Genomic DNA, 144,179 nt, shown 5'->3' with positions numbered 1-144,179 from the left:
ACTGTTTCCTTTGGTGCAAGTGTGGAAAGCCTTACATCGTAACGTCTGTGTTGTTTATTTTCTTCTTATTTTTTAAGAAATCACACTATATTGCTGCCAATTATATGGCATGTTAATTAATTTATGTAGATGGATATGTCAAATAAAAACTACATATTTAATATGATGTTGTTCTCGTGTGTTTGTGAGAGCGCACAGACTTCACACACACACACTGTGTGCGTGTGGTTGTGTGTGTGTGCATGTGTGTCACCAGTGCTTGGTTCTGCTTATCACACCTGTGAATAGCTTTACATCACCCTGAAGTAATGTAACAGAACTTCTCATTTAGACGCTCTGCACACCTCGTCAATAACTGAAAACACAGGCGCCCATTCACACACGCACACACACACACCAATCATCCCTGGTCTTGCTTTAGAAGCAGAAATCTGGCCCGGATACCACAAGAACATTAGCCATGTTTCTTTTATTATTTGTCTTTTTCTTGTTTCATTGTGTAACAGAACAATAACATTAGTACCAAACTCGCCTGTCTGCTGAAAGCACTTTGAGGATGAGATTGTCAGATAAGGATTTCCTTTTGGAGAAATCTGTCAGCTATTAGCTGCTGAAAACCTCCAGGCTCCACACATCCTATTTTACAGATGCTATTACATGAACTCATTTCTGCTTTTACAATTTTAGCATTCACACACTTGATAAAATTCTCCAAAACGCCACCAGAGGTTGCTGTGTGCATAACGTTCCTCGGCTGTAGGCAGCGTCGTTCTCAGTATACTGCTTAAGTGGGCACTGCAGGAGAAAAAAAGATCCCCTTATTTGTGGAAATAAAGGCTAAAGCTGCCAGAAAACATAAATATAAGGTTCTTCGATTATGAATATGGGAAGAGCAGACAATTTGCAGTAGTGGCCGATGCCAATATATGGATGGACTCTTGCTTTCTTTTGGCTAGACAAACCATGACAACATGCAGTCTTTGTACCTTATAATGCCACGGAAGATGTATTAGGATGGGATTTCATACTGTTATTTACTATCTTAAGCATCTGCCCACTCCTGTCTGAGTAGTGCTCATTTAAAAGGATAAAGAGTGGAAAGTGGAAGCACCCTGACGGCAGTCGGCTTGCAATAAGCCCAGTGAGCCATTAGGCAGGCTCTCAACACATTACATGCACATATCTATGCACCCTGTAGGCCTGTGATGTGGATGTTGGATGGAAAGCGGGCAGGAAATAGTTCTTGTGCAGAAGCTCAATGTAAATGACTTGGCAGAATTAGAGCCGTGTACCTGGGGATGGACGGACAGCTGGGTTTGTGTACTTGTGAAAACCTGTATCACTCTGCCATATGCTCGCAGGAATTTGACTCGACGAACACACGGAGGCCAAAGTGTATGATGAATTTATTACAACCACCATACTCACAAATAGGTGTTAATACACACTAAAAGGACCTTATGCTAACAGGCAAATATGCCTTTTTGTGTGTGTGTGTGTGTGTGTGTGTGTGTGTGTGTGTGTGTGTCTCCCACCAGTTAAAGGTCTACACTATGTCTAGTGAGAGTTCTGTGTTGATACCCGTTAAACAAGTATGAAGACTACAAACTATGTTATGACTTCACTCCTCATAACCTGTCCATCTGTGATTTCCTTTCCCGTTGCTGCAGATGTTGTGACAGAAAAAAAGTTATTGTTAAGACTTAAGGAATTAAGGAATTGCTTCAAATATGCTATTTTTATATATTGTGCCCCCCTCCTTTCGTTTCTCTCGCTCACAGAAAGACATTTCCCATCACTTAAGTCTTGGACACAGTTTAGTTTGGTCCCTCCCATCTGCACATCCGTCGTTTCTATTTTATTTAGTTTATGTTATTATTAATATTGCCTACATATTTCAGAAAACTTTATTTAGACAGACCTGAAAAACAAGTAGCAAATGTTACGGGCCCGAGACAACGTGCGCCGATCTGCTTTAAGTCGGCTAAACGTTTCCATGTGGCCTTTATAGGAAACAAATGTTGAAAGGCACGCTGTGACAGTAAAGCCCAGCGCACAGCCTGATATTGACCTGCGCTTATTGAATAGCGCATCCCTTTCTTCTACCTCCACTTCATCCATTTCCATATACTGTTTCCGTTAGTTTTCCCACCTTATTTTCTTTCTCATTTCCCATTTTCTTATTATTGATGTTTTGCTGATGTGCTCAAGGAAACCCAGCAGTCTCTAAATCAAATAAAGGATGTGTGATAGTCTGAAGGGAAACATGCCGTCTCTCAGGTGAGGTAAGGGCCGACTGGACATGCACTCCCCCGGGGTTTTCCGTAGGTTTCCAGAGTGTGTTTTGTGTCAGGTCAGTGAAAAGAGCGGAGATGACAGCAGGATGGACAACACACTTTAAGAGGAGAATGCAGTGAGTCAGCAAACAAGTGTGTTCATGGTAAAAAACATCCCTGACAGACTAAATAATGCAGTGAAGCGGCGAGGAGAGGTTCATTTAATGAGCGTGTCTCTTCGGCGCACCTGAGTTCACATGAACACGAGAGTTGTTGTTACATAACTCGCAGGCTCTACACTTGTCCGCTAAAACACATCCTGGTGTGTTTTTTAGTGAAAGTGAGATTTTAGCAGTGTGAGGGGATGTTCTTTTTGGGGATTTATGTGCTTAAACACTTCAGTAAATAAACATGGAAGTGGTTTTGAGGGGGTAATTATGACTTGATATGCTATCCACTCACATCTTGTACCCGCTGAAATCTGCTACAGCATCTGTTAGCCATTTGGAATATGAATCATCAACCACTTGCAGACACACCGTGAGCACTTCCGATAAATCTAATAACTCATGCATTGCTCGAGCGTTTTGCATGGACAGCACAAGCAACGGGAAGTGAGCAGTGTTTAGGGCCTCCTGAAGTTGTGTTTGGATCAGGAGTGTTGGCAGGAAGGGTTGAGAAACAAAACTAGTGAAACACACCTCTCCAAGCTCGAAAACAAAAGCGTGGATCAGATCCAGTTAACCTGTTCAATAAAATCCTGGATCGCCAGTGTCACAAGGGATTGGTGTTAACAAGAGAAAACACACATCTTCTCAGCAGGAAGACATGTCAGGTTTGAATTGGTCCAGAGCTGGGTCTCTCTTCTGTCTCAGGAGTGACCAGGCTGCCGTCACAAGCGTTTCATCCGGAGCCCTGGACGCCGCCGAGCCATTTAATGCCTTGTTTTTAGTTTTTCCCTCCTTCTCTTTCTTCCAGGCTTTTTGGATGGGAGCTGCTAAGCTGCCTTCGCTCTGCTTCCAATTTCCTCCTGCTCTTTTGTTCTTCCTCTTTTCTCCGGGATCTGATGAAGAGGAGTTTTTAGACCTTCCTGATGATACAGGTTTTTACCCGTTCCAGATCCTCATTTTCTTTGAGCCTCATTTTCCCACAATACTCTCAGCTTTTGTCTTGTTTTTTTTTTTCCTCCCTCATTTCTTCCCTTTTCCCTGACCCCGCAGCCGCTCAAGCTGGAGTTTATGTAACAGCGGCAGAACTTTCCAGCTTGGAAAGGCCTCATTTAAAGATGGAGCAAGGAGAATGAGTAGGGGAGAGAAAGAAAGAAAAAAGTGTCATGTAATATTAAACTGGCTAGCCCTGAGGGAAAACGGCACCTCACCTTCGACTTCATTATTCCAGGGCCTTTTGCTCCAAATGCACATATGTAAGCATATATTTATATCCGTCTCCCAGGCACTAACAAATACGTTAATTCCAATTGAAAAGCAGGAATGTGAAAGTCCTGGTTTGCCCTGGACTAAAATCAAACCAGGCTTCCCTCCCAGAGCACAGGGCTGCCTAGAGGCTGCACACCAGCTGCACTGGACGGGATATCACCGCTCACCACTGCCAAGCATGAACCGACCGTGTGTGTGTGTGTGTGTGTGTGTGTATCGCATTAACATTTTGGAGTGACAAAATACACACCATACATTGATTAGAGCGAACTACTTCTGATGACACATGTCTTCCAAGCAGGTCATCTATTAACTTTTAAAGCATGTTATCCGAGCTATTATCACAAACATAAATCTAGACACCAGCCCGAAGCATTCATGTCTTCAGCAAGTCATTTGTTATCCGCCCACTTAAAGCACCTCTCACACCAGTCAATGTGATTGTAAGGGGTCTGGATGTCCCATTATGCAGGCTACTATGAGTATGACTTTCCATATAAAACACCTCCAGCTGTCACACTGGAAAAGGCATTATTAGCTATATTTCCATTCAACTGTTGTGTAATTGTTATACAATCTTTGTTTACAAATGAAATGCTAATGTTGTGTGTTTCCATTAAAGCTAATATTTCAACCCGTAGCAATGTCATTTAAACACATTCAGGCTTCAGGACGTTGTCGAGTTCATTACTGATGTTAAAGGTTGGTTACATTTCGTGCTTTTGTGTCTTTGTAACTCATCTGCTGAAGGCATACTTCATAATCATTTCCTCAATTCTTAATGACAAGGCCAGGCAAGTGTTCACATTGTCACTCTTGGTATTATTATCAGGTGTAGTGTTCCTCCATCGCAATTTTGCTGGAGTCTGTGCTGGCGTGTCTGCCCAACTGTAAAGCCTTCAAAGTCTTTCTATTGTTGCCAAGTTAAAAACCTCTTCTTAACCTGCTGGGCAGTGATACAAAGGCCTCCGGGTGATGAGAGATTTATGTATTGGGTCGTATTCTTCCGACAGCCCGATATGCACAGAGCATGCCTCTTCACTGCTTGTGAAAGATATAGTGCTCACACAGCTAGTACAGCAGGAGTGATTTTCTCTGTCGAATGTGCAGCCTGTCGTAAAAGTCCTGTGCTTTCAGGTGTATGATTTTACTAAGTGCACGGTTTCAACAAAGATTTAACTGCAGTATAATTAATGCAAAAACAATGTGGGTTTTTAATGAGTCCATTAGCTCAAGAGAGGATGTCGTCAATACAGGAAATGAGTTGTACTTCACTTTGTATTGTGTTTGAGTCTGAGAGAGTGCAAGAGGACACGTAACCCTGCGTGTATATATTGAACTTCATATACAACACATGCATACATATATTTGGGATGCATAATGAGAGTGTATTCTCAAATGGCAATGTTCGTGCCAAACATGTGTAGTTTGGCCTTTCCCATTTCCTCGCTCATGTCATTCAGTAATGCGAGCACTGCGCCAAAAGTTCTTCGTTGAATTTTGTGATGTTTGTGTGCGTGCGTACATATTGTAGAGGTTTTCTCTGGACACGTGTACATGTGTGCATCTGCTTCACCTATGTGCCTCCCTGTGTGATTTCGTTACTCATTCAATGCAGAGGTGCTGAAAGCGCTCTCTGTGGGCCTCATAACGCACAAACCTTTTTCCAATTAGACGGACCAGCTTGGGCTCAGTGGTGCTTAGATCTACTGTACATCTGACCCAGACTAAACCCCGGCTGGGTCCCGCTCCAAGGGGACAGATAGAGAGAGGAAGCGGGAGGAAGCTGTCAAAAGCATTGCAGCATTTTGTCAGGTGGTTTCCGGGCCTCTCATGCTGGAGGTCAGTGTCTGGCCCTCTGACTGTCAGCATCCGCACCAGTTAGCCAGTTAAAGGACACTCATATGGTTTCATGCAGGGAGAAATTCAAAAGCCAGACAGATTCTGATCTCTCTGGCCATGTTACAACCACACACATGGAGCCCCATGCGCAAATATAAAATATTTTCTTCTCTGTACTGACTGGACCAGAAGCATGCCTAATGTCAGCAGAAGGGTCTCTTGTTTACAGCGGGTAGCTAACTGTTGCCGAGTGAGATTCTCCTTGTGTTTGTTAGTCTTTTCAACAACTGTCATCTAAGCACACAGGGGTTTATGTTTCACAGTAAATATGAACAGATTTTGTTGTTAATATGCTGTTACACCATGTAATTATTTCCTATTTCCCCTTCTTTAATTCCCTCAAAGTGTTTCTTTGATTCAGAAATGTAACCATAATCAGTTAAAACTAAATGGTATTCCAAAGAAACAAAGGAAAGTGAAACATAATCACTGAAAACAATCCTTTTTTCAGAATACCACATTTGGTTTCTTTTGCACTCGGTATGCAGCAACGCACCGTGGAGACATTTTTAGTGGACATAAAAGCCAGTGGAGCTGAGTGAATGAGACCTGGATGTCCTTGGAGAGGTGCTTTGGAAGACAAAAGCATGACTCCAACTACAAGGAAGTGTCCAAAATTCACATTTTTTTCTCCTCACTTTTATCTCTCCTTTGTCCTTCTCTGTTTTATTTACTTCTTGGCAGGTGTGAATGAGTGCAAATCAATGATGCTGTGAGAAAAAATGAAGACATGCCACTTTCTTAGTTTCTCAGTACATTTATCTGGCACGAGTAACCAGTTCATGTCTTTGTCCACATCGCAGTGAATCCAAAAATACTTTCTGTTCCTCTTACCACCAATCAGAATAATCAACACATGATTAATCTCTTTAAGTCTGTCTATAAAGGCTTTCTATAATTTATTCCTGAGAAAAATGTGAGAATCAGTATTATGTATCAGTATTTATGTAAATGTAACAATAATAAATGTCGTCTTAAAAGTACCAATAGCAGCACTTACATAGTTTCTAGCCATGTCAATAACATTCGATCCAAATATCTCGATCTGTAACTATTGGCTGGATTAACACAACATTGCGTGGAGACATTTGTGGTCCATGGAGGATATATTCTGTTATCCACTGACTTTTCCTCTGATACCACCATCAGGTTCATTTTTGAATTCGATTTGTTTTGCCATGAAACTTGGTACAAACCATCATGTCCCACACAGGATGAATTATAATCACTTTGGTGATCATCCAGCACCATCATCATGTCTATATCTTTGTTTATGACCAAATACCTGCCAAACTAATGACATGCCCATCAGCTTTAGCTGTACTTTGTGTTTTAGTGCTTGTGTAAATGTTAGCATGCTATTACCCTAAACTAAGATGGCAAACATTACCTGCTAAACATAAGCATGTTAGCATACTGTCATTGGCGTTTAGCTCAAAACCTTGCTTGGTCTACAGCTTCACAGAGCCGCTAGCGTGATTGTAGATGATAAAGACTTAATGTTGTTTAACTATATCAAGATCATTAAATGTAAAATGTGATCTGGTATTTTCTTCACTAAACTAAGCAAATGGTTTAGTTTTGTGTTCAATTGTGTTGCTTTTTCAGCATTTCCCCAGTAGAACCTTTAAAATCAGCTAATTGGTATGAATTTTGTCATTTAAACAATGTAACTTACGCAACACGAAAACGTTCCCAACTCTAAAGTCCTGTTCACAGCAGGTACAAAACCCTAAAGTTTAAGGGGGAATCATAAACGATCTCACTGATGGTGCTGTAGTTTGTAGTAATGGGATGTGCTGCAACCAGAATGCAGTTGAAACACTAAATCTACTCTAACACCTGAGACCAGAGGCAGCAACCATCCTGATGGCGACACCTCTACCATGAATGCTCGATCCGCTAGGGTGGACCTGGTAATGGAAGCTCAAAGAGTGGACTGTTCAGAGACACAACCCTCCATTCACACCCAGTTCCGGTGCTGCATGGTCTGGTTCAACTTTACAACATGAAGGGGGGGTCTTAAAAACATGCCCTGTCACTACTCAACCTCCAAAAAATGTCACTGATTTGAACGTATACACACACACCTGCCCAATCTTTGACACGTGCCGGCAGAAAGGTGGGGCTGTAGTTTTCGGCGGGGTTTTTATGATATCATGACATCATCAGGCCTGGTGATGGAGTGCTATGTCATGCTTTGTTTGGTTTTCCACCACTAACCGTATTAGCAATAACACCAGCTCTGGGAAAACATGTCAGTGGGGGATATGAGATTGAGATTGCCGCACAACGTTGAGGACGGGAAAAGAACATAAAATAAGAACCCAATTCATGTTTGAACGTGAGTGCGTAATTATAACAAGGTGCCTTCAATCACAGTTTCACCTCTCTCAACCAGTGCCTTCCCACCTCAGTGACCTTTGACCCCTCTGCACATACCACAACGCTAGCATTGTGCTCTTTGTGACACATGAGGTACCTCTCAACACCTTCGTATTGAAACTTCATACTGTATGATCGTTACATAGTTATACCGTAGAGCTAAATACACACATGCACACCTGAAGGTTCATTTGCTTTAAAGGACTTTGCCAGTTGTTTGGGATGTTTTAGCCAATTCTTTAACTGCAGTGTAAACACTAATCACATATACTGCATTTTGCATGACAAGTTTGCTTATTGTTTGTCCTCTCCGATTTAAATTCTTGTCAACAAAGGCTTTTTAATGTTAGTGCTTTTTTGACAAATTAATCTTAACTCTTTGAGGGAGCTTCCATGAAACGCATCAAGTTTTTGCTCACAGTTGCATTAACTTGGGAAAATAATGTGACTTTAATATATATATATATACAGTATATATTTTTAAATACTGTGATTGATTTATTTTATAGTGTCCAGCAATGAGAACCATTGGCTTAAACATCCAAAATAAGGAGTATGGTCTATGAAAAGGAAAGAGTGGAACAGGAGAGAGTGATACACAAATTATGTATGGAGGGGTGGGTGTAGGGGTTGTCAAGTTAGAAACTGAGAATAAGCATGACCACCAATATTTATGGCTACCACAGAAATAACAGAATTACTGTGGTCAGTAGTGCAAGGTGTGGACGCTTGAATCAACAAGGAAAGAATGACCAGCGCAGTGGAGGTTTCCATGAAATATGAGTCATTCATTAGCATTAGTCTTTATAGAGTTGTGTACCTCATTTTAAAAAAGGTGCACTGTACCTAAAAATAGGAGCAAGAAACATGCTTGGAAAACTGCGTCTGATGTTTCCACCTCCAGTGTGTGGTGGGGTTAAAATGATGGTGGTGTGATCACACCACCTGTAGACCCGCACTTGCTACTGGTCTTCTAAAGGCCAAGAAGGCCTGGAACCAGCAGCCCAAGGAAATGCACAATTATTTCCATTTCTCGAAAGGACTCAAATGCTCAAATCCATATATGTTCATATATCTTTTGATGTATATTGTAGCAAGCAAGCATCGGTGAACCTTCTTTAAGCCAACAGAGACATCTACTTGTTATAGAGACACTGGGATGGTAACAATGTTTCCTGACTAATGTTTCTGTTTCAGGGCACCAAGAGACTGAGGTGGGAGGCGTGTGGATGCCTGTCACAGCTGACAGATGAGGACACTGTAGGAAAGGAAGTGGGATGCCCTTGTTTGACCTGTAAACTGGGCGTAGGGAATGTGAATCGTCATCTGGGTTCAGGTCAGTCCGTTTGTGTCTTTTGCACCTTATAATAACCCCTGATCACTATTACTCGTTGATTTTTTTATTCCATTGACAGAGGTTTGCATAAAAATTAGACTTCATTAAAACTAAGAAATATAAAGTCATTAATTGTGGCTCCTGACCAGGTACAACTTGTAGGCAATAAGCAGCAACGAGAAGGACAGTTCTGTGACAGCTAAACTAAAGACAGGGGTAACAATTGGACAATTGTAGTGAATGCTATGTCTTGAAGGCATTCATGGTGTTGCAGAAATTCAGAAAAATTTGCAGATTCAGTTGAAGCATACTAACCCCTCTTCTGCTTTGTCTTCAGGAGGGGTTGCAAACCTTGTTCAGCCAAAAATCTGCAATGGAGGATCCCACTTGATTGTTCAAAAGGGGATTTTAATGCAGTGTGTTGCCAGGTTTGTCAAGCTAATCTAATTGAGGGTCCCGATTGGTTTCTCTTGACAAACTTTGGTGGGAACTGATCTGTCGCATAGACCGCCCAAGGTAATTATGAAGTCAGTGGCTCAAGATAATTGGCTTCTATTATCCTTGTCTGGATGAGTGAGGCCAAACAAAGCTGTCCTGCAGATGAGGAGAACAACGGTCATCCCACTGCCCATCTTACCTAGGCCACTTTTCAGGTGAAACTGGAGACAACATCCCATGCTGTGGAAGGTTTTTGGCTCGCTGAGGGGATCAGATATGGAAGAGAGGAGAATCATTTGGCAACATTGGTTAATAGATAGAGGGTGTATTAAAGAGTTAATTTGGATGAGGTCTGGACTCTGTACATGTAAAGAAACCACAGCAAACCTTATATCCAATAAGTAGTTCTTGGGCCGTTTTTGGCATAATCTACTTATTTATTTTCCTCTTCCTAATATCCCGCTATATCCTCATCTCCTACTTACTCAGCTTATCCTGTGCATCATTTTCTCTCCATGGTATTACAGTTTCAAAGTCATGATTCCAGTTTAGTTTCACGGTGTCATGAACACAGCATAAATCTCTTTCACTGGTCTTCAACATAGGTTTAACACGGCATAGCAGGCCCAGCCCAATCGCGCTTACCTTCATAAACCTCTCGATTCCATTTCCCAGACTATTATGCTTCCATATTTCAATCGGCATGGAGCGCAAGTGAGGGGTGGAGGAGGAAGGGGAGAGAGGGTGTGGGGGGGAGAGGGGAGGAATGAAAAACACAAGGAGGTCAACGAGAGAGACATTTCTTTCTTTCACACCATGTGTTACTGTAAGATATTCATTTCCTCTGCGATTCCGCTCCCTCCCTCCAGCCCTTTGTTTTTCTTCTCCATCACTGTCAGTGTGCACTGGCTGAGGTAGTCCAGGTCGCATCAAGTCCACTGGATCGTGTCTCTATCTTGGATCCTTCCCTTTCAAATCGGTTTCCCAAATTATGAACCGTGCAGAGTGCAGCTTTGGTAACCCGAGAGCTTTCTGTTGTAGTTCTGAGCTGCCAAAGCCCATTAGAAATGAGCATGTTTGACTTCTGAGCCTGGTTTTGTGATTGAACTAAAGGGACAATCTTATTTCTGAAATTGAATCTAGATAGAGATCTGTTGTCTTCATGTGAGATTTCTTGTCTAGGCTTAGATTGAATGTCAGGTAACAAGGCAGCAACACGATGTGCTAACAGGTCTTTTATTCGCAAGCCAGTGACATGTTATGAATTAATAGATTATTCACCAATCAAGACAAATGTGGGGAAATAAATGAGATTCCCCTCCATCACTTCTGTCTCATTCTTCTTCTTCTCTTCCATTTCTAACCCTTACTGCCTCTCCAGTACACCTGAAGTTATTATTTAACAGTACAGTATGGCTCTGACTGTGGCTGTACTTCAAAATGCAAAGCATTCTGGCAGCTAGAGAGTGGATATAAGTCATTCCATGTGGAGGCGAGAGTTGCTGAGGCTCTAAGTGTCACATGCATCTGTTGCCGTTCTTTGGTTCCCATGCACAGTAGCCAAGGATCCTCATTAAATCGTGTGTTTTCCTTTAAATCTTAATGCGCTGTCGCTAACTGGTTATGTCATCCAAAACCCAACAAATAAAGGAACAGGATGTTTTTGAGGTCCAGCCTGATTCAAATGTGATCCTTTTTTGTACCAGATGTTCCGTAAAGCAGATCAGGTGATGTAGACACAGGTGTTCACAAACACTCTAACAGTGGTTTGTTATGATAACAGGAAGCTGAACTGTTACTGAGGGTAACCATGAGGTACCATGTCCTCCTGTCCCGCTTGTGAACTTTCTTTGTGGTCATTTGTGGATGCAGTCTTTTTGTGTGGTCGATGCGACTCATGTCAGCCTCGGGCTCCTAACTCAAACGGACCCAACATAGTCAAGAGTGAGGAGTCAATGACGGTATAAAAACAGTTAATAAAAGTTTTCAAAACTTATGAATCACCTCAACCACAAGAGGTCCTTGAGCATACAATCAAAAAATACCAGGCTAATGGGTTCACACAGATACTCACTCACTCACTCACTCACACACACACACACACACACACACACACACACACACACACACACACATACACACACACACACACACACACACACACACACACACACACACACACACACACACACACACACACATGTATGATCTACCATAGCCTTGAATCTCAGTTAGCACTCAGTTAGTCTGTCCAAAATAGGCACTTACTTTATAAACTCACTTTTGACAGTTAGTTAAACCCCTTCACCAAATACTGGTTGTCCGATCATACCTTAGCAGCCATATGTTTTTCATACCTTTGGATTTTCTCAGCAGGTTAAAACATTGTGCATGTGGGTCTGTAGTAAGAGAGATGTTCAGCATTTATTGACTATGGAGGATGCCTCTTTTTTTAGGCACAAGAGCAAAAGTGCGAGTAATGCCTTAAGCAGTGTGTTTATCTGCTGTATCGTAACTGTAAGCTGCAATCGTTAGCATGTCGGGCTAATTACCTTCTTCAGTAGTAACCAAGACTTACTTCACGTCATCAACTAACTACATTAGTTTGTGAGGTTACGTTGAAATAAATCCCTGTGACGCCTACCACATCCACTGTGAGGTTTTTCCCCACTGGGTTGAAGCCGATCCTATGCTATCACAGTTTGGGCTAATGTTAGCCTCTCTGTTCTGCTCTTTATTGAAATTAAGATGTATAGCTTTAGCTTCAGTTTTTTCGCATGATATCAAGTATGTATCCATCAAGTGCTTTCTTAAAATTCCTTATATAGGGTTCACAATTTAGAATAAGTCAGCTGAATACATTGAAAAAGTCAGCTGGAGACCAACTCATGGAGCAAATGTTAGCTTAATTAGCCCGATAGCTACAGCTGATAAGCTGATCAGACTTTCAGTAGTAAATCTGCCACTTCTATTATCGTAAACGGAATACAGTAGGCCCTATGTGCCGTTTGGAGAAGCACATCGTTAATCACAACAGAGAATTTGTCATCAGACGATATCGTTGTGTTTTCTGAGGACGTCACCAAAGCATCGCTGGGATAATATTTAGCCAGGTGCTGAATGTGGACTAGGAGACGTTTATAGAGCTGAGTGCTTTATGGAATCTATATCCCTCCCCTCAGCCCTCTTTGGGATCAGAGCAGTAATGCAGAGGTCTGCTTGCACAGCATCCCCCAGAGAGAGACAGAAAGAGAAAAAGGGGAAGATGGAGTGAAGAGGAAAGCGCAGGACACAATGATGGAAAGAGCGGAAGGAAAGTGAACAGCAGATATAGATACATACCAATACCCCTGAGTCTGACAGTGACCGTTCAATCTAATATCCTGCAATGCTTCAAATCAGACCCGGCACTCTTGCTATTTTCAACAATTTGTAAGGGAAATGATCACATTTTGAACGGAAAGAGCTCCATGCCACAGTAAAGTAGAGCTAAAGAGCTAAACTAAACTAAATTCCTGCCTTTGGAATTTGGATTCCTGTGTTTGGAGACATATGCTTTATATACGAGCCTGGACTGGGCCAACGCACTGCTTTATTTTCTTAACCAGACACCCACTGGCATGTAACGTAACTGTGGTCAAAAACAGGGAGAGGTTTCAGCAGTGTCCAGACCCCACCCCACCCGCCAGCGTACATGCACGGCGCCTCGCCCCACGTGTTCAGCTCGCTCGTATGTGTTTGTGAAAGTGGGAGAAGCTGAGAGATTCAGGAAAGAGAATAGTAGGATTTGGGCCCTACCAGAAGGCCACCTCGGTGGCTAGGGTTACCTCCGCTTATTCCTCCCTCCCTCTTCCCTTCTTTTTTCCACATGAACAGGAAAACCCTGGCTCTCCCTCCCTCTGAGTAGTGGTGTGTAACTCTATGTGTCTACGAGAGAGAGGTGGATCGAACTGGATCTACTTGGCCTTGGGAAAACCACATACTAGAGTATACTTTGCCTCCAACATGCTTCCCACAGAGAAACGCACATCAGGGACGTTCATGACCCCCCTCATAGAATCTGCACCTCGCTTTCATCTCTACTATATCTTTGTTTGTTTCTTTGTGTCTTTCTCCCATTCTTTCTTTCTTGTTTTTCTTATGTTTGAACAAGTTTAGCATTCCTTCTTTCTTTTTCAAATCTGCAAACATGTCAGTGGTAATTCATGTTGATAGCGGCCTTTTGTCCAAATATTTCCACTGTAACTTTAACCAAGAAATCAATGGTAAATCCTTTTAATCGAGCTGTTTGCTGAGGTGGCCACAAAGTCCTGCTTTTCTTGGCTAGTTGGCAACGACCTGTTTAAACATACGGCCCTTTCTCTGTTTAGAGTGGAGTTTTGGATTTAACCCCTCAGTCCGCCAGTCATCACACCTGATGGGAACAGATAGGCGGAATCTGCTTAAGCTGTCAGTTAGAGTTGGTCTTGGCTGCAAGTGCAGCGTGTGTGTGGGTGGTGTGTATGTGCAATGGATATACAGTGTGTCAGTGTGTGTTTGTATTGTGCATATGGTTTTGGGTGTGATGTATGTGCAGTGTGTAGATTTAAATCTGTCTATGTAGTGTCCGCCGTACAAACAGTGTGCTTCTATAGTGTGTCTTTGCACTGTGTGAATTGTGTGTACAGATGTTTTATCATCTTCCACCTCCATACATGAAGTTTGGTTAAGTTTAGGCAATTAAAGCTGTTTTGTTAAGGTTAGAAATTGTTGGTCACATTTAGGAAAGATTGTTGTTGCATGTTAAAATGATGGAGGTTGTAAATAAATGCTAAATGGACCTCATTTACATTTATAGCCTTCTAGTCTTAGTGACCACTCACCCATTCACACACTTCGACATATAGACTGGCCAGGGATCGAACCACTACTCTACCCCCTGAGCCACCTGGGCCACCATGTGCTGCTGTATAATAGCATGCTACTTTTCACTTTCCTACTTAGAATGGACAGTTGTTATTTGCATGACTACAAGAGGTCACTTGTCATGTAAATATTGGCTGCCTTCAGGTGCCTTAAATGTGCTATACAAATACACTTGCCTTACTGATTAACTGCCTTTAGTGATGATGCTCTGAAAACGTGAAAACAGTGAAGGCATCATGGACACACTGTTCTTGGTCTATTCACACATATGATCCCAATTATAGAATTATTTACCCGGCGAACAGCCTCATGATGTGGGATTGTAGAGAATCAGAACTGTACCACTTGATGGCACACACACTGACACACAGACACACATACTGACACACACACACTGACACACACTAATACCTAGTAATACTTGAAATTAGATGTCCACAGAATAATACATTTTAATACATGAACTTAAACGCTGTTGGATATAAATCGTAACCGACCCACCTATTCATTCAACCACACACAACCACAATCTCTCTTGCACACACATGCACACACAGTCTCACACACAGCGCAGTCTGTTCTCATCTGCGGGCCGTCCCAGCCCACAGATGTTCCCTCTCAGGGTGATCTCAAGGATTTGGGGAGTGTTTTGAAGCGTCGGGCCAATGACGCGCTGCAAAGCCCCCTAGATTTCAGTGGCGGGTCCTAAAAGAGTATTTTCCCTACCTGCTGAACTCCACAGAGAAGCCGAGCTGCTACTGACCACGGTATCTGAAGGGTAACAAAAATGTGCGTGTTTGTATTTGTGTGTGTGAGTGGAAACACACATGAAATCTTAACTTTATTCTCGGGAAATATGTGTAGCACAGCAGTCCAGTGAGATTTCATTCTTGAAGTCTGCAGACCTTTCGTATGTACAGATTACATGTTGGCAACCGGCCTCTGATACACATGTTTTCTGTTTCCTAATTGGAGAGACCCTACATTGACCCTGTTTACGTCTTTGTTCCCCTGATAGCTGATATATTTTCGTAGATTCGGCCTCTCAAAAAGAGCCAATGGGGAATGTTCCCAATAAAAATAGAAAAACCATTTGTATACAAATCTGCGTTTGTTTTGATCTGCTGCACACTTTGAACTTTCTTTCATATTTAAATGTTTTTTATGATAGTTTTCTGATCCGTAAACATGACATATGGCAGGCTTGTCTTTCGTTATACACTGGAATAGTAAGAGGCAGTTTCACTGTTATTCTTCTTGCGTTCCCTGAGGCCGCTGGATGAAAACATTTAACCAGGAAAATTTGCACCATGTTACCATTTAGTTTTTTTCTGACATCATGTCTACACATCCAAATGGTTTTGCTTTGAAAGATACACACATAAGAAGAATAAAATGATCAGAAAAACCATAAAACAATTCCAGACTCAACACACTGTCATACACATTTCACTTAAATTAGGTTCTGAAGAAAAATCTGTGAATGCTTTTTCAATTTGTTGCAGATTCTTATCAACTTGTGTTTGATATAAAGTATTTCATAGTCATTGCACGACACGCAGAGAGTCGTGCAATGACTATGAAATACATCTCTGCGACAACCATTCACTCTCCTCAACATCAGACTGTGCATGCAGATGGTAAAAAGAAATAACACATTTTTAGTGTCATTGTGATTCTGTTTTATGGTAAAATAATTTCTGCTGTGACTGTGTGGTTTGACTTTAATCAGAGAATATGCCTCTACGCAGTCCCATTTCAGGGTTTGCACAGTCTGCGGTCACTTTGGCTTTCTTCACTTTGAATTGAATTGTGAATAAAGAGGACATTAATGATTTGATCATTCCTACCATTACCATGGGAAGGCAACAAGAAGTGGTGGTTGTACAACTGTGGCTGTGACTCCACAGAGCCAAACTGGCGCTGCAGGGCCTATTCCAGGCCTTGATTATACACTGCGAACTCCCTAAGAGGAGCAGAATATTAAAGCAGATAATTGTACTTCAAGCTTTCTGAAATGGAGAGCTCCAGAACTGTGTTTTCTCACAGCTGAAAGGAATAGAATATCTGTGCATTGTCATTTGGACTCGAAGCGAGGCCGTCACACAACTGAGACGACCGGGGGCATTTTGTTGCTCAGAGCCTCTTGGTTTCGCAACTGTTGTTATGTAACTCTTTCTGATTCAGCAGTGCTCATTGCAGATGAAGAATGTACACAACTAAAAGAGAGCTGGATCTGAACCAAGGCTTCAATATGTTTCCATTTTGATCCTCAGAACCCACACTGGAAACACAAGGCTTCGGCCAAGATCATTTTTGAAACAAGCGCATACGAGTGAATGTTACAACTTACAAACACGTTTTCCTTTTCGTAACGTACAGAATGGAAAAAGGAAAGAGCAGAGTACTTTAGGACTTACTATTAATGACTTTCTTTAAATAGATCAACTCATATGAGGCTTTGCTGTTATGAAAACAATATTGGCCTTCAGACTAAGTTTGTTTTGTCATAAAAATCCCTTCTGGGGTTTGTTGTTAACATGTTAACATAAAATACATCAATGAAACCATTTTTACCTGCCGTGACTGTGTGTGACTGGTATTGTTTTTACCTTGTGAGTCTGAGTGCATTTGTGTGTGTGTCATCACGACGTTATAACTGAAACTTTACAGGTGTTTAGTTAAGTTCAAAATGAAGGTAAAGTTCGAAATTGAGTGTGGTCCGAGCTGGGCGGCGGAAGTAGGACGTTCACGACTGCTGCATTTTAGTAGTCATCAACTACTCCCAAAGAAGTAGTTGATTAGTCCATTAATCGGGGGTTATATATATATATATTTTCTCCCAATAACAATGATCAGTTCTCATCAAATTCAACCTGTAAAGGGTTAAGTAATGACCCGCCTGGGGGTAGATGAAATAGAAGAGTCCCCGATTGGCTCTGAGAGGCTGTTTACAAATGATTGGACTAAACCCCCAGCAGGCTTGTCTGAGCTGGAGATACTGTTTGACTGCAACAAGACTGCTTTCTTTCAGGGATTCTTCTTTAAATACCCCAAATTGTCTTTATTTAATATGGCATAACATAGAAAATGGAATGTTCATCAAACATGGATGTTCAAAAACATCCATGTTCAACAACAATCAAAGTTATGTCCACCTTTGGTCAGTTCCACACTGTTTATTGTAGTAGTGCATTGGGACTCACCGCCACATTTCGTTCTGTGTCTAGCTCTTGCTGCATGTCTGCTGCTTTAGTGCCCCACAATGCACAGTGTTAAAGTCATGCATGCCAAGTATGACTTGTCAACAACAACTACCCACAGCGCCCCCAGCTGCATATCTGCTGTAGATGCATTGCCACTGCTTTGTTATTAACTACAACAATGCACAGTTTTGAGTTGTGGCTTTGATAGTCAGCTATTATGTGAAACCCCTAGTAGGAAATGGGGAATAGGCCATTGAACACTGCCCCCCCACAGTTTTGGCCTGGTCCGATTTGGCACTGCGGCTGGTGGAATCCTATCTCAAGATGGTTGTGGTTTGCATCTCTGAGATTAATGCTTTAGAGGACCGTTTCTAACACTTCATATTCAAACCAAATACCAGTTAATCAGTCCAGAAGATATACGTTTTTCAAAGGTTTTGCTCAAAGTCTGAAGCTCATTGAGCTGACTGTCACTTCATGATCAGGACATTGCCACGCTATGCAAAGATTTAGTAAATAAAAACGATTTAATAAAATGTAAAGTACATACTTCCTATGTGAGTCATGAGATAGTTGGAGTTTATGAAACCTCTACAGCAATAATCATTGTTCAAGGACCAATCCCTTGATATATATGAGTTATATTGCCCGATTCTACCAAATGCCTTTGTTTCTGTGGTTCTGAAATTTTCCACTGAGTCGACACAGAGTGTAACCATCTCTCGAGGCCATGGTGTGTGTATGTGTGTGTGTGTGTGTGTGTGTGTGTGTGTTTTAAAGGATGAGGATGGGATTCATTGAGGTTTGAAATGGGAAACAGACTAGCAGAGCCTCTTCCAGGGGTGATTATATCTGTGGGATAGTGGGGTCCATCCAAATGTGTGTGGCGTCTTTGTCTCAGCCTGGCTTCCTAATGCCCCTCAGGAGTGCGGAGCAGCTTGAGGCTGAAGGGTCCTGCTTCATACCTGTCCCTTGGTATTCAGTGATTATCGTCCTTAATGACACTGGCCTTTTTCTTGAAGGATATGATATTCAGTAATGTCCGTGATCAGACCTGGTATTTACAAAAAAAGAAATCATTTGTATCTTAACATGCCAAAGAAAACTGATAAAACACCAAGGAGCACTCCCACAGAAACCATGAAAATATAACTTTAAGATCGAGATTATCTTAATAAAATATGAGTAAAGAGATAAGTATGTTGAATGGAAATATGATCCGAGTGTATCCTTGTCATGATTTTGTTACTAATAGTGTGGGTTTCTTGGCGTGTCCTTTATTCTGACACACATTAGTAATAACTTCCTGTCTGTTTGCCCACATGACGCTGGTGGTCCTTGTCTGGATGCTGCTGCCTCCTTTTTACTTGGAGTTCTGTGGAATTCTTTGTTTTGTTTTCTTGCAGATCAAAAACAGGCCCTGCATCCAAGCCCTGGCCCCTTTTAGGAACAAATTTAGAGACTACTTCGCTTTGATTACTTCAAGATGAGAATTTGTGCATAATCTGTTACCTGTTTATCAGTGGTGCATTAAGACCGCAGAAACAAAAACATAGCGCATTTGTTCAGGAAGAGGTGCGTCTATAATGTTATTCTCTTTCAAGTTACGAAAACCATGAAAGCAACCTTTCCATTGCCTTATTGACATGACTTGATTACACATGATTAGACGTTGAAAACAATGAATAATGTCATGTTGGTTTGTGTATACTGTTTGCAGATGACAGCTGGCTTTTCCAAACTGTTTATTTAAAGTCAGATGCATGCTGACCCAATGCAACACAATGGGGGAAGGAATGGCCGATGGGGGAAACAGGTTGTGTTTGAGCGTGTAAATGTTGTTTGTGCCCAATGCTTCCCCACAGGAAAATTAAAGTCCCTTCTCTCTAGAGCAGAGTTCTTCTACGTTTTTCAGGCGAAGGACTCCTTACCTGAAAGAGAGACTGAGCAGGAACACCTTACTAACTACATACATATAAAATTGAGTTGCATATTAAACTGGGCCTTCAATAACGTGTAATGACACATAGCCATAGCTATCTAGTTCGGCGTTATGGATAGGTGCCGCACAGTGATTTAGCTCAGATCAGCTAGCTCACGTGATTGCACGAGGATTAATGGATACTATCATCAATGTTTTGAAAAGTAAATGTTTTTCATGTTTTTTTTCATACAAATTAATCTTTGCTAATAATTTGTTGGATTTGTGTAACTGTAATGTGAATTTTCAGAACTTTCAGAACATTATGAAACAGTATTTTTTGGCCCGAGGGGTTACGGACCCTCTGTTGAAGACCCCTGACTCTAGACTCTAGAGCGCTTGATTGAGGCAGCGAGGTGACATTTTGTTTACTAAATGAACCTGTGTGCTGTTTGCCAACAGGTGTACCACGCTGCCACTGGAGCAGAATGCCTGTGCCCCTTTAAATATCTCCAGCTACCCATTGCCAGTTTTCTTGGATCAACACACGGCTTCTACCATTAGGATGTTCATGGCATCGAGTCATAATCTGAACCGCATGTCGAAGCCTTGGTTCCATTTGCTACTATCCTCATTCCTTTTCTCTTTCATTCCAACTTCCTCTTACTCTCTCTCTTCCTGACCCTGCAGCTGTTTTCGGGAATGTTTTGTTTGTTTCTTACATTCTCTATTTGATCAGAGTGTCTTAATATATTACCTGGTTGGAGAGGGTATAAGATGCTTATCTCTCACCCTCTGAACCTTTATCTTTTCTAAAACCTCTCTCCCATTGGCAAGCAAAGGTGTGTATGTGAATCTGTGCACATGTGTATGTTGTGTACTAAGTCCATCCACTCTATTCATCACATCTGCGCCACAGCTGAACAGTCCTTCGGGCAACATCTGCACTGTTTGGTTTTCAACATCTTGTATGTGTGTGTGAGTGTAGGGATGTGTGTGTGTGTGTGTGTTTATGTATGCTCTATAAGATAAGACAACCCTGAATAGGATAAGCGATTAAGAAGAAGGATGGGTGGATGTCTTTCATGTCTAGGCATATGTGCTTGTGCCTTTTTTCGATTTTATGTAATCATAATTACAGCGTGTTTGAATGTGTGTCTGTGCATCCTGCATATGTAGAACACAGGTGGAGGTCACTCCTTTATGAACCCAGTCACCCCTACTTTAATACAGTTTCCATACCGCTCCTGGGCCATGAAGAGATAATATTTTGTTAGGTAACCAAATTAACCAATATGGGGGAACTGTACATTGCAGACATTGTTGTGTCTTTTATTTTTAGCTCCAGGATCACACCAAGGTCCACAGATAGCGGGGATGGCTTTTCGAGAACGACTCATACAAGGCCTTAAGACTCTCATGCAAGCTTTGAGTTTTTTGGCATGCTTCAATGCCTGTGTGAGCCAAGCCAGGTGATCGTCTTTTTTGCCTGTGTATTTTCTCTGCATTCAGGTATAAATATTTATTTTATGGAGAAACGGAATAGAAGAGGCTATTTGTGTTCACTACCTCAGATCCCAGATGAATTCCTTTGTTCATGTGTTATGGATTTTAATCGATAATTAGGATCTGTTAACATAATTTTTAAATCATAGTAGCAGTACAGGACATGGGGTTTTGCTTTGTGTTTTTCCTTATGAAATTCGGAAAACTGTAATAACTCTTGAGTTGATTTGGGATTCAGTTTATGAAATTAGTCTGGCTCATACAAACACAGAAATGTCTTGTTTGTTGGTCGTTGTGGGACGTTCAAACTTCCTGTCTGAACTACTGAATTGTTTTGCACATCAACACAATGCGTGATTTTCTGTGATTTGTCTCAATTTTCACACTTTTGTGTTGCCTTGTAAGCAAATGTTTCAATTTCCTGTCTTCCTTTCACTGCTTACAGTACAAGTGGTCAATCAAAACAAAGCTGTAGCAAGGATACACATTTGTATGTGGGAACATTCTTAACTGTGGGTAAGTTTAGTATACCAACATTTTGTCTGGTTGGGCACTACACACATTTGATATATCACATTCATTTCAAAGGCCACACATGTAGTTAATCAGCAGTGAAAAAGACGTTGTTAGCTGTTACCTAGCCCCATCTGTGGACTGAGCGTCCCTGATTCGAATCACTTAGTATCATACGGAGTACTTGTTGCTAAAACTAGCTAGACCCACTCCTTTGTAGAAAGTGTAACGGACAGATCAACTGAGTGTGTGGGATCTGCCGAGGACTCAGCAGGTGTGGAAGAAACGTAAATGAAAAGTAACATTGGAATTAGTGCTACTGTTAGCAAGCTAAGCTAATCCTTTATTGAACCAATTTTAACCTTTTGTTTGATTTCCTCGTATGCTATGGATCAGTGGCGGGCCGTGCATTTCACACCTAGGCCTTCAGTGATGTCCTACACAGTCCTACCTGAATTATTCCACCTCTTAATACCATCATTATGACGCCATGGCTCTAGAAACTTTACATTTAGACAGAAATGCAGTATAACCGGGCGTTGCATCACCCTAACAACAGAGTTATATTAATATTTACGAAACATTTAGTGGTAAATAGCAGGCATTCCCAGCAGTACACTGTGCAGTGCCTTTCGGAGGCTGTGAGCCGGGGGTACCGCTCGTAGTTAATGATTTGAAAGTGGCGGACAAACCCTTTTCCCGGCTGTGATAGGCTCGCTAGCGTCAGGGTTGGCCTGTTCTCTTCTCACGATGTCTATCTTTTCTTGAAAAGTTTGTCTTGAAAATGGCGTTGTAATGATATCTGCGACCAAATCGATCTCTTCTCCTCCTTCAGCCGTTGTGGGTTGAAAACAAACAGCTTGTAGAAATCTACACAAATTAGCTCATTCAAAGTTTTCTAGCTCTGCATAGCTCTGCATAGCTCTGCCTCTCAATAGTGCGTATCCAATCAAAAGACGTGGACGTGCTGACGTTATCGTACGCCTGCTAGCTGGCCCCAGTGTTCCCAACTCGAAATCTGATTGGTTAACGCCACAGTTTTGTTTCCATTCACTTTAAGCGACAGGCGCCCGCACTGTTGATTCTGAAGGCCTCAGGGCAGATCTCTTGGACCCTGGCAACACATCATTGCTGAAATATGATTGGATAAAAGCTCTAACATAAAGGCCAGACCTCCAAATCTCCATCTGAGGCTGGAAGCAGCACAACCAAGAGGAAAGCTATGAAATGAAGAGAAGAGACTATGGGGAATAATTTAATACATATTGGTGGAAAAAATATATAAACATTTAATGTATATTCTGATGATGTTTAGGCCAGCAGAGAAGGCCTTGCTGACCCTGACAGCCCACCACTGATATGGATACCTTACAGTGTAAAACAAAAGTTATTTGTCCAACATTGGTACTGTGGGCAGAAAAACAACTGGCACGCAGCAGCTTTCTTTAGCAGATATCTGTAACAGACAGGTTTTGCAGAAGGCACGGTCGATCTTATCCAGCTCTGACCGCCCACTTTTAGAGGAATTCTTTTTTCTCTTCTTCTCCCTTTTAGGCAAATATATATTTCTTTGTTCTAAGTACAATAAATTAGCTTAATTTGCACTAAAGCTTGACTTCACAACTCTTACTTTATCATTTATCAAGAGCTTTATCATGGCTACCATTCGAATGGTTTCAAACTTTTAACGAACAGATACATCTTTCTTTTAAGTTGGTTAACTTGCTGTAACTGTTGTGATCAACAGCCCATGTCCTCTTGTATGCTGTATTTATGTGTTTTCCCTCTAATGTAAACCAAATTTCCTTTTCCAGGGACAATAAAGATCTGAACTGAACTGAAGCTAACTAGCTTCCAGTTTCAGAGTGGAGGCTAGTTAGCTTAGCTTGCTAACTTCCAAATTCCCAGTGGAATACAAATTTAACAGCATGATGGGTCCACCCACATTTTGAATGTTATAGAGGACAAGAGGTCATAAATTCCTATTGGTACATAACAAACTACCAACAGGTGGACTTTCCTCATATCAGTGTTAATCTCTCAGCACGTCTCTGCATTGCTGGTCCTCAGATGTCAGATATCCGCTGCCAACGCTGTTACGACAGATAGGCCTATGTCTAAAAAATGATTTGAAAATGTATAACAGACTGTCCAGGAGAGTGACAAACCACACTGAGTTACAAATAAGTTTAAAGCGACTTTGTATGTATATGGCAGGGCATTTACTACCATGTATACACTGGGAAAATGTTTTTCTATTTGCCGTGCTTTGTGTCTTTTTTTTTTCTCATATCATGAAGACTGTTATTCTGTAATCTAACAAGTCTTGTTCCTGGGGCAAAACAAACTGAGGAGCGACGACTGTGAGTGAAACGTAGATAGAGGGACAAGAGACAGAGGTGATTGGGGAAAAAGCTTTGTGAATTTCCTGAAATTATCCCTCGCGCTGTCTGCACATGATCCCTGTGATTAATGGGCAGGGGGCACATGTGATTCGGTGTAATGGAGGTGGCAGGGAATGTTGCTGTATACATCTAAATTGAGATTAATGTGGAGAACTTTATGTACATTGCTGAAAGTGAACCGCTTGCCAAGATTCTGTGTGAAATACGTATGTGTAAAAGTTTGATTTCTAGATATAGTGTGTAGGCTCTACGACAGACCTGGGCATTGTACGGCCCGCAGGCCGGCCCTGTCCGGCCTGCAGGCCCGCGTGAGGACAATCAGTAAATTAGTACATATATGAAAAAGTATATATATATTTTTTAACAGCACCCTTTTCAAAAAAAAAGAAACACCATTGTATTGCGTGCATGGTGTAAATAACTTTCTAATTGTGTTGCTATTATTTTGAAAGTGTGCTGTTTTTCTTTATTTACGTATGCGTGCCGCGTGAACAGCTACAAGTGATGCTGGCCCTCAAAATGTCCGCTCACGCCAAAATAAGAAAGATTGATACAGGATGCTGCGATTTCAAGAAGACATGGACTGCTAAGTATTTATTTACAGAAGTCAAAGGTAAAGCCTTGTGCTTAGTTTGTGGTGCGCAGGTCGCTGTGTTCAAGGATTACAATTTGAGTCGCCGTTCAAGAACTTGTCTGATGAAGAGCGGGAAAAGGAGTCGGTGCTTTGCTAGCTAAACTGCAAAACCAACAAGGACTTTTTACAAAACATTGCACATCCAGAGATGCAGCTGTCAACACAAGTGAGTATTGGTAAATGGATATTTTTGCATTGTATTATACATGAGGAAGTGTTGTGTAAGTCAGTTCTAAAAATCAGGGCAAGAGCATTGCATCACAGACAGTTTGTTGCACCTTTGGAGGAAAATGAGACTGAACATCGTGACATAGGCTACCACGCTGCTGTCAGGTGGCTCAGCCTGGGCAAAGAGTGTCTGAGAGAAGAGAGTCAAGACTTCTGTGTGAAGAAAGGAAAAGACGTCCCACAGCTTTCAGATGCAGACTGGATGGCAGACCTGGGTTTTGCTGTAGATGTGACTGCACTAATGAATGAACTAAATGTCAAACTGCAATGCAAGGGCCTCTTTGCAGCTTCTCTCAAGCCAAATGGAGGACAACATTCTCACCCACTTGCCAACACTGAAGGAAGCCACACCATCAGCTGATCACCTCCACAGGTACTCATCCATGTTAGAAGCACTGCATGGTGAGTTTGAGGCGATTTTGAGACTTTAAAGCAGTTGAAAATGAAATGCACATGGTTTTTCCCCATTTACATGCAATGTGAATGATGCACCCGGTGATGTTCAGCTTGAACTCATTGACCTGCAGTCTGACACACTTCTGTCAGAGCACTTTAGGTCAGTCTCACTGCCTGAGTTTTACTCTTCCCTGAAAGAGGAGAACTTTCCACACATGAGGAGACATGCTCAGAAGATTCTGGTCCTCTTTGGATCTACCTACATATGTGAACAGACATTCTCAGTGATGAAGTTCAACAAATCCAGATCCAGATCCTCTATCACTGATGATCACCTGTCAGCTGTCCTGCGCATATATCCACCTCAGACATTCAACCAGATTTCAGTGCACTTGTTCAAGCCCAAGACAGACTGGATGTTTCTCACTGAACAAGTAAAGTGAACTGAAAAACATCAAAAGCATTTTGTATAAAGTCGATTTATTGCTTATCTTTACATACTGTAAAACACCTTTTCAGTATTGGTTTGTGAAGAATACTGATGTAATGATTGTTTTTACTGTTTATTACTTCTCTAGGAGTATTTTCCTATTTGACCCACTCCACAATTTCATATATTTATTGAATTTAAGATCAATTTATTGTTGATTCGGCCCTCCAACACAGCTCGGGTTTCTCATGTGGCCCCTTGTAAAAATGAATGTAGTGTATAAGGGAGTGAGGCAGACACACACACACACACTGACATTTTTCCTTTACCACTGACTGCGTTTGTGATGTTATTATGCTGCTGAGGTCAAGCAATACATCACCATCAGACCTACATTTATGACACAGTTTCGTCCTATCAGTCAGGCCCAGGTGTCACGCCACAGAATCACACGCACAAAACCTTCAACGCAGCGAGTGTTCGGGAATGCAAAACCAAACAAAAGTACAAGAGTAATTCTGGGAACAAAAGGGAAAACAAACTAACAATGCAGTAAACAGTAAATCAAGTAGGTTCTGACCACTGGATGATGGATGCTGGCTGCAGTGTTTGTGTTTACTGGGGTATCACATGTTGTTTATGAGCCAGATGAGATCAGCGCTCAGGGGTTTCCATGGGAGCAGACAGACCATCCGGGGGTCTTGTGACGGAGGCCTGGGGCACTCTGTCATCACCGAGTGGAGCTCTCTGCTTTGATTTCCTTTATTAGCTCCCTTGTGTTTGCCTCTGTGTCTGCGTGCATGTGCGCACGTGTTGGTTGGGGTCGATTCACTTCACGGGTGCTCGCGTCCTCGATGATTAATTTAACAGTGGAATGTTATCCATAAAAGTTGAGTGACATGTTAGAGCGTTGTTAAGTTTTTTAGTCACAGTCCTCTGGTTTCTTGTGCAAGCTTTGGGCTTTAATAATCACACATATAGTGTGTGACGGAATACAGAACAGGCCACTCATGACAAACACAACTATGTGCAGCGGTTAGTGCAATACATCGGCCAAAGTCTTTAACAAGCTCAATATTGCTGTTGGTGTCTTTGTGTTGCCTGGCGCTAAAGGCCGGATATTAATTAATTTTAATGTAATTGCAGCCAAAAAGAGTTCAACTTTAGGGAACAAAAAGTCCAAAAACAGAGGAAGCTTTTAAATAGATTGTGTTGCACCATCCGATTTATATACAAACCTTTTATGCAAAATGAGATGCAAGCAACACCAACAGAGCTTTTGTATCATTTTCTATGAACAAAATAACCGACAGTAACTATATTGCATGAGTTAAACTAGTCACTACACCCCAAAGCTTTCAGCATCACCACCTCCTTCTGAGTGTGACTGCTCCTACATTTACCCTAAAGGGGTTAACAGTGAGAGGTTAACGGTCCCTCAAAGTGAGGGACTCTTTATCACAATTTATTAAAGCATAAAGGGACGCGTTCAGCTCAAAGCAATGTCGCAGTCACACTAAATGAAGTATGAAGAGATTTTGAACGGTGACAATAAGACTCAATTACCAAATGTTTTTACAGTCAACCATCTTCACCGTGCAATATGTCAATTACGTCATTCAGATATGCAGATTCTTCTGTCGTAGGATGTGGCCTTGTCTAACTGCCAACAGGGAGGATAAAAAATGAGATTTCTCATCAGACTAACACGGGGAAGACATCCAGGCCACAGAGTCATTTCAATTCAGACATTAACTGAATGTAACTATCTACTGTATGTGTCAATCACTCGGCGGTGCCAAAAGACTTTGGGAAAAATGAAGACGAACTCAAACGGGGTGTTAGCAAATATTAAGAATTCTAAAAATGTTTGCTGTAACAGTAACAATATAACCACGGTTATGTAGTTTACTTAATTAGTTTAGGAGAGGCTAGCCACACTAGTCAGACCTTTTCCAAGATTATGAATTATATGGTAATGATTGAAAGCAGAACATATTTTTCATTTATTTGCTTATTTCTATTTTATTCCAAATATTATTATTTGTTACTTTCATCTTTTCCTATACGATTAGCCAGTTAAAAAAAAGCTAAGGCACTTTGGCACCATCTGTTGAGTTGTATCTCAACTAATGAGATCACTTTTGTATGTTATTCTTTGTATAACGAAACGTCCAATCTGCTTTTTGCGCCTGAGTGCAGACAGGATATTATGATAGGCCCACTTTCACAAACAGGAAGCATTTTAACACAAGCGACAGTGTAGTTTATTTTGATTATAATTTGTTTAGACCGCCACAACATTTCCACCCACAGCATTGTATGCAAATGCATGATTCATTTTGATACGCTTGCTTGCTCCTCCAAGCGATGAAACATGGATGCATGGATCCATTTAATGTGTTGAAAGATCTTCTTTTCCAGTTTCTTTATCAGGCGTTGTTTGGGTTTTTCTGAATACTGTTTTGCCGTGTCAATCAGTCCAAGCAGGAGTGGAAATAACCCCTGTTGGCTGTGTTTTAATCTTGTAAAAACATGTATTTAAAACGTGACATTGTGATGACTTTATACTAAAACGTCGGCTGTGATCCCATTTGCTCCTATAATACAGAAATTCACATACAAAAAAAAGACTTTTGTGTGGGACTCCCTAATTACTTAAATTCCTGCTATTACACTAAAGCATTTTGTTCCTGTGCATGTTTGTGTTTCTGCTCCGCTCTGCACCGTTGCTACAAAATTGATTTCCTCAGATTGTCTCATCACACAGCGAGAGCAGGAAGCAGGAAGTGCTTGCTGCCATGGCTTAGCGTGAAGGTTATGTTCTGACAAACATCGCCTGGTGACACTTGGCAAAGAGCGTTATTACTGTCTGCACCGCCCTGCGAATGCGCAGACGCGTGTGCATGTGTCCGAGTCTGTGCGAGTTGTCCTGCCCCCTTAATGCGTCGCTTCCTTCGTCTATTTGTCTTCTCACAGACGGGCGGCTGAACTTGCACAGGGTGCTCATGGGAGATAAGCCTCAGAGGTTGCGGAATGCTCGTAAAGCACTCTCCTCGTTAACAAGTTCATCCAGCTCAGATGTTTTCAAAACCTCTCTATACCTCTACATCACCAAATATCATTGCTAGTAACAAAAAGTAAATGAATGCGGGATACATGACAGGAAACAGTCAAGTTTAACACATCCCTGGCTTGGAGAAGAGGCTAAAAGAGCAGCATTAATGCTACAGCATTACACATCTGACTAGAGCTGGCTGGAGGAAGCTGTTGTGGGGGGGTTATAGGTGCCCCAGGGAAGATGGATGAAGTGTGGGCCCTGACGTCCACCTCCCTCCCTCCCAGCAACCCTCTGCTCCTTACCTCTGGAAGTCACCCCTGACAGAGGCCCTATTTGTCCAATTCACATTTGCTCTTTGTCAAAAAGGAAAGGAATGATGGGATGAAGGACAGAGGCTGTGTGTGTGTGAGAACTTTATGCAACAGCAGCACTTTGATATCTGCACCCATGAGCCTAACACAAAGAGGTAGGCATGCTCAAGAACACGTTCAGCAGACTGTCAGAAAGTGCCTTTGATTGCAGTAAGGCTGGCTAGTGTCATGTACCCCAGTGTGAGGTCGACAGTCTAAACTACCCGCTGGGGAACAGAGACTTTATAACCCACGTGAAATCACCTGTCACCCCACAATCCTCTAGGTCACGTGAGCGTGTGTATGGTTTTTAGTCAGAGGCAAGAGTAAGACATGGGAAGAAAGAAATACTAATTGAGTATTGGCTTGTAATTTTTTGCTAGACAGCAGAGAGCAAAGTGAGCGAGAGTCTCTGAAAGCATTTGGAATGTATAACAAATGTTTCGGGCGCCGTTTTTCAGTGTTTTTACATTCCAGACATACAGTGATGAGGGTCATTTGTCTTATGTGGTCATTTGCGAATGTGTGTGCGTGTGCAAATGAGCATGGGCGGAGCACATAGGATGGGAAACAAAGACATTTTGACCAAGGGATTAGGTATTAGCGAGTGTACAGGAAAAACAAAGTGAAGATAGATAATGTGAGAGGGTGGAGTGAGGCGGAGAAAATTAAAGGAAAATAAATGGTAGGGTAGAGAGGCAAGTAGAAGTAGAGGAGCGGAATAGGTTGGAAAACAGTGGAAAAAATAAGGAGGAGGGAGGGCTGAGGGCCTGAGGGAGTGGCAGCGAGGGTCGTTTGAGTTGGAGCGAGAGGAGAAGGGGCTTTGGGAGGAGAAAGGGAGAGGGGGACACTGTGAAATGTTGAAAAACTTCACAATTGATGGTGTTTGATTTCCACAGTAATTACCATTCCTCTGGCTCTGTGCATTCCCATTCTGGGCCTATCTTATATCCATGCCACATTCCGCAAATGATTAGCTGGCCCACTGCTTCTCCCTGCTGCCCATGGACCGAGTCTGTGAGAAAGACAGTGAGAGCTGGAGTTTTAGATGTTCCCTCTTTGAAAGGAAAACAGAGAAAAAGTTTCAAAATAACATTAAACTCAGCACTCCAGCTCCTAATATACACAGCAACTCCTAACACACACATACAAGCATTTTATATTCCCACTGCTACCTTTAAATATTCATGAAATATGCTTATACTCGACACAAATTGAGCCAAAGCTATCCCTAAAAGCGTTGCCGCAGGATAAGTAAGATCCTTGCCCTTATGTTGAGAAAACGAAAGAATGAGAGAGAGGAAAAAGAAGGACGGAGAACACGAGAGCTGCTGTGCCAAGATCACTCGCACACACAGCTCCAACAGCAGCCATGCTTAGCTGTGTGAAAAGAACTGGCTCCAGTGGTTTAGAAAACGTCCACTTCACTTTTCTCTGTTGACAATTATTCACCAAAGGAGAGCTGGAGCACGACGCCAAAGTACAAGCAGAACTAGAAAAGCGCAGATCTCCGCCAGGTGTGTCTCCCTCGCCCCTCCCAAACAAAGAAGAGTTAAATCTCACTAAGTTGTCGCTTCCAGTTCCCTTACAGGCAAGATAACAACAAGAGAAACGTATTATCGAGTCATGCCTAACATATCGAGAGTGGAATTATTCTGTAGATGCTTCAAAATGAGACCAAACTTTACAGTTTTTGCGCTATGACACCTGCAACAGACTAGGTACGGCTTGTTTTTTTAGCGGGAATGCCTTTTCTTTTACTGAAAAAGTTGTTCATCACTTGGGTCATCGTATCAGTTGGTTAAGAGGAGCGAGGAGTCAGCAATCAATAACGGTATAAAAGAGTCAATACAATAGATTTGTTTTAAATTCTGAATCACCACAACAGGTCCTTGAGCAGTCGTTAATGAGCTCAAGAGATATTAGGCTGACGGGTCCAGTAATATGCGAGATTAGCTGCGGACACACACACACACACACTCATGCACTCATGACCTAACGCATGACCTCCAACAGATTTCTGACTGTGAATGTGGGAACATATGTTTGTATCTACAAGCCCTCGCAGAATACTGTATATCTTCCTCACGTCCGTGCGTGGTGTTTGTGTGCTTGTAACACAAAGCTAGGGTGTGAGAGATTTAATGCTGCCACATGCAGAGGAGCAGACTGTAGATCAGCGGGGCCCCCCAGACTCCCGGATCACCTGGAGGTCTCGGTGATCCAGCCGCTATCCCATCAGCCCCGTCATTAATCACTGTCACAGCTCCACAGCGGGAGGCTCCACTGTACGTCCCCGAAGCCTGCGGAGCAATAAAGTCGCCCTTCGTATTATTCCAATATTGCACAGGGCAACACGTGAACCCTTGTGTCGAAGCATAGTGAGTCTAACACACAGGCAGACACACATGTTGCATACGCAGACGCATCCCACATGGATATATCAAGCAGGCGCAAACAGGACGACCTTCTCGGATAGCGATGTTCTGCACACGGGGGGGGGCGGGGGGGATTCTGCATCACTGCAGTGTTAGAAGGTGTTTATTCATTTCCTGTGTTTCCCAACTGGTAGGTCTCCTAGTGTGTGGGCCACATTTTTAGTTTCTGTGGTCGTTTGAAGAAGCTAGCTCAGCATTATCTTATCTTATACTCAGTTTTACTGGAAACATAAAATAAACCGTGTGAAGTAAAGACTTAAGAAGCAAAGCAGTTCATTTAGCACCCTGATCATATTATCAGATCTTTCTGAATAACCCTTAACTCGCTATAATTAGTCTTTTCAATGATTTTAATGTTGTTCTTCAGCTGTTGTTGCAATGCTTCTTATTTCATTAACACACTTTTCTTTTTCATCTTGTGAAATACAATTGAAGAGTTGGCACAGTTGTTAGCACTCGCCCGTCACCGCAAGAGAACCTCTGAATTAAAGGCTAAAATGATGGATGGAAATACAACTAGATATGTGTTCTGTTAGCTTCTGAGGAACCGCTGGTCAAAGCACATCATCATTCAAACATATTTATCCGTTTTCTTTTCATTTCTTTGCTTCGTTTAATACTAACACATTTCAAGGGAGTTTGACAGTAGTTGCCGCAGTCTCCACAGTATTTTAAGGTTACAATTTCACAGTGTTATTCAGTATTTTCTTTTGTCAAAACCAAAGCAATCATTGTGGCAGGAAAATATTTTCCTTTGTTTGTTTTTGAAAGAAATGCCATGTGAATGTCTGCATTAAATAACAATGGAAGCATATTTCATGAATAAGTAATCACACGCCATTTAAAGCAAAGTGTTTCCTGATGAAGTTTGGCCCTTTTCATCCTTTCTATTTCCTTTGCCAGTCAAAGCACACCTAACTCGCATTACATTGTTTTGTTACATGTTTATGTAAGATTGCCTGCACAGCTGGATGGAAACACGATTATAGATTACTTCTACCCAGCGTCAAACATTTCCGCAGCGGCTTTTGTGTTGTTGATAATTCCTGACTGAAAGAAAAATGACCAAATATGTTTATTTTACTTGAGAGAATTGCACAATAGAACTTTCTTCAATGTGTTTGAACAGGCCCAGTTAAACCCATAGCTGTGGATTCCTGTATAAATGGGAAATGACGGATGAAAGAGACGAGGTTGCTGCTGTTGGAGAACTCTTGGGCACATTATCAACATTTCTTTTCCCTGAGACATTGAATATTTGGAGAAGTGACAGTTGTGTATTTGGGTAAGGATGAGGAAATTCGTTTAAGCCAAAATAGAGGAGGGAAAATGAAAGTGAGAAAACAAACAGTGAATTCGGTTGCACACTTCAGTTGTGCAATGATTGCAAATATGAAATACATTTTCCCTCTCTCTCTCTGTTGTTCAAGGACAAGCTCACGTTTTCCCCCCTGCCTCCATCTCTCTTTCTTTTATTTCTCTTTTATAATCTTGTCTTCGGTGCCGCAAAGCACATTTCTTCCTAGGATAAATATATAGTATTTCCTTGTTCCAAGCGGGTGTCCCACATTTTTTTTCTTTTCGCAAGTGGTCACAGGTGTGTAGCCACGCTTTGGAAACATTTTTCCTCTGCGAAGTTTGATCGATATATCCGGAAGAGGCTCTGAGCGATGCCATGGTCTGGGATTGCATAGGATTTTGGAATTATCCGCTGATGGGTTGCAAAGGGGTCTGGTGAAACGTTCCTCGGCGACGCGCTTTGATCAGACGTGCTGGGAGAGGACAGGAGCGGCTGACCGAATATGTTTTGACTGGCCCTAGTGAAAAAAAAAAAAAAGGTTGGCACCGAGAGCTAGAACTGCACGGCACAGGAGAAAGTGTAAAACCGAATTTGTGTGAGAACGCTGTGACAGCCTTAAAGAAACATTTTGGTTTCATAGTCTGGGTTTTAGTTTCCTAGTTTTGCTCATAATTTCTGTCAATATTAATAACATTGTACTCACCAAGTCCTAGAAATGTGGAGACAAAGAAATCTGACGGAGAAAGAAACACAAGCAGTCAGGCGATCAGGCAGGTTTCCCCGGGTTAGGCAACTTATTCGAAAGAAAAAGCTGAACAATTCAATTATTACCCATCGTAAACATACATCTTACATACTGATTATATAATATGATAATACATTAGAAAGATCTCCGGTCTCTCTTTCTTTATATGTTCTTGAACGTAGCCTATTCTAGCAAGCGATGGAGAGCGAGCCGTACCCAGCATGCCGTTCAGTGGTATTTAATAGTGTTCCCCTCTCATTACACGACACAGCGTGCACATAAAGCTCTAGTAATACGTGTCCCGTACGTCTCAAGCGCTCGCACTCGACGCTGCATTTCCTCGGGTCTTGAGCAATTGCTGCAGTGATAAGCTGTGTATTGCTCTCTTAGGACAGCTTTATCATGGATCTCGACAGCCTCTCTCTTCTAGTCATAAACTGCTTGACACCAGCCGAATCGAGGCTGATGAATATGTTTATTTTATCAGACACACACTGCATTCTCCTGTCTCTCTTTGCACTCGTCTCTTCACGTGCCACAAACGATCCATCACAGGTTTCTTTTCTACTTTCTGAACTATGGCAAAAATGTGTCTGTGTGATCCTTTTTTGAAGGAATGCTCCCATCATTCTCTCCCTTCTCTTTTTCTTTCCCACCACCGTTCATTTAGAAAAGATTCGGCAGTGACGAGGTGCGTGTCTAGACGTCTGTGCGGAGATAGCAGTCAAAATAAATCTGGGGGAGATGTGCTGGACTAGACAAAGTGGAAAGGGTACACCGCTGACTGACTATGAATTACTCTGCTGTGAAAGGAATGGGCAGTGAGTGAATTGTTGGCATCGTGTAGAGAGCATGGCCAGACCTCAGGGGATTCTGGGACGATACAATAAATCCCTCAGTCATTCATCTGTTTGCTTTCTCTCCAGCGAATAGTATCGTCATCCAAACTGGACCTGTCATCCCCCCATGACTGGACCTGTTAAACAATAGCGTGTGATAGATTTCTTCGTTTTTTTTTCTCTCTTTCTTGTCAAGCCAGTGGAAAACAGTGACCTTAACCTGCTTAAAAGAGAGAATACGATTTAAAAATGCAGAGATTGAGAGAACAAAAGAGTACGGGAGAGGACATGAAGGTGAAGAGGTGTGCTATCTGTTCATTTCTTTAGCTCAGGCGAGGAGACGGGGAGGGGAAGGGAAGAGGGAAAGCCGTCCAGGGAGCAAGCGTGTGTATTTGTTTTAACTGCCGGGTCAAAAACAGGCCACGGGTCAGATGTATTTGAGTAGCCTCAGGCTTGTTCTCACTGAAGAAGGAGAAGAGGAAAGAGATTTGAGCAGGGAGTAACAGCACCCTCAGGATTCTTTTATCGCTCCGAAAAAATGTTTGACCTGCAACCATCACTCGGGGACTCTCATAGGTAGAGAGGAGGGGGAGACGGAGAGGGGGAGACGGAGTGTGCTGTAGAAAGGAGTTTCCACAACCGTATCCTGTTCTGCTATTGTATAAATATAGATGGCATGTTCACCCCATGTGCTGATATACTGTACGTACTGTAGCTGTGTTACATTAAGTGTAATCCTCCGCTGTGCTTCAGGCAAGATGCTATCAATGGCAACAAATTCCAAGCTCACCCCCTGCCCTCTCCGATCCAATCTTAGCAATTCCTCCACATTTTCAGCATTCTTTGCCCACACTGGCATACCTCATGAAACGTGTCCCTTTGACACAGACAGCGAGGGGTAAAAAGAGCGGTCACCCAAAGTAGGGAAGGAGGGCAAGCAGGATATTCAACAGGAGCGGGGCGTCTGAATGTTACAACATAATGGCATTTTAAAGGTTATACAAGGCCCTTGATGCAAAGGCTCAGACATATAGGCCACAGAAGTCAAATAAAAAGTATAAGAAATATGGACATTGTTTCCAAATGATCTAATGCATGTCATTTTCTGCCTCTGAGCAGGCAGATATTTGCCATTGAAAGGCTAACAGCTTATATTAGCAACAAGGGCCTGTAAAATGTGGCCTGCTGTGTATTATGGAGATACACCTGGCTGAGCATTGGCATGTGTGCACACCAGTGTGAATAGAGTTTCTTCATTTTGGTTGCGCTCGAGCTGCTGGTTGTATGGCTACGTCAAGATGTGGTGTCAGTTTAATCTCAGTTTTGACATTTTGACATTAAAACTAATCACCTCTTCCTGAGAACAGACTCCTAGCTGCACTTCATTAAAAAAGCATTATAGCAATAGCTAGTCAAAACTCCACTGAGGTTTACAAGACACTAAACCTAAGCTTTCCAATGAAGCAATGTTAAAGGATCCAAAAAGATAAAAACGTCAGATATTATCTAAACATTTCTCTTAAAGCCACACGATTGCACACGAGACAAAAAAATAATATTTTTCAGCTCTCTCTTCCTTTATTTCCTGTCAGCTCTCTATTCTCTGATAATGTCTTAGCATCACAACCTCAACTCAAGGTCCACTCGCAAGTGTTCACCTGGAGCTTTCAACCACATTTCATAGCCTCAGCTGTCAAGGAGATGGTTTCGGTTACATGACAACAAGTGGTCATGTACGGGGGAGAGATCGTAACCACATTTTGTGCTATAAAATGGTAAAACATTTAGACTTTACGGTATTTGCTCGTCGTGAAATCGGTGTGTAATCAAAATGACCCACATACTTGTGATTGTTGACATATAAAGTGCTGCTGAAACCAAACCAAAAATAAACTTATTTTTCTGTAATAAAGAAGTTAATGAATAAAAGGGGGTCGCTAGCAGTCCACTTTAACTCAAGCTAGCAACCCTCTTATTGACCTACCGACCTCTGGCTCCCAGAACTACCAGGTCCAACCTGTTTCTGAGGTGGTGATGTGTGAGTCAAATCTGACATGTTTGGAAATGTGTTCTTTCCCCTTCCAAAGAGCTGCAGTTTGATAAGCTTCCAGCTCCGTCTCATGTTCTGAGACAATAATACACTTCAATGGTGAATGTTTTCATTGCAGTGACCTGACAAGCATGAAAACAAGGATAAAGATTTTAAGTTTTACTTTGGACTCTGATCTTTAAATGCAATTTGAAGACATTCAGTTGTTCCATTTCTGTAATGAAAGACATGTTTGGAAAGAGTAAAGAGGATGTATGATGAGAATCCCATTTTCCTGTATTGGGACTTGGCTTCCAAAACATCAACAAAGCGTCTCTCAGAGTATTTTGTATTATATCGAGTTCGAGTGTGTTGCTGGCTGATCCGGACCAGCTCCGCTGTCAGTCATAGACGTCACACATATGACTTTTATTTTCTTCTGCGAAAGAGAACTCACCCAACACGCAGAACTACACCTAAAACAAAGCGTCTTTGGCACCCGAACTGTTTCCTGTTACATTTTGAATCGATGATAAGGCTTTCTCTCACGTCGCAGTGCCGGAGAGGGGAAGTGCTTCGCAGTTTGTCATGTGTAATGGTGTTTGTTTGATCCCCGAAAAGATATAAAGAGATGTTAGCAGAGGGGCCCCCACCACAACAAAGGACCAAGCCTAAAGCTGTGGGTTTCTAACTCAAATTATGATGTCAAGTGTCTTCTCTACGGCTTTTGATCAGGACATTAGGTTATACTTTCAGCTCCTCTTATTGCAAATTCCAGTTGTGTGACTCTGCCCGCAGTGTCTCCTTTAATATCCCCATATATAACTTGCACACACACACACACTCTTTCTCAAACACACTTAGCCAATTAAAGTAACATCAGTAGACATTTGGACACGTTTGGCTTTGTATTTTCGTCAGTTTAATGTTTCTTTTGTTCGTTTTACTGCTAATCAGAACTGATGCATAAATCACCACCAAGAGGAAAATGTTGCCTCTTTAGTGTGAAAGGGTTTCTCCACTCCTGCAGCCCGTGCAGCATCGGTGGCCACGTCCAAAACAAACTCAAACCACGTTTTCGTCACATTTTCATCACGCACAAATGACATCTTCTTTTGTGATTTCACCTGGAACATTCCTCGGGAACTATGCATACACAGAAGACATTGAGAAAGGTATGAAGGCAACGATTGAGGCTGCAGCTGCATGTGCTCTTTCTCCCTCTGAGGTAATGCACAGTTCCCTGTGTCCCACACACCTTTTCTGTCCACATGTGTAACAACACACCCTCTAATGAGCTGGCTGAAGACAGCATGATGGGATGGAAGCTGCTTGTGAAAAATCTATTCTGATGCAGACTCGCATGATATAAAGTGTAATGTATGTGCACTTTTGTGTCTTTGCGTGATTCATTCATGTTTTTTTGTCTTTGTGTTATGTACTCTATGGGCTTAGCACACATTTATGCATTTCTCAGTGTTCGTGTGTGGTCTACCCAAAGCACAACATGTGGCCGTGGTTAAAAGTGTATTATTTCAATTGTTCAAAAGTCCGAAAATGTCTTCATCCCCCTCCCCTCCCTCTCCTTGTCACCTCAGCAGAAAACAAATGGAGTCTAATGGCATTCTTTGAATTCTTGGTGCGCAGAGCCGCTGTTTCCGTATTTCACGGATCTGAATGGTGTGGCCCGGGCAGTCTGGAATTCCTGGCTGAGAGATCAGAGCGCTTGATTTATCAGGATGTACTCTCTGTAAGATGTGTGCATGGTAGGGGAAACTCAGATAAGCAGTGTACGCACACCTGCACACACAGTCAGAAACAGGCTTTGCTGGCGTCAGTGTGGTCACTATGTGGAAGGCATTTGGCAAGATTTGTGACGAACGCGCACACCTCAAGTACACCGATATAAAGAGGAGAGAGAACTCTGCTCTGAACAAGCAATCGATAGACTCGGTCCGAGCGCAACTGCGTGGCTTTGGGGTTTAGAAGCCGACCGCGAAGCCCAACGTAGGGTTAGGGTTACGAAAGCCATATTTCTACTGCTTACTTGGCGATCGTCGTTAATGACTGCCTTGATAACTTCCCAATAGTTGTTTTAAAACATTTCTAAGTGTCTAACAAGCCTTCGAACTTGTGGATATTTTACGCTAACTGGACCTTCTAGATCGTGTCTCCTTGGTACCTGAAACAACACACTCCCACTAACTCTTGCATTTTCTTAAAGCGGGGCTGAACAAAACTCATACATGGTGATTGAGAGACATGAACCTGTCAATAATGTGTGTTAGGATGTGTCTGTACATGAGGTATAATCTGCCATGAGTGCTGGGTAACACATAAGTTCGTATCCCTCCACTCCTGCAATGAAGCCCGAACTATGTGCAATTTCCCTGCCTATGTTTTTCTTCAAATGAAGAATAATCATGACTTAAGGCCTTTGACTGGCCACATTACTCTCTACTATAGATCAATTCATACACATACTGTATATGCAGGGTAATGATATGTGATTTTAGATGATTATTTCTTTAGATTAGTTCTGCCAGATGCAGTTAATTTGGGTTAAGTGCTTCAAGAAGCATGCTCGCTTTGAGATGTAAGTGTAAAGGCTCGGCCCGGAGTTAGGGAACAGTGCCACATTTTGAGCCAAGATCGCCGAACTAATGATGTTGTTAGGGTTAAACGAAAAGACTGACCATGTGAAGATTAGCTTAAGCACTATCACATTTTACACTGTTTTATATCAAAGTATTAATCTTTTGAAAACATTAGTGTTCGGGAAATTAAGCTCTGACGTATAAAGATGTCATGAACAAAGAGGTTGTGAATTGGAGATTTAAGCAGTGGCTCTTTGTTTAAACATGAAAGTGAAATACCAGTGCAAGCAAAGGTTACGGCCCAATTTAGCACATGGCTCGGGTACAGCAACACGCCCCTCCACCATCAAAACCTTTTATTTGAAGTGAAATGCTTTCAGTATTGTCTTAGCTATTTGCTGAAGGGGGCATGTCATTTTTCAGAAAGCTCTCTCTGCTATGTCAAAGCATTCATTTAGATCGGGAGCGACTTGGATATGTGTCCCTGCAGGACGAATACAATCAACACAGTTATGATGCTGGGGGTAAAATTAATCACTAGTTTTCCATACAGGAAGCCTTTTCATTCATACAAGTCATGAGGTAAATGTCGAAAAGGTTCTGGCTGGGTATTTTGGGAAAGAGCAAGCTCTTGACCTTTGACGATTGACGTAGAAGAAAAATGATGAGGGTAGCAACTGTGCGCTTTGCCGAGATGTTATTTTGAAAAACAGTAACATTAGGGAGAAGTGGCTTGAGTGCATGAGTGTCATAAGTGGTGTTCTGTAAAAGTTGCTAGTGTTTGCTCTTAATGTCAATGACAGTTTTGACATTTGAATACATGCCCTGTTCGACAGTTTCATCATGTTGTTTTTCTGCCTGAGTGCTGAGTCATGGCTTCAAGGTGGCTGAAACTGTAAAAATCATTTACAAAGGATTCACCTGTGGTACCCAGGTCCCAAACCCAGCACTTTTACTCAATCACAACCAGCTGTTCACATGTTTGAAAGCACACACTAAGCCACAAAAGTTTGTTAAAATAAAGCGTGAACCTTTTTTTTTTAAAAGCCCCAGATGTATAGCTGCTTGCTGTTTTTGTCAGTCCTGAAACACCTGCGGCTTTCAGTAAAGTGCTCCACTGAGGCCTTGTAGTGCGCACTTAGATTGGGTTTTGACGTTGAAAGAACAACATAGGAGTTGCTTCTAATGTTATTTATTGCAACTTTGTTTTCATGCAGATTAAATTGCCCCGGTTGAGAACATTGTATTATGTTGGAGAACAGCATGCCCTTTTCATTAACTTCTCTTGAAGTCGTCTTCAAACTAAACTTAACTGTCTCACTGCACGCCAACGTAGCTTGTGTTCCAAGCAACCATCAGGACGAGCACCAACAGCACCGTGACTACATGTCGTACCCAAAGGTCGCCAAATATTTTCCGTCATTGACTGGTTTTTCCATATAGGACGGAAACATCTACAGATTAGAACACTGAGGGAATAATCAGCTTTGAGAGTGTGTGTGTCAAATGACCAAATAAAATAGCGGACATTTATTATCATTAAAATAATAGATTATGACTAATGACTGGTCTTACTTGGTTATCACCTTGGTAGTGTACTTTTTTTCTTATTCTCCAAGACTTAAGAAAATCAAAAAGCAGCAGCGGCCATTTTACACAGAATATCTTCTAAGCTACAGTATACCAGAAGCAATGACGTGTGTCTCTGCTGGGAAGAACAGGGATATGCTTTTGGCATCAATCTGCAAAGATGTGCGTCTCAACACCTTGTTCAATATACAGTATGTACTTTATGTATGTAATATCAATACAAGGGAGCAGCCTACTGATACCCTGCACATAAGATGCTAGTAGCTGATAAAGAAAAAGACTGAGAGTATAATTGCCAAAATAGCTCTGTATCAATCATTTTGAACCCTGTCCTTTGGAAATGTTTCTCCTGACCTTTTGGCAGGTTTTTGTCAGTTCTATTTGAGGACAGTTGAACCAGCTCTTCAGTCGAGGTCATAGTCAAACACTAGTCGTATAAATGATTCCTGAACAGATTTTTGAACATAGCCACTGACAACCCGCACACATGCTTAATCACAAGAGAAACCCAGACAGAGGGTCTCACAGAAAACACGCTGTCAGGCAGTAAGTCATTCAGGCAAACACACACACACACACACACACACACACACACACACACACACACACACACACACACACACACACACACACACACACACACACACACACACACGCAGCTTTCCACAAGTTAAACTCTCTAGCTAACTCAATAACCTTTAAAAAGTCTTCTCATTATCCCTAAAGCAAAAGGGCAATAAACGTTAAATGAAATTCTTTAAAGTTCAAATATACATGTATTTTACGACCTGCTATTGGATCCACATGTCAGGGGTAATTTAGGAGAGAGCACACTTCTACATGTGTATCCCTATGACTTTTTGATTGTTATAATTACATGTGCATGGCTCTTATTAAGGCTCCTCACCGTTTATGCTTTCCGGCTGAGTACACAGGTTAAAAAAAAATGTTCTCCTCATTTAAGGGGGGGGGGGGGGGGGGCATTAAAGGCCGCCTCTGAGGCCTTGCCACAGATGGTCCGATGAGCTGTACGCCGAGGACCCCACACTGGAATATTTGTACCCTTTGCCTTTTTTCTCCCTCTTCCTTCTCTTGCTCCTTCTCTGCATTTTGTAATCTCTCCTGCCAACTAGCAAAGCTTCGCTCCCTGACAGCCATAAAACGAGTGTTTTAACAAAAAAACACTGGCATGCCTTTGCGCTCCTTCAAAGGGGACTTTTCTGGCGTTGGAGACAGTACAGAGACTCCGCTCATGTCTCGTTGGATATTCTCAGACACATTCTCAATCGACAATCACAGAGGGGTGGGATATTTGCATGGCGTATCCAAGCATCACCACAAACTTAAGACACATGGTGCGTGGAGACAAAAGACGAGAGTGACAAGCCATTACAGGGGAAAACAAAATTCTCCACAACTTTATACCTGAGATGGCCTTGAGAGTCGACATTCCCATTGCTCTGATGAGTGCTGCGTACTGGCGCTGTGGTTCCCAGGACGTTGCGCGCTCCAATCTCTAATGAGAGAACCTTCCAGGCTAGACATTGTGGGCTCTGGCTCGAGCCTCTAGCCCATGCTGTTCTCACCACAAAGAAACAAGCCAAGTTATTCACTGATTCCTTTCTGACATCCCTGGCCAAAATGTCTCCAATCCCATTCTCCTACTGCCCCCACTCTTGACTTTCTCTCTACTTCTTACTCTCATCTTTCTTATTCTGTTCTTTTTCTCTGAATTTCTCTAAATTTCTCTAAATTTCTCTGAATTTCTCTAAATGTCTCTGAATTTCTCTAAATGTCTCTTCTAAAATGTGGTTGAAGTTGTTGTTATGACTCAAAGAGCACATACTATTTTATTAACAAGGGTATGAGACACAAACATGGGGAATGTAATGGCACAAGTCCTACATGGGCAACACTTAGTCAAATTGACTCGCACGTTCAAACTCGTACAGGAGCGCTGCTGTGCTTAGCATGTTCGGAGAGCGTCAGTGTTTACACAGCATGTGATGGCTCCAGCTAACGGGAGGGGAGGAAATAGCATCGACAAAAAAGTGTGGCCAGTTCTGAAGGAGGAGGTCCATCTGTGCAAACATCAACTAGTTTAGGGAGTTATTAATTACCCCGGGTCACCGTCCAAGCTTTTGGGCTGTCACAGAAGCGCAGAAAGGTTGAGAGGTGACATTAAAAACCTAAGGTATAAAAGAAAGAAGCAGGGGTGAGGGTAGGGAGTTAAAATGCACCAAAAGTGGAATTATTACACCTTTTTTGGTTATTTCATGCATATGAGTAAGTTGTAAACATTAATGGAGCATTTGGAGCACCTTCTCTTATTCCACAACAACACACATCCAAGCCAGCTTCTTTTCACTCTCTCTTTCTTCACTTTCTACATTTGGGAGCGAGGGGTCAATGTGTGTTTTTTTTACCCTTCTTTTCTACTTTCAAGAATGTCTGCAATGCTTCCCAGGAATCCTGCCTTGTTGACTTTGGTTTGGGATAAAAGGTACAGCCTCCTCTGTTCTCAGTGCTGATCCGAAAGGTGATTAGGCTGGCCTCAACGTGAGCCCGTGCATAGCCCGGCACACTGGCCCAGACAGATTACCCCACGTTCCTGCATGCTCCTGTTATTGAGGGGAACGAGGTGAAGATATAGATGAGAGCTGAGAAATTAAGGGGAAGAATGTTGGTAGTTTGGTGGTGGTAGAGAGGGAGATCAAAAGTTCAGGTGCTTATTGAATTGAATTGGTTTGTCTGGAGATGGTGCTGTTCATGGCTCTTCTCTCAGTAGTGCAGGTGATTTCCTAGTCTGCCTATGTCTCAACTAACATTGAGATGGAAAATACGAATCACTTTGCTGATTCACATCGTTTCATTCAGTTCCGTTAAAAGTAGGCTCCTGACATCAAAGTTACTGTAGCTGCAGAACCTCGATGCCAGAGTGAAGCAACATAAACCTTTTGAACGGTTGATTTTGGGACAGCCATTTTTGTTTCCTCACTGCTTCAGTATTCCTTTCCTGCGTACACTGTGGTTACCCTCTCCCTCCTCCTTACCCCCCCCCCCCCCCCTCTCCCCCAAAACTACCATCAGGAAGCTGTAAGTAAAACTGGTGTTTTGAAATAAGGACTATTTCCACATGCACCATACTCTTATGCATGGGTGAGAGAAAATCATGATTGGTTTGCATGGGCCAACAATAATATTGTGTTTAATCTAGATATCATTACATGCAAAATGAGCAAGAGAAATTCAAGGGCACCATTGTTTCCAGTTTTTCAGGGGTCCAGTGATGGAGTGTTTCCTTTAGAAACCCAAACCAGGAGAGAATTGGGAGGTGCCACTTATAGTGTTTCAGCAAAATGAAGAGAGAGACCTACAATCAGAAAGACAGGAATGGTGAACACTTTGAAATTAAAACATTACCAATTGCCTCTGTCTATACTGCAAGTTAGTCATTGCTATTTTTGCCCCGTACTGTACAAAACCAATGTCAGAAACACTTCATTTAAATCCACTTGTTTGCTGTTTTGCTGGTAATTAGATGGAGAATAATGGGTGCGTAGTACCTCCCAAAAATATCACCAAGGTTTACGTAATAAATGTTCATTACCAACAGCTAATAAACTCCACCGGTGACCAGCCAGTTGTCGTTAAACCAGGAGATTCAAAAAGTTTAAGCTAAAAATGAGCCTGGGCCAAGTTTTTCTCTTTTGTAGGATTTCAGCTACCAAAGGTCAGGAAAGGAAACGTGAAATGGAAAACCCACTGCTTCTACTTGGCGCTGGTTTGTCTTCATGGATGAGGCACTGAGACAGAGGCAATCCTCTGCCGCCCCGATTTTCATCACCTCCATCCAAGAGGACAAATCAGGGCCAAGTGCAGCAGTGGAGAAACAGCAGGAGGAAACAGAGGCAGGGACATCTGTAGGTTCTCCAAATTGAGCCAGAAAAACTGATGGAGACAGAGGAAAAGCATGTAGAGGAGAGCATAACAAGGTCCAACTTTTTTTGGAGGTGTTTCATTTGTAATATAGCTGCAAGATCCTCATTTTTCTTTATTACTATTGTGTGTACAATTTGAAAAAGTCTTACTTTGGTGATTCCCAGTGGTAGTATCCAGAGAGACTCCCTGGCAGTCAGCCATGCACAATGCTCAGAAAACTCCCTACAACACATAGCCTGATTTAAAATGTTTAAAGTAATCAATTTGACAATGGTTTAACACTAGCCACACTTGATAACTTGTGTTTACACCATAGTAGTCCACTTTGCAGGAGAAGTATCTCATACTGTAGAGATATTATGACATACCTGACCTATTTACAGGCTCCAGCGGACAGGAGCAACATTATCATTCATTTGAAGTCCTATTTCTGGCCACCCAACAAATGTAAGTGCAATATTAACTATTGTTTTACCTCTGTTGTTGTCTCCTGAAGGAAATATCCACCTCTTTAGCTGCTAAACGCTCCATTATTCACCAGCTAGTGTTAACTTTGTGTGACTATAGTTTGGTGTTGAGCAGGGAGAGTGTACAGTGGGTTCATCGGAACCGTTTTGCTGCCTGGTGCGGCTGAAAACAAGGTTGGGAGTGAACCAAAACAAAAAGCTAAAAGAAGCTAAAATGCTCCTTAAAGCTGAGGGGGACTGCAGAGTTACATGTGGGTTCATCACTACAAGTACTCTCATATTACACTTTTCATTAATATTCATTAGTGCAGCTTTAAATTGTACTAATCTGTGTGGATTAATTATATGGTCAAATACTTTCATGGGGACCAAAGTGATACTTCCAATACTTGACTTGTGTTTACAGCGCAGAAATAGGTTTCCCTCCCATGCATAATGCATCGCACACAGTCGGCCAACTTTGATTAATCAAACTTTAACCATTTCCTGTTGAACATGGCATCGCAACCCTGTTGTTGAGACAAATTGTGGGTGTGTGTTATAGCAACTGCAAAACAAAACAACACAACAGCCTTTTTATACACCTAATCCACAACATTTTTGGATTCAGAGGATCGGATAAGCAAGAATATTTGCCAACCACCAGAATCTGATCCGCTCCATTTCCAGAAGTGATTTACACCCTTATATTACACAGGAAAGGAAAATATAGGATCAGCCAATGCTCTCGGTCTCCCCATCCCCTTTCTTAATAGCTCCTAAGAGAGGGCAGGAGGAAGAGGAAGGAGGAAGAGGGAGCTCAGAGAGGGTGAGAGTGCCACGGGATGTGATTAGGCTGGACCTCCCGTTTATGATTTCTGTATTACAGGCGCTTGGTGCCAGACATTCCCTCCATGGAAGGAATGTCTTCCTAACCAGTTCCATGTGAATGGTTTAGGAGGGAACCACAGCCCGCTGGTTGGCTTGAGGGCTCAGCCTTTAAAACACACACCAAGAGAGAAATACGAGGATGGAGGGCGAGAGGCTGGAGAGGAGCGAGAACAAGAGAATCGAGGGACAAATATGATGAAGAAAAGATCAGAAACGTGTAAACCAAACATACGTACGTCTATATATATATATATATATATATATATATATATATATATATATATATATATAGTACAGTAAACATTTTCCCGAGCTTTATTCCAAACTGCTCTCCACTCTAGCTGCTGTGGACATAAATTAACGTGAGTCGCAGAGTTACACGATATTAAGTGGTGGGAGGGATCCGAATAAAGTTAGTAATGTGGCTTTAGGTTTCATTCAAAACACACGCTAATATCTTTTCCAGGATTGCATGACTTCAGCTATAAAAGGAAAAAAGCGGAGGAGAAACAGAGAAATGAGCCCCAAGCAAAGAAGAAAAAGCACATTGATCTAAAACACTTTTTATTTTATAGAAGAAATCATTGGATATTCTGCAGCGTCTATATAATCAGATCCGAAGTTTATGCGGTGCGTAGACATATTTCGTTTGATGTTTTCAAACCCTCTATCACATCAACATCTAGACACTAAAACATACTCAGACATTAAACGACATCATAAAAAGCCCAGCACTCTGCCTGCGTTTAAATCCGAGACTAAATTCCACCGACTGCGCTTGTGACAATGTTACGCGATTGGACTGTAATTGCAACACTAACAAATCATTAATATGCTTTTCAAAAACCGTCTCGCTCTGTAATTCACATTGTGCTTCTCTTCCCACGAGAAATTGGCCTTTTGGAGAACACAAGTTATTTGTATTTTGCAGCCCAAGAGTAGCACGATGTTGGATGCAAAGGGTGAACGTTTGTTTGTCCGGGAATTTTAACTAGACTGGATTACTCTCCTGGTGATTTTGGCTACGTGTAACAGAATGATAACAGTGTTTCTTGTTGGAATCGGCTGCAGCCTTGGAGCACGCTGTGCAAGTAAAGAAACAGCAGTTAGCAACAGGATGAACAATGCTACAAAAAACAAATGCACAGCCTCAGACGTAACCTTTGTGGCACTGATAGTGACGTCTAATTTTCTAATGTGTATTCAAGCCAGCCCAGCCTCTTTGTGTCTTTCCTGCACACGCACACGCATACGCACACGCACACGCACACGCACACGCACGCACACACACAACTGACAGAAGTCACAACCTTGTCCTATACAAGCCTCTGGCCTAAGCTCCAACAATAATGTTTATTCGTCTGTCTCAGGAAAGAAAAGACACGCCTTCCGCTTGCAGCTAGTCAAAGCAGGAAATGTATGAGAGAAAATGTAGATGTCCTGCACATGTCACAGCTTACATCTCTCGTGCATAAACACCCCGTAGGTGGGCAAACAGACAGTCACAGACGTGCAGAGAGACAGTCTGTTACCCCGGGCCTGCAACATTAAGCTGTAATTGGTGCTAATTGGTTAAGTGTCGGTGAGTGGCTGGGCCCTGTGCAGGATTTGGAGGCATGTTACTGAAAAACACTGCAGAGGATAAAGACCTTTTTTCCAGATCTCCGCTTCAATATGCAACCCTATCACCGGACACTAATGTTGATATTGGACAATTCTGCAAAGCCCGGGATTACATTCAAGGATAACGTTCAGCGCCAGCATTTTAATAATTCTTTCTTTTTGCAATATCCTCACAAGGCAGCTGTGGTATGGCTAAAGTTTAGTCAAAGATCGTGGGTATGGGAAATAAACTGCGATTGAGGTATTGGTTCATGTTAGCGGATAAAACACTTGGTTAAGATTAGGCAAAGATTATGGTTACGGTTAATAAAAGCAAACGACAATTGCAGCTCTCTGACAGGATGCAAACTCTGGTCGCCCGCAAGAAGGTTGGACGCACTACACGTCCAATCCAACACTTAGACCTCCGCGTCATTACTTCCCTCCTCGCTACATAAAGCCACACTTCTACCACACTTCTAATATAAGTATTGGATGTACAGTAGGTGAACATAATTCACAGGGATACCAGGCCGCATCAAGATATGGCCACATCTCCATTTCCTCCCTTTCCTGTCCTCTTTGTTTCTCATATAACTGTTTATGCGGCACATCTGTCTCTGACTCTTCATCCATCCATGCATGTTGTGCTCTTTATCTAGTAGCACCCAGATCCAAGAAGCTTGTTTTGTTTTTGGTTGCTCACTTGCCACCTCCATGGGTGGTCTTTGTTGCAGTTGTTCTGCTGTGGTGTTTGTACAGTTCAGAGGTCTTTGTTTTTCTGGCATGTCTCTCCATGCTAACCGAAGCCGGAGGCCTGCTGCCTGTTTTCTTTCGCATTGCTGCACATCTGCAGGCTTTCGAGGAGAAACCGGGCAAAAACGCAGAAAAACAGAAGGAGGGTGGAGAAGCAGGAAGGCAGAGAAACTCGAACGCTCTGCTTTCAAAACCGAGGTTGCCACTTTCTCCCCGTACGTGAATGTGAGAGTTACGCTCCTCTAACATAAACTGTGGTTTGTTGGCGAAGGCCTGGCTCCCATGTTGACAGCCTCATTATTTATACTCCCTTTTGACAGCTTGTTTTGTGTAAAATACACACACACACACACACACACACACACATGCATTTTCATCCTGTCTTCTCAGTTTCACAGGAATAAGTCAACTTAATGAATTTTGTATGAAAAAACAGTGTTTCCCTAAAGGGTGTGTGATGGATCAAACAGTCACTCAGTCACCAGCACTTTGTGGCTAATTCCCCCCCCCCCAACTCCGAACAAGGCTCATATTGTTCCCTATTTATACTCCCAGATGATCAAAAAGCGGAAAGCGATCCCTTCCCATAGTTAATATTTCTGAATGTCTCGCTGAGAGCCAATTTTGTGTTATTCAAGCATTTATCGGGACGTATCACCCATATAGAATTCTAAATTCATGATGTGATATCCACAGATTGTGTGTGTGCACTGACCGCTGAGACGCAATTTCTCTGTTTCCTTGTCTTCGGAGGACAAGTGGTGGGACACATGGAAACAGCTGTTTAGGGAGGAGGTTCCTGTGAGCATCAAGGTCAGGACACATTCACAAAGTTCGACAGGATGCCAGGTGGCACAGGACACCCAACCGTACTGTATATGAATGTGAGCGTGCGCCGCAGTCAGCAGGATGCGTGTGTATACGTGCGTATGCCCGTTTTACAGACTGCGCTACTGACAGTTTCGCAGAGAAAAGCGTCACAGCGGGGATATTTGGCTGTGACAGAAAACAAACAATGCTAGAAGGTTTAGCGAGGGGTCAAGTGAGTAAATGAGTTTGTTATAATAGCACTGAACTTTCAACAGCGGGTTAGAGAGAGCCGCGGCGAGGCATTTGCGGAGGGAACACAGAAGCTACTCAGTGTGAACACCAGAGGGTAAAGGTCAGGGAGAGGATGGCTGCCACTCAAGAGGTCACAAGGTTGTTTGTGGATCTACAAACATAGTATTGCAGGGGAAGCTGGACGCTTTTAACATTTCCAAATCAACTTATAAATAACAAAAGGTTATACATTTAACTGAGATCTGTACTTGTGTTTCGCTGAGACAACTCTACAACTTTGAGTCTAATGTTCACAAACTGTAGCTATGACCCTGAAAATAAGATTTAAAAATGTTGAATAAATAAGTTTTTTAATATTATTATTATTATTATGTACATTAATCAATTCTCCTTACATTTATTATATTTTTATATATATTTTTGATTTATTTAGCAGAAGCTCTTATCCAGAGATGATTTCCAGTATGTCCCATAAAAGTAAGAAGTAACTCGAAACTCAGTTTACTGTCAAATCTTCTCACTTATGTTTCGGCCTTAGTCGCTCAGCATGTTTGTTTGGCTTATCTGAGGAATCACAGTTTAATTATCCCACTATCCAGGGATAACGAATATGTGTATTGTGTTCCGCCAGTTAACCTGAGAGAAAACGCTGCATTGTTATCCGGACACATCAAACATGGTTTCCTCGTGATTATGGCTAACGTCATGTTTTCTAATCATTTCTCAAGATCTTGATTGTCGTGATGACAGATTTGACGGGGAGACTGGTGAACAGATTTCATTTAAAGATGTTCCATCAGTAGAAATGACATTTTGTCTTTCCGTCAAGTCTCTGTAAATGTAGCCAAATGCAATTAATTACATTTTCCTCACGATCATAAAATCCTCAAGTCACAATGAATTATGCAAATCATCGTAAGAAAACAACCCGTCAACATGTTTGACATCTCATTAAACAATATGATTAAAATCTTATCCCGTATGGGCTCATAATGTAACTACATCGCGTTCTGTCATATCAATATAATGACATAAATAAGCAATAACTTATGAGAAAAGGGGGTTTCCAGAATGAATGAGATAACTAAGATGTGATCTTGAGATAAAAGGTCCTGAACACATGGTGTTGCTCCGGGCTTTCGACCCATTGGAGGTTAAATATTAAACCTCCTGTGCCGAACTGAGAAGATTCAAAAGTTTCAGTGCTGAATTCTTGAGGATTAAGACACCCATGAATGAACTCTGCCAATCCCGGGACCACAGTGCCAGCCCCTCATATCTAACCGGGGTGGAGTTCTTTTTTGGACGTGCGGCTGAGATCTCCATACTCCGGCATTTGACTTTATTTATTCTAACCTGATTGTTTGGGTTTGGGAATTCTGTTGCTCCTGCTGTGAAGGAAATTGCTCTCTTGCCTGGCGGTTCTGAAACGGAAAATGTTGTTTTTTTAAAAAACAAAAACAAAACAAACCGCAACGTTTCTCTGTGTTTGCGAAAGATCGTCGTTCTCATCGCCCGGTCAGGGCTGGCTAGCCGAGACGAGATGTGTTAGTGTTATATAGAAGTGAGCTGGTAGAGTGGCAAGCTTATCAGTGCCTTTTTAATTCTTTGGATACAGAAGGTTGGCAGGATATTGATTAAGTTAGTGGCCAGGATCGTTTTGAAATTGTTCCTGACAAAGACGAATACTGAAGTTGGTTTCTGGTACTCACTAAAATCCCATTAGCCTCTTAATCTGGAAGCTTTAACTCAAAGCGTTGACGCGCCTTTTTGGATTCCTGCTCCTGCACATATCCTACAACTTTGACTTGTGACAGAGTACATAGATGCGTTATTGTGTACACACACACACACACACACACACACACACACACACACACACACACACACACACACACACACACACACACACACACACACACACACACACACACACACTACAAGGGAAAGTTCTTTCTGTTTGAGATATAGCAGCACTGTTGCACTCTGGTAACAATTACCAGGCAATAATCTTCACATTCTTTCATCCCACCACCAGCTCAGCTGATTAGGATATCCACCGGTACGCAAGGCTAACCTCAAACACGCTCACACACATTCACCGTACAGTACAGAAGGTGCTCTCGCTCCCTCTCTAGTTACCCTCTTTTCTCTCTCTCTCTCTCACACACACACACACACACACACACACACACACACACACACACACACACCTGACATCTGATTCCTGACTGATGATTAATGGCCCTAGAAGTCTTTCAGCAGGGACCACCCAGGGTCAAAATAACCTGCCACAAATACAGAAGCAGTAAAATACCATTCAGTCGCCACTCTTCTATTTACACGTGTGTGCGTGCACGGAGGTGTGTGTATGTGCCAGAACAAAAGGTGGACTAGTTACTGTGGAAATACTTTAAAAATGTGCACCACTTCCTCCTGTCTTCATTCATTTGTGCATGTGTGTGTGTGAAGAAAGTGGAGGGAGTTTGTTTGCTTACATCTATTTCTTCCTGCAACTCTTCTTCATTTTCTCCCTTTCCTCCTTTCTCTTTTCCCCATTCTTCTCTGGACGGAGGAATTACCCCGGCTGTCCCCTAATCTCTCCGAGAGAGAGCTTTTTCCCAGGGTGGAAACACTGCCATCCTTTTTCTCTCCACTGTCCCCCCTTTCCTCCTTTTTATCAGTGTCAAATGATTACCTGGGGGGAAACTGAGCTCAGCAAACAATATGCGTCAGCTTGGCCAGGGGGAGACCGGCCAAAATCATCTCCTCCTCTACCTGCTCCATCCATCCAACTCCCCTCCCCTCTCATGCCCTCCCACCACCACCCACACTCTCACAGCCCCAAGCCCATCTCAGAGGAATGTCCCTGTTGAAATTTATATCAATTTCAGAGGCCTCAAGTGTATCCACAGTGTGTGAAAAGTCTCCCCTCTCCCTCTAGTATTCACTTTCCATTCCTTCCTCTTCTTCTTCTTCCTTTCCATTTCTCTGACTGTCCTCTCAACAGCGACATTTTTCCCTTTTATTCCCTTTTTTCCTGCTCTTCAACTATTTATTTTTGTAAATTCCCTTTCCTTTTGCCTTTTCCCCTCTCCTTAACCTTCTTCCCTCACCAGCTTCTGTTTGTTCTTCTTAACCGCCCTGTGTAGGCACAGCCCGGTGAATGCCAGGCATTCCTTTGTAAGGTTAGAACAGACAAAAGTGGACCACGTCACCTGAGAGAAAACGGCCCTTTTGAATCGTCGCCCGAGGGGAAAGAAAGGTTGATAGCGGAGAAAAGCAGAGGAGAAAAGCGAGAGATGGAAGAGAGGGACACCTGTCCCTCTCTTCTGTCCTCATGTGAACCTTCAACTTTGACCTTTGTTACTTGATATCAATTCCTAGTTTGACTAAAAGGGGCTTAACTAAAGGAAAGTGCATTCAGTGTAGGTGCAAACCTTCAATCCAGTATTGAAAAGTGGGAGCTTTAAAAGGCTGTTGTGTGCCTCGGTGTAATGAGATTAAAAACACATTAGCTTTTGCTATCAACTCAATTACCAACATACAATACTTGACTCAGAGAGCGACCACTGACTCGAATAAACAAGGTCACATTGTACCCCAAAAGTTAATTCCAATCAAGCTCACAAACACAAACAACTCCACCCTTCAACACACTCCGACCATTCACACAACCCACTCAAGCAACATACATGCTCAATGAACTCACCCCACCCTAATCACACCACTTTTGAGTAGAACAGACCCCCATGCGTTAACACAGAGTGGGTTTATGTTTGGTGACGCTGGGTGTGGTGTAGGGTGGAGTGTATCGGTGACGCTAACCTGCCCTTCACCGTTTATTTTTGGGCTTTTGACAGACATCAAGGGCAAAGCGGGTCTGTGTGATGCAATGCGATGGTTTTCCAGTCACTTAACGGCCGCCGTTTGTTTTTATTCTTACTAATGGAACGGAGCGAAGGGGAAAAGTGGAGTAAAAAAAAGAGAAACTTATGACGACCAGGTGTTTTTTCCCTCTTCTTGGGAATGTTTCACCTTGTAAAAGCAGGCGAGTGGGATGGAACTTGTGTACCGTGCTGAAGTGAATGGTTTGGGGATTTTTCAAGGGGTGTGTGCTGACCAAAGCGTACGAGGGAGAATGAATATGTGTGTTGTGTGAGAGTATCAGAGGGTGAGCTGAGATTTCTGAGGAGCCAGAGGCAGAATTCTTCAGTGGAACTGTTGCATGGCCATGACTGGAAGAGGCGGGGGCTTTTCTCGTATTTTTGTGCGGGCCTCCACCGACCAATTTCTTGCCTCATTGACCTACAGAAAGCCATTGCTTTTGTGGTAGGGTGTGATCAACAACACGCACGCATGCACATGCAGAAACACACACCTGGGCGGATGAATGAATGGCAGGCCCTGACTACCACACAGGGATCCTATTGATGACATCATTGCTGGGCATCTGGTCACTCCACCCTTTCCATGTTTCAGAGAGCCATTCAGTCAGCTTCAGCTGCACCTTGTCCCTCCACAGACATGACGCCCATTGCTTATTTTCTAGTGATTATTCAATTTAGCCGGCTCCAGTCATGAACAGAATACTTTTCTGATGGCACAATCAACAATTGGCCAGTTTATGCCCTTCCATCAGTACAGTACAGACGTCTCTGGATAGACAACATTTAAGTAAATGCCTCTAATGCATGTTTAATCCCTTTGCTATCTTGATATTGATGGAATTAGGAAACAAGAGAACAAAAGAAACACATAAAAACCCATCTGCATCGTAAATGTTACCATAATGACACTCTTCAAACGGCGGGTCCAATTTAATATAATAGACATTATCCAAATGTACCCTTGTTGAGACGTTGCGTACAGTTCTCATGCAAGGAAGGGCTGAGTCTAGCCTGACTTTGGTTGTAATGATTTGTAGATTGCACAGTCTGGGGACATTTATTACTCTTTATGAGCAAAACATGAATGAGAGACGTGCAGCAGGACTGCCAGCTTTTGGTAAATAGATGGAATTTAAACAGTTATTGAAATAATGAATGAGTAGATGCTGCTGAGAAATGACAGGACTTTTAATAAATCAACCCCAACTGGCACGACGTGATGATGAATAAAACCAGAAAAAAGCTTGGACAAATATTGGAAACAGCATTTTCTTGATTCTCTCTACATCTCTCTCCTCTCGCTGTAGCAATTTAAGATGGACTTGGAATCACGAGTCTTTATCTGATCTCTAACTCAGCCAATGGCTTAGTCCCAGAAGGTCTTTCAGGAAAAGGCTAGGCCAGCTTTCCTCTGGCTCGTCCAATCACGAGCACGGAACAGCTTTCTCTTCAAGGTCCACTAGCATAGCGCAGGGCCAACTAACGCGGTGCCAATTAAACGCTGAATGCTAAGCCTGTACCGGTCTTTCTAAACCTCTGTTGGAAATCACCTGGTGACCGATAAGGAACCGCTGTAGTTCATCCAAGTTGTTAGCTAACATCCAAACCATGATTTCCAATTACCAAGGCTGATGAGAATTTATGCATTCTCTGTGCAAAATGCTTGGCACGTTTTAAATGTAAGGTCTATCTGATAATTGTAATACATCTTGTAGCAATGAATAGCCGGGCTGTGGTAGCGAAATGTGAACCGATGTCATTTACTGTTGTGCTTTGGTGATTAAGCCCGAGAGAGGGCTATCATGTAACGATTACACAGAAATGGCAGCGGGTTTTAGGCGACAACACAATGCCCCTTTATGTATTACACTTATCCAGTGTTATGTCTCGCGTAGAGATTATTCATTTGCCGTTGCAGCTACAAGGCATGTAAAGAGAGAAGTTTGTATGGCAGGCTTTAGGATTAAAATCTCTGGGATGTTTATTGCCAAGATCTACATGTTTAGATTGATTTGATGATTTGATTTGTGTGTTTGCATAGCAAAAGGATGAAGGGCCAGGGTGATTTCTTGGAAGGTATGTTTGGGAAGGAGAGGTGAGTGGAGAGAGGGAGAACATGAGCAAGAGACGCCTCCGAATTCCCCTCTTCTCGTCTCTTTTCGTTCCCTCTTCATCCTACCCCACCCCTCTCTGCGCGGCTGCCACCCCACCCCATCCTGCTCACTCCCCTCCTTCCTCAGAGCAGCCAGCTACAGACACTTGCTTTTTGTATGAAGGGGTTTAACCCAATGAACAATTCTGTCTGTCTTTCCCAAAATAAGCCAGTGGGAGAGGGATCGCTGAGTAAGCCAGGGAGATTGGAGCAGCTAGGTGCACAGCCCCTGGTTATAAGTCCTGGGAGTGCTGCTTGAACCCACAGCCTTTAGCTCCATATACACTGCCTTGCTGCCTGCCTGCCTGACTGCTTGACTGACTTGACTGACTGAGTCTCACTCCACTGTTACTCACGCTCTCTCCTGTCCTGCTCCCTCACTCCTTCCCTCCTACTTTCCACCCTGGAGAGAGAGAGCGCACAGATTGGGAAGGTGGTCCTCAGACCTGCGTCTGGACAGCTTGAAGACGGCACAGAGAGGACTTTTCACTCTCACTTTCATCCTCGCTCTCAAACTCACCACCTCTGCCTGAAACCACATGGATGGACTTTTTAGTTTTTTGCCTGAGGCAGAAAAGTAAAAGTTGAACAGACAGTTTGCTCCACCTGCAGTTGAAAATATCCAATTCTTTAAAACTTTTGCTTGTTTTTTTTCCCACCTGCATTTGTGAGCAGCACTGGACCAATTCAGGGTGCGAGCTCTTTGCCCAGGAGGACACCATTCGTATTTTTTGGTTGCATGTTCATTGAATATCTGATGCCATTGCATCCTATGGGAGACAAGCGTGGCTGAAGCAAGGAGGGAGGTAGAAGAGAGATCCACCTGAAGCTCACACCTACCGCTGCCCTTACCCACTGCTCCCCCCCCTGCCCCTCAACGCTCTGAGGAGAGAAAGGTAAGCTCTACCTGCCTTCATGTTTTCTCTGGGGCTCTGTCCTCATCCTCGTGTCCTGCCATCGCTTCACTATTATCACATGTGGCTGCAGTGGCAGACGGCAAAAGAAACAGGAGTAGGAAACAGGAAAAGAGAAAAAAAATATAAAATAAGAAACAGACGGTGCAATATCTTTGTCATGGGACTTGCTTAATTCTCCTCAGTCCTAAACTAGTTCACAGAGTGCAGATTAAAACGAGCTGGTACAGTTTGTTCACCCAGCTCCAGACATATAAACTGAATGGACACTGATTGCAATTTAAAGTTGTAGCTGTCTGTATTGATCTACTTTGAGTGTAGCAGAACTTTCTCTGTAGTCGAAGTTTGATTTTTGTTGTGTTTTTGATGAGAGATGCTATTGATTATTGATGCAGGTAGGGCCAAGACATTGTTGATGCATCCATACCCACACACATCTGGGACTTCTGCTGGTGATGTTAGAGTGGGCGTGGTGTGTATTCGGAGTGTGTACTGGGGTGTGGTAGTGGGATATGTACAGTGGGTTTGGCTCAATAACAGATTGATGATTATCGTCTTAAGAGGAGTGTCCTCCATGTGGATAGATATCCCACGTTCTGTTGGCGTGGACTGCAACTTGTTTGATGGCTTGTGATAGATTTCATTTCTAAAAGTCCATATTGTGAGTGGAGTGAGGTGAAGGAATACTGCAATTGGACACATGGTCCTATCATTTTTTCCTCTTCTCCTCTCCTCTCCTCGTCCCCCTGTTGCTTCACTCTGTCCATCCACTGTGACGCCTCTGGCAAGCGACGCCGCATTCCATTGTAACAACATCCCTCCGTCGCAAACAGCAAAGAAGATAGATAGCAGTGACTCTGAGTCCCCAGGTATCCTCCACATGACAAACTAACAGAGAGGTACAATGATAGAAAGAGACTAAAGAGAATTAAAAGTGTGGAAAAAAACCAAGAGGAACAGATGAGTGAAGCTTCGAAAACGTGTGGGAAAATAAAGAGAAAGATTCCAAAATGCACGCTTAGCTGAGGAGATACATTTTTTCAATCACATGTGTTTCAGTGCACCAACAGCAGGCTTTCTTAGCAAAGGAAGGAGGGAGAGAGAGACAAAGAGAGAGACAGAGAGAGAGAGAGAGAGAGAGAGAGAGAGAGAGAGAGAGAGACAGAGAGGTGTAGAGGGGGGGGGGGGGGGGGGGGGGAGTCTGGAAAAGACAGTGTGCTGGAGTTCTGAAATCCAAAAACATTTGGCAGCATCCGTCTGGCTTAGGGCAAGAAAAATCTACTGAATATGTACCTGTGTGTGTATGTGTGTGTCGGTGCACGTGCAGCCACACATGCATGCTCCTACTAGGTGACACCATCAAATGGTGTTACACAACCCTTTAAGGGAAGTGAGTACAACAGGAGTTCTCAGGTCTGCAAAGCTGCTGGTGCACAGCGTCTGCTTCACTGTTCAAAGTAGTATTTTCTCATAAAGTTCAGGACCTCTCATAGATTTAGTGGTTTGCAGTCAGCTTCCCACCTTCTCTTCATTTCTATTAAAGTACCTATAGGTCAGAAGATTTATGCATCTGTTTGCATCACCATGTATTTCCATTCCTGGCACATGCATGATGGCAACATTTTGTGCTGTAACCTATGACAACCATGCCACTGACTGTAACTCTCTGTTCTCCAGTGGGCGGCAACCGCTCACTTACTTTGTCACCGGTGGCTACGAGCAGTTCAAGTGTGTGTTTGTGTGTGCGGTACATTATTTTACCACAACTAACAGCCTCCAACCAGCCGCCCATTCAGGCCTTTGATACAAAGTGCCGAAGCGCGACCATCCATACACAAACAACAGTCACGCTGAATGCACCGCGGCACACACAGCATACTTTATGCCCAGTGCAATACAAACACCTACATGGATTTAACGCTCCTCACACACATACACACACACACACACACACACACACACACACACACATTTCAAACAGATGAACACGCTCACGCTGCCAAACCGCGCTGAGACTCTCGCGCCTCACTGCAGTTACCTTATGGCTCAGAATGTGGTGAAGTTGGGACTTTTAAGACTCAACATCAGCTCTTTCCTTTTTCTTTATATTAAAATCTTTGCTTGCTTTGATGTCAAGGTGAAAGAACAAGATCTCCTCTGTAGATCTGTACGCTTCTTGGTGAGATTTCATCCTCATTAGAGCAGCACGAGTGAAATCTGATTCTCAGATCAGTCTTTTGCTCAAAAGTCTCTCACTCTTTGCTTCATCAAAGAGACTCAGGTAGAGTAGATGCATAGTCTGACCGGGGAGTTAGCAAATGACAGCAAAAGAGAGACAGTTTTTTAAAGAAAGAAAAGAAGTGAAAGAGTTTTAATTAAAGTTATTGATTCCTTCTCTGTTCCTCACCCTTCTTTGGTTTGTAAAATAGTGCACACTTTGTTGCCACAAGGGGGCAGAACACCAGGCAGTTCATTATGACATGCAGACACAAACACATGGCATCTTGACGTGAAGAGAAAACCTGGAGTTGATTTCTATTGAATCACAAATCTATTTCTACAATAAATGATCTCATAACACTTACATATATTCAAGGTAGTTATCCTTTATTCTTACAAACTTAGCCGAAGACCTGTGTGTCTGTCGTCTACTTTAAGAATGCCAACTCACTTTCAAAATGTTCTCAACACATTCATCTGTCATTTGCATGTGTGTGACAGGACTACTTCCATGAATTGTACTCCCTAATAGTCTTTTAGTGCATGTGTGTATATGCTTTTGCATGTGTGTGTAGGCGTGTGTCTGCGTGTGTGTGTGTGTGTGTGTGTGTGTGTGTGTGTGTGTATTAGAGTGCACTTGTGCTTCTATTACTCTCAGTCTTATGCCTGTGCTCGCAGGAAATGAAGGAGAATGCCACTCATTCTTAAGAAAAAGTGAACGCGCACTTATTCCATTACTTCCCTGGAACCCAAACACCTTCAGAACACACACACACACACACACACACACACACACACACACACACACACACACACACACACACACACACACACACACACACACACACACACATACACACACACACACACACACAAGCACAGAAATGTTCCCTTTTGTTTCATAGGTACTTTAGCATAAAGAGGAAAAGAGTGTGAAAACAGGCCACTCCTTTAATGGCCTCACCAACAAAGAGTGTGTTTTCTTTTAAACCGGAAGACCATGTCTGCAATTACAGCCACACACACACACACACACACACACACACACACACACACACACACACACACACACACACTGTACGTGCGCACACTCTTCAGCACGAATTATAAGCCATGCTAACTGGTGCCGCTGATTTACTGAGTGAAGAATTGCAGTGAAGGGCGGTGGAAACAGAATACAGGCCCTGGTCTTAATCAGAGCCTGGACCATAACATTCAAGATTAATAGGCTGGATTTGTTTTTCAGCTAAGAGCGGGAGAAGAAAAAGACAGAGACAGTAAAAGACAGAAACATATTGCTGAATGCACATTTGCATGGTGTCTCCCTCTACTTCCTTTTTGCCTCGCGTGTTTATGCTCTCTGAGCTTGTTTGCACATCATCACTAGCCATCTTGGCCTCGACACGCAGCTGATATATGTGGAAGCCATTCAGCTATACGGCCGATAGTGAATTTGCACAGACATACGGCCCTCCAGAGTGGATGGCGTAGCATGTTATTAATCAGACCCTTGTATTGAAGGACATTGTTTTGGCTCTCAGCATCTGTATGAGCCTTGAAGAAACATTGTAGTAAGAGGAGTAACAGTAGAAAGTTTTCTGTTATTCTAATTCTGTTTTCAAACGTTGCTCTCTTTGTCACTTTCTAATTTATTTGTCAGTCTCCCTTTATCTGTGTTCGTCTGTCTTCCACTTGCTCTTTCGTTCTATCATAACTGTGTCTGGACCAGAGGGAGTTTTTCCACTGGGCTGGCAGCAACAGGGACAGAGAGAGAGAGACAGAGAGAGACAGAGAGAGCAAGCAGTGGGGAGGTTTGGCAGACGACCCTTGTTGTTTTTCCTTCGCCTCCCATTGACTCTGTCAGCACCGGCTCAGTCTGAGCAGGGCCTCCGAGCTCAGAAGGGCTTGACAACATGCCCTCTTCAGCTATCAGACGAAACTTATCACAGGCACGCTTCGGAGACAGAAGCACTCTCATCATTGCATTGCCACTTCTTCCCCTTTCAATGTTCCCCTTTCTTCTTGACTTTGTTCAAGTTGTTCCCAACTCCGTCATTTTGTTCCTCTTGAATCAAACCCTGACGCTTTACTCGGCTCAAACTAAAACCCCTGCGGTAAAGCCACCTTGTTGTCCCACGTCAGACATTGCTTCCAGTCAGTAAGGCCTGAACAAGACCAAGCCACGGACAAAACACGTATTGAGCAATGCTTCCTGGAGACATATTTATATTTTTCCAATGGTGTGCTGGAGCTTTCTCTGGGACGGCAGCTCGTGTTTTCAAAGAGAATCCAACCGGAACAAACAGGAATGAGAGCCTCGGTGCTCATCCAGCAACAGTGCTGTTCCTAGTTAATGAGATGTGACATCTCGAGTTCTGCCGCTGAGGCTGAGTTTTCCCCGCCTCAAGTCTGGATACAAGGAAGCAAGAGTTTCCTCGCGTCTCCAAAAGGATGTGACCTCCCCAAAAAAAAGAGCGAAGCCAAATGAACATTGTTTGATGTTTGGTTTGTTCAGGTAGCTGTACGAATGAGCATGAGTGTACGGTACATGCTTGTAGGTTTATCTGCTTTGTTTTTTTGCTCTGCTCCCCCTCAGTCGTTGCCCCTCAGTTCACCGTCTGGCTAGGATTTAGTTTTTGGGCTTCCAAAAGCAGGATGTTTTGGGCCAACTCTTAACAGGGGTCAACTCCTCAGTATAAAACTCACATTATCCCTCTTTTCATCTTAGGACAGGCGTACTTCCCAAGCCAACTGTTTATTTTTATTATTTTGCTTGAGATGCAGGATGGATATATTTCTCTCCGATGGGTCAATATTGAGTAAGGGATTGGAAACAGCTCTTCTGAGACCATTTGAACAGCTCCAGACTTTGTTATTGTTCAGTCTGAGCTTGATTTAGACGTGTGCGTAGGTGTTCGTAAAAAGAGAAAAGAGACTGGGGTTATTGTGGCGTTACGGTTCCCTCGGAGCAGGATAATAAAAAGCATTTTATTTCACTGGGGCCAGATTTTCTGGAGTAGGAAATGGATGCTTACTAAGTGACACATGTATTGTGCCGGATGCGGAACACACACTGGTTCACCCGATATTCAGTAGCAGACAGCAACTTAATATCTACCATCTATCAGCACGTTTTGTTCCACAATTACCTCATAGTTACACTTGCAACTGTTAAAGCAATAGTCCGACATTATAAAATATGCATATTGTCTTGACGAGAGTTAGATGAGGAGATTTATAGCATTCAGTCTGCACCTCTTAATATCACTATAAATAAGAAATAGTCTGACATGTAACCTCCCATAAAACCACAAGGTGTCCTTTGAACGCTTAACACTTTGTACTAATTCAACAAACTAGATATATTGAGTTGATTGGTGAGGTTTAGAGGTGCTGGAAGTGGATTCTTTACCTTTTTGGACAGAACAAGGCTAGATGTTTCCAGTCTTTATGCTAAGATAAGCTAACCGGCTGCTATCGGTAGCTTCATAATTAGCAGCATAATTCTCTCGTTTGTTGAATATACCAAATAAATCCTTCCAAAACTCTTTCAGCATGTTTGATTTTGTATGTTAATTTTATTGTTGCAGAACATGGAAATGGGTCAATACAAAAACAACAGCAACGGAGTTTTTAATTTTAATATTTTTTTATATTTATGGCATATTTAAAGCGTTTAACACTTTTACAGCGTTAATCTTTTTCTCTTCTTCTTTTTGGCCACTTGGGGGCAGCAGAACAAACTTTAAACTCAGGATCGACATATTATCAACCTATAAAGTTGATTTGGCAACGTTTTAGCAAACAGTTGCATATATACATCTAGTAAACACAGAACAACATAAGCATTTATTCTACCTGGTGAATATAAGTCCAATATTCAAACGTATTTTAGATTTATTTTGGTTTCCCCTCCTCCTGAGGGAATTCTCAGGTTATTTAGCTGCTAAATGGTGATGCCATCACTACAACTTAATCCAACATATGCTTTAAAAGTCATCAGTAGGAGGATATGAAACAACCAAAACATATATAAAGATTAGTTTTTACGTCGCAAGAGAGTTTTGACATTTTAGCACATGATAATATAAATGCTACTGAGCATAATTTGAAATGAAAGCACATAATACTGTCACTGTTTCTGATGTCCTTTCACATATAAATCACTCTGTGGTCTTTCAATAGCAGGTGACCACCACATGGCCACAAACATCTGTGAGCCCTCTTTCTTCCAGCCTTAAACAAACTGGCACCGGTTGCCACCTTCTGCCCAGATAAACACCTCAAATGTAGCTTTGGTGTTAGCTAATGGTGTTCCTCAAAGAGATGGATTTAAGATGATTTATCCCCTACAGTAGACCACCCCGAGTTTTTTCTTTATTCATTTTTTTTTATGTCACACTGTATCGTGCTTCTCAAGAGCACACATTACTGCCTCCAGTGGTTCATACAATCTTTTTGAACACTGACATGTGTTTACCATGCCTCCAATCTTAGACAACATATTCAAAAAATAAGTATTCAAACAAAACACAAAACATTAGGCTGAGCCGTTTCAGTATCCCATGATTGTTCGATGCAGGGTGCCGGTTCGCTCAGACTTTATTTTTTAAATGGCCTTGGCTTAGAGACTTAATCCTTTCTGTACAGACTTTGAGCCCATTGAGCAATATGTGTTTCATAATGCAACGCTCAGAGGCATTAGGCAGCGTACAACACAACCAGCCCTTCAAAGCTTTTCATTTTCGTAATCGGCAGCAAAGCAGTAAAACGATAAAAATGAAAATGCGACTTTGTGCTCATTCCAGCTCGTTTGAGGTGAACGCTGTGTGAGCCTTGCTATACTGAGTGTGTCCTACACTGTGTGTGTGTGTGTGTGTGTGTGTGTGTGTGTGTGTGTGTGTGTGTGTGTGTACGTGGTCTTAACTACAGTTCTCTTGTTTCTGTTTATCCGTACAATATACATGTACATGTATGTAATACTTCCGGGAGTTAAACAGGAGAGGCAATGCAATTTGGCAGCATTCCTAAGTACTTTAAGAAGCTGTTGAAGAATAATTATTTCATGCTCACAAGACAGGAAGGGTTGTTGATTTGCCTGACAATTAAGGAGGGTTACAAGCGAAGTAAAGTTTCATGGAGAACATTTAAGATGCTGTATAGTGAAGACGAAGATAAACAAACACTGTACTAATTGGATGACAGCCTCACTGTTTGCCTCTCCATCACACATTTGTTAGGTTTTCTCTGTAGGTAAGAATGCAAGAGAGTACTGAAAGGCTTTCTGTGCCCCATCAGGAGACATATGTACAGTTTATGACACATATATTTCTGCAGATCAAACAATAACAATATTTAGGTCATGCTAGTTTACCCATATTGGTGCAATGTTGTCACCCTTCTCCGTGTATGAGAACAAGATTAGAGAGATTATTCAGCTGCTGTTGGCTGTTGCAGCCCATCTATAGTTGCATGAAGCAACACAGAAGTGAACTGTCTCATTAAAAGGTCAACGATTTACATGACTTGAGTTGAAAACTGGATGTTACTTAGATGATACAACAGAACCATCTGACGGAAACAAAACATCTTCTACCTGACGTTAACCATGAAAGTCTGCGATTGTTTGGACAGCGGAAGCTACAGAAGTACAACCACTTCTGGGAGGATGTTCTTTGGCCAACTAACCAAATACCTAATTAGGGAAGGCTTTGAATCAATTACCACTCACTTTCATGTGGTCTGCAGATGGCTACACGCTCTCTTTCCCCTATTTTCCTACTCTTTCCTCTGCGAGCCGCCAGCAAAAAAAGGCCTGCTGCGTTGCCTCATTGCTAATTTGAACCAGAGAAGTGGTCATTTCCTAACAGTGGGCCCCGCAAGCTGAACCGAAAAACAAGCCCAACGGAGCCTGAGCTGGACTGCTCCCAAAGCAGGGCAGAAACCGCACAAACCCAAGTCTTCCTGACATGTGGTGAAAGTGTGATAGGGATATGGGAAACATCGGGAAGGGTTAGGAAAGAGGGATGGCGATGAATCCATTTGGAAGAGAAAGAAAGATCGAAGTGGTACTTGATGAATATGAGGATAGGAGAAACTGAAAAGCGGTATTTGCGGGAAAGAGGCAAGGAGAGGTGAAAGTACAGGAAAAGATTTGAAGGTAGAAGGAACAGAAAAGAGAAATGTATCTTTGTCTGACCTCTCAGTTCGTAGCAACCATGTAACGTCTTTAGCCGAGGATTTTGACCAGTGTCAACAGAAACATGCAGGGCCCGTCTGTTTGCTCCCAGACACAGATCATTCCTCCATGAATTACTCTGCTTCACTTCGCCGCAACCTCTTTATTACTCCAATATTTGTTTACCCTGTCGGGAACACCCGGCCCGTTCCTTAAGTTGAGCAACAAGCTCAGTAATACCCCAGAACTCCTGCAATCAGCTAAACTCTCTATGCCGTTAATCTCTAGAGGGAAGCAGAAATCTGGGTAGTTTTGAAGATTTAAAAGATACATTTGAGTCAAACAGTGCTGCCTTTATATTCTGTAGTTTATTCAGTAAAAGAGTCATTTCTCATTTAGTCCTATAATCCATTCATTCTACTCCAGTCGCTGTCTTCCATCATAGGGATGAGGCATGTTCTGTATCCCTTGTAGTCTGGAAGGAAGAGGGAGGGATAACAGGGAGGAAGGAGGAGGAGGAAGACGAGGATGCAGACATGTCCGCCAGATCGTTACAGTGAGAGGATGTGTCCTGAATGCAGTGTCCCTGCCATATGAAAGCCTGCTGATTCAAACCTCATGTTGGGAACATAGAGACAGTGAAAAGATGGTGGAGTTAGAGGCTTGTTCATGGTTGGACTGCAAGAAAATGCCCATCTACAAAAAGAGGGTTAGGGTTAAAATGTAATACTATACATAAACATAGTCCAAAGTTACATCCTCATACAACACATGATGGAAGGACTAACACACATATCCAGACTGGGAAAATATATATAACATATTGTAAATGACTCTTTTATAAATGACCTGGCATTATTTTGTGAAACCATCTAGCAGGACGGCATTGCAGATGTGCAGACATTCAATTACACAGTTTGAGCCTTGTCTCCATTTGTAGTATAAAAGCATACATATGTGTTATGTGGAAATGGTTAAAATATCAGAAACATAAGGAGAACCATAGATCTGTGCTTAATCCCACTGGGAGTGGATCAGGCAGGACATCTCGTCTTGAGGGATGATGGGGAAGGCCAGCTCAGACGAGCCAGGCGTAAACCAGCAGGGAAACGCAGAAGCAGCCAACCACTCTCATGTAGAGACAATGACAAATCCAGACCCCATCAACACTTGTGGGAAATGAGCGGAGGAGACCCCCTCCAAGTCGGCACAGTACACACTAACAGCGCTCTAATGAATTGAGGTCCTTTCCCCGGAGGGCTGTTTACGTGTGTGATCTGAAAACCAGGTTCGCTGACATTTCTCTCTGTGTTGTGTCTCTTCTGTGATTCTGTTGATAACAAGTGTCTTGCTGTTTCCTCTGGAGCTTTGCTTGTCGAAAGGTATCTCCCAGCATGCACAAAGTGATGATAGTCAGATAGTCTTAACACGAGAGCTCTTCCAAAAGATGGATAACGTTCCTGTTGCACAACACTGTACTACTCTGGTCCAATTGCTCCCGTAAGGGACTGATTTTGAGACATTTGATTTTCATCATACAAACAGCAATAGTATCCACAGTATCAGACCATCAGAAACCATCAAAGGAAATTTGAAGTCCATATATCTGCAGAGATTTTATAAACTCCAACAGGAAGTGGTCCATAGTGAGCAGGAAAGAATGTACAATGACAATGTGTTATACACCTAGAGACACATATATACACTGGTTTTCAAAGAACTACTGTGTGCTGGGGAACTCAGGGACACACTCTACAAAACAGAATCTGAGCTGTGAGGTTTCTAACTGCTGCTTTCCTCGATGTGACGTCCCTACCCATTGTGCTGCTCTCAATACGATTATTCAGAGAGGAGGGGGAAAAGAAAAGGCTTAGTTGTATTGCTGCCAGGGTCCAAAATTGTCCAAATAGTTCTCAGCCCTGCCAGACACAACCGCATATTCACAGTCTCGGCCTGTTGGTGGATACAATTCAGTCTGGCACATTTTGATCACGTATTCTGTTGTGTCCTTTAGCAGTTTTGGCACTTTGCTAAGACACTGCCTACATGTCTTTACTGTCTATTGTCAAGAGATGGCATGGCAGCGCACATAAGCCTTGCTCTATGTGCAGAAGCTGATACTCCAGGGAGGAAAGAGTGTAATGCCTCGTCTGTAACCTCAGCTGCACTGCATCCTATGTCTTCCCTGCATCTACGCTCTCTACGTCAGTCCATCATTCACTCCATAGAGGGCGTCTGGAATGTGTCTGTAATCACTTTCACTGCATTTTTCTGCAACAAGAGGGGAGCTCAGACTGTAAACGTGTTTATGGTTGGTGGGAGCAGATGCAGAGATGCAGACAGGCAGACAAAGTAATAGATGGTGACGTTTGTTGGCTGAGAAAACCATCTGATCTACAGATATAGAAATCAAGACTGGCCAGGACTGCACCGTTTTTCTCAAAACTGTCTTAGAACAAAAAACATCTTTGTTCTGTTGACTTGCGATGCTTTCAGAAACCCAGTTTTAAACCCAGATGGAAGGGTTTTGTCTCCACTGTCAGTCTAGACTCCATTTATTTTCACATCTGTGCTTGCGCGATAAGCAAATTGTAGCCATTACCTTATGAGTGTAAGAGGGCAATTGTGTTTTTCCCCACATTGTGGATAAAGAAGGAGGGGAAAAGACGCACACAAGCAAAAATGAGTGTGACCATTGTGGGAGATGTGGTGAACATCAAGAAATGGTGGTGGGGATGGAGGGCTGGGAGTGGAGGGTTTTGTTGGGTGGGTGAAAGAAATTTGGCATCGCTGATGGAAACGGGGTCTGGATTCGGCACACACTTGTGCATAAACACATACATACACACGCAGAGGACATACACCAGCACCCATCATTCAAATGGCATTTCAAGGGCGATTTAAGTCTTTCCAATAAAAACTGCAGCCGTTATAATACGTTGTCCAGGGGAGACAGAGGGAAAATAAAGTAATGGCACAGGCAGGCTCAGGGTTAGGGGTATTAGAAAGAAACTACAGGGAAAGTAAGTCAGACAATGTTTGTTTTTAAGTCTGCAATATTTTTCATGTCATTTCCCCCTCCCTGCTTTTCTCTGTGAGTGGGTGGCGTGTTTTCCAGTCTGGGAAAATGTTTTAGTGGCAGCAGGAAGGTGCGAAGGGTTGATATTCCTGCCAGTCTTATCAGTAATAAGTTCAATTCAACCGTTAGCTAAACTTGTGATTTTTCCCACCGGTGTAGTTCTGTAGGCTTGTTGCCTCTTTGTCCACAGTTCCCAAATACTGACCCCATGTTGATAACTTGTTGCCAGGAAACATTTCATGGGATGTTTGACCACTGCGATGCACTTTGCCACCTTTTGCTAGTGCTAATAACGACCAAATGTGTTACCCATCACCTATATGCTACTGTTGTTTCACTCACTTACCGCCCACCCTTCCCTTTGAGACCCTGGACTACCGTCAGATAACAACCTCCTTCGAAAACGTGACAGACCAGGCCGACATGTACCAGCAAAGTAGGGGGGAGTATATCTGTCTGCCTCACAACCTTAAATCTCCATCCAAGGCCAACAACCGTATAAGCAGCGTTGCATTCCGACGACTGTTATTTTGGCATTATGTCTATTTGCACTGTTCTCAACTGAAGAGCTGTGAAAAGCCGTCTAAACACAGCGCTCTCATACCACGCGATCCTGGCCAGTGTTAGCATAGCAGAGTGAGTGCAAATATGGAGCAGGGCGATGGAGATGTCGGATAACCGGAGCTCCTTGACTTCATGTCTGATGTTCTTCTTTTGTTTTGTGTTTTGATCCGTTTTCTTTTCCCCCAGTCAGTCACGCAAATACCTCTCCACCCAAATTACAACAAAAAAATGGTCTTACATACCTCACCTGGTATCTAGCCATGTAGATAGTTTTGAGATATCCATCGCTCAACATTTTTGCCTCTTATCTATTACAATGCTGCTGAATAGAATCTTATTTGTGGTATTGACCGCAGTAATCCACCACATTAACTCTCTACATAGCTAGAATCCACTACGTGCTTTTTTTGGATTTTGGGGGAATTTTTGCTCTTTACACCCTGGAGAAGCAGGTTTCCCCAGCACCTAGAATTATCCATGCACACCCACCCTCAGAAATGTTCTCAGGCTCACACCTCAGAACATTTTTACAGACCATTCAAAAGCCATTACCTCTGATTTACGAGAGACGTATGAGCTTGTTCTCCTTTTTACCCGCCTACCACAAACCTCACTCACGCACCACCTCTACCTCCAACACATGTAAAGTCTGTATAAACTCATGGTTTGAGCATGAGTTGATGTCTCCTGTCCCCATCTCTTTTTGTTTTGCATAGAAAAAAAAGTGTTGGGGTTTTCACTCCTACCTCTCCAAACCTAAGTAAACAGACTGTCTTCCAAACCATACAGCATTGCGCTAAAGAGAAGCATCAGACGGGCCCGGGGTTGTGCTTTCTCAGCAGCAGATGAGTGATTTGAAAGGAAGGAGAGGTTTTGTGGACAATTTACATACGTGGGACTTTGAGTCATTTCGGGGTCGTTTGTGGGCTGCAGGCAGCCTTGCCTTTGGTTCTGGGCAGACCATCATATATCTGTTTGATACCCTACTTTCACACGTGTTCTTTCAGTAATGTTCAAGCAAAATCTCACACTTAAAAGGGAAAAAATGAGAGAAAGATGTTTGATGTTTGTGTTTGTTGAGAAGAGGGGAGACAGGAGACAGAAAGACTTAACATACAATCCATTTCCATTATGTACTGCAGGCCCTTGGAGCACAGATTTCAGATTAGGTTGATAATGCTCTCACCCACCTCCCTCCCCCTCTTTGTTGCCCGCTAGCATGGTGTAGCTCAACTGGAAAACAATGGCAGAAGTCCTCCATCTGGTTGCAGTTTGTATCCCGTGCCAGTTTGAGTAGGAGTGATACAAAGACCTCCAAGGGGCTTAAAACAACAAAAGCTCACAGTCGAAAAGGCCGGTTGCATATTTCAAGCTACTGTAGCAATAAACACACACACACACACACACACACACACACACACACACACACACACACACACACACACACACACACACACACACACACACACTTGTTCAGAGAAACCCAAGTGAATAACTTTTAAATTGATATAATTCTGAAATCTGGTGAATGATTACATTCAGGGGAATGGCAGAATGGACAGGTATTGGAAAGACATTAAAGTTATGAACTGTATCATGACACAGTGGGAGAGAAAGTATGACATGTATTGGACCCATGGCAAGTGCAGTAGTGGAATGTCCCAGAGTGTTTTAATGGAGTTTGTCTCTCCACACCTGTGGAACTAATAGCCAGCCACTGAAGTCAGATGTCCTATGAAAATATTTAGTGGAATGAGAGAGGGGGAGGAGGGGGCGTGGATCAGTTGGAGGTTCATACCTAAAGGCAGGCGTGAAGTTTGGCTAACGCCTAGGATTTCCATTAAATGCCAGGTTTGACGAACAAGATAATTGCTTTAGCAGAGTCTGTAGCCTGAACCCCATCTCCTTCTCCATCCCTGTTTCTCATAATTGCACAAAAAGTGTGTATGCATGCTGTTGCTGTATATGTGTGTTTGTGGAAACCATGCCCCTCGTCATTTAGATGTGAGCCTATTGTTACTATTGGACAAAAATGTCAATATTCCAATGACAATTTGCATATTTCACATTCAAAGCACTTGATTGCGCAACATGAGTCTTCGGGGTTCATAACACCTTTTCTTTAGCCAATGAAAATTACTTTGAAAAATGCATGGTTTACAAGCTAAAAACACATTTTCTTTCTTCTTTTCGTTTTCACCCGACAACTGTGATGTGCTTACAAAGGTTTTATGAGGTCAGTGAGGATAAGAAGCCAGAATGCGGTATGGACAAGGTCCTGGTAGCATTAGAGGATTGGTTGAGGGTTTCCATGCAAACACTCCCCCTGTTGCTCCCTTCTGCTGTCTTTGAAGTCAGTGTTGGTAGTGGTTATCACAAATGATGATGTTTTAGTTTTAGTTTCAGTGGTTTCATGGGACCGGGTCTTTTACAGTGCAAAATATGCATGCTATTATTTTATTTTTCACAATTTGTGCAATTCTACTTTTTTTAAATAAGGTTCTTTGATCTAGTTGTGTTAGATAATCTGCCCTTTAAGCCATAGTGAGAGGAATGACATGTTATTGGTAGGACTGAAATGTCTTAACTATTGGATGGATTGCCATGAAATTTAGAACAGATATCCATGGAGCCCAGACGTTGAATCCTCATGATTGTGGTGGTGATCTGCTTACTTTTCCCTCTAGTGCAACCATGAGATTCATTATTGTGGTTTTGACATTTGTAAAGTGTCAACACACATTCATGTCCCCCTCAGGATGAATTCATGGACTTCATATAATAAGTGGACGTAGTACCCGTGACGTCACCCATTATTTTATGGACTATTTTGACGTTTTGGCCGTCGCCATCTTGATTTTTGGCCATCGACATCTTGGTTTTACGGAACCAAAAGTGACTCGAGAGGGTGGAGCTAAGTACAACCGAATGCTGAATAAGACATTTTTTGGCGACCAAAATGTTACATTACTCTTACGTGAACTGTAACCCGCTGTATCGTGTATTTTACTCTAAATAGGACTATAATTTACTAAATGAATATCATGCTGTATTGAAGAAGACTTGAAACTAGCGATTTAGACCATAAACTCGTCAGGAAAATGTTTACTGACGTAATCAACCAAGTAAGAAGTAGTGTAATTTTCTCATAGACTTCTATAGAACTGGACTTCTTTTTGGAACCATTGGAGTTCCCCCTGCTGGATATTGGAGAGAATGGAAGGTTAATGTATATATAGTCTGCATATGGTTCACTTTTCAGGTTGCCGCTTGGATTAATTGTAATAACTTCATCATCTGGCTGTAGACTCTTATAGTCTTGCTCAAGTGAAAATATACTTGTTTTAAATAATTTTCTTTTAATTAATTAGAAAGTCTATCTTTTTTCAAGATACTAAAACGGTTTCTTTACAAAATTCTGAGCCTGCATTCAGTAGAGTCATTACAATGACTTTGGATTCGCGTTACTTATGGAAAATCAGCCTAATCAAACAAAGCTGAAAATGTTTGTCAGTTTAGAAGCTTTTCTCAATTAAGATGGCTTTTCTGGAACCTCTTTTGCATCCTCCAGCCCCTGCATTAAAGAAAACTACAATAAAAAGGGAAGAAAACTAAACATTTGCTTACTGTGTGAAGAAATAAAACATTAACAGATTCTCTACCATAATGAACAACCATTAGGGTATGTTGGTATATTTTCTGGGTGGCTTTTAGGAGTGGTGGTATGTTAATTAACCCGCTTATAAAATTCTCCTCCCCAATTAGAGTAAGACCACTGAAAACATACCATGAATGGAAATGGGAACGCTGTCTACATAAAGTTTTGGTGACAGACAGCCTCAAATCACAAGACTAAGAAAGACTCACTTAAGGCCAAAAATGCAACTCAACAAGACTGAAGAATGATTTGTTCATTGTCACTGCACTTGTATTGACAAATACACCTAAACCCTGAGACATTACTGCATCAAAGTCTCCTTAATAATCATACATAACACTTATATAATATAAAATACTCTTATCAGATCCTAATATAAATACCACTCTCTTTGTATTTGGTATAGAACCAGCATTGACCAACTCAGTAACAAGGGTAACAAACATGATCTTTGAAAGTGACTGGCATAGGATTTGACCCCTTTGACCTTTCCAACTAGCTCATGATTGATGACATTTCCTAGGTCACGGGTGGTCACAGTGCATGCTCAGTTGAAAGCGAGAAGGTGGTGATGGTCTGGTAGGTTTTGACTGACAAGTGCTTAGCTGGTGGGCAGATATAGAAATAGAGAGCAGGCTGGAGGCTCAAAGGGAGGCTTAGCTTGCTTTTACAGTGCTACACCGTCAAATTCCTCCCAGACACAGACTTTTAAATCCTTCCGGAGATTTAAGAACGTTAGGTGTGACTGGATAACGGAGTATGTCGCGTATGTGTTGAGTATGTCAGCTTTGATGGGAGGAAACAAAAGCCCTCCTTCATTTCCCAGCCATCTTCGGTCACTAGAACAGAGCTAATAGTGGGCAGACAGGGGGGCGAATGACTTTGTGGATCAAGCCCCATCTAAGGCTGTGGCAAAGTGCCGAGCTGCCCCATACCACGCAACTCTTCCCCTCACCCAGACTTTAATCTTCATTCCACTTTGATATCAAAGACTGAATCGCTAATGTGGGAGGAATGGAAGGAAGGAGTGCGAGAGGTATAGAGAGGGGATTGGGCGGGGGAGGAGGGGTTGTAATGGGAAAATAATTGGGGAATATGGTTTCCAAAAAAGTGTTATTTTTTTATGAAGCTGAGAGATGTATTCAAAACTGGAGATCAAACAGTGTGGTGCTTTTTATGTTCTCAGACCACAGTGAATGAAGGAGCTGAGGTTTCCCACAGCGGCCTGCTCTGTGTCACCCGAGGAACTCAAACAACTTTCCCTCTCTCTGTCTACTTCCCTTTCCTTCTTTCTTTCTACTGTCTCTCCCGCTCTTGCCATCTAGCTGCTGCTTCAGTTGTTGGAAGTCAGTCCGGACTTCGCTTGGTTCACTGGAAGCCGTTCAAGTGCCTTAATCATTCTGCAGATGATATCTTTTGCTGTGACAGTTAAAATGGCACACTGTTAAATCTGTCTTCCGTGTAGGTCTGTACCTATTTATTTCAGAATAAAATAAAAAAAGACTGCCACGAGGAAGCATCGGATGAATCACTGAAGAACTGACTGAGTCGTATTCTGTCGCTGTTAAAGTATCAGGTGTTCAACAGAACATAAAGTGTGCTGTGTTTAACATTTGACAGATCATTAACAGGGGTGTATCCCAGAGGAACACATTTTCTCATCGATGATCTCAGTCCTACTTTTGCACGTAAATTGGAGGCCTTGGCCGGGCAAGATCACATAGTCAACCCAATCTGAGTCACTTTTCCCGACCCGCAGCGTTCCGACCACACTTGGCCCCGTGCCCCCCTCGCTCCACTTTGCGCTTATTTGCCAATTGACAACTTGTAAACAAACTCGGTGAAAGAGGTCACTCAACACCCACTTCTCCCTTTAAATCCCCTCTTCATCCCTGTCATTCTTTATTTTGGCAGGTCGGTCGTTTGTTTAGAGTAATAACACAGCAGAGACTCCCACCCTTGGAGAGGTTTAGTTCACTGACTTAATATGACTTCATGGAGGTATACCTTTCACTCTTTATTAATGTTCCTTATTAGACCCTTTATGTGTCACACTGCACAAAAGCGTTCTTGTGCTTGAATTAATGCACAGTAATTAAGCACTTCTTAAACCTGCAATATTATTTTGACCACTGTGGGGCAGCAGAAACAAGCTGTGAACGCTGACATGTTACTTGACTTTTAAATTTGGCTAACTTGACCAACTGACATTAGCATTTGGAGTCATGTTTCTGGCTTTCTGATTAATTGAATTCCAATATTCCTCTCCTTTTGGCACTTTTTTTGGTCTTTACCAACTCCTCATGAAAATATCTGGCTGTTTAGCTGCTAAATGCTCCATTATTTTCAACAGGTAGTTGCTAACTATGTCTGTCTATAATTCTCTGTGGGGTCATCACGAGGAACAGTTGTGTGATCTATTATGGATATGAAAAGTGACTATAGCAGCTTTAAATAGGAAAACGTGGGAAGTTGAGGCAGAACAGCCAAACTATTTGTTGAATAACTGGTGCACCTTGTTCCTGTAAATACAACAGCACCGGTCTCTGTGTCTGTTTTGATTTATTTGCTCTAGGTAAGGCTCTAGTTTAAGGAGCCTGGCCTCTGCCGCCTCTCAGCGCCGCTCCATCCTCCCCCACAGCTCCTCTAGTGTCCAAGGAAGTGTCTCATTCTCATGTCTGTGGTGTAAGTTTTATTCCTCTCTGACTCTCATATTCCTCCCACCAATCCTCCCATCCCCTCCAGCTGCCAAGTGGAGACAAAGAAGCTGCTTCAGCCCTCCTTTGGTCTGGTGATTATCTAAGCGAGGGCCCATCAATCTAAACTAACTCCAGACTCCCAAGAATGTCCCCTTCTTTTTCCTGCCAGGTTGGAGATAAACACATATCAGATCTTGAGAATCAGCCCTTAATGAACCATTAGATGCACGCAGACTGATGTAGCCTCCCTGACTCTTATCATAACCTCCCAAACTGCTGCGCCATCATGCTAGATATGATCTGAGTAAACCACAGAGCGCAGATCCCACCATTCAAAAACAGAAAAAGACTTCCTCAGCGTTTCTTTGTTTCCACTTAATTTCAGCCATTTGCCACATAATACATAATAAGAAGGTAATTATTGTGTCTAGCCTCGCAGAGGTTGAATGTGCCGTTTTATTGGCTCTTGGCAGCACTGCAGGAATTCCATGAGGCAGGTGAACAAGGAAATGGTATTCATTCAACACTACACAATTATCTGAATGTTTGTTGTCATGAAAAGCTCTTTTTTCCCCTCCTTCCCGATGAACAGCACTCAAAGTCGACATTCTGGGGAGCAGACCAGACACTTTAACAGCCCATTAACCATAAATTTGTCCTGATTATTTGATGTTTACAGCAGTAGCAGATGTGCAAATAATTCCCTTTTCCTTAAATTGACTCATACTTAGGATATACAGTCTCTCGTATAGCATGCAGGCATTTCAGAGGGCTTTAAAAGTCATATCCAGATTATATAAGTTTGCAGCGTTGTTATGCAGCCAGCTTTCGGTCCCCCTTAAACTGTCCCAGACTGACCATGTCGACTCCCGCCGCCTTTGATCGCTGCTGTTATATCTTGTCTCGTAGCAACTGGAACATTCCATCGTGTGTCTCTGATCACCTCCTGATGACTGCGCTATGGAGATAAGAGACAGGGAAGGAGGAGATCTGGTTTTAATATAAAAAGGAGCCCCGATGAAATCAATCACACACAAGGGAACTGAACAGGGAGTCACCCGGATCGCGATTAGTGTCAAGAGAGCGGAGGGGTGTTGACAGGACGGGATGGAAGGTCAGAGGGAGATACAGTGTCAGAGAGGGAGAGAGAGAGAGAGAGAGATACGATTTTAGGGAGGAAATAACCTCTGTATCTACGAGGCACGCTTCCCCTGTCCTGCTCCAAGCTTGAACTGATTTATTCCTCTTCTCTTTCTCCATCTCTGTCCAATATCTTCACTTTGTCCTCTGTCTGCGTTTTATTCTAACAAACCAGATAATGCACAGGACATGACCGTTGCTGGAGTTGTTACTTTGCACCATTGTGTGATTAATATAACACATATTCTGCGGTAAAAACGAGCAAAGAAAACGCTATTATTATTATTATTATTATTATTATTATGGCCTGTGTTCGCCAATGTGAGTTGTATCGCTGCCTTTATTTTCGAAACAGTGAGTCCATTATATTGGCGTTGGTCTTTCTGTTTGTGCATCTCATTCAGCCACTTGTTTTGTTTCCTTCTTTTCCGTGTTCAGAGTGTGATTATTGAAATGAGACGCGGTGCTTTTGGCAAACCAACAGTCAGCTGTCTCCTTTTCCTTCCTTGATATTTAACAAACAGGCCCGTAGAGCCGTACTGCATCGCGAACAAATTAACAAACAAGCACGTCCAATTTGTCTTCTGTCTAAAATCAGGAAATATCTCAGTTAATGATTATAAATAATCCAGATAGGGTTTCAGATATTCTACTGATTATGTTGGCTGTTGCTCGGCTTTTTTTCTTTTTTCTTGAGAGTTTATTGTCATGAGTTTTCATGTTGGCCTGACGACTGACCTGGAGAACATGATTTACTTCCATACGGAAAGGTTTATATTACTTTTGCTACTCGTAGTCTCAAACCTCAAAAAAGAAAATGCACAAAACTACAATTTCCAGCTTTCTTTTATACATTCTTTATTTAAAAAATGTATAGTCATTTTTGAAAGTGAAAGTTAAGATTTAGGTCTTCAACAGGAACAAATGGCAAAATAGACTTTTTTACTTCCAATAGTTACATGAACTTGCAATATACAGTATTATATTATAGATGATATTTCATCTAGTGTACAACTTCAACATGAAAATGTCTCTTTACCTTCAAATAAATCTGGCAGTCCAACAAGAGCATACATACTTGAAAACCTTATATCTAATCCAACACAACAGCCTAATTAATAAAGAATATTGTAATTGCTTTATTGTGGTTATACTATGCAATATGCATATGTTGTTAAATGTACAGAACAGTAAGTGTGTATGACTTGCAGGCACACAGTGATACAGACTCTAAATCACATATCCAGTAACATGCAGAAGTGTGGATAGGAATGGGCAGGATCCCAGTCCTCCACTTGTCATGCTCCCCTCCTGAGTATCTACCACTTCCCAAAGATTCCTAATACGGTCTGGTCTGACCTGTGCTGCTCTCTGGTGGCTCTTGTAGCCTTCATAAGGCCTGGCGAGAGCCCACTCTATACTTCGGTTCTCTTACAGTTTGAACATGACACCGTGGGGGCCCGTCAGCAGCCAAATAGCTTATTTTATGTGTTTAATACTAGAAAAGCAGATTGATTATGACTGCACTGTAGAAGTCCCACTTATTACATGCTTGTTCCACTGGCACGGCTCTGTTGACCCTGCAAAAAAAACTTTTCAACGATTATATGTGAGGGATGACTGGGTATCAAGTATTTGTTTCCTGTCCTGTCCAGCGACTTGTGTGGTTTTTTTAACCTCACTGTTTTTCTTTTCTTTTTCTTTTTTTTTTTAATTATCTTTGGGCTATTTTGCCTTTATTATAGTTCTGTCCAGATAGACAGGAAATTGGTAGAGAAGAGAATGGGGCTCAACAGGGCGTCCCTACATCTTACATTTTATTTAATTTTTTTCGTTTCTCTGAATCATACTAACACCATCTTTAAAATGATATAGACATAATGTTATACACACTCTCAGAGAGCCATGTTTATACAGCCCAGCGGTGGATTATGGGAGGTGTGAACTGGCAGGGTCCTCTTACACAGCCAGCGCTCTTAACCAGCAGCTAATAAAGACTTGCATTGAGCCTGATGGGTGGGGTGGGCTTCAGCGACGACCACAGTCAGAGGAGGATATGCACTGTATGCTGGTGGTCTGGTTTATATGCATTGAGGTGCATTGTGGGCTCTCTAGGTCTAGAGACTGCTGGGGTCAGCAGCATTTAAAGGGATCAATCACACAGGGGCCAATGAACAGTTAATAGTCCTTTAACTTAGATTCAAAGTGTCCGATGAATTTCCATTTAAAACATAGTATGAGGTGGAAGTGGGGGCAAGTGATTTCCAAGGAAAGAGGGATTCAGCAAATGTCCCTGTTCCCTCGTAGAAGAGTGAAGGAGGAGGATGCACTACCTGTGTGACCTGATATCCTCGATGTTGCTAAGTGTTGTATAAACTCCCAAGTACAAACACACACAACACTAACCCCTGCCTCCGCACACTATTGGCAAGACAGCAACATAATTGCGATGGTGTCCAAGAGCTCACAGCATCGCTTTATGTCATCCTCATCCTCTGATGGCCCCGTGTCACACTGTCTGAGTCCTCGAGCAACAACAGTTTACTTGCTAGCTCCACATTGCATTAAGTCAATCCTTTTTATTGTAGACCGTCAAGAGGACGCTTCAGGCTTCGCATTGGCTTTAGCAATTGCAGTTACTCAAAGCTGGTGGCTTTCTTGTGTCACTTACTGAGTAATTTCCCTGATGTGACTGAAAGAGTGACTGAAAGAGAAAAACACAATCTTTTTTCCTAGGAATGAAAGGGAGAAGTAATAAGACCCATTCTTGCTCATTTCCAGAATACACTGAAGGGATTTGCTGCTACGATGTTACTTCGACTGGTATGACTTCAAATAGATATTTCTTTGTTACTGACATTACTGAGTCCGTTGGCTGATGTAGTCTTAGCATGTCACAGATAAATATCAATAGTTTTATCACAAAAGTAAAACTAGTAGTAAACACATCATGTTCTCCTGTTCCACTCGCTCTCAGTCAGGTCATCTATGGAATATGTTTTTAATAGAACACAGTGGCGGTTCGAGACCATTTTAAATAGGGGTACCAAATATATATTGAACACAACTGTGACATACCACTTACCACCATTTGTGACAATTAGGGAGGGGCCAAAAAAGCTTCCCCAATGAATGGAAATTTAGTGTGCTATTATCCCGTTAATGCCATTTACTTTTGGCCAACAAAAGTTACAGAGTCTCACTTTTTAAGTGAAAATCCACTGTTGGCATCGCTGGTAATAAGTGGTCAATACAGCTCTGTTTTTGCACTGCAGTTCTCAGAGTTTACTAGTCCAGCCAACAACAGCCATTTCTCTTTTTTGTGCTTCTAAAATTGAGCACCAGATGCTTTGTCGGGTCTTTTTAGCAGAGACTTTAAAAAGATATTTCTTAAAATTGAAGTCAAAGTTTTGGCTAAAGTTATTGTATGGCTGCTCGCGTGAATACAACATTTGATACCAGTATAGAAATACTTGACAAACAAAACACAACCATGACAAGACATAAGAGGAATTGTAAATCAGCAATGGAAAGGAGACAAAAATATAAAAGTGCTTCTTGAACGTTTGGGCATTGAGCCTTATTCACTTACATGCTAACTGTAAATTCATCAGTGTGGATCCAGCAGAAATCTCGCAGCTGATACAATTAATTTACATGTTGCTAGTTCAATATTTTGTCTAGGAATATGGCTCCAAACCATGGAATAGTTGGAATTTCTCTCTTCCTGGTCTATTGTGTGCTTTTTTGGTCGTCTGCCCTGCTGCCTGTGCCAGTGAAGCCCATTCAGATGGAGCCCAGTCAGTCTGTAGTCCAGTAGCCTCCAGCACGGAGGCATTTCAGATCCTTCAGGGGGATTTGACCAAGATTTCCTGCCCCTTATTAAATTATAATCTCCCTTCTACCTCTCTTTCTTTCTCCCCTTTTCAACTTTTCGGACAGAATAATGGGCCTGCCTCTCTGTTTTGCTGCCAACTGATGTGTGTGTTTGTGTGTGCGCGACGTGTGCATGTACGTGTGAAGCTGTTTCGGCTGCCAACGGAAGGAGTGTGTGAGATGATTGGCGGGGCACGCATCTGAAGCGGGTCAACAGGGAGATCAAAAGCTAAAGCTTTTACTTTCTGCTCCCCTTTCATTTTTTTCTCCTCCATCTCCCGGTCTTTCTTTTTTGCCTGTCGTAATGACTTCACGTCTCTTTCATGGCTTCTCTTCCCCTACTGTTGTTTCAATTTCGTTTACGGTCAATAAGGCGCTTTCCTCTTTTTCTTCCTCTTCCCACCGTCCCTTGACACAGGTTTCCATCTCCCTCCATCTCCAACAGTGGCAGCCTTTGACACTGTGATCTGTATTAGCTTAGTGTATTCATGGAGTGTCAAACTGTGGAGTCCTTTGATAGAAGCAGACGACTGGAGGACTTTTCTGGGCTTTTCCCTTCTGGAAGTTAGCCCCAGCTACGTGCAGCTTGGGATTTTTTCCAGTCTTGGCAAAAAAGAATGGAACAATTGATGCTGTGCGATTGTTCCGGGTTTAGTCGCCTTATTTAAGCGCCCCAGAACATTTCTCACCTTCAGAGCACTGAATCGTAAATAGACCCATGCACACACTCTCCCCACAGTCTTGACTCCTCGCCACAGCCAGCTTTGCCTTTGGATGAACTGCCACCGTGGATATTTTGACACACAGCCAGGAAATAACGAAGCTATGTTGCGAAAAATGCTCAATGCAAATCCCCTTTGTGAGGAAAATCATGATTAATTTGCGCGGTGGCTTGTTTTGAGCTCTTTTCTTTGTCTCATTGTTGTCAGTTTTCTGTGTGTTCTCTGGCTTGTGTGTCGGCTGCACATTTCAGAGGCCCCATTCTGGCAGAAGCAAAGCCACCCACCCAGTGAAGGGAGAAAGGTAACAGCTACTTGGAGACATGGCACAGAAACAGAAGACATAACACAGACTGAGCCCTACCAAGTACTGCATCCAATCCCTGATCTTGCACAACACAATCCTATCCAACTACTGAAAACTTGACCACCAACTCTGCCCCTAAACAGTGATTGTCCAATCATAGCATAGCAACTGTACTTAGGCACGTCTGGCCTGTCGAGCCTTGAATATCTCTAAATGTCATCACGCAGGGGACTCTAATAAAACCGTTTGGAATACGGTGTCTGCTATGGTGTCAAAAAAGTATAACAAATGTGTAACAAAGTGTAAGGAATGGATTGTTGTGAATAGTTGTGGTTATCTGCTGTAAGCTAGCATGCAAAGCTAACTAGCATACTACCTACAGTTGGGGCAAGACATTAGCTAACTAGTTCCATTTTTTGTAGGGTACGTAGATTACGTAGAACGTATATTACGTAGACCATAATATTCACTCTGCTCTCCAAGAGGCTAGTTCAAAGTAACGATAGTAGCACAGTCCTGCTCTTATTTTGTTTGGATAACTATAGGCCTACACTTAAGTAACCCCAACCAAATGTGCTTTAGGTACCCTTATGCTTCAATTATGTTACAAATTCTCAACCTCAAGTCCTTTTCTCTGGCAGAAGTGAAGAATACTTTTGCAAAATACGTTAACATGGGCCTACGCTAGCTAGCTAGCTAGCCTGAAAATCTGCCACCAACGGTCCTCATTTTCCGACGAAATCTACAAAATAAGACTTTCATATCTGCGTGAAATTGATTCAGTTATTATTGTAAACTGCCTACGTACCGTGCTACAGTGGAAACCTAAGCGTCAGTTTTACTTCCTGTTTTCTTTGTTGTCCCCGCTCACTCCTTCTTTCTCCCATTTGCTGTTTTCTGTTCTCCTCCCAAGACATTTTCTGTTATGTTAATTAAGAATAACAGAGACTTGAGTTTATGTCAGTACCAGTGGACTTGCAGGGAAAAAAGAAATGCCTTGCCTGGTTAGGCCTTTGCAGAACACAATAAAAGTATTCACATCAGCAATGAGCGGTGTGGAGAGCGGGAAGCTTAAGAAGGAGAGAATAAGAGGAACAGGAGAGGGAGAGAGAAGAGTCGAGGCTGCCGGTCGAGACCAACGAGACATGGAGAGACAGAAGGATTGTTCTGATTTGCAGAAGATTATATTATATTACTGGATATCCTCAAAGTTTTTCTTCTGAAGTGAGGCCATCTCCACAGTGCCCTCTAACACGCAAATCCCTCGGTGGTTGTATTTTCCAATCCATAAATCCTTTCATTCATTTCTCATTTTAGTATTTGAGTCATTTGAGTATTTTGATACAAATCCAGTACGTTTTTGATGGTGGTGATGTGTTCAGTGACCTGTCTTGCTGAACAATTATTGCTCTGGAAAGGTGAAAGCAGATCGTCTTTTATGAGATTATTTCTTTTACTCTTTCCTCTCGATTACCTAATCAGCCGCTCATATTGAGTTCAGGTGCACCGACGGGTCAGTCGGAAAGGCAGAGCGGTGTCTGTCTGCTGACTGCTTTCTCAGCTCCCCCGTACTGTACCTGCCATCTTGACAGGTCAGGGGTTAGCTTGGACGTTTTGCAGAATTTCAATCCATCTCCCTTGACTTAATCTTCATCTGAAATGCTTCACTGGAAGATGAGGTGATAGAGCATGAAACGGTAAAACAGCAGAGGAGCCAGACTGGCTTATATATCTTAATGTATGCCCAAACTGGCCGAAAACTGTTCCTGCTAGGGGCTTAAGAGCAAATAAGGGTCCCTTTTAAAACTCACATGCAACTGTACATGGTCCTAGAGGTTAATAATAATTAGCCTCAGTTTGATTGCTTTACCCCTTTGCCCCTGACTACACACACACATACGCTTTCATATGCACGATACATCATCCCCCATCTTCTAATTTGCACGTCTGCTTCTGCACTTAGGTAAGTGCCCAGGGGTATTCAACGTGTTCCTCTGAATGAAGTCATCAAGAAATGGAAACCCTCTGTCTGACTTCTTCACTCATTTTCCCCTCTCCATGTTTTCTTCACGACCCGTCTCACCCCCCACACTTTATACAACCTCCATTTCCTTTTTACTCGCACTCGTTCCCGCTTAAACCTCTCCATCAGCATAAACTCAATACGACCGTCTATCAGCCCTTTTTTCACCCGCTACAACCTCCAGGGATGTTAGTAAAACACAGTCCAGCTCCACGGGTACCATTTCCTGAATTGATGAGACTGTCCTCTTTAACTTTAACTATTTTATGACGGTTTTTTCCCTGAAGCAAAGTTAGGCTTTTTTTCAACTCTGTCTTCAGTTTACCCTTGGTTAATCTTTGACTGTCACCTTCCATTTTGCTTTTTCCCATTCACATTAAGATGGATACATTTGAAATACCAAGGGTGCACAATCTGTCATGGTGTCGTGAGGGAACCTCAACAGAACACAACAAGCAAGACAGATGATAGACACACAGGCAGGCGGGACAGATTCTCAAAAGAATATGATGTGATTGTATGCGCATGCACCTGCGCTTGAGTAGGCAAGCATTGCATGTGCAAGTGAAAGTGTCATATTAGTGTCATCTCCAGTGCAGATATATATCATCATTATTAATACTACCCACAGAGAGAAAGATGGTAGAGGTGTGCTGGCTTTGTGTGGAGCTCTTCGAAGCTCATCATCGTCTCTCTTCTGATACATTTAAACAGTTTTCACAAGTTAACTGTCCAGCCACGTATAGTAATATTAACTGCATCGCCAAAAATATCGACACATTAATCTATATGGGAATTTTGACATCATAAACTAAATATCTTTGAGCAATTTGACATCACTTTGAGCTTAAGAAACTTAATGTCACTATAATGAAAATAATTGTTAGTTGCAGCATTAAGATTTCCCTTAAGTGGAACTAAAAGTCCACCCAGGGGAGTGCACATACGTTGGTCGTGTAAGAGTCCATTTGAGGTTAGTTAGCGTGTATATTAGTGTGGTAATATTACGTTTATGTGCACTTGTATGTGAGTAAATCTCTATTCACCAATGTATATGCATCAGCATGTTACAGTAGAAATGTAAACAGTGTGCATCATGTCTCGACATTAGAAATAATAATTTACAGTATTTCTAATGACGCTTGTATAATTGACTATTGATTCAGAGTAAACACTGCAGAGAGAACACAGGTGCTTTTATCGTGGTGACACAGAAGGGACAATATTTTCCTGAGAAGCAACCAAACGAAACCTTCAACACACACTTTCCAGCTGGTGGTAACTAATGTTAATTCATAAATGCATTAGCTTTGTGGCCACTTTTATACACACACACACACACACACACACACACACACACACACACACACACACAAGGACACGTTATGGAAACAGCCATACACCATACCCCAAGGCTTATTTGCACAGTGTTGAGTAATACAGGGTGCGTTCAAAGCCACCTAAAACTGTGACCACTACTCAAATATTATGCAGTGAGCTGACACCGGAAATGTGTAATGGTCCAAGTGCCACTCAGGCTGAAAGATGGATTACCTCATTCAGAAGAAGGTGATTCTCTCAGTAAAACCCCACACGCACAATTTCCTTTGCCCCTCACACACACACACACACACACACACACACACACACACACACACACACACACACACACACACACACACACACACACACACACACACACACACACACACACACACACACACACATCCTCAGACTGTGTGGCCGCCAGCAGGTTGTGTAACTGCAGTGCACCCTTTCTCCCTCATCTGTCTTCTCTTCAATCTCTAATGTTGGTGTCGAGCAAGGCGTTCACACAAGTCAATGTTCTATGGAGCTCTGTGTTGTCTGGAAGTGATACCTTAGCAATATGTTGGCCTGTTTGTGTATGTTTTAAGAGTTTGCTTAATGATTGCAGATGCCTGTGTAGTTACTGCAAATACTCATATGTCTAGACTACGGATTGAATAATAAACCACAGGTGTATGAATTTAGTTTATTTTTAGTGTGCCTGTCTTCCTCTCTGGAAGCTGGAAGTTCGTCCGAGCTGTAAAAGGGAAGTTTAGAGTTGCTTTGCTGAATTTACAAGAAGAGAGTATGGTAAAAGAAAATGGCCGTGGTCTTATAAAAGCTGACCACCCATGTGGGTTAATGGTGAGTCAGGAATGGTTATTGTCACGGTTGTGGCTCAGGTTTGTCAGAATTGGAGGAATCAGCTAAAATACGTGGTCAGGTTTTAAGTGCATTTCTCTGCGAGACCTGTGGTCGTAACCAAACTATCTAATGACCACGAACCTCGGCTGTTGTTGAACCATTTGGTGTTTTTATAAAAGCATGATACATGGTGTTCAGGTGATGATTCCTCCACTCAAGGAGCGGCTCAAATGTTCACCGCAGAAACAACCGCCTCCTCTTCCCTCCATGACACAGAATCCTCACACTTGGCGTACCTATAGTCTCTTTGTGGCACATGATTTAGGAAATGCCTGGCAGTCTGGATCCACACATGTAAAGGAAGTGGAGGCATAGCACCTTCAACCTCACCTCCCCGGCGCTGTTGATTTCATTAGCGGGGCAGACGGAGCAGTTAGAGGAAATGTGTGCTTGGCTCGCACTCTGCCGCGGTGTCTGTGTCTCTTCTGCCTGTCTGAGCAGGCCACTTGAGATGCTGCTGAGTTTGGGTTTGGAGGCTGTTGAGTCTGTTTTGGCCGCCCGAAGCCTTCGCAGATTAGCATTTCGGCTCTGTTAAAATGCAACATCCAACACATGTTCGAGAAAGACTGCAAGCTTCGGGAATGTCTGGTTACCAGGTGGTTTGGAGACAGATCTATGAGGTGTGCTGGATATGGGAAAGTGGATGTCTGTGTTTGTTGTACTGTATGTACACTTGCCAACATGTGTCTTTGTGTTTGATGTGGGCATTGGTGGATTTCTTTTTTTTCAAGGATTTTGTTTTTGGCTTTTTTGATAGCTGTAGAGAGACAGGAAAGGGGTAGAGAGCGAGAGAGAGAGGGAGAGAGAGAGAGAGAGAGAGAGAGAGAGAGAGAGAGAGAGAGAGAGAGAGAGAGAGAGACATATGCAGCAAAGGACCGCAGGTCAGAATCAAATCCGTACCACTGCAGTGGGGACTTGGATTTCTGAAAGGGTCTGTATTCGGTATCTGCTAACAGAAGACAATCCAATGTTAGTTTTTGTTTCCTTCATGTTATAGCTGCACAGCATACTGAGGCTACAGTAACGCGAGAAAACATAAGAGCATCTCAGGCTGAATTTGATGGTTTTCTATAATATTTTGTATAGCGTGCTGTAGTACTTTGTGTATTATCTGTGCGGAGGAGTGTCATTGTTGATCTGGTGGGCAGTGTTTTGAACCAACACCAGTACCTTACAGTATGGTTCACCTGCAAAACAATTACAAAGACATGAAAAATAACTTCAAAGTGACACAAAAGGTAATGCAAAATGACCACAAAGAGATACAAAACAACCAAAAAGGGACACAAAACAACTATAAAGAGACACTTAATGACTACAAAGAGACACAAAACAACCAAAAAGGGACACAAAACAACTACAAAGAGACACTTAATGACTACAAAGAGACACTTAATGACTACAAAGAGACATTTAATGACTACAAAGAGACACTTAATGACTACAAAGAGACACTTAATGACTACAAAGAGACACTTAATGACTACAAAGAGACACTTAATGACTACAAAGAGACATTTAATGACTACAAAGAGACACTTAATGACTACAAAGAGACACTTAATGACTACAAAGAGATACTTAATAAGACACTTAATGACTACAAAGTGACGCAAAACAACTACAAAGAGACATTTAATGACTACAAAGAGACACTTAATGACTACAAAGAGACACTTAATGACTACAAAGAGACACTTAATGACTACAAAGTGACACAAAACAGCCCAATAGAGATGCAAAACAACCAAAAAGCGATGCAAAACAAAGAAAAGAGACGCAAAACATCTACAAAGAAGTGCATAAGGACTACAAAACGACTAGAGAGACGCAAAACAACTAAGAGAAGAAAAATGGTATCAATGAGATACAAAATGACTACAGAGCTACAAAGTAAACAAAGAGAGCCTCTCTTTCAGTCTGGGTGGTGTCTATGTAGCAAGGGTGGGGGCCTTTTTTATGTTTATGTCCAGGGGCCCATCAATCCATCTGTCCATGGATGTGGATGTCAGACATACAGTAGTACAGTTATTTTACAGCTGTCTGGAAGTGAGAACAACAAAGTGGTGACTATATCACGATGGACCTTTTACACCCGAGGGTCAGACTCTCCCTGACTTCCTCATTAATGCTACTTTTCTGTTCCGCTCTTTCTTTCTTTGTGTATTTTTGGATCTGTTACCGTAATGTGTGTGGTGATTTCTTTTTTCAGCTAAATCTGTTTTATATAAAGTGTCACTCAGCCTGCCAGACGAGGCTTTTTTCATTGTAACTCTGGATGCTGCTCATGTTAAATGACGGAGGGAGGCTTTGATTCAATATCAGCTCGCCTCTCAAACCCACGTTTTTTTGTTACGGTTTGTTTTGAATGGACCATTTTTTATGTGAAAAATGGGGGGGAACGTTAACGTGTTTGAGTATTTTCAAGACACCCGCGTAACCACTTACCAGAGCTATATTGTTTTCTCATGCGTACCGAGAGTGTGTGTGTTGTGTTACGTGGGTGTTCTTGTACGATGTCTTGGTCCAGCGCTGGCTCGTGGTGGCCAGCCAGAGAGGATTGTGTAATATTTTTAACAACTTCTGCAGAGCTTTTTGAACTCAAAACATTAGATAAACAGATTGTGGAGGTCTGTGAACCGAACTGTCTGTGCCTGATCCCTGTTCATGCACGACTTCTGGGTTTGAGTGTGTGCGTGCTCCAGTTCTTGAGAGAGTTCGACGCCTGCAGAATGGTGGGCATCCAGAGCCGCCTGTTAAATTACATCTGCACCAAAACCACAGACCCCCATACCAGACGAGCTTCCCTGCCAGCCAGCCTGCAAGTCGGCCAACGAGCAAACACTCTCCTACCAATACTGCTCTCTCTCTCTCTCTCTCTTTCTCATGTTTATTTCTTTTAACATATTTGCTTTCTTCATTTTTACATAGATTCATCTTTGGTGTGAACATTTGTGAGGTGATCTTTGATTTTTTGTTCCTGGCAAAGACTCCATAAACAAGCATAAACAGATACCGCAGACACACACACACACACACACACACACACACACACACACACACACACACACACACACACACACACACACACAAACACATAAACACACTTATGAGTAATGACAAGAAACCCAGAGAAACACTTTGGTAAATGACTGTAAAACAGGAATTTGACTATCTAGCTATGTGGCTGCTAAACAATCACAGACGTCAGTTAAAGCAGAGCTGTTAAACAGACCTCATCTCTGCGCACACATGGTGGCAATGAACGCACCTTTTCTCTAAGTACGTGTGAGTTGAAACCTGCTGTGAACTCCCAGATTACTCGCAACCCCTGCTTCCAATTAACTGCGGTCTGTAATTTCATGTCATTTTCCAAATTAGAAAATGTCAGATCATTTTCAAATTAGAAAATGTCAATGCGTGTTTGAGTAACTGCCGTAAACTTTCAGAGGGAACTCTCCTTACACTGTCGCAATACATATCTGCAGAGGGATGAGGATGAACCCGGGTCTCATTTGGTTTGCTGACTGTCACATATCCCTGTTATTGATATGACTTTGCAGCATAGTCAAATTCCTGGCTAGTTAATAGAGAGAAACTTGCAGAATACAGTTCATCATTTTCTCTCCAAGTCACACAATTTCCACGCCTGATATAAGCGTGACATTTTTGGGCTTCAAACAGGAGCAGGCTGAAGCTGAGATGACATTCTGCCTCCCTACATCATCACTAAATAACTCCTGACAGTCATCAGTCCAAAGAGAGCAGAGGAAGGGGAGAGTTAAAGCCGGTCCTGGACACCTACAGTTGCCCACTTATGATACGCAAACACACTCACCGTCCTCTGGTGGTTTCCTGTTCGCACCTGACCACGGTTGTGAAAATATTTGGCAGAGGGCGATATGGTCATTTCTTCCTGAAGTTAATTAAAGTCAACAGATCTGTCTGTCGCAGGTTCTTCGGGGCATCTAAGCCAAATATTAACCCAACCAAATGCTCAGTGCTTACAGTGCAGCTGCTGAGAGCAGAGGCATGTGCTTACACGCTATATATCTACGTGTTTGCACCTCATGTTTGGACGTATAAAATGTCATTTATAATATCTTCGGTTTCCTTGGCTTCCTTGGTTTTCTGGCTGGCTTGGCTCCGACATACTAAGCTTATAATAATACACAGACAAACTAATAAAACTTAGAAAATAATCCTCACGGCAAAAAAAGATTTAATATCAGTGCATTGCTTGAAATTGCTTGTAGTAGAGTACTTTACTAATTTCAGCTCATAAACAGTAAATGCATGTTTCACAAGGGGAGTTGACTGTGTGCCTTGCGACTTCCAAGCCTTTCAAATAAAGTGTTTTTCCACATAAGTATGTGTGGTGTTTAGTAAATGAGGCTGGGATGCACTAAAACTTACATCAGTACGGTTCTTTGACTCATTATGTCTGTGTGTGTGAGTTCCACCTCTGCTTTATCCCATCATACTCTTGTGCAGGTCATGGATTTCAAAAAGATAAAAATGATTACACTGCTGCTTCTCCAATCCAAGATAAAAAAAAATTTAAAAAGGGATTTTGTAGCATATTAACAAATATCCTCTTCTTTCCTCTTCCGTTTGTTTCTCCAGTTCTTTGTGTGTGACACCTGAAGCCTGGGATGCTGCTGACCATGCTGCTGGCTCCTGTCTGTGTGCTACTGATGCTGGGGGCGCGTGCTCTTGCTGGAGGCTATCCCCCCGTTGCTCACATGAAGTACATGCAGCCCATGATGAAAGGGCCTATTGGACCCCCATTCAGAGAAGGCAAGGGACATTATGTTGGTGAGTAATCCCTGTGCGTGTGTGCGTGTGTGTGTGTGTGTGTGTGTGTGTGTGTGTGTGTGTGTGTGTGTGTGTGTGTGTGTGTGTTGTATTAATGATCTCAACATTGAAAAATAGTCAAAAGTAACTAGTAACTAATGTTGTCAGAGGAATCTAGTGGAGTAAAAAGTGCAATATTTACCTCTGAAATGTAGTGGAGTAGAAATATAAAGTATCAATACTCAAGTAAGATACAAGTACCTCAGAATTGTACTTAAGTACAGTACTTGAGAAATGTAGTTACATTCAACCACTGGATTTAAACCCTAAATCATTGAGATCCTCAGTGAGGTCCTTTTAAATATGACACATGGCAAATGAGTCTCTGTGTCTATGATATTAATTCAAGCAAACACAAATATATATAATAGTTCCTGACTCAAAGTTAGGGTCATCTATAATATAAGTAACTTTTTTCCGAAGTGAGCAAGATGTCGATCATAAGTCCAAAACTACACATTAAACCCGGAGACATACACATAAAAACAACTTCCTAAGAAGTCTCCAACATCGCAGTTAAAGATGTGATTGATATGGAGACCCTCCCTGGACAGACTTGAGCACTTGTGCTTCTGGTTGAGTGGCTCTTCAGGCAGTTAAAGGGCTCACTGAAGTGTGTGTCTCGTTGCCCTGCGGGTCCAGCAGCATTTGGCAGTTCCTCATGTTGGGGCCTAATGGAGGCCTGATTGCCCACTGTTTGCTGAGCTCCACTGGGCCATTGGTTCCTCCTGCCATCTGGATGCTGTTACCCCATTGTGTATCACATATTCTTCAGCTGCAGGATGAAGGAGAGAGTGTGAAGGAAATAAAAATAGATTATATAAAAAGGCTCAGGCGAGGGGGAACTGGGAAAGGGAAGTGGGGGTGATAATCATCCTGAAGAAATGTGCATGCTGTCATTGCCATCATTATCAAATTTGACTCTAACTACCAATACACGTTATGGATCATATGAGACATGCCTTGTGTTAAAAGAGGCCCCTTCTTCAAAGCAAACGAGGGGGCACATTTTCGTTTCAGTACCATAATGTGATGTTCGACAAAGACAGACTCCAGAAGTTGGAGCAAATTTAGAGTTGAAACGATGCCTTTAACTCCCTCATGGAAACATCAAAGATTTGCTAAAAGAAGTTATGCTTTCTATAAATGGGATTTGAAAGTGTGGTAGAAACAAGATTTAGATTTTGGAGGAGTGAAACTAATGCTCCCTGTGGCTCATATGAATAAGATGCCTCTACTGCCACTTAGTGGTCATATGTTTGCATTGCAGCACCGTTGGAATCTATTATTATCAATTATTATTTGTCATAAGTTCTACTGTATCAAGGGTAATATTAAAATGTATGAATTAAGTCAACTTTCCAAAGATGTAAAAAAAGTCCATGTTTTTATACAGAATACACAAAAGTATATCATCAAACAAACAGAACAGGGCTACACAATCTCACACTTATGCATATTGAGTGTAATACATTGATCTCTGTAGGTCAGAGAGGAGAATGTGGTCATGTGATTAATAATAGATGTTCAGGGGAATAGAAAGGTTAAGACTAATCAACAAATGGGTCGAATGTTTCAATGCAAGACATTTAATTCACAACAAGGCTACCAGTTGTGCTGTAGGCTATGTATCAATCTTAGCTGGACAGGAGTCAGTACTGCCCCTCAAGCTTGCTTGGGTCCCCCTGTAGGTTTGCTCTTACAAGAGCAGAGTTCAATACATTTCGGTTCAAATGTTTTTTGGAACAACAATTTAAGTATTTGGAGAGCATGGCAACACGTAATGAAGAAGCCATTATATCCTCTCAATTGTGAAGCACCTTATTTCCTTTCTCTGGGTGGCTAAACAAACAAAGCTGAGGCCATAATGCTCATTACACACCTGAACACAATGCTTCGGGTGGCACACTTTGCTTTTATAGGCAATATCTCAAGTCTAGATTTATTATCTAAAACCATTCAATCTTGGGCGAAAAAGTGAGCACACCTGAAATCTCACTATTGTACAAAACATGTGCAGTGTGGTAAATAGGTCAAAGTTAAAGCGGGAAGTACAGACAGTAAGCAAATGATTTTAACATTGGGTGTACACTTTAATACTAAAATGAATGTTACATTTTTCTAGCGTTGCCGCATTCACAGCTTTTTAGAAATATAGTTGGAGGGTTAAATATTAGCAGAAACTATAAGAATAATGGCCACAACCACAAAAATAAACCCCTCATTGTTAAAATTGACATTTTGGTTTAAGATGATCTCAGTTTTGCAGCCATCTCCTGATAATCCTTGTGACAATAGTCCTAAATGTGTTTGAATGAAAGATATAATGGTCTTCAGGGTCTTCTTGAACTTTAAACTACATGATGCACACCTATCGCATGCAAACTGCACATAGAAACATCCACCACATACAATACTTTAACCCATGTGCTGTTGAGCATTATTAATCTTTTTCTCTTCATTGTCTTTAATAATGATCTTAGAAAGGCTGCATTCTCGTTAACTGCCAGCAGGGGGAAGTAGTAGTCTATGGTTACATTAGGGGATGTGAACTTGAATTTTCAAGCATGCTTGTTATAAGTAAGGGAAAATAGTATGTTTTCCCTTATCTAATTTGTTGCTGTTTAGCTGCAGGTGTGTTGACCGATCCCAGGTTTGGGAGGTCATGCATTACAAAATGCGTTTTTTGGAGATGGTTATAAAATGAGGAGAAATAAATAAATTGCCTTAGATTGTCTTCCGAACTGAATGCTACGGTACTCATCAGGGGTCCATTCTTTGATTCACTGTAATTTTATTTGACATAAATCCAAACTATATATGGATACTTGTCATTTATCTTTTCCTTTCAAATTCAATTCAATTCAATTCGAATTCAAGGTGAGCTGCCTTCTGGCCTCTGACTTTCATAGACGAGTAAGATAAAAGGCAAGGCGCTGCTGAAATAAGGCAAGCAACAAACGGTCTGAAATCGGCTCCGGGTGATTGTAGTGTTCTACAGACCAAGCTTGTGTTTCTGCTTTTTGTGGCCTGGCTGTGTTCTGCTTTACTCTGCTCGGAAAGAATAATGAGGCAGTTTATTATATGTGGCATACTTCCTCAGTCAAAACATTTGCATTTTACAGACACTCTCAAACCCAATTAAGTCAGCTGGAAGACAGAAAAGTGAATTCCTGCCCAATTGTATTATTATGTAAGAACTGCTGAACTCCGGAGCATATACTGTTTTATATTTGAATTGGAGACCTGTCGAGAGGTCATGACACTGAACATGCAGTTAAAAAAATATTGAATAACCTTAAGAGTCAGAAAGATTACGATGCCTTAATGGATGGAAAAGGTCATCAGATCAAAATATACAAAAGTGAGCCCATTGTTTTGTGAAATTCAAGATGCCAACAATTTCCATAATTTTATTTCCAAGGTAATGATGTTGTGATGTCAGATGTTTCTTCTATATACCTACTTAATTCATGATTAATTCCTTCTGCCCTGCACTATTGTTTTTCCTTGACAATGGACATGTTCTCAGACAGGTGTATTCTTTATATCTTCTCTGTTTAGTGCCTTTGCAGCTGCTCCATTTACTGTCTCTACTGTATATTTACAATGACATTTCAAAACTTAAGTGGCTTATTAAAAGTTATTGATGCCAACAGTAAAAAATGAAATTGCTCTGTATCTAATCCGTCCATTGGCACATGCTCTGCTGCAACAACACAGTCTGTCATTTAATCTACTTGGTTGACCTAGAGATTTCCTGTGTTTCTGTGTCTGGATCATTATAGATTAATTTAGTGCAGTCTTTAAATGATTGATGATTATAACACATTTAAGTATAATAAATATATATATTATTCTTTTAAAAGCCTGACACCATTAATAATGTGTAAAGTCCAGTTTTCCAATCATCTTTAATTCTTACATGATGATGAAGCAGTGTTGCCTTCTGAGTAGATAACAGGTGGTTACCTGAATGAACCTCTTAAAGTGCAGCAGCTGTGAGATGCTCTAGTTTTTTTTAATCTCTTTGACCTACAATTTGAAATAATTGTTTCTGTTTTGCTTAAAACGCATTCAGTCCACTACACACAAACACTGTTATATGTTTATATGTTATTACTTTGATCAGTTTTCTATTTCCTTTTTTGTTTTGAAATACATTATTATATTAACAACATGATCTTTTTTTTTTTCTAGATATGCCACCCATGATGGAAGTGAAGGGGGAACCAGGCACCCAAGGGAAACCTGGACCAAGAGGCCCCCCTGGGTCAGCAGGACTTCCAGGAAAACCTGGACTGGGCAAGCCAGGTCTCAATGGCCAGCCAGGCCCTCAGGGGCCTTCTGGTTTTCCAGGAATTGGTAAACCTGGACTTCCAGGTCTCCCAGGAAAGCTTGGTCCAAAGGGGATGTCAGGGTTTAATGGTGAGGTTGGACCTCGTGGTGAACCAGGTTCCAGAGGTTCTCCAGGGCAGCCCGGCCTCCCTGGCCCAGCGGGCCTGTCTCTGAATGGAAAACCTGGACTTCCGGGCATCAGAGGCCCCTTTGGGGCTCAAGGTGAACCAGGATTAAAGGGTCTCTCAGGCCCACCGGGTGAACGTGGGTCTAAGGGCGAGAATGGACAAGGCAAGCCGGGGCCTTCAGGTATACGGGGTTCTCCTGGGCTGAAAGGCAGTTCAGGACCACCTGGTCTTCCAGGTATAGGCAAACCAGGACTAAAAGGTTTACCTGGCCTGCCTGGTCTTAAAGGTGATCATGGATTCTCAGGGGAACCAGGGGAACCAGGAGAGGCTGGGGCTCCAGGTCTACAAGGTCTGCCAGGGCCAGTTGGGTTAGGGAAGCCTGGGCTAGACGGACTGCCTGGATCACCAGGTCCCCTTGGTCCAAAAGGTGAGGCAGGGCCCAGGGGTTCTCCTGGATTTCCTGGGACTCCTGGCTATGGAAAACCTGGTCTCAGTGGGCCAAAAGGAGATAAGGGCTATGGTGGATTGCCTGGTCTCCCAGGGGACAAGGGAGAGCAAGGAATGGTGGGCCCAATTGGGGAACCAGGCCTTGATGGACAATCAGGACCACCAGGACTTCAAGGCCCAATGGGACTCCCTGGAAAACATGGAATGCCAGGGCAGAAGGGAGAGCTGGGGCCCCAAGGGCCTCCCGGACTGCCTGGCCTCAGAGGCGACCAAGGCCCCATTGGATCCTTTGGAAAACCTGGCATCCCTGGGGACAAAGGCATCCCTGGTTTTAATGGACCTATTGGTAAACCTGGACCTAGAGGTGAAGCAGGGCATATTGGCCTACCTGGCAATCCAGGGCTGACAGGTATTCCAGGATCTAAAGGTGAGACAGGGTTTATAGGGACTCCTGGCCCCAGGGGCCAGTCAGGCATTCCTGGTCTACAGGGTCCCATGGGTCCCATGGGGCCACAGGGTATCCCTGGAACAAAGGGTGATGGTGGACTTCCAGGGCCTCCAGGACTGGGTAAGTTGGGAGAGAAGGGAACTATAGGTCCCCAGGGTCCTCCAGGGAAACCAGGTCCTTCTGGGCTTAATGGTAACCCCGGCACTCCTGGTCTTCCAGGCCCCCCCGGGCCTCCAGGAAATGGCCAAACAGTTGTTGCAGGTCCAACAGATTCACAGTTGGAAGGGGATGAAGTACCAGGGGACAGGAAAGGGCCTGCATACAGTCAAGTCCCACTCTCTGCCTCTGTGGCACCAGCCTTCACAGCCATCCTCACCACACCATTCCCTCCCTCTGCCATGCCAATCAAATTTGACAGGACCCTGTACAACGGGCAAAATGCCTACAGCACTGCTACTGGCATGTTCACTGCTCCTTTATCTGGTGTCTACTACTTTGCATACCACATGCATGTAAAGGGAACTAGCCTGTGGGTGGCACTGTACAAGAACAATGTACCAGCCACTTACACCTATGATGAATACAAGAAAGGCTACATGGACCAGGCGTCCGGTAGTGCTGTCCTAGAGCTGAAGGAGAGTGACCAGGTATGGATCCAGATGCCCTCGGATCAGGCAAATGGCCTCTATTCTACCGAGTACATCCATTCCTCCTTCTCAGGATTCCTGCTCTGTCCCACATAACCCTGTCCTTTCATTCAAACATGTTCCTGTATTGGCACCTCAGAGGAGCCCCAAACCTAAAATACCTGCAGCCATAACAGAAACACAAAACCCATAGGATTATCAATAGTATTGCCATCATCTTTATCTGTCTCACCCTCAGCAACATCAGCGAAAGAAAAAACAAACTTTGTGAAGGAAATATGGAAAGATTTAAAAGAATGGGGAAGGAATTTCATACGGTGTTCTTTATTTCAATGTCCTTCAAACGTGTGTTTTGGGTTATATTTTATGTTGGTGTGTTTTAGCTTATATTATTTTAATTATTATATTTTCATAATTTTATTGTTATTATTTGGTCCTTGTCATCATTGTTGTTGTTGTTGTTTATCGGATTAAGACTATTACGTGCCTTACTTTGTAATGTGCTAGTAACAGACCTTCCCATGTGACTGCACATCCTGCCCAAATGCTCTGACATCACCAGACCCTGGGGGGTGATTGGTTTCTCTGGCTGCAGTCACGTCCCCCTTGTGTTCTTATTTAAACCGTGAATGGCAATACTGACATAAAGAACAATGATACAATGTAGAAAATATAGACAAACAATAGCAAAACAAGGCATTTTGTGCTGTTATACCATTACTTTTCACGTTTCTTTTGTTTGGCCTTTTTGGTACTCTAAACAATTGCAGCGTTAAAATTATTAATGGGATTAAATGTTTTAAGAGTGAGATATATATTATGACAATCAGTTGGCATCTGTAGGGTGCTTATTTCTCTGCTTCTTTCTGAATTTAGTAGGCGACCATTTAAAATGACTTTTATCTTTTTTTATAATTTATTGAACGGTCCAGAAATACAATCCAAGAGTAAATATGACCTCACAGTATTAGAAAACGTTAATTTTAAATGCCCTTTTAAAGAGGATATTGCAAGGACAATTCCTTTTTTTTTTTTACTTTCAGGACAATATTAATTAAGGACGATATGTATGCATACAGTCAGTGTTTACATGCCATAGAATAGATACTGGTAGTAACTGCAAAATGGACAGTAAAGACAAGTCTAGCTGGATTGATGGCCTGTTTCCTTGTATCGATCTGATTTTTCCCATTTGCACTGCAAGTCCCATCACCATGTCACAGACATCCATGAAATTACTGTTTTCTAATGGTATACAACCTATTAATGAATAAGTAAGCGAGCAATATGTACATCCATGCTATGAAAGCCCATGGTCACTGACTGCAATATCTGTGAAGATGCTATAACTGTTTAGAAAAATAGGGACGCAAATGGTTGACAAACAAAATACATCCACTTCTTTCTTCAATGCTAGTTTCTATGTGATTTGGTGCTGGGCAAATGAGAGCAATTCTGAATAATTTTTGAATGAAAACAGTGTCTATTTATTCCCAAACCATTGTGTCTAAAACAGGTGAATTATTGTTTAGCGTAATGTAACATCCGTGGCTAAAAGGACAAAATGTTTCCGGACCGAATAATTTCAAAAGTATTCAGCCGGAAATGAGAATCAATCTGCATTTTCTCCATGAATAAGTAAAGGGACTGACTGAGGCCCACAGGTTGTGAAATACAGGTTGTGTAACATTTAACAAACCCTTGCCAGATTTCTGGGAGAGGTGGTGGGCCAGAGGTGAGAGTGGTGTATTTACTCATTTCTGTTGGATGAGGCATTAAAGATACATGCTGTGTGTGTATGTGTGTGCTTGCATGTTCTAGTAGGTGTACCCTTCTGTCTGTCACTGTGTCAATATACGTGGGTGTGTGTGTGTGTGTTTGTGTGTTTGTGTGTGTGTGTGTGTGTGTGTGTGTGTGTGTGTGTGTGTGTGTGTGTGTGTGTGTGTGTGTGTGTGTTTGTGTGGTTCACATTGTCCCCCTGACATTCGGGTCATGAGCACTTCAGCGAGGATAATAACAAACTTGAGTGAAGTTACAAAACCTTAGGAAGAGCTGACAGTCCTGTTAATGTTCCACAAGTAATCTGACTTCAAAATCTTCCAGCCTGCTTTGGGTTTTTAAGAAGAATCCACACACTCTAATGTTTCGTTTGCAAATTAAGGGAACAAGTTATAACATTGGTAAATGTAATGAGTAGATTAAGGGAGACAAAATCAACATACTGAGATAAGAAGACATTTACTAAACATAAATTACTGGTTAACACTGAACACTTTTGGCTATTTTACATATTGGTCCTATGAGTGGCGTAATGGCGTGCAATCACTTTTAGTGTTGTTCCAAATCATGAACACAAAATATATTTTATCAGTGGTTGCAATTAAAGAAGAGAGGAAGTTTGGGCAGAATTGAGAAGAAGTAGTTTATATTACCGACTCTGTGCCTTTTTATTATGCCGCCCAAACGCTATCATTACACTGAATTTAGGACTATCTTACACCTTGATGGAGGAATGTCAATGTATAGGAGGATTGTGCCAAATATTGTGCTTTGCAATCAGATTTAATGTACACTGTTTGACTGATTTACAATAGTTTCTATAAATCATCTACCATGCTCTGTCACTATTCATAAACAGTAACTCTTCTGGAAAAGCAGTGCTAGGATAAGGCCTAATCAGTATTTTAAATCTATGTAATTCAAACAATGCACTTGCTCTTACCCTTTCTGTTTCATGACATCAACACATCTACAACTGTTAGTATCATTATTGTTATGTGAGTCTACAAGACAGTCCGAGGCTCGTTATGTACTGTATTTTGCCTTTTTTTTGTCGCCTTCTAATTTTGGACCTATGAAATGGTGATGAGAGTTACATGTGGCTGTAACTCTCTGTCCTTATCTTTTCATACAAAATGTCACTTGCTTGCAGAGTTTGCCCTGTGTGCAAATCATTTAACAAGTAAGATCCGTGTACCGTCTCGATCACAAATGGCTTTGAAGTGTTTTCTGTTTTTCTTTAAAAAACAAACAAAAAAAGATGTAAAAAAAATAAAAAGCCTTGCTTCGGTTATTAAGGGATATTTGTTTGTTTTAGTTTCAATAAATACAAACGGCCATTCCCATTTGCACATGAAATTAATGAAGATGTATTTATACATTTATGATAATTTAATAGGGATGCCAAAACTGACCACCGAAGCCTAGAACGTATAAATGGTATTTAACAGCATTGATGAGTTAAGAGCATTTACAACATGTAGTTAGCATTCTAGAGTTGTTTGTGAAGGATTATTTGTGGACTTTTATTTTCTATTTGCGTAACGTACAATGTATCAATTTATAGGATTTTTGTCATACAAGGCTATTGCGTGCACTCTATGCAATAGAATTTGGGTATAAAATGCACTCTTTTTGATTGAAAATGTTTGTCTGCTTATACAAAATCTACAGTACTTGATTGTATTGATACCACATCAATAAAAACCTTCTTGTATATTGGTGTCAGGTCCCCTCATTTTGTGTACTATATCTGCGTTTGGACATTATAAAGAAAATGAAAAGTTACTGGAACACATAGGAGTCGCTATTTGCATAATGCATAAGTAGTATTGGCTTTATTAGGAATATATTTGGTGTGGAAATCTGTTGCAGGTAATTAAATGAACACTAGGGGGAGATATATAATTATAGTAAACACAGTATATCAGGCCTGTGGATTTGAATGATCCTTGTCTGATGTGCAAGTAAACTCAGTTCTGCATTCTTTTGCTTATCATTTCAGATCACTTAGATAAAGAAGTGCGTGTTGGTTAGTCACTTTGAATGCCAATGTATTGCAGATAACAAAAGAAGTCCACTTAACAAAATAACATCAAAAATATCAATATGTGTCCTATGTTGCCGTGTGTTCAGACGCTATGAGAAGCACACTCAAAAAGTAGTGGCAAATAATCTTAAGGGGACTTTATTGTGCTATGATACTGGTATCCATCCAAAATATATGGTCTAAACATAAATATATGTTTGTGAACATGTACACACAGACATCCTTTGACAAATAGGCCTAATGAATCAATCAATTTTTAATAATAAAAGTAGACTACTGTAGACCCACCCGGATGTAGGCCCATCGACTTGCTGATGTCCTAAAATATGCATTTCTCAAAAGACTATTAGACCTACTTGAGATGTGATTGGATAGACATTAGATAACATTTCATGTTACAAAACAACCCTTGAGCGCTGGCATAATAATGTGCAGTTATTTTCTGGAACTGTCGTCACCATGGTGAGCTGTCATCGTGCACCCGGTTTCTTCTTACGTCGCACTGACGCCAGAGCCTCCATGCTGCCTTCATGTGATCCCGTTGAACTCGTACATCTCGCCTGAGTACTTGACGAGTTGACATGCACACGCACGTGGTCTTGTAGACAGAAGTAACTACTTTTTTAATTTACTTTTGGTTATGATGAATAAAGTAAGTGACACTGAGGCACAATGTGTTACAACAGGGAAGCAAAGTGAGAAGCGCGTACGTCAAACAAATGTCATGTAAACGTTGCCAGGTATGTGACTTAAAAACGATTGTTATGCTTCCCTTTTAATTAAAGGAATAAAATATCCCACAACATTTCTCCAGTATACTATGCTTATTCTCCAAACGTTTTTGAACAACCTCAAACCCAGCTCTGAAGAATTCAATATTTGTTTATTCATGTGTTTGTGTTAATATAAATACATTGCTTGTGCTCACCTCGCTATGTGTGCGCATTTTTAAAATAACAAAGCACATGTACACTCGCGTGCCATAGAAAGTGACAGACTTCCCAGTTGTTTCCCCACTGTGTTGACTTGCCATTAACTTTGGCTGCCTCGTAATATTTCCGACAGTCCCTGAAGGTGCGGACAAACTGAGGAGGCTCCTCCCCAACAACAGTTCCCGACCTCCGACGAGAATTCAAGCTGCCACATTGAAGAGGAACAAAAAGGCGACCTGGCAGCATTTTCTACACTCCCTCCACTTTCTCCGGGGTAGTCACGGGATTTCAATGTTCAGCCTGCTCTTTGTAAGTACCTCAAAACCTAACTGACTATAACGGACCCCTTTGAACTTGTCTCAGATATGATCGTACACGCTTGCAACAACACACACCCTCAAGAGCCTGATTAAAAGTTGGGCTACATATTGTTAAATGATTAGCACAACACAGGAGCTAAAGTAAGTTACATGAGTGGCTGTATGATTAGACGAACCAGTATGTAGCCACGTTAACGTTAGCTAACAGCAAAGCTTTAACGGCTACATTATTGGCTACGCACCGTTACACTGTTCAAAATTGTGTTAACGTGTATTACTACCACCCCTCATTGTTTTGCCAATTTGCGTTACCCACCCTCAACTAAGGTATCTCTAATATAGCGAGTCTTGGTGTATCTCTGGACTGGTTGTCAAACGTTGCTGGGAAAAGTGACGGAGATGAGCTAGCCTGCTAGCTAATGTAGCTACGTTAGCTTGCTATTAGGGCTAAGGCTATTTCCTAGAATAACAATAGGAAAAATCTTTACCGTTACAATTACAAGTGTCAGTATGATACCACTTGGGTTTCTTTTGAAATACAACAAATTAGGTATATAACGTCATGTTATTGTCCAAACTGAACGTCGTCCGTAATTTCATAAAATAAGGGCTAATGTTACCCGTAGCAGCACAATGAGCTATTGGTGTATCAGTAAAGGTAGCTTTTCTCATGGACAACATCTAGCGTAACGACAACGATGCTTTGGTCAACGTTTTAATTGCTGTCTTGGTGTTCACAACAGCAACACCTGTTAGATGTGTAATGTATAACCAGTGGTTGTGATTTACAGTATTATAATTTTAGCTTCTTTTGTTGTTTAGTGGTGGACTCGACAGACGTCGGTAGTTGTGAGAAGCTTGGCTAGAGGTATAGATGGCGACTGAGCTAACTGCCTTCCGCCCTTTGTGACAGATCTTGACCCAAAGCATGGTTGACTAATTTTTTTGAAGCCACGGGCCAAGCTAGCATTTTAATACCAAAACTAATTGCTCGACAACCCAATATTTCATGTCTGTTATCGTGTCTTGGGTGCTCGTGTGTATTGTCAAACTGCTGTCTTTATTGTTAACTAGTCGATTTTGACTCTGTAAATTCGCCAGCCCTTTCATGTAAAAATTAAGATATCACTGAGGTTATGTGGGTCTATAGCTGAACCTGGTCTGGTTTCTTAAAACAGAAAGGCACCCAGCCATAGTGACATATTGGATGAAGTGAAATGAGGAAATGCACTTGGGGAGGAAGTTGACTAGAGCAGCTGTGACACTAAAGGCCGCAGCACATTCCCATGCCTCTCAGTTTTCAATTTATGACCTTCCTATGGTTTCAGTCTCCTCTCTGTAATTCATTCTACTGGGTAGCTGATACAAATGAATAGCTTTGAACACTCCTACAAACTTGGGTGGATGAGTCAATGAGTAACTGGTGTAACAGGTAAGCTAATTACATTCCTGCTCATGAGTCACTGCAAGGTTACCCTACAGCTTTTGCCTGCAGAGAGTAAATATGATATGCATTTAATGCACTCAGTTATGAAAACAAACTAAGGGCATGGCAATCACAGAAGCAACCAGATATCCTTGGTATAATTATTATATATGTATACAATTCACATAAGTGTACCACTTAAGAGTAATGTCATCAACAATGACAAGTCTGTCTTCATAAAAAAGACTAGGGTTTCACAACTCTTATAGAATATCACAATGTCTTTATGCTCTATTCACATTTTATTGAGGAAGTAGGTCACTCATACTGGTGACCTGCTTTATGTTATAGCTAATTGACAGCCCATCTAGAAATAGCATAGCTCCTCTCTGTGCACTTACAGCAAAGCCTGCAGCTAAAAGCAGTCCTTTACAGTGGGAAGCCCTCCATGAGATGCCACACTTCAAGTCAAACTCCGGTTAGCTCATTGTTGTGCATGTTTGTAAACTGTGTAAAACTAGCCTTCATTTTGCTGCATTGTTGTTGGACTTTGATGTAAAGTGTCTTTCTTTTGCATTGCCATATTTTACTTACAAATCATTTGGTGTACATTTAGATTAAAGTGTGTTGTAGTGGGCCTTAATCTAGATGGATGCCTGCATGACATTTCACATCAACAGAAGGGTGGTTCGGTTGTCTACAGGCAGCATAAAAAAGGCTATGTGACAAGTGGGGAAGTTCTCAGCCTTGGTTACCGTAACTGAGAAAGGCGAGCCCAGTGTACAGTAACATGACACCAACTTACCACGGAGGTTACTGGGGGAGAAGAGCACCTATGTTGTAGACTGCTGGCAGTCAGCCCATCTAGCCACAGGGTGCCCGTGAATGTTGAAAGGTAGAGTTGAAGAGGTCCGTTTCACAGTGACTGGCTTAACAGATTTGGCCAATTTTAAAATCTAGTTATGTCCCTCGGTGTCTGGCTGTGGTGAGAATGGAACACCAGCTTTGCTTTTACTATGTGTTAGCTTGCTAAGATCCCTGGCTCCAGAACAATTTTGTTGTGTTGAAATCAGCCCAAAGTGGAAAGCTAGGATTAGATGCCCACCCTTTTTTCTTAATTCCAGCCATTTAGTGAAAAGCCATATATAGTTATGCATTAGTAGCCATGGGTAGCTTTTTTGTGTGTTTCTTGTCCTGTGTGTTGATTAATGAATCCTGCCCTGGTCGGCACCGCGTTCGTTTACTGTTGTTGCCACAGCGCTGGGATAAAGCACAGGCACCGGCTCTGTAGCACTGGCAGTGTCTGACAGAGTGACATCTCTTACTTCTAGATGCTGCTGCTGCAAGGCTGCCTATTGAAACTATAGCAACAGGTAGGAATTGGATCTTCCTTTTGTTATTTGTGTTTACAACTACCTTGTCTAGTTACAGCTGCCAGAGCTGTAGTTAGCAGGGGAAAACACTGTCCTTTGCCAAAACATGCTATAGTAAAGCGTGTTATTGTTATTAGAGCTGTTGTTTGTAGTCGCATGTAGCTGCTCACCTTTACTGATCCAGAAAGTGTTCTAGTTTTGAAGCAACTATAGTCTAGAAAATGCTGGGTTATTGCACATAAACAAGCTTGCTGTGTTTTTCCTATCGCCTAGGTACTGTTTTGCTTCTCACTGGAGCATGGATTTTTCTTCATTTTCTTAAGCAGCTTATTAAACACATGCAATGAGTGACTACATCTCACAACATGACCTCAAACTAATTCATTTTGGCCATAATCTGAAAAAAAAAATGATTTTCTACTTGCAGCACATTTTCGGATCACAGGGTAAGGGAGTTGGATTTTATTAGTTCAAAGGTGTCTAGATCAGTGTATATGGGCAGCCACCCTGACCCTCCTCAATGCTGCACCCCCTACTGCGTCTTTAGCTTTGCTCTGTGAATATTTAAAGAGAACGCCATTGCTCTTCTCTGATGTCTTTACAAGGAACACCACAATTCCCAGCAGGAGCACTTGTTGCTACTGCTGAGATAATCGTTGGTATGGCAACAGGCTTCCCTCGATGCTGCTGTCAGAAGGCCAACTTAGTTTCCAAATGTCAGAAGAATGGATGGCACAGTGGGACTCTGCAGCTCTCGGGGGGGGGAGACACACTCGTCTCTGTTGCGGAGTGTCAACCTCCTGTACTTAAACTTATTTCTATTTTAGATTAGAAAATTATGATGCATGTCATAGTAATTACTATTGTTTCAGTCATAGTAATTGTGTCCTACATTGACTCTGGTATATATTTCTGACATCTAAATACTTGGATGAATTCACAATCCAGACACACATGGACCCTTTGTCTCTATAAAACTAGTTTAGCTTCTTAGGAAGTGGCTGTCAGTTATCTCAAAGAATGAAAATAATTGTGAACTGGGATGTAAGGTGTGGAACACCTTGTATTCTTGTTGATCAATCAGCATTATAGCGATAACAATTTAAATTGAACAGAACAGAAAACTTAACAATCCTGTCTTGGGAAGATACAGCAGTAAAGAAAAACAATCAAAAATTGTTAATGGACATTAATATAGACAGATATGTTAGTATCTCTTTAAAACACATTGATAATGGACGTTTTTTCCCCGTCTGCTGACTTACGTAAAAACTTCATTGCGACATCATATCCATGGTTGTTTTGAGCAGATAAGTGTTTAACCATCATTTAGTGATCCATTGAAACATTAGGAAAATGTCCAAACGCCTGAGGCTCAAAGAGGTTAATGTTTCAATCATTGGGCTCTTACTAGGGACGTCCCAATGTCATTTCAATATGTAATCCTGAATGTAAACAAAGTTTCATTCTAGATTAATTCTATAGGCATAGCATGAAATTAGATGGCTTCCACCATACCACAGTGTAAATGTTATTCTATTTCCTCCTTTGACTCTTGAAGTTGTTGGCTTATTGTCATTACCGTCTATCATGTGGGTGTTTTTTTCATTTTGTGAAAAGTGTGATTAAAAGTGCAACTAGGCTACATCGAGGACAGAACAGGCCTTTGTTTGGATATGTTTTCCTCTTTTCATTCCAATTTCCAAGGTACTGAGCCCTGGTCTCTTTCAGTCCTTTCCAGAGACGGATCAGCCCCCCCGCCCGTAAGCGCTATCAGAGGCCTTTAATCGTCACACTGTTTATCTGTGCTCACTCAGAGGCTGAACAGCAGTGTGATAAGTGGGCTTTGCCATGCGCGAGTACATCCGTACGGGGTGTTCGTCTGTTCATGGAAATATGGGGGTTACATATTCTCTCACCTCTCCAAGCATGTTTACACGGACACAAGAAGTCAGAACAACAAGTACTCTGCGGGAAGATTACCTCCTGTCCTCTGGGAGCAAAGAGAGTAACCTGTTGTGCGAAGTAGGGGACAGAATGAGGAAGTCCATTACCAAAATTTCAACAACATTTAGAATGGCAGTAAAACAACTGCCATCATAATCTTTCTAAACTTGTTAATTTTCAGTAAAATAATTTGCGTTTCTCTAAAAAAACATTGACGACAAGTGGTCTAATAAATAAGCCTTGATACAGCGTCACAAGCATTAAAAGCCAATAACACAGCAAATATAATATATACACTGTTAAGGTGCACACCCATTTGCAATAACCTACTGAGCTGTAGACGAAGAATACAGTAAGCGATAAGTGGTTCTAATAAAGGAGAAGTGCATATCATAGCAGCCTTCACAGCTTTTATTGAAGACATGTTTATGCCGTCTCCGCTCTGTCGTGCGTTATTGTCTGTTCATTTGTTAGCCAGTAGATAACCCAAAAATGTAAATTTGTTCAACATATGCAAGTTTGTCATTTTTTAACCAGCAATTGTTTCTCTGATTTGAAATGAGAGCTGTTGCTTGCAAATGTAATATGCTGTACCATATTAAAAGTTAGTTATTTTGGCCCCAAATTGGCCAAAGAAAGTCTTGACTTGTCTTATTACTGCTCTCTGCAAAGCGGTGTCTGTGCTAATCAGTGGTTGACCATATGGTTTCTAGAGACAAACGCCACTGATACCATGATATTTGGCATGAAAGCAAGTAGACTGTCTTTTTATTGTTTGTTATACAAACCAAAAGAGTCATGTGTCATTCTTAGAGAAGCAGTTATACTGCCAGTAAACTTAAAAGCATATAAATATTTTAAGCTTGTCAATGTAAAAGCTCTGTATCGGTACCTCATGGTCAAAGTTATTCTCAGCAGGGCGTCTTTATTTACAGCCATTTGTTTACGTATGACCTTTTTATTTTTAAGAAGTTGGCTTTATTTAATTTCTTAAATTAGCCTTCTTTGAAATTGTCTGTAACAATATACTTTTGAAATTAAAACTAGGGTACAAATAAACAAGGAAAATATACCACCAATTTTTCCCTACTGCAGCATTCTTATTTAAAGACTCATCCATACCACAGTCAAGCATTCCTATTCTATCAGTGGGCACACTAGTGCTAAGCCCTTTGTCAGTACAGTTACCTTTGATGCTTCTCTCCTTTATTGCATGCCCTCTCTACAGACTTTCACTTTCAATTTTTTTTTAACAGATTAAAGGCGTGTGAATCTATAAACCCTTCAAGAGGTCTGCCATGACTGGAAGAATCTAACTCGTAGGCAGCCATGAGGATTTTTATGAGTCTGTTTGGTTGGAGTGTTGCATTCATGGAGGGTCTGTACCCCCAACCTATTTCTAGGCTTGATTAAACACAGTCCGCCCACATACAGGCTATAACGGGAGTTTTTCTTCTTCTTTAAAAGTTCAAAAGGAAAGACTTTATATATAGAGATAGAGATAGATATAATATATATCTATCTCTGTCTTCGTGTTGCCGTCTTGGTTATAATTTAATCAACAATACAAGATCTTGATGTTTATTAATTGATCTGGCACCAAACCTTTTGGCTTTACAGGTTTTTCAAGGTATTTCCCAAGCACTTTGGTAAATGTCTGTGGCTTTATTACCCCATTTGAATTTTGGACTCTGAGTACTATGCTGTCTTACACCAGAGACATCTTGTCCCGTGGTTTTCTTTTGAGTCCATTTTCAAGTACTACTACCCAAAGTGGAGAGCCTGGATATTTTACAGCTCTGTGGTAATAGCCCTGTGAAAAACACAAGGTTATTATATTTCAAACCGAGACGACCACAAACCTGAGTCAGGCTGTCTGCATGGTTTCGCTTTGACACAGGTAAACACAGACGTGACAAGTTGTGAATCATGTCCCAATTATAAGGCTCTGATTAGGTGACTGGGTCCAAAAGGCAGGTGGCCTTATTACGTTCGCTTGTATTCACTGATTCTTTATTTGCTGTCCTGCTTTTTGTCCCTCCATTCATACATGTACAAACATACTAAAACTGCCTTTCAATGATAATGGAGCCTCTGCCCAACAACATTCATTGAGCATCATATTTAGACATGAACAAGAAGTTACTGAATATGGCTTTAAAATGTAGAAAGTTACTCTTTTTTTTTTTTGAAGAGATGGGACATTTCTCCCCTTTAATTTGATACATTTTGATTATTTTTGCAAATTTCTTTAGTCTACAGCCTTTCCAAGAATGATACACATGATGTAAGTTTTTAGAAAAGGACAATCACGGCTAAAATTTAGTTTTTTGTTTTTACCGTGGTACCGAGTTGGGTATCGAATCGTGGAATTTCTCTGGTATTGGTATCGACTACATTTCTAGCATCGGGAAAGTGTCTATGGGATCAAATAATATAATCATGATCCCATAGGCATCCAGGAATTGAGTGACACTAGGCAAGTAAACTAAGGTGGGGTGAGGGACCGCCTTTTTCCGAGCTTTGTCTGAGGGGAGGCCCACAGTCTGAGACTCTACTATAGTACTTTTGTAGTAAATACAAGTTTATGTTTAATGTGACACAAATGAAACTCCATTACATCAAGGTGCGTTTCTCATAAAAGCTTGAAATGGACGCGTACCAGTTCTTCCCCACTACATTCTCAGGAACCTTTGGGCGGGCACATTATCAAAATTCAGTCAACAAAGCATGAGGCCACACATAATCAACTGACTTGAAGTATCACTTTCAGCCCGACTCATGTTTGCAAACCCCACGGGTGTGCAGCTCATAGGAGGCACAGCAACAGTTTAGGATCTCTCTTAGGAGTTTTGCATACAGCCTCCATCTCGAAATGCTGTCCTGTCCCGGCATGCCTGGAGATTTCAGTCTTGCTTGTTACACTAGATAAACTGGTGAGGCTCACAAAAAGGATTAGAAGCTTAACTAGTATAGCTTATTGTGTGTGTGTCTTTGCTTTTTTGCTTGCGTGTCTGTTTGTCTTTGTGTATGATGACGAGGGAGGGTTGTGCACTTTTTCCTTTTGTGTGTACTGTTTGCTGAATGGTGTGTTGACCTGTCACCATACCCCACATTGACAGGCCCCTTCAGTCTTGGACTGTGTCCCGAGAGTCCATACCATGCTTTTGCCTTTATTGGGCATGATGTTTACTCCCTCATCTTGTGACACACTAAGGGTGTTGAATGTTACATTAAGAGCATTTTCAGACTTCTCGCACCCAAATACATGAGTTTAAAATACATTTTGTTCGTTAGATATTACTGAAGGTTTGCTGTCTTTTTATACACGAGACGCCTGACCTGGGGATTGTCCATGGTAAGAAAGTATGGCAACTATGTCAAACTTGTAAACATTGAAAACTTTTTATTTCACTACTGTTACTTGGTTCCCACTGACATGCAAAATGGGCTGAAAACCAGTCATGCCTGTGTATGTGGCATTTCATAATTAGTGCTGTCGCGGTGAAGATATTTCTCCTGTAGTGACAATGATTGGCTTAACAGTTCAATATGCTGTGTGAGCTATATTTGTTTTGTTTTTGCAAATTACTTAATTTATGTTGATTTAAGTGCTAACAAATTGGCTTAACAAATAAATACTTGTTGAAAAAACGTTGAACATTTTTCAATTCTCGGCGACCAGAAAGAAGCAGCAAACCTGCAGCGCCCAGCGCAGAAGAGAGGCTTAGTGCCTTGTTGTGCTGCTGGATGTAAAAAGAAAAAGCTATTTGAAAATAGTGGTTGTTACAGTTGCAAGCAGTGTCATGCAGTTGGCGTGTGAAACTTGTTTATTGCTACAGCCCTGTTCATAATGAAGTTGCAATTCCACACTCATTTCAAGATGTTCTGTGGTATTGAGGCATGGTATCGGACTGAAAGTAACATCAAAGCAGTGATCATTGCAATAGAAGAGTGGTTTCCTAATAGATTGATGCTGTATCCATACTGTAGGATGGATGACTGTAGTATGACACTTTCAACCAATCGCATAAATGAACTTTCAGTGTGTGCAATTGTTGTCCTTCACGTTTGAGCATGGACTCCAGCGGAGTTCACTGTAGGTGACTCCCATGCCACTTTGAGGTGGACCAGAAAATGCTTGTCTGACCCACCCAATTTTAACACCTACTTTCACACTTAACCAAATGCAAGTTCTAAAAAAATGCCCTCAGGAAAAAAAATAAAAAAATTCTAATTGGCACAAGTGTGAAACACGCCCTAAAAGTAGGCATATGTGTGTGTGTGTCAGTTTAGCTGTCCGTATAAAGTTGGCCCATGTCCAACTTTTTTCTGTCACTGACATCTCCCAACCAGCTGCTGCTTTTTCTCCTCGTATCCCAGCCTTCATTTGAAATGAGTTGTTTCTTCATCACTAGTTTGCACGGTTGGTGTGAGCACACAGTTGGGTTGAGAACGGCTCTAATTTGAGGTGGGATCTGCCCACCCAGCCTATCAACTGCTTTGACGTCACTGTAAGGAACCAGCTGGACCATTGGGCAAGTGTGATCCTCTGTTTTGATCTCCGCCATAGTCACTGCCAAGCTCTTGACTTGACTTTTTTTTTTTGCCTGTCTTTTTACTTTTTAAAAATTTCTTCATAGCTTGTTTAATTTTGCTTATCTATTGTTAAGTCCTCTTGATTATTTTTCTTCACATCTTACCAGCTTTCTCCATGTAACTATTACTTTGTCACTGTCCTCCTTGACATTTACAAGCATATCTGTTATCTTTTATTTGGCATTCACTGAGGCCACAGGAATGAAGACATGCAACATGTGACATTTGGCCCCATTTCTATTCCCACTGTTTGACAGTTTGATTGCAACTATCAATAGTTTTCCCCTGATTTACCTGTGAGTTACAGATCAGTGCTAGCTATATCGGACAGTTGACATGAGAATGCAATACTTCCCCATTACCTTGTTTTTATGCCTGTGTGTATTTGTGTTTATGAAAACAAGTAGTGTAGAGTACTGTAAGTGGTCTGAATGACAATAAAAAAGGGAAGTGGGTGCACAGTGTAGCAAGCAGGTGGGTATGTGGGCCAAGAGTGTCAGTGCCTTTATCTTTCTTGTCCCGTCCATGTGGCTCCCACACAGCAAAGTAGCCCTCCAGCTGCTTCAAGGCAGTACAGTCTAATCATGTCCAGTCTGGCTCCAGTCAAAACACCAGCGAGACTCAGGCACAGCCTCAGACTCAGTATTGAATGTAATACTAACATTTTTCACAAGGGGGTAAGAAAATTGACTCAGACGTTTTGTGTAAAGATGATCTATTTTGCCACCAAGCTCTTCCAGTCTGCATATTCCACCTCCAGACGTTTGGGCTCATTTGCTTGTGTGTATGCGCGTGTGGTTTCTTTCTAATTTTAGAACACCCTCGCCCTTGTGGCAAATGTATTGCCCCAGCCAACTTGTGACTATCTCTACTACGTACATGGTGCACATAGTGTATGCATATAGCCACCTGACAGCTATCAGTTGTCAGCAAGAACTGCCCACGGCCTTAACTCTACAATTATGGAGTCCCGTGACAGTAAAACCCTTAACAATGTGGAAGGCTTTCAATTAGGACTCCAACTGTAGCAGTGGTCTCCATGCACTTTAGCTGCGATAACTTTACACATTCCACAGGCAGCCTCCATCTATTGCTGATATTATGAGCTTTGTCAATGGAAAATAGTCATTCATATAATCTGCTGCTGTATAATCAACACAAGGAGCAGCTGCCTCATCTCTTGCACTCAAATCACAACTACAATTGAAAACATTTTTCATTCAGTTTGCTATTAGAGCTGACATGGCTTTATACTTTGCCAGACCGACTGATGAATCGTCCAAAAAGAATGAGTTAGCAGTTGCAGCATACACATGCCCTGATTCCCATTCTTTTGCAACTTTATCACCTGTTTAGGTTTGCGTGTCCTTTTCTGTTCTGAGATACCGTGGTCCTTATCAGCAAGTGGCGTTACTCCCTGCTCTCTCACACTTCCCATCTTACTCTCTCCCCTTCTGTTCTTTCTCCTTAGTCACTGAAGGAGATCTCTAGGAGAGGCATTTTTGGTCATTGAATTTTGAGACGCTGCTTTGTGGAGCTTTGCCAAGACGATCAATACAATGACTGTAGAGCTGAAATGATTTGGCTAGATGAACAATGAGTGTTTTGATGATTTTTTTTAAAGTAAAAATGGCAATCGTTGTGCCAAACTCCCGATCTTCAGGTTAAAACAAGCAATTTTAAAATGGTAACTTTGGGAAACATTCACATTATTTTTAGACATTTACAACTAACTGATTAATCTATAAAATTATTGGCAGATTTATCTATAATGAAAATAACCATCAGTTGCAGATTTAAATGGCTGTACGATTGTGCATACATTGTTCCTTTTTACCTTAAATCAGTAAATAACTGCATATCACCCATTCATGTTTGACCTCAGCTGAATGTAGCTCAGTCTACAGTTCTTAATGATTGTGTATGCACTGCGTCGTGTTTCCTGTGTGGTGAAACATGTTTTTTTCTTTTCTACAAACCGATTTAAGTGTCTGTGTGTTTTTTGTTTTGTTCTTCCTGCATCTGTGCAGTTTGTAGCTGCAGAACCAGTTTGCAAATTTCAGAGTGATTTGCATGTGGTCCCAGCAGCGCAGGCCTGATATTACCACAGTTCACTCACTTCTCTATTGACAAGCTCACTCCAGACTGAGGCTCTGCGTTCAGTTGTCTACAGTAGATTTTGAAATGTACACTACAATCTATCTGCTTACTGTATATGTACAGTTAATGAAGAGTTGACTTGTTAGCTAGACATGCCTATTGGCACATGTATTGTTTCCACTGTCTCCATGTATACCGATGGGAACTTTGAAATCATCTTTTGGTGTGCCTTTTTGCTCTTGGTAACACTACTTTTGACTGCATTTAAAACTCAAACTGTATGAAGTCACTTTGTGCATCTGGGCAACCATCCACAAACCAGCTGCTTTTCATCTTTTAGCATAAACTGTCATTGTGGTGTCCTTGGTGTGTCTGGATCTTTTTGTTTTTCAGTGTTTCCTCCATGTTTCAGTCTCTCTTAACTGTCTGCTCTCATTCCCACAGTCAGGGTTCACAGGTGTAAAGCACATGTTTGCTGCCCCCTCTCCGCACCTTGCCCACCCTTTTCCTTCCTGGAGGATTGGAAGCCAACAAGCCATTAAAGTCTGGTTAGCTTTTTTTTTTTTCAAGCTTTAGCTGTCTGAATGCAGCAATGCCACATTGTGTTCAGTAGTGCTCAGAGGCGGTAATTAAAGGCGTCATGGAGGATCTCGGCCATCACGCAAAAAAAAAAGTATCAAAGCTGTTTTGAGCGCCCTTGTGGCTGTTGCCAAATATAAAAGACGGAGGGGAGGAAATAAATGTCTGGAGTAGAGTGGGTTGATGCATCCACTTGACAGTGGCTCTGTGGTGGGCAGTTAACTACGAGGATAAGTGACACTGGGTGGGAGCAAGACAAAAAAAGGAGAGATTTGGTTTGATTCTGTCTGCGGTTGCAAAAAGTTTGATGTCTAACTTTCTCTTCAAAAAATAACTGTACTAAAGATCAAGGAGGTGGGATAAGAGACGCAATATAAAAGAGGCTCATAACATCTTAGTTATGTTAAATATCCTAAGGAAGTCGTGAAATGCAGAGAGAATCAGAAAGAGCACAGAGAGTCTTGTCTCAAGGAGGTGAAAAGAGGGAGCGTGGGACTGAAATTGCTGGGGCTGTATGAAGCTTTGCCCACCCTGCAATCCTCACCTTGTGACTACTGCCTGTGACACAGTGCTGAAGTCCAAGCCCTTTCTCTCCGCTTCCCGCCCACCACTTGTGTGCGTGTGTGTGTAGTCAGTGTAGCGATAGCCAGCTCTCGTCATCCAATTTCCCTCTACTCTCCTTTTCCCCCCTTTCCCTTCCTACCTCCCTCCCTGTGTTGCTCTGAGACGGTTCCAGCCAGTTTGTGGCGGCTGGGTTTAGACTGTCAAGGACTGACTGCGCCCTCCCTGGCTAGTTACAAACCAGACATTACCTGTGCTGTAGGACAGTGTGTGTGTTTGTTCGTTCCATACTCAGCATATTATACGTTTCCATTTTGGTGACAGGTGGTGAATTGACAGCAGGGTGATGTAATCCAAAGGTGTAGTCAGCAGACGCTAAAAGGTAGATGCGATCATTATGGTGCCTTTTTGTTTTGTTACTGCACTTAAAATTACAAATAATAGAACAGATCAACTGCGCTCCGTGACACCACTAGTAGGTGCGTGATGTCATTACTATCATGTAATCTGAACCTCGTCTTTCTCTTCTCTTGGCAGGTTTTCTGTGTTGACTTGAGCCGTACCTATATGGCGTGTGTGAGCGGGGAATTCTGCCAGGCACAGCACCTCACCTCCGTGGAGAAGTGAATCGGCCGCCCCCCAAGGGACTACGCTACCCAGAAACCCCCCTGACTGACAGCATACTAGGAACTGCTGACTAATCCAAAGGACCCCTGGGATACCGCGTAGTCCTTGGCCTGACTGCCCTACCCTGTCCCAACAAATACGAGAAATCTTTGCTCTCCGCTTTCTCCTTGAACAGCCAATCACAAACAGCTCTCCTGAATGGGGTAAACTGATTGGATGACTCCTGGATAGTCTCTCCATCTTTTTCTTTTTTTAAATTATTTTAATTGTTTTTGGTTTTGTATGAATTTTTTTTTTACATCCCGGAGTACTGTGGACTAGTTTATCCTTTTTGTTACCCTTTTCTGTGTACATCATCCCATAGTTGAACACCTGTTGTCCTCCTGACTCATACTTCACCACGTGTTGTCATTTTTATTTATTCTACCCTTTGCGGAATACATAATTCTCCTAGCAGTCTTTGCTGACTTCTGAGCCAAAAGTCGCTTTGTTTTGTAAGAGTATTGTATTGTAATTGTTTTTTAAGCAGTCTCGCCAACATGAACCGCCCCGCTGCAGTCGAGATTTCCTACGAGTGCATGAGGTTCCTCATCACCCACAACCCCACCAATGCCACGCTTAACAAGTTCACCGAGGTATGCCCGCAACAGTCTGGGTTGGTATCTGTGTGTGTTCGTTTGCTAGTCCTGTGTCCTAAAATCCTCTCTTGATATCTGCCAGGACCTGAAAAAGTGTGATGTGAACACACTGGTGAGAGTTTGTGATGCCACCTATGATAAGACTCCAGTAGAGAAGGAGGGGATTCAGGTCCTGGTAAGAGACACACACACACGCACGCACGCACGCATACATTCATGGCAGCCTTTCTCATTCTACGTTTATCCCATTTAACTTGCATACCGTCTTCTTTTGCCTCCTCCAGGACTGGCCCTTCGATGATGGTGCCCCTCCGCCTACCCAGATTGTGGACGACTGGCTCAAGCTGCTCAACACCAAGTTTCGAGAGGAACCAGGCTGCTGCGTCGCCGTGCACTGTGTGGCTGGACTTGGCCGGTGAGTGGCCAGCTGCATTGTCTTGTCTAAGAGTCTGGATTGTTGTATGGTCAACTTCTGAACCGCCTCTGGTATAAGTTCAAGTTCTGGTCAAAGATCAGTCATTAACATTACATTCCTTGCATAAATGCAACAAGTTAACTCCCCGCAGGACCTAAGCATCAGGGATAAAAAAAAAAATGTCTGTATAATGTCAGCGAGTGCGGTTGAGAGGGAGATGTGTTTGTGTGTGTGTGTGTGTGTGTGTGTGTGTGAGATGGTGAGTATAAAGTCTTGGCAGTGTAGTGTGAGTCTCCAGTTTATTTGTTGGTGAAACCCAAGCCAAGTTACCGTGCCTTGCTTACAACCTGCTGATTAAGGTGAAGGAGGTTTGCCCCATAAGCTGGTGACAACAACTGACCTTTCAAGGTGGGGCAGCTATTCTTATTGTTGTGACAAGCTCCCCAGCATCACAATGACCCCAGAGAGGTTTTGACCCCCTGTAAGAGTCGGCACACACGGAGCCACAAAACTAATTACAGGTGTCTAAATAAGCTGCTAATCTTCCGATCTTCTAGCCTTCCTCTCAACCCTCCTCCTCACGTTAACACTTGTTGCTTCTTCAGAAACGGAACGTGCTGCACTGTACCTGCGCGCCTGTCCCTGCCTTCCTTTCTCATCTTGATTATACACCAGTTACGTTGTCCTCTCTTCCTGCTCCTGTTAGTGCCATGTAAATAGACAATCGGTGGTTAAGTTCTCTATCATTAATAATAAGTCTTTTGCCTCTGCAGACTTGATAAGAAAAGGCAATTACATGTGCATGTGATCTTTCCGTTGGTCATGAGGTTTTGCAGATATCATATTCACAGACGGAGTGAAGTTATGCCGAATAACAACACGAGTGTGAAAACCAAGAAGGCAGAAACGCATGACGTGGGCGAACTAGTGTGAAAACGTCTTTCCTGACCATGAACGCACAATAAGCCAATAAGTTGCTCAATGGCTTCCAGCATTTTGCATTGCTGTGGCATTCCAGAGGTTGTATAATTACCGGTATTGGTCAGACTGGCATTTTCTGAATTCATCTCTTCTTCCCTGTCCTGTGTTTACCGCAGTCATCTGGGTGCCCTTAGTGTGGGAGGTTGCAGCAATGTGGCTTGTTGTTGTTTGTCCTTTCTTTAACAATATTCTCATCCCTCGTTCCCCACTATCACACTGTTTTCTTCTTCTCATTTTCTTTCAATCCCTCTTTTTCTCACATACTCTCCCTTGTGAATTTTGTGTGAGAGAAAAGCCACTGAAGGAAATGCTCCGTCAGCACCCGCCAAGTGGTCTAGAAAGTTTTTATATTTATTTATTTTCTCATCTGGTGAGAAAGGAGAAGGTTGTCTTACTGTAACTTATCAGTTTTGCATGCGTGTGTGCGTGTGGCCCAGGGTGTGAGCACCGTGCCTCAGCAGGGCAACAGTGAACTTGACCACCCCTGTTGATTTCCCAGGCCTGTTTCCCAGGTTTAGACCCCCTCCCTGCCCCTCCACCATATTACTATGGAACCATGTGAACCTTGGCATTTAATCTTCTGTTCTCCTTCTCTCCTTCTGTGATTCTCTCACTGTCCATTGGATTTCTTTACCTCTCAGAGCTCCAGTCTTGGTTGCCTTAGCCCTCATTGAAACTGGGATGAAGTATGAGGATGCTGTGCAGTTCATAAGGCAGTAAGTACCCTCCCTACTTTTGTACTTTCAGGTTTTAATAAAGATTGAGTCTTAAATCAGTGATTGGTGCAATTTGTGTGAATAGAAACGAGATGCATATGAAATCAACAGCCTCTAAGTTTATTAGCCAAACTGTAATTTAACGTTGTTAATAAATTGTGCATTTTTGTTTATTTGGTTTGTTGATGTATAGACTACAAAATACTAGGAACGGGAAATTCTAAAGTCTAGTACTACAAAGTATAGTTCAACCTTTTGGGAAATAGACTTGCCTTTTTCGCCTTCTGGCTGAGATTCCAGGAAGTTACTGCTCCCAGCCAAGACATATGGCACATTAACCCCTGTAAAATGTAAAATTGAGGATTTTCCTTCAGTTTTAGTACAAATTAATTGAACATTATTTAAGGTTAATTATTTATCTTTTTTTTGGTGCTGACAAGTAGATTATTTTGTCTTTGGACAGTTTTTGAAAAATTAAGAGCAAAACAGTTTTGTGCAAAGTATTGACATGAGAAAAGAAATCACAGCATAATGTATATCATTACAGTAATGACCGTAGTGTGTGTCTTTTGTGGATATCATTATCTTAATCTTCTGCCCTCCTTTTTTTTTTTCTTCTCTGCTTTTCATAGGAAGAGACGTGGAGCCTTCAACTCCAAACAGCTTCTTTACCTCGAGAAATACAGACCCAAAATGCGTCTGCGGTTCAAGGATACCAACAGCCACAACTGCTGTGTGCAGTAGGCTGTCTGTCTGTGCATCTTTCTTATGCGCATCTAGTGGGGGATCTTCCAATAAGGGGAGATTAAAAAAAAAAAAAAAAAAAAATGAAGAGAGTGCTATCAGTAATTATTGTGGTGATTTGTTAACTACTGAGTCATGGTTAATTGATCAGAGAGCTAGCGAGTGGTCGAATGAATGAATCCAGATCTGGGGATCCACCAGCCGAACCAATGAATGGAAGGTCAAAGCACACAGATAGGCCCGCCTCCCGGTTATACTGTTCAACCACGGGCCAGAAATTTTTCAACTTGAGTCCATCCTGTTTTTATTTTTTTTTTCTTCTTTTGTTTCGTTTCAGTTGTAATCATGGGATAACATTTTCCATTTTGTGAATTTTTATTTTTACACAAACAAAGGTGATGAAATGTTAAATGATATTCTGATTTTTATTTCCACTAATTATTGATATTTTAGGCCAGAATAATGTATCTTTAAAAAAAACCAAACATTTTTAAACTTTGAACACACATTGTGACTGTCCATTTTGGTATAGGGGAGTTTTTTTTTTTTTTTTTTTTTGCACAACTCAAAAGGTTCACCTGAAAATGCAGTAATGTTTTCCTTTTACCCTTCACTTGCTTAAAGTCACTTTCAGTTTAGGGGTTCACTCAGTTTGAATATGTCTGCAATATTTATTCACAAGATATGATATGTGTGGCAGTTATGAGTTTGGCAGGGGCAAGGACACTTTGTTATCCAATAGTTTTGTTGTTGTTTTTTTTTTATCCTTTTGAGAGCCATGTTTTTTTTTTTTTTTTTATCTTGTTGGAGTGCAATAATCAGTCCACCTCAGATAAGCCCACCAAACCCTGCTGAGCATCCTACACACACACATACACACACATACATACACACACACACCAACACACACACTACTCCATACCACCTCATCCAGGCAGTTTAACAGGAAAAAAACATAACAACTTACAACAGGTACTTCTCTTGCTTTCATTCATTCTCCTCAATGGGGCTACAATAGGACTTCCCTGAATATGCATATTTAAACTCACACACAGAGCCTAAGATTCAATCTGAAAGACAAGGTGGAGAAGAATGAAAATGGTCAGTTTTTTTATCATTGTACCCATTTTGAAAACATCCCCAATTCGTATTGGTTCTTTAAAGATAAATAAATTGAAATAAAAAGCACTCGTGTCCTTTTTTTTCTGCCTTTGAAAGTTTGAATGTTGGTTGTTAAAGAGTTTGAACCTTTATGGAGTTGGAGTTAATGTTGACACTTAAGCCTTAACATGTCTAGTTGATCTAGTCAAACCTACCAGCTGTTCTGAAATGTCTTTGGTGGTTCCTCCTTTTGGGCCCTAAATAAATATAAAAATCAAACTAAAGTGCAACAATGTGTTGTACCAGTCTCTCTCCATTGCAACATATCATTTTGATCCTGTTTTTGAAACTTAGCTGCCACCTTGCACTTGGTGATTAACACTCTTAGTGTCTCCCAGACAGTGTGTGTGCTCATGAGGCATGTCAGTCAAATCCCTACATGTCCTCTCCTCAGAAGAGTGAGTCAGCACCACGTGGAAGGCACAGGACACCATGGTTCTGAGAAATGACTCAACCACAACTGCTAATCACGACACCAGCCGATACCTAAACCAACTGAAAGTGCCCCCTCTGCTGCTCAGATCCTGTCATGACTTGTTAAATTGACTTACAAACAGTAATGGCAAGTAAACAAGTACTAATATACAATTATGAGATACTTGTACCGTATTTGATTATTTAAATGTTCTGATACTTTACACTAATTCTAAATCTCGAAGGCAAATGTTGAACTTTTGATGTTCACTTTCTGGATTCAGATTAATTGATTAAAAATAAATAATTCATAAGATTTAATTAATCCCCAGGGAAATCCACATGCTACCCAGCAGTATAAAATAATATAGAAAAATATACATAAATTAATTAAAAATTAGCTTCACCTTTACCAGCTGTAATGTTAAAGCGATGAACACATTAATACATCAATAATCATAATCCATTAATATAACAAACGTGCTAAAATGGGTCATTCGGTATAGTGAGTACTTTCAAGTATATCTCGATGCTAAAACTTGTACTTCTCACGTAAGTATTTTAAATACAGGACTTTTACTTGTAACAATATTTCTACACTGCATTATTACTTTTTATTCATCCATTTACAGTATTTAATGAAGAACAATCCACAAATTAATAACTTGAAAAGACAATTAAATTAGTCCTTTTTGACTGAATAAGCACTGGGATTGATGTTTGTTATTGTCACTGCTTACAACAATGCAGCAGAACCACAAACAAATGAGCTTGTGTTGCCAGTTCAGTGCTGAACAGCCTGCTTTGAATAATATGGATGTCAGTGAAATGTATGACAACCAAAGTCTCCTGATTTAACTTTGTATTCATTGTTGCAGTTCAGAAGCTACAGGTAGATTAATGTACCACATTATCTGTTTCGTATAATTGCGGTAGGCTAAAAAAGGAGTATGATAATCATCATAATTTCCTCTGGATAAACAAAGAACATTTAATTTAAAATAGTGACAATAGGCCTTTTTCACAGCAGACATTTTGGCGTCACAGTAGGACATACAAGTGTAATTAATAACATGGTTGTACTGGAATTGTGCATACTGGCCCACTATCACAGCTTCCACTGAAATAGAACATCCTTAATATTACAAGGATATAAGGATATTTACTATTATTGTATGACACAAATGGAGCTATTGTCCCATTTTGCTTCATAAGAAAAAAACAAAAAGGCAGAAAACTATTTTTGTGGTGGAGGATGAGTTCAGGAGTCTCCCAGCTAGATGGAAGTATTACTATTAGTAACACCTGTACTTTTCCTGATATAACAAGTCAAAGTATAGGATATTGAAGGCTTTGTGAATGGAAACTAAGATATAATCTCTCCACCGAGTCCCGGGTCTTCCCCGGGGTCTCCTCCCAGCTGGACGTGCCTGGAACACCTTTCTAGGGAGGCGGCCAGGTGGCTCCTTACTAGATGAACCACCTCAACTGGCTCCCTTCAACGCAAAGGAGCAGCGGCTCTACAGCATACCTGTCAACGTTGGAATTTCAAAATAAGGGAACAGCTCTCAACCACCCAGCCCCCATATAATGTAAATGTCAACACATAAAGGACGGGTTTATACATTCAGGAAATACATGTTTATATATTATTTGATGAGTTGTTTGGCTTTTGTTTTCCCCCGACGAGGACTTCCTTGCGATGTCAGTCTGGAAACATGTCCGCTACACTGCGACTGAAATCATCGCAGAAGCTGAAGGATACATTATTTTTGACATCTTTCCCTCAGCTTTGGTCACTTGGTTTGCCTCCGACACAGTTCTTGTCACACATGAAGTCATTGACAGTGTATGTTTTGTGCCTCTTGGCGTGCTTGTGCTTGGACGATTGTTCATGCTGGCGAACATCGCTTTTTTCGCCGTGTGCAAAGCTAAACTATGAATGGCACACTTTACAAAAAGCACGAGTTTGCCCGACTCTGCTTTTAATAAATAAGGGAAGGTCTCCTCCCATTTGTTCTTACATAAAGTTTTAACTTGTTTGGCAGGTTAAACCGCGTCTCCATTTATCTCCCGTTCACTGAGACATCATATGTTTTCTTCTTCTGTGTTATTGTTCCTGTTTTCTTCTTCTGTGTTTTCAGGCGGATAACGTTTTCAGCTCATGTGAAACATAATACTGCCACCTGCTCTACCGGAGGCCACTGTACACTTTTTTAAATTAGGCCTTTTATTTTTTTAAAGGTTAAAAATACGGGATAATTACGGGAACATATTTAAACGGGAGGAAAACGGGAAAGAAGGGAAAATACGGGATAATAACGGGAAGGTTGACAGTCTACGGATGGCTGAGCTTCTCACCCTATCTCTAAGGGAGACGCCAGCCACCCGCCTGAGAAAACTAATTTTGGCCGCTTTGTACCCCTTGTTTCATTGTTTGAAAATGAAAAATGAAAACAACTTCACATTATGGGAACAAATAGATGGGAACTTATCTATAACCAACTTTCTTTTTTTATGCCACCTTAAATCAGAAGAAGAGCAGCAGCACCGCCTGTTAGCAGTGCTGTTAGCAGTGTTGTTAGCTAGATACCTGTTCTAATGCTAAAATGAAAGTAAGGTAAGGTGAAAAATCATAGACTTGATTTTAAATAAATATTTAAAAGAGGAAATTGACGTGTCGCTGATGGGAAGACCCAGAACTCTGTCTGACCTGTTGCATGACCTGGCGCATTGCTAGCTAGCTGTTGCGTTAGCGTTATGACAGACAAAACAATGTAAGGGACATGTTGAGTTTTTCCTGCAGTTTGACACCAGCAACAGCCTTTTAATGCAAGTCAGATACTGTGACAGGTGGAGTGGACAATTTCAACGTGAAATAAACGCAATGATACAGGAGCGAAGGACATAACTTCTCTACGTCATGTGAAGGTCATGGGAGGACGACTTCTTAAGCAGCCATGAGGAGACGTCCAAAAAGTAATGCATGAAGCCAAGTCAACTAACAGTTAAGAGCTAATTATTTTTATAGGCAGTTTCTTTGTGGCACGACGGCCATCATGCCTGTGTTTGAGCTTTGTCCTTTTAGCTAGGTTTAAGTGTCAGTCACTGTGCTGTAGAGCTCTCCTGCTGCTCGCTAACTGAGTTTGTGTTGACTAAGTGAGCTTGTGTGCATGTTAACATTTGGACTTTGGTTGTTTATGGTTCATGTTTTTCTTACGTTATGCCTGACGGATTTTCAATCCTTCTGTCCTTATTGGTATATGATCTGGGTTATGAGACAATCCTCCTACACAGGAGGAGCAAGACTCACAGACTTTATAGTTCTTTATTGTTGTTGTTTTGAGTCTTTTTTAAAGTGATTAGGTTTCTCTCTGTGGTTTTTGTCTTTGTGACACTTTGTTATTGTGTTGGTCTATAGTTATTGTAGTTACTTTGTAGTTGTTCATTGTATTAGTTTTCTATTTGAGTCTCTTTGTAGTTTTGCCCTTTTTGATAGTTGCAGTGAGTCTCTTTGTGTGTCTTTGCAGCTGTTTTGCGACTCTTTGTAGCTGTTAAGGTCTTTTTGCAGTCTTGTGTCTCTTTTATAGTAATTTTGTGTCTCTTCATGGTTGTTTTGCCCCTTTTGAGTCTTTTTGTTTCACTTTGCAGATTTTTTGCATCTCCTTTTTAGGTGTTTTTGTCTCTTTGTTGTCATTTTATATTTCTTTGGTCATTTTGAGTCTCTTCCTAGTTGGTACGTGTCTCTCTGTCATCTGTTTATTCATCCGATAGTTATAGAAAAAGGTTTGATATCTTGAGATCTGTTAGTGTTAAAAAAAAAACGAATATTGTATGAATCTGCAGCTGTTTTTAATCTCAAAACCAAAATGAATACGCCTTAAATTAATAGGTGGCAGCATATTAGGTACATTTAGAAAAGGTGTAGACAGACCTGCTTTCACTTCTACCTGAAGTTTATTCTGTTCAATGCATGCGTATCTTCTATCGATCAGTCTGCCAAATGTTCACTAACTTAATCGATTAATTGCTTGATTGTCTTTAAAATGTCAGATGTTTTTATAATATGTGTGTCTATTAAGGAAAATACCACAAGTTGGCATTTAAATGTTTTGTGCTACTAAAATGTCAAAACACAAAAACAAACAAAGAGATTAATTTTAGGCATTTTTACTTAAAAAAAGTAGTTTGTCATTCTGTTGAATTGTATTGAGTTATACTGACAGGTGTTTTTAAATTGGCCATTATTAATATAAATGATATTGACAAAATATAAGAAACACTCTTCAACCCAAACTGAATGTATTGGCTTGCGGAAAGTGGACTGAACAAACTGCCAACTGACTATAGATCCACAGTCTGACTTTTAGATCATTACAACTTGAACCAATGCAAACTCTGCCAATTCATCGGCCCAATCGCTCTGTGACTTGTTTGTAAGGGAAGAGCCCAAGAACTACTTCTATGTTTGCTGTAACGGACGTCGCGCGCGGGGGGGTCTTCACAAGAAGACCTTGATCAAATGCAACACTCAGCCCTCTGCAAAGCTGATCTAGGCCACACTACTAAGCAGCCAACTCTGCGATGTGAATGCCATTGTGAATCGCGGCCTCTTAAAAATGCATGTTCGCTCTTGGCTCTGTATCTTTAATGAGGTGTGTCTGAAATATTTGAGAGCCTTGTGCTCATTTGAAAAACAAGTACGTTTATTTTCATTAATATTTGATACGGAAATGAATATATGTAAAACACATACATTAATTAGTCTGTTTTGATCAATTGTCTCTGTCTAATACAAAGCGAGTATTTCCGCACAGTAACTCTCCACAGGCTACACTGGTGCATATCATTCTCTGGTGCTTCAGAGCAAAACCATTTAAATTTAAAAGTGGGATTTAGCATCTATAAAAGTCTATACACACTCAAATAAATGATCGGTTTTCACTCAGCATTCAGGCATATTTCTAAAATGGATTTGTCCCATTAGAATGTGTTGCTTGAATGATGAATGAATAGGGATGTACAAATCACAAATCTGGAATTGCGGATAGTGAGTGTGACAACTGAGAACTGATTTTGCCTTGGGGGCACATTGTGGGTATTTTATAGGCGGGTAAGAAACACACTACAAGTTAACTCAACGGCCCGTTACGTCTCATATTGCATATTAAAGACATTCAAAGTCTTTAACATCAACGGATATAAAATTATGAAACGTGTGAATTCACCACGGGGGATTTTCTTATTACTAAAGATAGTCGTTCGCATCTGTCATTGTCAAAATCTTAAGTAAAATGTTATAGTGGGTGTAGAGACACATCACCTCCCTTTTTCCACAGCCAGACTCACAAGGGCTGTACAATAAAATAAAGTGTAATGTCTCCCCTCACCACCAGATGGTGATAGAGACTTATATGAACAGTACAGTAATACATGTAATGGCCACCAGATGACAGTACTAATACACCAAATCCCTCAGATGCTACTGGTGGGCTGCAGTGTGGAGAAGTGTGATGTATTATCTCTGTCAGCACCTTGGACAGCGCCAATCTGGTGAGTCATACTGCCACTGTATTCAGGATTTTTGGATTCAGCAGCAGAGGCCGTGCAGTAATTAATAACCACATATTTACTATTGTGTAACGAGGAAAGGGGTGGAAAATTCAGGTTGTTTAACTTATCTGTAACCCACCCATACCGTCAGTGAGGAGAGACTGCAACAAGGAGAAGGTGTGTGTGTGTGTGTGTGTGTGTATGTGTGTGTGATTCTATTAGAAGCTTTTCAGCTTGACTTGGCATGTGGAAGCATTTTTTTCTTCTTTTTACAAGTTATGAAAACTGTTTGTAGCCCATTCATTTCAAACGCTTCCCCTGAGATGACAGCATATGTAATGTTGTTTGTTTATGTCAGAAATGGTTGACACAGCTCTGATGTCTTGCCAGAATAACATGGATGTTTATTGAGGAAGAGCTGAGGACGAGGAATCACATATTTTAAAAGCTCCTTTTGTGCAGCGCAGTCGTTTGGCATAGAACGGCTTTATGTTTGTGGATCTTATTGTGCAGCGCTGCTTTCTGCTCTTAATTTGCTTTTGTCGCAGGGAGCCCAGCCAGTGTCGATGAGTGGATGTTGAATGACAGGCCAAGACACTGTCAGTCAATCAGCAGGGTTGTCTGGCCCCTGTCCTTCACTCTCTAGGGGATGAGATATGTGTCATCTTCCCATGAGGCTTCTCACTACGGCGCTGCCTCAAGCCTCCCTCTACTGTGCCAAGTCCTCCCCGCCCTACTCTGCTTAACCGTGCTATAGATGGTCTACACTATTCACACCCTCTGACTCATCTCTATGGAAGTATCTTCTTTTCTCATCTTTTCTTCTCCCCCCCCCTCTCTTTATTCACCTGTTTGCTTATCAGTCCAGGGCTCATCTTCAACTCCAACTGTTTCTTTCCATCGCCTCTTCTTCCTGTGGATTTGCAGCTCTGCAGTACCTCACAGCTTCTCCATCCAACCCCCCCCCCCCCCCGTCTATCTTCCCATTCATTCTTCGTTCTTTCCCTTTCTCTTAAAGCTGGTAAAAGGGAAAACTGAAGCAGCAAGTAAACAGCACGAGAGTGGTTTGTGGTTGCTGTTCAGCTGGCTGATATCCACTTATTTGCTCACTGAAGATGAAATAGTATTCCAGAGCACAAGCATTTTTCCTCTCTTAATGACCTTGTCAGCAGCCATATCAATAGCCCCAAAGTAGCCGTGAAAGGCCAATACATCCTGACACAGCATGCGTTAAGTAGCCGGTTTAACAAGCACCTTTTCTAATTGGCTTTGTATGAGCTCTCTATTCATTGGCAGTGAGGGTCACGTCATTCCAGCAGCAAGGTGTGTGCATTTATATTGTTTTTAATCTTCGTGTTATCTCTCCCTGTCTCTATATATCCTGTGGGAATTAAGCTCTGTGGCTCTCTGTGATTTGTAGGTGCAGTCTTGAGCATTTCCTCCACTTGAGTCTGATTAGCTTCGGAAACCTACAATTTTCAAAAAGGTTTCACGTGGACACAAACGCTACATATGGTACGTAATTATCCACCATTCTTTGCGGCTTTCCCACTGGTGAAGAAATAAGACGGGGGCAGAGCCCGTCTGACCTCTTGAAAGAAGTATGCACAGTTCCAGGCCTACAGTGTAAACACAATATTAATTGAAACACGAATTCCAATCCATGTCTAGTGTAGGAATATTATTTACAGGGATGTTGATCCACCTACGACTTACTTACCCATCTTTTTAATTCCTACGCAGACCCCTTTAGCGATGTACAGAATGCAGGATAATGCTGATGACATGTAATAACAAACGGCTTCCACAAACTCCTTGAAGCAATTACAGGATTTAGTCAACGCTCAGTAAACATATATACGGATGGGCTCCAGTCTTAAGTTGTATTGGATGCAATCCTAACATTTCAACCAATGTTAAACCTACTATGTATCAAGTCTGCTCCTCTGGTACCCTTGTGTTTCCATGGGAGATAAAAGTTAGCTGTCAAAACACTCTCCAGAGACAGCGTCAGTGTCCCAGGTGTAATCTGTTCTGGCAGACAGCTGATCCCTGCTGAGTAAAACGGCTGCCAAGGAATCTGGTTTGAATGCCACCGCTCCCTTCCAGTACCTCGCTGACAACAAGCGAGCCAAGTCCATCTCTGGGGTCAAAACAAAAGCATTAGCTATTCTTTTGCAGCACACAACAAACGCTCCACCCGCTGATTTACAACCTTGCTTGTCTCCGGGATAGTCTTTGTTTAGACTCGGCATTGAACCACGTAACTTAAGTAATGCTAATCTCACAGTAATGGTCAAATCATTGACTCAATAATGCTTTCTTTTCAGTTCTGCCCTTTCCCCACTATTGACTCTTGGTACAAAGCTTTGCTCATTGACTACTGGCAGAGTGATATTCCAGGCAGTGGATGAGAGGGGGTTGGAGAGGTGATCTTACCATTATCCCTAAGCTACTCTTCCTTTGTGGGCAGATCAAAGTGGTATTTATGCTAGGCCTCGCCTCTGGATATGTGCATGCCACGTTTCTGTGGCGAAGTATACTCCAATGTAGTATGAAAGCCTGTCCTTTAATGTATGAAAGGTTTTTGGCTCATATATGTTCAAAAGGGCTAATCAGGCCCTGAGCAATCCAAGGAAATGTTATTATTGAAGAGTATCAGCAACATGTGTAAGGCTGGGCACAGTAACTTCCTGGAGTCTCCACAGGTTGCCTCTGGCAAACTCATGATGAGAATCCAGGAAATTTAAGCAACCTGGCCAAATGTTTCTATAAAAATCTAATTTATTTATATAGCCCAATATCACAAATTCAGTGTGCTTTACAGACTGTACAGCATATGACACTCTCTGTCCTTAGACCCTTGCACAGCACAAGGAAAAAGTTCCTAAAAGAAACCTCAGGGAGAGCAACTGAGGAGGGATCCCTCTCCCAGGACGGACAGACGTGCAATAGATGTCGTGTGTACAGGATAAACAACATAGTAAAAACACAACAATCCATTTGACAGAAATGATGTTGTGATCAAAAAAGAAAAGAAAAAGAAAGGATGAATCCGGGTCAAAGAGGCTTCCAAATAGTTCCATACGCAAACTTTTAAACCCTGTTTTATACAGATTAAACAAACAAGATATAACATGCTATTGATGCTCAAAGGAGCTGGTAGGCAGGTTTCATGACTTTGCACAGGGTTAGTCGTTATGCCAAGCTATGTTAAGCGGCATAACGGTTGGTAGCCTTCTATTTAGCACACAGGCAAGTCGTCGTCTCAGTCGTCTCAACAAAATCTTGCAAAGAAGGAAAAGCGCTTTACAACACATGTCAGCATTCACTCACATTCATACAGAGTCGGTGGCTCCATACAAGGTGCACATCAGCAGTGATAACACATGCCATCGGTTCAGTATCTCGCCCAAGGACACTTCGACATGCTGACTGCAGGGGCTGGGGATCGAACCGCTGACCCTCCGCCCCTATTATCTCTGTAGATATTGGGTCTACTGTCCTGTCAAGTTCTGTACCGTATGGGTGTGATTTCCAAAACCTTGTCTAGTAAAGATGTCTACAACCTTCCAAAAGTCATTTTAATTTTCTGCATTTTACCCACACCTATTGATTTAAAACAAATATGCATCACCACAATTACATTTTTCAGCTGGGGGGGATCAATCAAGTCACTACTGTGCTTTCTAAGAGGAAAACATGCTGTGAGTAAATCACTTAAAGAACAAAGTGCACTAATCTACTCAACTATGCAACTTTGAAGCGTCGTGTTTTTAAGTGCATGCTCGACTGTGGCTGCCGCAGCTGGAGGTTTTACCTTTAGCTCATCAGTGTGTGAGATTGAGGCATCTGTAGGTGCTCTGCAGCTCCTCGCTGTGACGTCTGCCTGCTTAGAAGATAAAAGTGGTGCAGGCGCTGATGCTTTTATTAAACGACAGACAACATGCCTGAAAGAAATGCCTTTAAACTCCACAAACCAGCAGAATCTCTGGCGTTCCTAAAAAGAGGTTTAGACAGTAAATTTGCTGACCTGTCAAGAAACACACCTCTGCTTTTCTGTAATTTGTTAAGAACATGTCCAAAAGGCAATTCATTTCAAGTTTGGCAAAGTCAGGCGTTTGTAACAGTAAAAATGTAAGATTTATTAAGGTAATGAAAAGGTTTGAAGATGAGACACCTACGTTGCTCCCGTACAGACTCAAGGTTGTGTATTGAGATGTAGAGGAAACCCAGGGGAGGTTCTTCATCAGCAACCACCGCGCAGTGTAATTACATGTACGCATTCACAGAGATTCAAAGCTTTCTATTTGGTCCCATGTCAGCGTGTAGTTTTTTTTCTATTTGAACATGTTAGGTTATTTTTCATCTCGTGAAGAAAAAAAAAAAAAAAGCCAAGAGATGTTGGTATTTTGCTGATTGCTGATAGCGAATGCACCGCATGCAGCAGGTCATGCATACTTAATGCCGGAAGGCTGGAACTCCGATTGCAATCAAGGGGACTGAGGGAGCGAGGTGGTGGGAGGGAACAAACAACAATACATCCAAATTCAACAAGTGCAGTGGAGAGACGAGTGGGTGAATATGAGGCCAATGAAATTGACAGCTGATTCTACATAGCGGACCTCTGAGCTTCGCTGCTTTGTTTTTCTCTCCCTCTGTACGCAAATACGCACAGAGATCTCCAAATACATGTATAATTCAACCCTGTTTAGAGCCCGTATAGAAACGGCGTACAAACCTATTTTGTATTCAAGCCATTTTACCGTGCACACACACACACGCACACACACACACACACACACACACACACACACACACACACACACACACACACACACACACACACACACACTACTGTCCAGATGTATAACAGGTTTCCTGTTGGTAGAGGTAATAGGAGTGGCAGGGGAAGAAATCTGAGGGGTTGAGGAACTGATAAACTTGTCTTCATGCTAATGCGCTGGTGAACTATTCAGCGTGTCTTTCCTCTTTCCTGGGTTTGTAGCACACCGCCTTGACGGTAATGCGCACAGACCATCTTAAGACTTGGAAGCAATCTTCCTAGCAAACAAACGGCGGGGCGTAGAAATAAACTGAAGAGAGAGGGAATGCCTTTAGGGCTTTATTGTTTGCATACATATATATATATATATATATATATATATATATATATATATATATATATATATATATATATATATATATATATATATATATATATATATATATATATATATATATATATATATATATATATATATATATATAATAGGAAAGATGCGATGCAATGTATTGCTAAATAAAGCTCCATAGTCCTACAATGTTTACTGTTGGATGACTATTCTACATTCAGGGCCAGGTACCTAAGGCTTTCTCTTCAGCTGTCTCCAGTAGTGAGAGGAGGAAGACAGGAAAAGGTCTTGGGGAAAGGTCTGCCAAGGGCTTTGGCCTCTTGTAGCTAATCAGGCTCCCTCTCCAGGCTGCTCGTTCATTCGAGGCCTTTGCCTCAATCTGACTGCAGACAAAGGCTTGTTAGGACATACACTCCTGGTGACAAACTGTGTCGTCACCCTAGGCAAGCGCACATGGAGGGTTTGGCATAGTTTGCACGCATTACACGCAGTCATGCAGAACGGCAACAGTATAATCAGTGTACTTTCTTTCTGTTCTTCACGCGACCTTTTCTTCTTGCCTACCTTTTTATAGCGTTCCTAACTCTGGCTGCAAAGACTTTGGCTATTTCTCCATTTTCTTTACCCATCTTTCTCTCTGAGGCAGTCAGTGCAGCTTCACTAGTGATTGGGCAGAAGGATAGAGCGCCATGGATTCATCTTAAGTGACGGGACTAAAAAGGCCTTACGTCCTGATGTGCCCTTTGCAGGACACTCACAAACGGTTGGCACAGTGTGGACGTTGACTTGATCGAGTGTGGGTTTAACAACTGTAATTATCTGCTGACAAGTTGCAAATCAGTGCCTCCGAGAGGACAGACCTTTGAGGAGACTCAGGCCTGGAATATGATTACATCTTTTGCAAGGAAATTCCATACTACAGAGAGTATTGTGTTGCAGGGCAACCCACAAGGGTTATCTGCGTTTCATCAAGCTTTGTGAAAGAAGTCCAATCTAATACAAGTTTGGATACGCAAAGCAATGAAAGTTTCCTTTGCTGCTTTCAGTGCCACTACTGCATCCACAAGCGCTGCAGTCAATAAATATCGGAGACAATCTCTCCCTTCCACTCTTATATCAGGCTGACTCTAAATCCAGTCTGGGATGCATTCACTGCTATCTGATCCCAGCTGTCACATTCCCTGCAGAGCATACACACACACACACACACACACACACACACGCATACACACACACACACACACACACACACACACACACACACACACACACACACACACACACACACACACACACACACGCATACACACACACACACACACACACACACACATGCACACACACACACACACACACACACACACACACACACACACACACACACACACACACACACACACACACACACTGCCAACACAGTACCTACCCAGCTTGCATGGTTGACTCTATATTTCATTATGTGTCATGTACCAATGTGAGATATGGTCCCTGATTTCATTTATGTGGAGCAATGGTGGCTTCTTTATCTGTGCTGAAGTGAAATAGCTGTGGATCAACGTCGTTAATATGTCAGTCTCCAACTGATGGAGAGTTTAGATGCTGCAGAAGGCTACAGTGGAGCATTTGGGAAGCTGCAGCAATACGGGAAGGTTCAGATAGATGCAGGCATTTCTTGAGTTTTGCCGATGTTCGCTCTGAATTTGAACTTTGAAACTAGTTCTTAATTCAGTGACAAGTTCGGGCCTCTGGTTTTGGCCTTGTCTTTTAAGATTTCAATGAAAAACAGGATTTCTTTCAGACAATTTCCAAAAGGTTTGACTCCAAGAAGACAAGCATCCCATTCTGTTTGTGCAGCGGCTCTTAATTATTTGGTCCGTTTTTAATACTTTTTTTGTTTTACATTCCGATAGATTCTCAATGAAAACCATAGTTAACAATCGACCGCAAATATGTCTGGTGAAAACGTTTTCCAACCTTTTCAACCCCAATTTGTAATTTCCTTGATTAAAGTTGCGTTCAATTCCAACAAGTTCACAGGAACAAAATCATATTTAGCTCCAGCCGTGTCTTTATTCTTTCACGTCTTTGGACTGCTGCAAATCACACAAACATTAAATAGAAGAGAAAGATGGATAGGAAGCAATCAGTGGATATTTTTTAATCAAAATCCATCATGAGCCAATTCTGCTATCTTAGAGCTCCCTTTTCATTAAAAAAAAAGCACATTATTTATTTCCATCTGTTATTGAATGCTGCGGGTTTTGTGCTGGTGTGGGCTTTGTGCTCAGTAATTGAATCTGATGGTCTGGTCCAGATGGAAACATTGTATTCTGAGTAACAACAAGCTGAGCTCTTGGCTTATGGAGATATTGAAAAGAAAGCACAGACATATAGTCAGCCATCCAAACCCCATAAGCATAACTAATCATCACACAGCTTCTGTCTCTCATCAAAGCAGCACAAACATGTAGGGACTTTTAAGTTCACTGTGCTTGAAGTGTGTGTGTATATATATATAGTATAATATATATATATAGATGTGTGTGTGTGTGTATATATATATTTATAGATGTGTATATATACTGGCACTAAATCGATCAGTTCTAATTTCAGTTCCTGCCCGAGCCGGAGCGTCGTCCTGTGAATATAAACGTCTGGGCATTCGGTATCCGTCAGAATCAGCAGTAAGCTCACAACCGAATCAGAATCTTTACAGGCTTTGAAATATGAAAATTGTCGGCGTGTATGTTGAGCTAGAAATCTGTTCTGCTTCACACAGCCACTGTGCTCGTAACACTCCATCATAGCTCAACTTAAAGTCCCTCTCACGGCCGCTTCTTGGTTTCTTGGCATTATAAACTCCCCTCCATTCACGAGTTGTCGTTCTTGTTCTACATAAGCAGTCCACTCATTCCCTAAGGTTAAAGAAAACCGTATAATAATGACTCTGAATACCAGATATGGAGTTTTAACATTTGAAATTATTCCATAATTTCTGACTAATGCGTGACTAATAGCTTTCTTGCTCTTTCCGTCTTCTAGCCTATCTCGTCCCCTCCTTCCTCCCTCGCTTGGCTCTTATTTCTAATAGCCTGCTTTCACTGCTTCTTTCCTGCAGTTTCTTAAGAGATGTGGCGGAAAAACATGGAGAAAGCAAGGAATAAAAAGCTGCCACTTTGCCAAAGGAAGTTTTAATTGGGACCCAGGGGAAAAGAGCTCCCCTCTGTTTTTTTTTTTTTTTTTTTTACAAATTCTCTCTGCTCTTTATGGAAGACATGCGCAGCTCAATAGGGAAATGGGATGCAGTTACGTGGAAAAATAAATTCAAAAAAGGATGCTGCTGCGCAGTTCTGTTTGTGTTTGTATTTATAAAACAGCAGGGCTTTCTTTCTCTCCCTAAATGATGCAGCGCTTTTGAAATCAGCCATGGTGTTCCACTGTCACTCAAACTTTCATCATGCAGTCTGAGATGTCTCGGAGGACTTGGACGGGGCTAACTGTGAAATAATATGTTATGCATGTAAATAGAAATTAAATGAGATTGGCATGAATAAAACATGGCGGGATTTCACTACAACCCCAGAACAAAGATTATTTCTCTTTTTTTATTTATTTTTATAAATCTGTCTCTCCCTCTGTCACTTCTAAAGCTGTCTCCCTCCCTCGCCCTCCATTGCGTTCTTTTCCCCCCTCCCTCCCATCTCTTTCTCCAAGTTCATTCATACCAGCGCTGGGCAATATTGAGTTTCTGTCCAGGCGCAGCCGCAAACTGCCAGCAACGCTCGGCCTAAACTCTAAAGAAATGTCTATCAAAAGTCGGCCGAACACGAGGAGCTGCACATACCAACAATGGCGGCGGGAGTGACCCCTTGACAGAGTGACATCACAGAGAGTAATTGCCTGTCATGTGCCGTACTGTTTCACGTTTCACATAAAAGCCCCCTCTGTTATTCATTTAAAGTTAAGCCGGGGTGGCCAAGGTCGCCGCACTCGTCCTGTAAAGAGGGATAATTGAACGCCACACCTTCTCTCCGGACTGCCAAGGGATGGAGTGACAGCGGGGTCAAGAATGACTGGAGGTTAAGAAGAGAGGCATTTGGATTTGAATACAGCTTGTGAGATGCGTTTGTGTTGCTGGAGTGTTTACACGGTTGTGCGTGTGCTTGGGGGTGACTCTTTATCCTGCTTGTCATTTCTTCTAACTCTCTCTCAGTCCATCATCTTCCTCCTCTTTCCCTCCAGCCCTGCTAACGGGAGGAAACTAAAACAAGTAGGGGATTTTTTTAACCTTCTCTAACTTTTACAGATATTGCTTTTAAAAGTCCACCGTATTTCTTCTTCTTCTTCTTCTTCTTCTTCTTCTTCTTCTTCTTCTTCTTCTTCTTCTTCTTCTTCTTCTTCTTCTTCTTCTTCTTCTTCTTCTTCTTCTTCTTCTTCTTCTTCTTCTTCTTCTTCTTCTTCTTCTTCTTCTTCTTCTTCTTCTTCTTCTTTTGGGCCAGTGCTTCTTTTGATCTGCTTTAGGCTCTATCAATGCTCGTGGGCAAATGACCATCATTAAGTTTTCCATAACGCAATCAGTGCACAGAAGCAATACATACAAACCAGAGGCCAGGATTTCTGTTGCACTCCCTGTCAAACAGATGTACACTGACACTCTCAGATCCCAAATAATATATAAAACACTGAAGGACACTATGAAATGTTAAAGGATTATGAAAGGAACGCTGTGATACAGGCTACTTATTCATTTACTGGCAGCATCGAGGTTAATGCTTACTCAAAGGTAGAGGGGTGATGGTCTTCTTGGCAATGGTTTCAGTTGTTTATGGAAATGATACTGATGCCTCGTTATTAACAGGATGATATAATTTATTTATCTTTAAAAAAATGCTCTCTGATGTTGCTCCATTTTTTTATATGGTTATTTTTGCAGCGTGGTGATGAAAAAGGAAGCAGAGATGGGGGGGGGGGAGGAAAGGGCAGCATGGAGAGCAACGGTTGCAGAGGTGATGTGATAAAAGATTCATAATGCAGCAAGAGCCCAGGTCATCTGGGGCCTCTGCAGCCTCTCTACACCACCAGCAGCAGCTTACCCAGCTCTCCATGCAGATGGGGAATGTGTATGTGTGCATGTCAGAAAAATATATACTGAGATAGAGATAAAGATTGTCTGAAAATAATCTGTTTATGCCTGCAGCAATATAGTTCGATCCACTTTAACACTTTAAACAACTTTAATGTGTGCTGCGCCCGGAGTCTGCTTTCAAAACATCAATATTGTTTGAGTGTACAAATCATATATCAAAGCCCCTGTATGAACGTCCTATACGGCGCTCCGTGTGCGCTGTATGGAAATGCAAAAAGTTGCACATGGGTCTGTATAGATAAGAGCATGTGGCTGCACTCCCCACCTTTAGCCCACAAAGCAGTGTGTCTGGAAGTGCCAATGAATATGTTACCAAGTCTGTGAGATTAAGAGGGACAGGTGGAGCGTTCCATATCATATCAGGTGGAAACCATTTCCACCTCTGCCATTTATTTATCATCCCATGTCGGGAGTTTCTTTCCCCCCCCCCCCTGTTCTCTCTCTCTCTCGCACACTGACAAAACAACACCTTTGGATGTCTTTTGGATTTCATATTATATTACTCTTCACTCTCCGGAGAGAAGCAGCAATTAGAGAAGGGAGAGCAATGAGTGATCTTGTGATGAGTTACGTTTGATTTATAATGAGGTGTTCCAGTGCAAAAAAAAAGAAGTTTCATTATTTTAACTTTTCTTTTCCCCATGAATTCTGTAACGATGATGTATCGCCGGCATTACCTCCCCGCTCTGATTTGACGCTGGCACAAGCAACCATATAGAATTTCGTTTTCAGGTTTACTTTTTTCTTTTTTCTTTCCTGGTGCGAGAGAGATGGGAGTAAATGTGCTTTACCGCCGCTGAATTATTCACACCTAGGCTTTATTTTTAGGGCCACAAAGGCTCCATGGCAAGCAGGAGAAAATGTCACAGGATTTTTTGTTGCTGTTTTCTAGCGCGTAGAACACAACTCCAGGCTTCATGCACTGCAGCAGAACACGGGGAAAAGTTAGGTTTGGCACATTTTGATTAGAGTGGGCTTGAACACTTGCTAACACTGTGTGAAAATGTGTATCAAAAAATTTTCTCCACTTCCTGCCTTATTTTTTTTGATGTGGGTGGTCTTATACATACCAAAACACCAGAAATAGAATTTTATGTAAATCGACACTTTGAAGTGTATGCACTACACTTGCACCTGCATGTATTTGTAAACGTGTGTGTGTGTGTGCGCATATCGCATCTCTGGCTATGATCAAATATCCATAATGCAGATGTTGTGCCGTCACTTTTGATTATGTTGAGAGCTTCTAATGTTACCTGAAGCCTCGTGTGATTTCTACATCGCTCAGGTTCTTCTGTTGCCCGCTCCCACTCAGTCTTTCTCTTCATTATTTGGTTTGCTAATAGAAAGCATTTCTCGGTGGATCCGATATCATGGCTCATTTTATTCCAGTCTTCCTCGCTGGAGTTAAAGTGAAGGAATAAAGATGGAGAGAAGTTGCAGAGAGGAGCACTTGACGTCGCCTCGTGGAGGAGAGGAAGGACTTTAATGTTCAGGATGAGGGATACGAGGAAAACATGGACACACATTACCACACAAATAGAGACAGTTGCGTTTAATCATCCCGCCCACATTGGCTGTATATAGTGCTGGTACAAGCTTTTAAAAGGATTGTTTCTGTAGACACCAGACGGCTGGACGGGCAAATGAAAGAGAGTATATGAATCTTTTTTTTAGAGATTTACAAGACGATGTTATTGGAATGAAACTGGGGAAGTTCACTGATGGAAATGTTGTGAACACGAGTAACAATGAGGCGCTGCTGAAGAAAGACCTGACGTTTCACAAGTTCAGAAACACGCTTTTATTCTGTATATATTGAGGGATGTTTTGGAATTGGATTATTGAGCAGTGGCCTTGAAAATAAAAAAAAATCTAAATTGAATTGGGACAAAAGGAAATAGTTCTTGTAGGAGAGCAACACAAACAAACAAACAACTTACTTTACATTTTGTTTGAGTGAGAGAATATTATTAAGGGAACTGTGTAAATCAGTCATTCTTGAAACTTTTTAAGCATTTTTTAACCATTTCGCCGATCAGTTTTTCTCACTATAATCTTTATGGTTTTTATGCTAAGCTAAGCTAAGCTAAGCTAAGATAAGCTAAACTAAGCTAAGCTAAACTAAGCAGCGGCTGGCTGTTGTTCTATTTACTGTATAGAAGTGGTATCGATCTTCTCATCTAACTCTCGCAAGAAAAGGAAATGAGAATATTTTCCAACATGTCACCTTTTACTATTTAGGGCTGCAACTAAGTAATTTTCATAATCATAACTTGGCTTAATCAATTAATTATTTGGTCAGCAAAATTGTGTACGCACAATTTCCTTTTAAATCCAAGGTGATTTCTTCAAATTGCTTATTTTGTCGAATCAAATATATTAATTTCACTGTCAAATAAAACAAGTGCAAGTCCCAAACAAGCAAGTCCTCAAAACAGAAAAGCTGGAACTGTTTGGCATTTAGCTTGAAGAATACGGAAGATGAATTATTTATGAAAAATAGCTTCAGATTAAGTTTCTGGAAATGACCTAATCATATAATAGACAAATTGTTTTAGCTCAGAAATGATTTAATTATCAACACTGTTGTCAATAAATAGTTTTACTGCTTGGAGGAGAAGGCAGAATCTTGTTTTAAGACTTGAAAGCACAGAAATCCTGCATGCATGTACAACATAATACTTTGACATGAGTCTACGTAGCATTCTCTATAAGCACAGCCTTTAGAAGGAGTGTAAAAACACCAACAAGTGAGGATCAAACTCGCATGCGAGCAGCCCTTTAATTTGCTCCACTATTGAGACATAAAAACCTGTTTTATAGGTAAGTTTGACAGTGAATAGAAACATTAACGACTGCAGCATGTTTCCCCTGTAATAAAGAATCACACTGTCCTCTGGATGTGCCTATGGTAATTACTCTTCATGAGACGGAAAAAAAAAACACTTTGATATTGATTACTCTCATATTTCATTTCCATCTTATGAGACATCTCCAGAGGGAGGGAGTAAAATATGCTGGCAGATGAGCAGTGCGTCTTGAGCAGAATGTTTTTTCCCAGCAGGCTTTGAGGTAATAGATCCCTGCTGCAATGATTAGTGGAAAGGACCAGGCCTTATGGCCATGTTCACAGTAATGCACACACACTCAAACTTCAGACATGCATCCACCACAACTATGAAAACATTTCTAAGCATGCTTCAGACAACCGAGACATTCCTCCTTCTGGGAATTAAGAGAAATGGTATATGAAAACTCACCTGCTTCAACTGCACCTCGGCCAATGAAGAAAACTAAATAACTGTTCTTTGTATGCTACACTTATATTGGTTTGGTTTATTTGTAGCTAATAGTTGAATTTGTATTCTATTGTTTCTGTATGTTGCACTTCAAACTGGCTTATTTGAAGCTATTGTTCTGCACTTAAAGGATTGTACCTATTTGAAGCTAATGTACCTGCAAGATTCTTGCTGTTCGGAGTTGTATCCTCATGATTGTTTGCACTTATTGTAAGTCGCTTTGGACAAAAGTGCCAGATAAATGAACTGTAATGTAATTCAAAATTAAAACTCTCACTGTTCTCATTTTCCCATGACTAATCCAGTGCCGACATGATCACTAAACTCTAAAAGCCATGTCTTCAATATACTATGTTTATCCTTGGTCCTGTTGTAAGCATTCATTAATACAAGTTATACTTGGTGTAAAATCCATGGTGAGAGTGTGTGGTCCTCAAACCCAGATGTCTGCAGCATTACCAACACAAGTGACCTTTCCCACAAGTGCTTTCTCATTAGTTGTCATAACGGGAGTTTAGAACTGTGATATAATTAATAAAAGTATTCTCTTGTTTAATAACTGACAAATGCACGTGTTTACATAGCTCATGTGGAGAAATGTTAGGTACTATATGCATTTGTGTGTGTATATATATAATATTATGTACTGAATATATTAGTGAAATACATGCTGGAGGTACTCCCCTCCTGTATGACATCATCACTAAGGAGCCAGGCCTCAGACAACCAATGGGGAAGAGGACGGCCCCCAGTATATGAAGCGCGTTTGGCTTGGAGGCGGGACAATTTCCGTGGAGCAGCTGAGAGAGATAGGTGCTGTAAAACAGGATGGTCCCCAGCTGGGTATATCTACCATGCTTGTCTTATCATATTAATAAATGCTTTGTTAAACAAGAAGTTTATTAGATTGATTCAACATTCAAGCTCCGACTTCCAACTTTTATATTCTCCACAGAACATTTACACTGAATGACATTCTGTAAATGTCATGTCACTCAAGATTTCTAAGGTTTCACTTTTAAGATATCATAGTGATACATTTTATTTAGGCAGTACTTCTTAAGTGACAGCAGTCGGTTAAATCTGGTACATTTACATCACAGGATGGTGACGTGAATATGTTTTGTCCCTGTTGAATACATAAAGTGAAAGGCCTTCTCTGACTCGTATCCAAGTAAAACGTGGATGATCTAATGTAAGAAATGAAGTATTAGAAGAGAAAATGGCTCAAAATTGCTGAAAGAAACAATAGCACTTGGACAAGAAGAAAGATCAGGCTCTATCTGGAGGCTGATGGTTTGTATCTCTCTGCAAAATCTTCACATCTCTCAGAAGCAGCCACAATAATTGGATGGGGTGAGAACATAATGATGTTTCATAAAAAAAAGTAAATGAGTATAGCTGGGTATTGAGATTGGGTTCTGAAGTGGTTTATACCTTATTGAGAAATCAAACAACATTGTTTGTAGTATTGTAACAACGTTTCTGTGCACTTTGGTGTATGTATGCATGTTGAAGTGTCTGCCATGAGAGAGCACTTTCTACAATGAGCTTCTGAATCCACATGCTGTCAATCTTGACTTGACAGTCGTACTGAATGTTGAAATTGCTTCTCAGCGCAGACAACCTGCAGGTATGTACAAAGGTGTTTGACAGTGATTGGCTGGTAGTTACTTTTCTTTGGTGGGTGGACATCGGACCCTCTATGGCGGTCGAGGGGCATGCTCCTCTGGAAGTTAAATGCATCAATCTGGTACACTTTGAGAGCAGAATTAATCTATGAAGAACAATTATGAGATCTATAAACAAGTTAATCATGAACACATTGGTTGTATAGATGTACAAATGCAACCAATGGCTCCTGCCCGCCACTCTAACCCGCCTCACGTACACACTGCACACACAGACATTTAGGCTACCCACTGTCTGCATAACATTTTGGACAGATCTCTCCATTGTTCTACAGGCTATGTTGTACGTAGAGCACTCCAGCTGATGCTTGAGCTGGTTGCGGAGCACCAGTGAAGGAGGAACTACTCCTGGGCCAGTCAGCTCTCCAGTTAAGAGGTGAAAAAGTATTTCCTGTTTCATTATGACACTGTGGCTGGGCAAATTAGACTATGGCCGGCCGCTATAGTCTAGGTAATTATAGGAAACGCTGCCTTACGTTTTGCTCAGGCCCGTATAAAGTGCACTATACCTAAATATAAATCTTTCACCAAAGTCATACAGATTAATCCCCTGGGAACCTTGATAAATTATAAAAATCATAAAGGCAATCCATCTAACTTGTTCAGATATTTCACTAAAAATAATAATTCTAAATAATGGTGGCACCAGAGGTAAATTAAGGGATCACCTTAAGGAATCATCCCCGAGGGATCATTAATGCATGTACAAAAGAATCATGGCAATCCAGCCAACTGAGCTCTTACAGTCTAGGTGAGAAGGATGACAGACAGACATTGCCCCCCTGTTGAGCCTCGCAGCTAACGTCCCTAACTCACTGTGAACCATTTCCTTGAACCGACTCCAAAAGAACGGATCACCAGAAAGCATCCAGCTGCCCGCCGCAGACGAGATGAATCATCCAGACATGAACATGAACACCTCATTACAACCCCCCCCCAGTTACAAAATGCCATGCGATTTGTGATTGAAGCATTTTGGCTGCACACTTATGAAAACCCATGTTTTTCAATGAGACACTTGTAATCAAATGAGTTCCATGATTATTTTGCCACAAAACAACCAGGGAAGATAAGACCATGTGTCTAATCAACAGAGTGGCCGCTCCCTCTCTCTTTTTCCCCTCGCTATCTCCCTTTGCCTCTCTAACGGTCTGTTTTTCCCCTCTAATCTCTTTTCTGGGTTTTTCCTCTCAAAATGAGCCTCTCCTAATGTCTCCGGCTAATCTCTGATACACGTTCCTCGCCTCCGTCGTCTCACTGCAGCCCTCTGCCCTCTCTTTCCATCTTCCATCTCTTATTCCATTCATCATTAATTCATATGATGCAGCTCAGCAGAGCCTTAGTGAGCGGTACACTTCAACCATAACAAACAAGTCCAAATATCTGCACTCAGCAGGAATGATCTGCATCGACGAAGGACTCTAAAGGGGGGGGGAGTGAGACGGGGATACAAATGTGTTTACTAAATTTCTTTTCGACTGTCGACCTTTTGCATCAGAACTTGTCTTTGATATTTGAGCCCTGAATTTGATGAGAATAATTTTCAACACAGCGCTAATTGTTTTACAGAGCTTGAAAAAATATTTCAAATGTTTTGCTGAGAACCGAAAGCAGTACTGCTATTAAAATAACTTTCGCACTTTTGTTAGTTCCACATGAAAATCTTCAAACTTCATAATAGTACTCTTATGTCTAACACCTATATTTGAATCAATGGCAACTAAATTCTTTGCAAATAACAGTACAAATTGTCAAATGCATTAATTAAGTATCATCATCTGGCATTTATTGTAAATCATATTTCCTTTTTATTTTTTAACCTAACATATATGTTTTCTTTTACCCATTCATGTGAAATGTGTATATCTACCGTATTTTGTCATGGCACCAGGCGTGCCCTTTTTAATTTTCCCAAATAAGGAAACATTGCAAACACTTGTTAGATCAGTAGGTGTTGACACAGAGACGTACACAGACACGGTCCGTTCAGGTCATCAGAGAGTTGGACGACGCTCTGCGAAACACAGCAGTCCTTCCCAGATTCGCGATTTAGCAGCTCATCTAAAATTACAGCTTCAATGAAAAGCCATCTAATTCTAGTCTATTTTCTGATAACTGCCTCATCAGCTTATCACGCCCTCTCCCAACGCCCAGCTCTAATTTTCGGTCACAGATTTGTTCACAACGTTGAAAGTTGGGGCTTGACGGGGACAGCCCGAGCACTCATTATGTCCTTAAAGTTGTGCAGCCTTCCGGGACATTGAGCAGATTTCATCCCCAGAGGAGAGCATTGCCTCTGAACACTTTCTGCTGGCTGCGGTCCCCCCCCCCCCTCTGTGGACAGACCAGTTCTGGCAGGCTGTTTGTCAAAATGCCACAATATTGAGTGTGCCTACAGGAATGTGTTCACCCAAACTGAGTGCCTCGTCATGCTCATGGATTAGGCTGTTGGATTTGTGAGTGCGTCTGCTTTGTCTGTTTGTATTTGTTGTGGTATTATTCTTAAGTAAAAGTGCTGTTTGTGTCACACAGAGTCCTCTGCGTCTCGTTCGAGGAGGCACCAAAGGGATTTACTTTCTTCCCAGACTCATGCTGCCCTAGGTTACCATCCAAAGCCACCTTTAGCTTTAGGAAACCCTGCTTCCCACATCCATTAATATTTCATGTCATCTTTTATAACATTCCCCCACCTTACCCCAGGCTCATGCTGTGGATAATCCTTAGAGTAGCCTTTACACACTGCACGCCTTTGGGGACGGACAATGCAAGACTGTGATCACAAAAGTATTGCTTTTAAATGTGGCTTCACCTTTTTCTCTGTCGTTGTTTTTCAACTTTGACTTCTTTAAAGATAAAGTGGGAATCCCTGCTGCACTCCTCTGCAGGGTGTGACTGCAGCTACATCACATGCAATGTCAGTGTTTGACTGCATTCTTGTAAAGGGAATACTTTGACATTTTAGGGAATATGCTTAGTTGCTTTCTTGTTGAGAGTTAGTTCAGTTCTGAGATCCGAATGGTAAATATAAAGCTATGTGGCCAGCAGATGGTTTACCTGGCAAAAGACAAGAAACGGAGAAACGGTCTCAAGTTAAGAAAACCAGACATTAAACCATGTGCAATACCTATTTTTATTAGTATCCATATTTTAAGTGTGTGTGTGTGTGTGTGTGTGTGTGTGTGTGTGTGTGTGTGTGTGTGTGCGTGTGCGTGTGTGTGCGCATTTCTAAAGTTAAGTCTAAAGCAATTCTAAAGTTAACAATACAATAAATCAGGTAAACTCAAAAATAGGGGACATCTGATTACTGCATACTGTAATAACACTATGACCTTCATCTAATTATTTATAATAATCCAATATTTATGTTTTAAATGTACTAATTCACTGTGAAGCAAACAAGAAAACACTTAACACCAAATGAGCTACAGTTTTATTGAGCATGAAAATAACAAAGATAAATGACATTAGCTATAAGTCTGGCACTTCATGGGGATGAAGCTCAAACACAGGTTTATGAGCCCAGAGGTCCCCGATGGAGGATTTTAAAGAATGACAAATAAATCTGAAGTCTGTCCGGTGTATACCGATACCTGGAGTGGTATGTTGCTCGTGTTCCACCGACATTTAGTGTTTCCTAACAACAGGTGGCGCTTGAAAGTAGGAAGCAACTGTCAGACTGTCGCACCAGTAAAGTCCCCTGATGCTGTATTTCCAATAAAAGTATATTTTTTATTGCATTAATTGACAAAGTTGTCCAACATAGGGCAGTTTCTCCAGTCTAGCCCAGCCACTGTAACCAGTCCGACTAATCAATAACAGACATTTAGAGCCAACTAACTAAATTATATTGGTATTATTTTTGGTATGTTTAATATTAGAATACACACATATCATACATGATATAAAACT

General features: G+C 41.8%; 3 protein-coding genes across 7 annotated transcripts in view; all 3 read left to right on the top strand.

Moving 5' to 3' along the window:
* Positions 1-163, top strand: part of trappc3 (trafficking protein particle complex subunit 3) — a 4,844-nt gene extending 4,681 nt beyond the window's left edge. Inside the window, exon 5 of the mRNA XM_029443110.1 lies at positions 1-163. This exon is cut by the window's left edge and continues 373 nt beyond it. The gene's annotated coding sequence lies outside the window, so the exon portion shown is untranslated.
* A 56,235-nt stretch (positions 164-56,398) lies between these two features.
* col8a2 (collagen, type VIII, alpha 2) lies at positions 56,399-99,577 on the top strand. Its single transcript, XM_029442622.1, has 3 exons — positions 56,399-56,503; positions 89,843-90,034; positions 94,274-99,577. The coding sequence occupies exons 2-3, from the start codon at positions 89,872-89,874 to the stop codon at positions 96,175-96,177; spliced, it is 2,067 nt and encodes a 688-aa protein (XP_029298482.1). The 5' UTR covers positions 56,399-56,503; positions 89,843-89,871; the 3' UTR covers positions 96,178-99,577.
* A 919-nt stretch (positions 99,578-100,496) lies between these two features.
* Positions 100,497-119,056, top strand: ptp4a2b (protein tyrosine phosphatase 4A2b). 5 transcript variants are annotated; one of them, XM_029442625.1, is made up of 10 exons: positions 100,497-100,650; positions 100,976-101,151; positions 113,052-113,155; positions 114,072-114,129; positions 114,285-114,577; positions 114,901-115,009; positions 115,095-115,187; positions 115,297-115,427; positions 117,050-117,124; positions 117,757-119,056. In XM_029442625.1, the coding sequence occupies exons 5-10, from the start codon at positions 114,573-114,575 to the stop codon at positions 117,866-117,868; spliced, it is 525 nt and encodes a 174-aa protein (XP_029298485.1). In that variant the 5' UTR covers positions 100,497-100,650; positions 100,976-101,151; positions 113,052-113,155; positions 114,072-114,129; positions 114,285-114,572; the 3' UTR covers positions 117,869-119,056. The 5 variants fall into 5 exon arrangements, with proteins under 5 accessions (XP_029298485.1, XP_029298484.1, XP_029298487.1 ...); XM_029442624.1 differs by lacking the exon at positions 113,052-113,155; XM_029442627.1 differs by lacking the exons at positions 113,052-113,155; positions 114,072-114,129 and adding an exon at positions 103,920-103,961.
* Positions 119,057-144,179: the final 25,123 nt, after the last annotated feature.

The sequence above is a fragment of the Cottoperca gobio genome, chromosome 11 (genome assembly GCF_900634415.1).
Source record: "Cottoperca gobio chromosome 11, fCotGob3.1, whole genome shotgun sequence".
Classification (NCBI taxonomy): Eukaryota; Metazoa; Chordata; class Actinopteri; order Perciformes; family Bovichtidae; genus Cottoperca; species Cottoperca gobio.
Note: the sequence above shows the minus strand (reverse complement) of the source record. Positions and strands in the feature narration are given on the sequence as shown.

Bases quoted from the DNA above. Each gene is read 5' to 3' on its own strand.
- col8a2 (XM_029442622.1), top strand. From the start codon at position 89,872: ATGCTGCTGACCATGCTGCTGGCTCCTGTCTGTGTGCTACTGATGCTG. The intron at 90,035-94,273 runs GTGAGTAATCCC...TTTTTTTTCTAG, and splicing joins AGGCAAGGGACATTATGTTG to ATATGCCACCCATGATGGAA.
- ptp4a2b (XM_029442623.1), top strand. The intron at 115,188-115,296 runs GTAAGAGACACA...TGCCTCCTCCAG, and splicing joins AGGAGGGGATTCAGGTCCTG to GACTGGCCCTTCGATGATGG. The intron at 117,125-117,756 runs GTAAGTACCCTC...TGCTTTTCATAG, and splicing joins GCTGTGCAGTTCATAAGGCA to GAAGAGACGTGGAGCCTTCA.